At 46.5% G+C, this 121896-nt stretch overlaps 2 protein-coding genes and 1 pseudogene across 8 annotated transcripts; 1 reads left to right on the forward strand and 2 right to left on the reverse strand.

The window, feature by feature from the left end:
• Window positions 1-4886: 4886 nt before the first annotated feature.
• Window positions 4887-114876, reverse strand: ABHD11 (abhydrolase domain containing 11). Of its 7 annotated transcripts, none has more exons than XM_029613028.1 (7): window positions 96800-97000; window positions 93036-93153; window positions 19596-19731; window positions 16295-16468; window positions 8927-9097; window positions 8104-8285; window positions 4887-6314 (listed from the first exon to the last, which is right to left on the reverse strand). In XM_029613028.1, the coding sequence occupies exons 2-7, from the start codon at window positions 93083-93085 to the stop codon at window positions 6176-6178; spliced, it is 852 nt and encodes a 283-aa protein (XP_029468888.1). In that variant the 5' UTR covers window positions 93086-93153; window positions 96800-97000; the 3' UTR covers window positions 4887-6175. The 7 variants fall into 7 exon arrangements, with proteins under 7 accessions (XP_029468888.1, XP_029468889.1, XP_029468884.1 ...); XM_029613029.1 differs by having other exon boundaries at window positions 16295-16472; XM_029613024.1 differs by lacking the exons at window positions 93036-93153; window positions 96800-97000 and adding an exon at window positions 34671-34922.
• LOC115097315 lies at window positions 87328-88330 on the forward strand (annotated as a pseudogene).
• A 163-nt stretch (window positions 114877-115039) lies between the features above and the next one.
• On the reverse strand, window positions 115040-117929 carry LOC115097434 (claudin-3-like). The gene has a single exon (XM_029613240.1). It carries the CDS (start codon window positions 117791-117793, stop codon window positions 117149-117151), a length of 645 nt encoding a protein of 214 aa, XP_029469100.1. The 5' UTR covers window positions 117794-117929; the 3' UTR covers window positions 115040-117148.
• Between the last annotated feature and the right edge of the window lie 3967 nt (window positions 117930-121896).

Consider the following 121896-nt stretch of genomic DNA (forward strand, 5'->3'; position numbering starts at 1 on the left):
TCGGGAGGGGGGGGGGGATGAAAAGATAAGAAAACCCACGAAATTTCGTGTGGTTTAATCGGGGGTTTTTGGGGGGGGGGGGGGGGAGGAGAAAGGGCACATTAAAAAAAACCAAAACCCCAAACCTTCCCAACCCTTCAAATTTAATTAATTGCAAACCCCCCCCCCCCCCAAGACTTACCAAAAGTCCCTGGTGGTCCAGCGGGGTCCTGGGAGTGATCTCCCCCTCTCGGGCTGTCGGCTGCCACTAATCAAAATGGCACCGATGGCCCTTTGCCCTTACTATGTGACAGGGCTATTGGTGCCATTGGTCGGCCCCTGTCACATGGAGGGAGCAATGGATGGCCCGTGCCATTTTTTAAGATGGTGCCGGTTGTCCTTTGCTCCTACCATGTGACAGAGGATGGCCAATGGCACTGATAGCCTGTCACATGGTAAGGGCAAAGAGCCATCGGCGCCATTTTGATTACTGGCAGCCGACGGCCCAAGAGTGGGAGATTGCTCCCGGGACCACCGCTGGACCACCAGGGAATTTTGGCAAGTTGTTTTTTTTTTGGGGGGCGGGGGCGCAATTAATTACATTAAGTGTTGAGGTGGGTTTGGGTTTTTGTTTTTTTTTACAACCCCGTTCTAATTAAATTGGAAGGGTCGGGGCGGGTTTCAGATATCATTTCGGGGGCAGCTGAATTAAAATTGGCCCAAACCGCAGGAAAACAAAATTTCCCATGGCGGGCTGAATCACATTTCTATTATTTATGCTTTCAAAAAAATGTAGCAAATTTGTGAGGTAAGACGTCTTTTGGCTAAATCCATGTTGGCTTTCTCCCATTAAAGTATGCTTATCTATATGTTCAGCAATTTTGTTCTTTATGATAGTTTCTACCATTTTGCCTGACACAGACATCAGGCTCACTGGTCTGTAATTTTGTGGATCACCCCTTGATCCCTTTTTAAAAATTGGCATTACATCGGCAACCTTCCAGTCTTCAGGTACCAAAGATGTTATTGATAGTTTACAAATCTCCAATAGCAGGTCCACAATTTAATTTCTCAATTCTTTCAGCACTCTGGGATGTATACCATCTGGTTCAGGTGATTTGCTACTTTTTAGTTTGTCAATTTGCCCTAGTACATTTTCCAGGTTCACTGATATTTGTTTCATCAGTTCCTCTGAATCATCACCTTGAATATCATTTCTGGCACGGTTCTCTCTCTTACATCTTCCTCAGTGAATACTGAAGCAAAGAATTAATTTAGTCTCTGCTATGGCTTTGTCATCCCTAAGTGCTCTTTTAACCCCTTGATCATGTAATGGTCCAACTGACTCCCTTGCAGGCTTTTTACCTCAAATGTACCTGAAAACATTTTTATGAGTTTTGCTTCTTTGGCAAGCTTCTTTTCAAATTCTCTCTTTGCCTTCCTTATGAACGATTTGCCTCTGCTTTTATGCCTATGCTGTTTCCTGTTTTACTCATTCAGATCCATTTTCCATTTCTTGAAAGATGTTCTTTTAGATATTATAGCCTCCCATTTCACTTTTCAAGCATGCCAGTAGTCATTTAGCCTTCTTTCCACCTTTTCTACTGCTTGGAATACGTCTGTTCTGGGCTTCCAAGATGGTATTTTTAAACAACATCCTTGCCTGAGCTAAACTCATAACCTTTGCAGTTGCTCCTTTCAGTTTTTTTCCTAACCATTTTCCTCATTTTATCAGTCACCTTTTTGAAAGTTAAATGCTGTTGTAGTAGGTTTCTTTTTTTGTGCTCCCATTCACTTTCTCACTCATTTTATTTTACTCACCTTTCACATTCTCCCATCCCCTTCAGTTTGTCTTCCTCACCCCCAATTATTCCTCTTATTTTTCTTCCATTCTCTGATTTCCTTTCATTCCCAGTCATCCCTTTGCATACTTCCCCCTTTCCTCCACCTAATATATCCTCTCTGCCTCTCTATCATACATGTTCCCACATCATCCCTTATGGCTTCCCCCCCCCTCCCCCTTTTGTCTCTCAAACCCTTCCTCCTTTCAATCTCATAATCTAGCTTTCTCTCCCCCACTCCACTTCCATCACACCTCTGGCTCTGCTCACCCCATCACTCCCTTTTCCCTAAATCTCCCACTCTTTGGCTTTCTTCACTCCCCTCACCATCTATGGCTTTCTTTGACGCAGACTCTCCTCATCTGGCTCTCTCTTCCATCCACTCCCCAATGTATTGGGCCCCTGCATTCCCTCACACATATCCCCTCCTCCCACATGATTTTCATGCATCTTCATACCCTGGTTCTCTTTCATCAGACAGCCCAAGTTTGCATTGCTGATCTCAGGGCGATGGGGAAAGGATGGTGCACTTGCCTCTCCTTCTCATGCTCCCTCTCACCATTCAACCCACCCCTCACCGCCCCTAAGATTTATCCTCTCCCATGTCTCCCCTCCCACACCAGTCACCCTCTTTTCACCTCCTCCTGTTTCAGCATTGATTTGCTTTCCCTCTTCAGCAATTGCCTACAGCTCCCTGATGGTGCTGTCTAGGATGCTTCCTCCGCAGCATTGCCCACACTGAGTCTTGAGTCCTGGGATCGCATGCTGTATCTGTAGTTGGTCCAGCCTCTCCCTTCCTGTTGAAACCAGGAGACAGGGAGAGAGAGAATGAGATTAGAGCACAGGACACGGCAGAGCAGAAAACAAATTGCTCTGCTCCATTCTCCAGCCCGCACTGGATCCTGTTTCTTCTCACAGGATGCCCACACTGTCTGCTCAGTCTTACCCCTGGTATGGAGGGAAGGGGGTACGTTTGGAGCAGATACTGCAGAGAAGGAAACAAAACAATTGCTCTGCTCCCCTTTCCAGCCCCTGCAGTAATGGAAACAGAAGAGCTATTGGAGATTATGTATGTATGTATGTATGTATGTATGTATGTATGTATTTATTTATTTATGGTTCTTAAATTTTACAGCTCTCTAGGATCCATCGTAGATTACAGTTCACATACACAATAAAAATACAAAAGCAAATTAAAATAAGACCCTCACATGCTTATAAAATTAAACATAAATTAAAACAATTATGTACTTATAAACACGTTCAGGGCCCTGGCCAATAGATTCAGGGTACAAGCCCTGTGTGCCCATTGCCAGCAGCACCCCTGCTTCCTGGGAAGGGTAGTGTGTGTGTGTATAACCAAGACTCTCCAGGCCCCTGTGGTGGGGTCCCCAACTGTTGCCTGCTGGTGGATGTAGCCCTGACTCTCCACAATCAGAGAGCTTTGAAATCAACGATGACGATTAATCCTTAGGACATTCAGTCAGTAAGACATAAAGACACTCCCCCGGCCCTACACCAATGAGGCTGCTTTATTTTCAGTGCTTCCCAAAACAGAACAAATAGGAAACGGATCCTGGATCCTTATACCTCATAAAAGAAGAAAAGAGGAAACTCGGCCTATGCTGTAACAGGTCACCATTTTTTCAAGGAGAAAGTCAGAGTTGTTTTATTGGCCCCGGCGCTGCTCACACACCCAGGAGCAGTTGCCTTTATGCTGCAGGTCCTCAGCAACCCCCCAATAGGTCTGGTGTTCAAGGCAATCAAAACATGCAAATAAAACTGGTGTGGGAGAGAAACTTTATGAAAATCTACATCTCATGCATGTACATGGACGGGAGCTGGAGCTGTTTAGAGGCCATGCGGATGAGAGTGGACAGCGTTCTGCTAGAGATAGGGCTGGTCCCAACGCACAAGGGCATGAGGCGGCAGCAGCAGGAGCCAATTACAAAAAAAATTAATTTTGTAACGCTGTAAGCTCTTGTCCATTCATTTGGGAAGAGAGTCATTAAGGAATGATAGGACAGATACTGCATGGAGATTCATTAATGATTGGTAGTTTAGGGACTGCAGATCAGGACCAGAAGCAATGATTTCCTCGAAGATCAAAGGAAACACACAGGCCAATGTAATACCAGGCGCTCAGGCTAGCGCACAGACTAACCCGCGTGGTGGATGCATGTCCATAACCCCTTATACAATAAGGGGTAGATTTTCAAAAAACGTGAATAGGCGTACTTTTGCTGGCGCATCAGGCGCAAGCAAAAGTACGTGGGATTTTAGTAGATACGCGCGGAGCCGCGCGTATCCGCTAAAATCCTGGATCGGCGCGCGCAAGGCTATGAATTCTGTATAGCCGGCGCGCGCCAAGCCGCGCAGCCTACCCCCGTTCCCTCCGAGGCCGCTCCGAAATCGGAGCGGCCTCGGAGGGAACTTCCTTTTGCCCTCCCCTCACCTTCCCCTCCCTTCCCCTACCTAACCCACCCACCTGGCCCTGTCTAAGCCCCCCCCCTTACCTTTGTTGGGGGATTTACGCCTCCCAGAGGGAGGCGTAAATCCCCGCGCGCCAGCGGGCCGCTAGCGCGCCGGGACGCAACCTGGGGGCGGGTCCGGAGGGCGCGGCCACACCCCCGGGCCGCCCCAGGCCGTAACCACCCCCCCGGGCCTGCCCCCGAAACGCTCCCGGCACGCCCCCTAAATGCCGCGACGACCAGGCCCGCCCCCGACACGCCCCCCTCGGAGAACCCCGGGACTTACGCGAGTCCCGGGGTCTGCGGGCGCCGGTGAGCCTATGTAAAATAGGCTCACCGGCGCGCAGGGCCCTGCTCGCCTAAATCCGACCGGATTTGTGCGGATTTAGGCGAGCAGGGCTCTTAAAATCCGCCCCTAAGGGGATTAGCACATCCAAAACGCGTGACCAAACCCGGGTGTAGATAATAGCGCGTATCACATGTAAATGCTGTGTTGCTGAGGCTATTACCCCCTTATGTAAAAAATAAATATGCACCCACCACGCACATTTTAACTCTCAAAGGTTAACGCCAACCCTGGAGCTGGCATTAAGTCTTGAGGAGCCTCAAAAGTTTACAGAAAAGCATAAAATACTGCTTTTCTGTGGTTCTTCTGACTTAATACCATGGCGATATTAAGTCCGAGGAACCACCGAAAATAGCAACATGAAAAAAAACATCTTGGCCGCAGTCAGGTTATGAAAACGGAAACACAATTTACGAGCATCCATTTCCTAGCCCACGGCTGTGCACGTATTAGAAAAAAAATGGACCCTCGGACATTCCTAAAATTGAGCGTCTATTTTCCTAACCTGTGCACATCCACTGCTCCTGGGTGCCCGATGCCATGGATGCACTGCAGATACACAATGTTTTCCTAGTGCATCCTTTTTAGCACAGCGGCTCATTTGCTTATTGTCTTGAGCGCCCAGGAGAGGTGATTGTGCGCAAGTAAAAAAAAAACCAAACCAGTACATCCAGTTTGGATGTACATTTTTTAGCGCATCGATATTGCATCGGCCTGACAAATCCAGCTCTCAGAATTGGGTCCCCTGTGCCCTGAAACGTGGGGGTGATGCTATGCAGGTGGGGGCTCTATGATCTTTTCCTAGACACAAAAAGAAAGAAACTCTCGCGTCCATCTGCAGTTATGAAGGGAGGCTTCAGCCAGGCATGCAGTGTGGCAGTGACATGCTGAAGGGAAGCGCCATGCAGTGAAACAGCTGTGATGTTAAGCTTGTGTTTGATGGTCAAGGAGCAGTAGTACAATAAATAAAACGTTACCCAGAGGTTTAAGGTCCTCCTCCCCAAATATCAAACCAAACCAAACAACAGCTCGCCTGCTGGAGACCCCTCCTTTTCACTTTGAGGAAAAGCGAAAAGAACCCCCCTAGAAATATTTTTCAAAGTCAGCAAGTGTTTTAGCTTCCAGCAGCCTGTGCCAAACATTAATCCTGCCCTCTCTGGCATGGAACCTGGCCCCCCAGTGGCAACTCTGCCAACCTAGGAAAGACCAGAGGCCGTGAAAGCCCTCACCAGGCCCTCCCTCTGGAAAAGCGACTCGCTAGCACTAGAATGACACTTTAAGCCCCTAACATGTGGCAGACGTTCTTTGGTTGCAGAGCCTGGCCTGCAGGATACCGCTGAACTGTCAAGGAGCTGCTGGCAGGCCTGCAGCACGCGACCCTCCACGAGGAATGGCGGGGGGCGCTGGAGAGACCTGCCCGGGCAGTGGCTGCGCCTGCACAGTCCCGGCTCAGATCTCACTTTAAAAGCCCCAGCAGTTCCTGCCCCCCCATGCAGCCGGAGCACTTCATCCGTGGAAGAGTTCTGGATGCCCCGTGCCTATGACGTGAGCAGGAACTTGCAGATGGCATTGATGAACTCCTGTGGTTGGTCGGCATGGACCCAGTGCCCCGCGCCCAGTATGTACTGGATCTCTGATTCAGGGAACAGACGTTCAATTTCAGGGTAGTCCTCGGAGCTGCAAGAGGAAAAAAAACAGAGAGCGGGAACATAGATCAGATCCGTAATGGCACACAAAGAGGTGCCGACAGGTCAGTGCTGGAGGTTTCCAGTGACCACACTCAGGGCTCAGGTACTGGCACACAGTGAGCGGCGCTCATTGCTGGAAGGATCCAGTAAGATCTCACATATTTTTAAAATGGCATATTTAAGCTTCAAATGTTTGTAGGGCTTGGGATGGAAATTATATCTTAAAAAGATGATCATATGCTATATGTTCCAAAACAACAACATTTCAGGTCTTTGCAGTCCTCTTTTTTTTTTTTGCCTTCTTATTTATTTTTTTCATGTATAGTTTGCTTTTCAGGCACTTCGGAGTGGATTGCATTCAGGGACTGTGGGTGTTTGCCTGTCTCCAGTGGGCTTACAATCTAACGGGCCGATACAGTAAATCCCGCGGGAGAGCCGGCACTCAGAGGCGAGCACCTGCTCTCCCAACGCACGCCCAGGCCCCTCTTCTGGGCGCGCAATCAAGTATTTAAATGAGGGCCCGCGGTAAAAAGAGGCGCTAGGGACACTAGCGCGTCCCTAGCGCCTCCTTTTTGACAGAAGAAGCGGCTCTCAGCGGGTTTGACAGCCGACGCTCAATTTTACTGGCGTCCGTTCTCAAACCCGCTGACAGCCACAGGTTCGGAAAATGGACACCGGCAAAATTGAGCGTCTGGTTTTCAACCCACAGGTCAATTTTTAATTTTTTTTTTTTTAAGTTTTGGGGCCTCCGACTTTCTGCTTTTCGGCAGGCGTTAATTTCTGAAAGTGAAATGTGTGGCTTGGCTGCACATTTTGCTTTCTGTATGGCGCGGAAATAACTAATAGCTCCCGCAACATGCATTTGCATGTTGCGGGCGCTATTAGTTTCGGGGGGGTTGGCCGCGCGTTTGACGCGCTATTACCCCTTACTGAATAAGGGGTAAAAATAGCACGTCGAAAACGGGTGGCCAATCGCGGGCTAACAGTGCGCTCCTCTGGCCTGTATCGGCCTGTCTGTTTGTACCTGAGGCAATGGAAGGTGAAATGACTTGCCCAAGGTCGCAAGGCGCAGCAGTGGGGATTTGAACCCAGGTTTCCCTTGTTCATAGCCTGCTGCTTAGGCCACTGGGCTGCTCCTCCTCCTCCTTTAAAGGCTCTGCATCTTTCCATGACCCCTGAAAGGGCCTTTCTAGCTGCACTGCATGAGGATCTGGAATTTGCTGGCTCTGGAAGTCAGGGAGTGCTTAGACTATCTAACTTTTTGTAAACTTGTAAAAAGCTATCATTTTAGGGCAGTCTTTAATTCTCTGTGCTAATTAGTAAGCCAAGATGGTTTTAAGTTCAGTATGGTGAATGAATAACGTATTATGATTTTACGTCTGATAGTAATAGGTAGTTATTAAAGGCAGGGTTGGCTATGCCTTTCTTTAATTTTAGAAGTATTTGTTGAGATTTCTAGGTTTTTTTTTGTTTTCGTGTTTATATTCATTTTATTTACATTAATAGGGGGTTATTGTTTGTATTGTGAACTTGGCATCATGTGATCTTTTAAATTGTACCCACCAAGAGCGTTTTCTCAGGGTTCGGCAGATAACAAGTCTAAATAAATAACATTTCTTCTTTCTGAATATGGACATCTCCCATCACCTTCATACTTCCTTCCAGGCTGGAAAATGCAGCCCCTGCTCTCTGCCCTTCCCTCCTCCAAGGATTGAGAGGCCTCTTTCCAATTTGACCTTGAGGATTTCCTGACAGCTTCACCTTCCCCAAAGCCGTACCTGATGTAGGGAGAGTCTGCACCTCCCAAAAAGAGTGTGGGCCCCGGATAAGCTTGGTGGAACTCTGGAAAGCCCATGATGTCCGGCAGGTGATGAGATATGGCTTCCAGGTTCAGCCGCCAGCCATGGCCTCCGTTCTTTTGCACCAGGTTTGTGAGGAGGAACTGTCTCACTGCAGTTCCCTGAAGGAATGAAAAGACCCAGTCATACAGGAATTTGCACCCTACCCAACACACTGGGGCTTCTTGTCGGAGAAACAAGACCATCCCAGAATCAAAGCACTGACCCAACCTCCCCTCCCCTCCCCATCAGCTTCCTCCTCCTCCTCCTTTGGGATACCAGCGCCACTGGAGCCAGAACTGAACTCTGGTCCCATCAGCCTCCCATTACAAGCCTCCCATTACATCAGCCCCGGTCATTGTGGCAAAGGTCCTCAGCCAGTGGCTAAGCACCAGGGCTCCTTTCATATTACTGCAATCACGGACCCTAAATCCAGGCACTCGTCGTTGCCACTGCACAATGACCGAGACTCTTCCCCCTCCCCAGGGGCTGGGAACACTGCTGCCTATCCAGCAACCCCAGCCATCTCAGGGAGTGGAAAAGCTGAACTAAGAGTCGAACTTGGGTCCCTCTATAAGGCAGGGCACAACACCACCACCGAGTCACCGGGCCGGCCCAGTGCTTCCGGCCTAGAATGCTTTGCAAACCAGCTTTGCAGCTTTTACCACCTACTTACCACTGGCAGGAGCCCCTGTTTCTTGCAGATGCGCAGATAGGGTTCTGCAGGGCCCAAGGTGAGCAGAGACTGATCCATCAGACTGACCTGCACTATGGACTGCAGCTGCTCCTCTGCCAGTCTCCGAGCCGTCGACCTCGGGATCCCATCTTCCAGCTGAACATTCTGCATGGCTGAGATGTAGGCTGAAAAACTGGTGTGTGCAGTGGTTGGGACGGGACTAATATCTACACACACCAAGCGCTCTACCAGATCTGGCTGCACAGGAAAGCAGAAAAACAAAATCTAATTGGTACCGTCCAGACCTCTACCAGTACAGCCCCTTAGCCCTGTGTTCTGTCCACCAGCTGCATGCGTTCCCTTACTCTGGGCTCCATCTCCTTATGTGAGGTTTCCTCTAACAGCTGTGCAGATAATCTGTTCTTCAGTCCTGACATATAATTCATCCAGAAACTAGCAGACAAGTTAAAACGCCCCTCTTATCCAGCTAACTGAAATAATCTGAGAGCTGGAAGGCAGGGAGACATATTGCAGGATAAATGGAAACAAAAGCAACAGAAGCGGTTAAGTTACTTATTTCAGCAGTTCCCAAACTGCTGCAAATGGGCAAACCAACAGCTTTGTCTTTAAACCAGAGACAGGCAGGGGATTAGGCAACCATGCACCAGTCTAACTTCAAAACCTGGAAAACTACTGTAACCAATCAGCAAACAATTTGCAAACAACTACGATGTTTACAAAGTACAGAGGAAAAAACCACCATGGATGTGTGAAGAATAAATCTCCTTAGACCAATCTCTTTTTTTCCCCTATGATAGAATAAACAGAGGGAACACAGCAGATGTGAGTGATCTTGATTTCAAGTACAATTTTAGAATCCGTCTCATATACTTCTACACAAACTAGAGTATACTGCTGTTAGGCGGGTGCACAACTGGATGGAAAACCAAACTCAACTGCTTTATCACTAGTTCACTGGCGCTCAGGGGTGCAGTACCATTCAAAATTTAGGAAGGAAAAATATTGCGTGATGCTTAGAGAATGAAGTTGTGATTATTTTCAAGCATTAGAGGCCCAAAGGCCCATACTGGCAGCAGCATAAGAACATAAGTAGTTGCCATATTGGGTCAGACCGAGGGTCCATCAAGCCCAGTATCCTGATTCTGACAGTGGCCATTCCAGGATACAGGTACCTGGCAAGTACCCAAACACTAAGAAGATCCCATGCTACTGATGCCAGTAATAAGCAGTGGCTATTCCCTAAGTCATCTTGACTAATAACAGTTTATAGACTTCTCCTCCAGGAACTTGTCCAAACCTTTTAAAATCCAGATATGCTAACTGCCTTACCCAAATCCTCTGGTAATAAATTGAGAAATTTCTATTTACCTGATAATTTCCTTTTCTTTAGGGTAGATAGATTTAGGACCAGTGGGTTATGCACCTCTACCAGCAGATGAAGATGGAGCAAACTGACGCCACAGTACATATACCCCTGCAGTGACATCAGCCTGCCAGTATTCTCTTCAAAAGCAATCGTGGACAGACTAGCAAAAACTTGATTAATAACAGATAACCATATCTGTATTCAACCAACAGGAAACACTGAACTCCGGTAAATAATGTATGAACACTAATCTAGGGACTGGATGAAAATTTACCAGTAATCCCTGAAACACGTAGTCACACAGGAGGTCCACTGACCCAATCATTCAGCAGCCAAGAGCGGGAAGTTGAATCCATCTACTCTAAGGAAAGGAAATTATCAGGTAAGTAGTAATTTCTCATTTCCTAGCATGCAGATAGATGGATTCAGGACCAGTGGGATGTACCCAAGCTACTCCCAAATAGGGTGGTAGGCTGCCTGCGGCCCAGACAACACTGCACGAGCAAAGGTTGCATTGTCCCAGGCCTGCACATCCAGTTGATAATACCTGGAAAAGATGTGTAAAGAGGACTACGTCACAGCTCGGCAAATGTCAATGAAAGACAACAAGGCCTGCAGCTTGGAAATTTGACGCTGCATAACATATTGCCGTCACGTTTTTCAAGATCAGTAACACAAGGAAAAGCTAAGCAGTGGTCTGAAACGTATGGCCCACCAAGAAATCCAACACCAGATTAAGACCCCACAAAGGATCCAGTAACCACAAGAGAGGATGAAGATGTTTCACTCCCCCGCATGAAACAGGCCACATCAGGATGAGCCGATAAGGGTTCACCAGGCCTCTGAAACAGGCAAGAGCTACTACCTGTACCTTCAAGGAATTAAGGGCCAACTCTTTATTCAACATATCCTGCAAAAATTCCAAAATGAAAGGGAATCCTAACTGAACGAGGAAGCACTCCTCGATCATCACACCAAGCATCAAACACTCGCCAAACCCTCACATAGGCCAAGGAAGTGCAGAACTTTCGTGCTCATAACAAGGTGGCAATCACTGCAGTAGAACATCCATGCTTCAACAAGCAAGCCTCTCAAGGGCCATACCGTAAGACAAAACTGAGTCGGATCTTCGTGAAGGACAGGTCCCTGCTGGAACAGATTCCTGTGCACCAGAAGACGGAAGTCATAGAAACGATGGCAGAAAAGGACCAAATGGTCCATCCAGTCTGCCCAGTAAGCCTGTGCTGTGTAGGTAACCCCATGCTTATATGTTTGAATCCAGTTCCCCGTTAACCCCCCCCCCCACCCCATGCATATCAGTTTCCTACACTAGCCCTCATTGATTGCTGTTGAATCCAGTTCCCTGTTATGCCTTGTTGAAACAGAGCAATGTTTGAGCTGCATCACAGTAACAGTCTTGTTGTTTAAGGGTAGTAACTGCCGCATCAGCAAGTTACCCCCATACTTGTTTCCCCAGATCGTAAAAAAGTCAGGGCCCTCGGTTGCTGAACAAATCCAATTCCCCTTTTCCCCCTGCCATTGAAGCAGAGAGCAATGATGGAGTTGCATTAACAGTATCAAGGCTTATTGGTTAAGAGTAATAACCACTGCACCATCAAGTTACTGCATGCACTCTTTTCTTCATTTCCATCCTTTAGCCTTTAGGATTCCACAGTATTTATATCATATCCTTTTGAATTCCTTCACTGTTTTGGGTTTCACCACCTCCTCCAGAAGGGCATTCCAGGCGTCTACCACCCTCTCTGAAGAAATATTTTCTGACGTTGGTTCTGAGACATCCTCCTTGGAGTTTCATTTCATGGCCTCTAGTTCTACTGATTTCTTTCCAATAGAAAAGGTTTGACATTTGCACATCATTAAAACCTTTTAAGTATCTGAAGGTCTGTATCATATCACCCCTGTGCTGCCTGTCTTCCAGGGTATACATATTCATATCCATTAGTTGCTCCTCATAGGTTTCTGATTCTGAACCCATATCATTTTGGTAGCCCTTCTCTGGACCGCCTCCATCCTGTCTCTATCCCTTTTGAGATAAGGGCTCCAGAACTGAACATGGTACTCTAGTTGAGGGCTCACCAAGGACTTGTATAAGGGCATCACCACCTCCATTTTCTTACTGGTTATTCCTCTCTTTATGCAGCTCAGCATTCTTCTGCCTTTAGCTATTGCCTTGACACATTGCATCACCATTTTCAGATCGCCACAAACTATCACCCCAAGATCTCACTCTTGGTCCATGCCCATCAGCCTTTCCCCGCCCCTCACTCTCATACCGCTCTTTTGGATTACTGCATCCCAGAAGCATGAATCTGCACTTCTTGGCATTGAATCCCAGCTTCCAAATCTTCGACCACTATTCAAGCCTTTGTAAATCACTTTTCATTCTCTCTACTCCTTCCAGCATGTCCTCTCTGTTACAGATCTTGATATCATCTGCAAATAGATAAACTTTACCTTCTACCCCTTCCGCAATGTCGCTCACAAAGATATTGAACAGAACAGGTCCCAATATCGATCCCCGTGGCACTCCTCTTAACACATCTCTCTCTTCAGAACAGGTCTACCAGGAGTCTTTGAAGATCTGCATACCATGGTCTCCTGGACCAATCCGGTGCCACCAAGAGCACCATCCCCTGTGGCCTTCAACCTTCTGAACCATTCTGCCCAACATGGGCCACAGGGGAAAGGAATACAGCAGCTTGTCCTCCGGCCAGGCCTGCATGAGATCATTGATACCCATGGACTTCGGATCCTTCTTGCAACTGAAGAATCGAGGAACCTTCGCATTGCGAGAAGTCGCCAGCAGGTCTAGAAACAGAAGGCCCCAGCGATTCATATCAGCTGAATCGCCTCATCTGACAATATCCATTCTTTTGTGTCCAGACTCTCCCTGCTGAGAAAGTCTGCTTTTACATTGTCTTTTCCTGCAATATGTGAAGCTGAAATCTCGGAAAATGGATTTCCGCCCATTTCATAAGTTGGTCTATCTCCTGCGACACTTGCTGGCACTTGGTTCCTCTCTGCCAATTGATGTAAGCCACAATCATTACATTGTCCAACATTACTAGGACCACTCAACCCCGCAGCCTGTCACTGAACTGCAAGCATGCCAACCGGACCGTCCAGGCTTCCAGCCGATTGATGTTTCAGACAGACTCTTTGTATTCCAGTGCCCTTGCGCTGTTAATTCCTGACAGTGAGTTCTCCAAACCTGGAGGCTTGCATCTGTCATGAGGACCAACTAGTCTGGCGCTGTTAGGGAAATTTCCTCTCTCAGATGCTCCTCTTGCAACCACCACTAGAGGTGAGAACAGATTTCCATCGGCAGGTGGAGCTGAATCGAAGACCTCTGCGACTGCGAGTTCCAATGAGACAGCAGGGAGCACTGAAGAGGATGCATATGTGCCCTTGCCCACAGCATCACTTCCAGGGTTGCCGCCACACATGCTGTCGTGTGTACAGAGTACACCAAGGGAAGCACCAGTGACATCAACTTCTGAATTCAAACTTCTGGCAGAAAAACTCTGCCCTGCTTCATGTCGAAATGCACTCCCAGATATTCCAATGACTGAGATGCCTGAAGACTGTTCTTGGCTACGTTCACCACCCAACTGAACTCCTGCAACTGGGAGATCACCTTACGGGTCACCAGTCGGCTCTCTTCCAGAGACTTGTCCTGAATCAACCAGTCATCTAAATACGGGTGCACAAGAATCCCATCCTTTCAACTCTGCTGCCACCACCACCATAACCTTGGGAAAAGGTTTGGGTGCGGTGGCCAGACCAAAAGGCAGTGCCTGAAACTGATAATGGCACTCTTAACACCGCGAAATGTAGAAAACATTGTTGCACCAATTGGATGGGAATATGGAGGTACGCCTCGAACAGATCCAATGAGGTCAGAAATTCCCCCAACTGCATGGCCATTATAACTGAGCACAATGTTTCCATGCAAAAATGAATCACCTGTAAATGACGGTTGACCCCTTTGAGGTCCAGCATGGGACGAAAGGAGCTCGCTTTCTTGGACACAATGAAATAAATGGAATATCGACCCATATTTTCTTGAGTTGGGGTACTGGAATCATAGCATTCAGACTGAGTAGTCTTGACAGTGTACACTCCACCGCTTGCTTCTTTTGTGGAGAGTGGCAGGGAGACACCATGAACACGTCCCGAAGAACACTGTGAAACTCCAGCACATATTGTTCTCATATCACTTCCAGGACTCACTGATCCGATGTGATCTCAACCCACCTCTGATAAAAGAGAGAGAGAGGCACCCCTCATCTCCTTTTCCCAAGGGTGGGTCTGGAAAGCTTCATTGTGAGGCTCAGGAGGTTCACTACCCAAGTCCATGCCTTGCTTGGGCTGTCTGGGACGAAAGGATCGAGACCTACCAAAAGTCCGAATCCTTTGAAAGGTTGCCCCTCTATAGGGACAAAACTGCTTGGAACCCCTGAGATAACCCCTCAAACCAAAGGGGCGTGGCAACTGCTTCTTATCCTCCGGCAACTTATGTATCGGGAATTGCCCCACTTTCTGGCCAGCTTTTCTAACTTGCTCCCAAAAAAATGTGAGCCTTTAAGGGCAGTTTCGTAAGATTAACTTTCGATATCGCATCGGACAACCAATTTTTCTGCCGTAACTGATGTCTGGCCGTTATTACCGAAGCCACTCTTGTGGTCGTAGTGCGGACCAAATCACAGCCTGCATCTGCTAAAAAGGTGGCAAGCCACCAGGGAACCAAAGGAAGCGATCTGCAATGTCATTGCCACGGCTTCAAATGCTTACTTAAGGATAGTCTCAATCCTTCTATCATGAGCATCCTTCAAGGCCACTCCTCCTTCCACGGGGATAGTCATCAATTTAGAGACGGCACAGACAAGCACATCCACTTTTGGGAAACACAGATGTTCTCTCACTACTGGATTCAGGGGGTACAGGCCTTCTAAGATCTGACCCCCTTTGAAATTTGCCTCCAGGGCATTCCACTCAAGATCAATCAATTCTTGAATGGCCTCTATAACAGGGAACAAACAAGAGGCTTTACGCAAAGAAACCACAATAGCATTTTTCTTTGGCTCAGACATGGAATCTGCCCCAGGGACTCCCAGCATCTTTAGTGTCTGGGAAATCAGGGCTGGCAGTTCATCTCCATGAAAGAACCGCAACATAGTCCTCTACAGTTCCAGTCCCGGAGGAATTTTCCCATCCTCCAGAGAGTCAGGATCTGCCTCATCATCAGTGCCCTCCAGGTTCCTATTGGGAACACCTGCAGCTCGAGGTGTACTTCAGTGTTTAAATGTAATACCAGAAGAGGGAGAGGCCACCGCCTGAGAATCCGACCGGACAGGATTGGACGGGGCTGAGGACTGCGCCTGAAGAAAGGATTGCAATCCCTGGAAAAATTCTACCCAAGAAAAGGCAGAAGGATCCATGCCAAAGCAACAGAACTGATTAGAGGCCTAGATAATATGCCCTGTGTGGACAGGATGAAGAACCTGACTTTATTTAGCCTGGTAAGAAAAGAGTGAGGGCGTCTTGATAGACATCTTCAATTACGAAGAGAGGAGGAAGACCACCCAGAGTCTGGTTGGCCAGTGCAAGAGATGAGCTGCAACACTCCAAAAAGACATTGATTTGTTTCAGGGCTTGTGCCTCAGACCAGCAGCATCCTTCTACTGTAATCGTGTAAGGAGAGACAGGACATAAAATACACAATGCAAAAGAATTGTAACTGTAGTCCCTCCATACCCACTATTGCCCCCTCAGCTCATTGCTTTGGGAGTGAGAGTAAAATTCCATGGGTGCTATTTCCCTGCAAAAATATATTTGTGGGTGCTTCAGCCCTGGTGCGCCTATGAACCACTCCCAACCATAAACTCTCACCATGCTCTACAGGGAATACAGTCCTACCAGCAACATCTGAACAAACTTTCACCAGCTGCATTCACAGAACACAAGAGGCCTGCTAGTCACACCCACCAACTTCAGTCAATCATACACTACACTTTTGCCTTCTACCATGTCCTCCTCAGACCTACCTTCTGAAGTGCCAAAGTCATGGCAGTTTTGCCCCCCATACTGTGCCCAATCAAGATGCATGTGCTGAAGTGCAGTTGGTGCAGGAGCCTCTGGACGTCGGCACTCATTGCCTCATACGTCATGATGGGGCTGTGTGGACTGTTACCGTGATTGCGGGCATCCATGGTCAGCACCTAGCTGGGCAGGAGAAGAGAACACTCAGACGCTCGTGTATGCAGCCTCTCGGGGAGAGATGTCATCTCCCTTTAACCCCTCCCCCCCCCAACCCGCCCCGCAGAGCAGGGAAATCAGAGCTGAACATCCACAGGGTGATTGGAGAGCAGAGGCCCATCTGGTGCAACTTTCTTCTGACTGCATAACAGCACTTTGTAAGGGAAGACAGAAAAGCCCCTGTGCATCTGTTGCCAATTCTGCAGCACTGAAAACCATTTCTTGACTTCCAAATACGTTTATCAGCTTAAACCCCCGAATAAGCACATCCTCCTTGTCTAACCCTACTGATCCCTTTCACCTCCAAACATTGCTCCAGTTTTCTTTTCAAGTTCTATAATTCCACCAGAGTAAATGTATCTTTTCTTCTGAAGGTGGTAAAATCTACTTCCCACTGGTCTTAGGGTTCTACCTACGAAGTACACAAAATGGAAGATAATCTTCAGTACATAGACTTCCCCTTCAGAGAAGCTCCTGCAGGGTTCACTGATATGCAGTATTTGAAATGTAGCATTAATTCCCCAATTGTCTTTTTTATTTATTTATTTATTTATTTATTTTTTACAGATAAATAGCCCAGTCTGAGAATCTTCAGGCCTCATGTCCCCTTCATTAGTTTGCTGGCCACTTTTTCTAACATGAACGTTCTTTTAGAGGGTGAATGCCAACGACTGAACCTCGTCATCCAGTGCTGGGGCATATTTGGATGACGAGGTTCAGTCGTTGGCATTCACCCTCTAAAAGGCCATTCATGTTAGAAAAAGTGGCCAGCAAACTAATGAAGGGGACATGAGGCCTGAAGAGAGAAGGGACTAGCTGCTGTTGGTTTAAATATGGGAATTTAATATTCTCATCTACCCAAAGTGGTAGAGAACCAGAGAGGAAGACAACTGGGCAGACTGGATGGAGCAATAGATCTTTATTGTCTATGTTAAATTCTTTAATGTTGTAGTGAAAGAAAGCAGGTACCCCCATTGCTTTGCTTTCACAGCCTTGGTTTAATTCACACCAGCATGTGCCCCCTTTAGCTGCTGTTGCTGCTGGCTTGATTTAATTTCCAGCTTATTATCAAAGAATATATCTAGGACTTTTCCCTGGTTAGCATTAGCAAGGATAGTTCCTTTTGAAACTTAGCCCCGTGCTCCCTACATTTGCCCACACGATGTCTCATCTGCCACTATTTTGTCCACTTGCCGAGATTTCTATAAGCGACTGTTAAAATCTGAGTGCCGCAGTGCACATACAATGGGGCCGTCTCCAAACATGGCAACACTACTGCTTACAGCTTCCTGAAAGAGCTTGGTTTGCCACATGCTGATCCCTGCCCGGATCCCTATCACAGCCTCCATACACCACAGTTCCACTCTCCTATGTTTGCATCCACTTTTTAATATAGGATCTCCTGTGATCGAGTAGCATCCATTTATAAATCAGGAGGTCTATAGACAGACACAGTCTGGATAGCAAAGTTAGCCGGATAAACTTATCTAGCTAACTTTGGAGGTATTTTCAATAGTGCAAGCAAGCACACTATTGAATATAGCTGGCTAACTTTAGGGCAAGTCTTTGGCCTGACCAGACTTAACCGGCTAAGTTATTCAGCTAACAATTCCTCCCAGTACCACCCCCAGAATGCCCTTAATTTTGCCGGATAAGTGCCCAAATATTAAATTTAAACAGTTAACTTCTATGTACAATTCTGGAGACTGCACTTTCAAAAGGATATAAAGTCGGTCCAGAGAGTGGCTACTCAAAGGGTCAGTGGTGTTCATTCTAAAGGTTATGGGGATAGACTTAGAGATCTAAACATGCACACCCTACAGGAAAGGCGAGATAGGGGAGATATGATAGAGAAATCCAAATACTTCCAAAATTTCCATCACAGGAGGCTCTAGAACAAGGAGCCATGGGATGAGGGTAAAAGGGGGTGGACTCAGGAATAATCTAAGGAAATATTTCTTTATAAAGTGGATGCACAACACAGCCTCCTCCCTGTGGAGAAGGTGGAGACAAGAAGAGTATCTGAATTCAAGAAAGCCTGGGATAAACACAGAGGATCTCTGAGAGAGTGGCAGGGATTGTAAAGCGAATAGCTGATGCGGATAGGCAGACCAGATAGAAGTATTGTCCATTTCTGTTGTCACTTTTCTCTGTTTCCTCTGAGTTGGGATTACCTTGAAATTCATGAGGCTAAGGGGAGAAGGGCCGGATGCACGTTTTAATTTTTCTTTAATTTCTCTCCCCCTACACACACCTAGGTATGACACCAGCATTCTCCTCCCTATCCCCAAGCCTAACCCCAGCATTCTCCTTCACCTCCGTCCTGACCTCTCCCCTCTCCCGAGGTACGAGCACAGAGGGCTCATGGCAGACTCGGCTGGCCAGGACCTCAAATCTCTCTCAGCAGAGAACAACCTCTGCCCTGCTGCGCTAGCCACACACCCCCCTCCTCTCAAGCAGTATGCAGGAAACAAGAGGGGGGGGGGGAGTGAGGCAGACAGAGGAGACAAGAGCTGATCTGCTCCCTAATCCAGCCTCCCTGCCGCTCCCCTCCTGTGATGCAGGGAACAGAGTAGGGAGTGAGGTTGGAGAGGAGAGAGCAGAGCAAATAAAGGCTCTTCTGGGCCTTAATCCAGTCCCTCCCCTCTCCCAGAGAGCCTGCAGGGAATAGGAGGGGAGGAGAGGGGCCGGCGTCCAGAGATTTCCCAAGTGTCTTTGAAGACCGGGAGAGTTCACTGATTTACCAGAGTCTCTGGGTCAGGAACGGTCACAGATTCCAGCGGCACTGCAATAGTGTGGAAGCTGTGCTTCTGATCCCCCCTTCAGGAGCGGCACATGCATGTAAGAATATCAGACGCTCAGCTTCCACCTAGCAGTGTCATGTTAAAACATAAAAAGGACTGAATTCAATATAAAGGCTGCTTCCAAAATCGCAGCTTTCTATGGTAAGTGACAAGTGTTTCTTTCTCAGTAATATGCTTTAAAACCCCACCTCATGTCAATCACCAGCCCCTGCTTGTCCATCCTTCTCCGTGTCCCCTTCCAATCTTTTCATTGTCCTGTACTCACTCCATGCATCACGATTCCTACCTTCTTGCCTGTCTTCTGAACCAAGGCCTTGCCAACAGCCTGGAAGTTGGACTTGCTGCCAAAGAGCCCATGAAGGAAAACTAAGGGCGTGTCAGGCACCGTCCCATCAAACAGGTCGTACGACAAAATCACCGAACTAAAGAAAAAAAAACAAAAACACGGGAGAAAAATAATCACAGAAGAGACCAGGAAATGGGAGAATAAATGTCAAACCACTGAACAGGTTTTCAGGCCGATACAGTGCAGTGCGCTCCCCTTACCCCTTATTCAGTAAGGGGAGGAAAACGCGCGTCCAACCCGTGGCATCTAATAGGGCCCTCAACATGCAAATGCATGTTGAGGGCCCTATTAGGTATGCATGCGGGATACAGTAAGTAAAATGTGCAGCCAAGCCGCACATTTTACTCTAAGAAACTAGCGCCTACCCAAAGGTAGGCGCTAGTTTCTGCCGGCACCAGGAAAGTGCACAGAAAAGCAGTAAAAACTGCTTTTCTGTGCACCCTCCGACTTAATATCATAGCGATATTAAGTCGGAGGTCCCGAAGGGTAAAAAAAGTAAAAAAAAAAAAGAAGAAAAAATTTAAAATGGGCCGGCGACTGTCGGGCCAAAAACCGGACGCTCAATTTTGCCGACGTCTGGTTTCCGAGCCAATGGCTGTCAGCGGGCTCGAGAACAGACGCCGGCAAAATTGAGCGTCAGTTGTCAAACCCGCTGACAGCCGCCGCTCCTGTCCAAAAAGAGGCGCTAGGGGACGCGCTAGTGTCCCTAGCGCCTCTTTTTACCGCCGGGCCTAATTTAAATACATTTTTTTACTGTATCGCACACACAGGAGAGCGGGCACTCGCCCGCTCTCCTGCGTTTTTTACTGTATCGGCCCGTTTGAAGGGATGAGATAAAGTCTGTCTGCATATGACTAGATGGAGAAGCAGGGTGCCGGGAGTGTCTGAGAAGCCGGCAGCCTGGTGGGGCAGGCTGAGAGAAGGTGTGCGCGAATATGGAGAAAGAGAAAATGGATGATGGGTGAACTGAGGGGAGGTGCTGGGGAATGAGAGAAGATGTACAGGAACCCTCCCCTCTTCATCCCAAAGAATCAGCACACAGCCTTGGGGTTCAACTTGACTAAAAAATCTCACTAAGGAGTCCCATATCTATAAAGGTAATAAGAAGAGCTCCCTTCATGTATCTATGCCAGATCCGCTGATTACACAGAAAAACCCCCCAAAAAAACGTTGATATAAGTCTAACCATACAAAAAAATCAAGATGAGACAAAAAGCAGAACGGAGAAAGGAGCACACACGTTTTAACATCATTTAATACATTCTTTAAGAGACCCTCATAATCTAGAGCCTTGTGCATTCGCTCAACAGCTGTTCCAGATTACATTTCACATGGAACGCTTAGCTTAAGCTAAGCTCATGTTTCTCTAATCAGAGGTCTCCAATAACCCTTTAAAAAAATTTTTATATCAAAAAATGTGATTGCATTTCACACGGAACAATCTGGAACAGTCGTTGAGCACACACACAAGGCTCTAGATCAGTGATGGCGAACTCCAGTCCTCAAATGCCACAAACAGGCCAGGTTTTCAGGATATCTACAATGAATATGCATGAGATAGATCTGCATACAGTGGAGGCAGTGCATGCAAACCTATCTCATGCATATTCATTGTGGATATCCTGAATACTTGGCTTGATTGTGGCACTCGAGGACTGGAGTTCGCCATCACTGGTCTAAATTATGAGGGTCTTTTAAAGAATGTATTAAATGATGCTAAAGGCGTATGCTCTCTCTTAGATCTGCCACTTACGCAATTATCTTGATCAGCACAACCTATCCACCGTAATCCATGCATTAATCCCAAGTCAGATTCACTATTGTAACTCTGCTGAACAGCATTTCCCAGTACAGTATGAAACACCTCCAGCTCTTGCAAGATAATGTGGCATGAAGCTTGATAGGGGCTAAAGCAACACCATGTAATGCCCATCTTATATAAGCAACACCAGCTCCTGGAAACCAGTATTCAATTTTGAAATCCATTGCTTTGTCTTTAAATGTGTAAATAGCACTGACACACAGCACTATTCTCACAAACGTGCATTACAATATTTTAACAAATTGAGTACACAATGAATGTAATAATAATATAACACAGTAAATGTGATTTTTTTTTGACCTGTAAAAGTTCTTCTAGGTACACCTGGCCAGAACCTACATCACTAAACATTTGTACGAATTTTTATGATTTAATGTAACCGAAACTTAATGGCACCTGTTAGAATGTACTATAGTACGCTTACTCCAAACTTACTTATGTGCCTACATGTAAACCGTTGCGATGGTATATAACTTAGCGACGGTATAAAAGACTTTAAATAAATAAATAAATTGCAGGCCCTGGAGAACCCTCTCTTGCCCCCTACACCCAACCACCAGAGAACTCTGATCCTTCCAAAAGACTCTCTCCCCACCCCCACAACTTCCACAAAACCAGTGTGCACAAGACTTCGGGCTTTCAGCTGTTATGCACCCAAAATCTGGAACAAGGTGCTTCTTTCCCTTTGAATTGAACTGACCTCCCTCACTTTCCAGAAACAGGCAAAGGTAGGGCTGTTCAGACTGCTCACTGCGTCTCCACACTACCCCTGAACATCTGCTGTGCTGTCTCGACGAATGGTTTGTACCTGTTAAGACTGTCCTCGGATTGTAATTCGCTATGAGGCCGTTTTGGAAAAAAGCAGAATATCAAATGTTTGGAAGTGAATAAATACAAGTCTATGTGTATGTGGGGGGTTACAAAAACAAGTTATTTGGGGAGTTTGGATATGGGATCCTGGCTGTGGGAGATGGAGTGAGCGAATGGGAGGAAAAGATATGTGAAAGGTGAGAAGAGAAATGCTTGGTGGGATAAGATGGACAAACCAGACACGTGGAACAGGTAGAACAAGATTTAAATCTTGATTGGAAGTAGATGGTTACAGGGAAGCTTTGTTGGTGCTGCACAGAGTGCAGCATTCATAACTGAGCCCAGGGAGGCTGCTTAAAAACATTTTTGGGGGTTTTGTTTTTTTTAAGAACCACACTTTCTTCTCCTCAGGGACTCTGGTTGCGAGGGGGCACACTGTCAGCCACCACTACGAGTGGGTTATGTCCACTAAAACAGGATCTTTCTGAAGAGAGAAGTCAGAGGATGCCAGCAGCGCAGCTGGATTACATCTGTAAGTAAAGCACTGAACACAGGAAGTGTTGTGCAGTAACTGCTGTGGGCCAAGATGGTCGGAACTGAATTGTAGGAGAGCTGACACCTCCAAGAGGACTTTGGCTTGTGTCTTTTGCATGTTCGTACTGTTTAAAGAGCTGGTGCCAGATTATGAAAGAAAATGTAACTGCTGCTTTTCATTGCAAATTTGTTCAGAGCTTGGTTCTGTGAAAGTGAACACAAGCCAGAGGCAAAGGAGCAGCTTATCACAGAGGGAGAGGATCTGAGATGGCTGAGGAGAGCGGGTGCGATGAAGTGTAAAAGCACAGGGGCAGGATAAAAGATATCTGCGTGAAAGAGTCACTTATTCCCTTGCAATTTTGTCAAATCCATTTTGAGAATTAAGATCCAGATCCAGAAAAGCCACTCACCTAGTAATATCTGGGTAATGGGAGTTTTCCATCACTATCTGGAATCTCGATAACGTCACATCCCCAATTCTCTTACCATGTAAAAGTGGCACCACTGCATGCATCCTGGGCATATAGACTTACTGAGCACATATATTTGCTAAATGAACCATGTGCTATAACATGCTTGCACAGCACTCCTAATGCACAATTCACAGATATTTCACACACTCTAAGGAGGCACCGTCGGTGAATGACAAACCACTTGCTGGCTCCCTAATATGCAATCTGACTTACTCTCCCTCTTATGAAATCAGGGTCATTTTAAGAAGATGGTGTGCGTTATGCAGTCATACATTTTTGAGAATGAACTTAACTGTTCCTCAGCAGAGCTAGAACTCTCTGGGACTGTCTAGTTTCTTTACTGCTTACAGAGAAATGTCTCATGGTCAGTGGTGATTTTCTGCCAGGTCACTGATCTGGATCTTTTTTGAAACTTGCTTCTTTTTCCCCATTGTGAAAAAGTGGAAGGTGGAGGCTGCCACTGGACCCAGTCAAGTACCTTTTTTAGTTAGAAAATTTACTTTGCAGATGATGACTACGCTTGCTGTATTTTGATGTGTAAATTGTTAGGTTTTGTGGTCCTCGTGGCAAAGAAGCCCCAGTGTTTCACCAACTGCAGCAGTGCCCATTCGATCTCTGTAAGAATCATATGCTACAGGTAGGCAAGACCGAACAAGCATTCAAAATGTCCACGAAAAAAAAAAAGATCCTGAATGTGCCACCGATTCAGCATTTTTTGGCAGAATTTAAGCTTGTGCTTGAGTGTTAATAAAGATCCAGGAATGATTTTGTGATTCCCTACAGATCTTAACTCTAAGTAGGGCCGATCAGTTTTCATTTGAGAGCTCATCAACTACTTCACGTTTTGGAACATAATTCCCTTTTGGTAGTTTTAATGCATATTCAAGTGCAGGGACACCCTTGGCCCTACTCTGGAGTAATTTGCTATAGAGACCGTTCCAATATGGTGGGTGCAGTTTCGTGGTTTCGGCCAGTCTGAGGTAGTACAGAGACCCTAGAAGCAAACCTTCAGTCGTGAGTCGACAAGAACAAAGAGAAGGAGTCTTTAGCTTTCATGAGTGGAGATGTCTCCTACAGTAGGAAGCTGTGAACCCCTCCTGGAAGAGGAAGGTTCCTTTTCCCGTGGAGTAGGGGAAAAAGAGCGCAAAGAAGCAGTAAAATCTTTAATAAACTTGTAGAACCAGGAGTCCTGAGAAGTAAGTAAAGTGTGTTCTTTGAGGCTTAAAAGATAAGACCCGTGAGACAAGCTCAGTCATATAGCAGCAAATATTGTAAACAGTGGGATCAAAGTCTTCTGTTCTTCAGAGGCAATGGGAAAAAGAGGACAGGACATTTATTACAGGGATTAAGTGCGCTAGCGTTTGGATTATTGTCACCTACCTATTTTGTGAGTAACCTACACGCTATAAATTAATACTCTGTGAATGTGTCTGAAGTGAATCACTTTGCCAATGTAAGAGTGGTGAACTGTAAAGAGAGGTGTTCTTCCCTAAGTATTTTCTAGGATACTTTGCTTCAGCAGGGGACCATCACCCTAGAAGTGATGTCTGTTTATTCTCACTGATAACAAGTTGGCCTTGGAGGGATCTCTGGTCCCTTCCCACTCCTACTCCGGAAACCAGAACCCCCAACATAAACTTTTTGTTGTGTATGTTGACACCAATGAGTCTGGATTTACACATGTAACTATTTTTGCTTATTTTAGGATATGTAGCTTTACAGGTACAGCTTATGTTAAGGCAATTTTGTCTCTTTTTAAACACACTTGAAGAAAATAGGAAACAGGAAAAATCATAAGCATTATCAAGTTAAATGTAAAACATTGATAAGGCAGGCTAAGAGAGAATTTGAAATGAAGTTGGCCGTAGAGGCAAAAACTCATAATATAAACTTTTAAAAATATATCCAAAGCATGAAACTTGTGAGGAAGTCAGTTGGAACGTTAGATGACTGTGGGGTTAAAGGGGCTCTTAGGGAAGATAAGGCCATTGCAGAAAGATTAAATGAATTCTTTGCTTCTGTGTTTTCTAATGAGGATGTTGGAGAGATACCAGTTCTGGAGATGGTTTTCAAGGGTGATGAGTCAGGTGAACTGAACCAAATCATTGTGAACCTGGAAGATGTATTTTATTTATTTATTTATTTAAGGATTTTTTATATACCGGGGTCCGTAAGAAACATCACCTCGGTTTACATTCAAACATTAATTCAGCAAAGAGCTTTACAATATAACATAATAACTGTATGAATATAAGACTAATTATAACTTTGTAAAAAAAAAAAAAAAAAAAAATTAATGTAGTAGGCCAGATTGACAAACTAAAGAGTAGCAAATCATCTGGACCAGATGGTATGCATCCTAGGGTACTGAAGGAACTAAAAAATGAAATTTCAGATCTATTAGTTAAAATTTGTAACCTATCATTAAAATCATCTATTGTACATGAAGATTGGAAGGTGGCCATTGTAACCCCAATATTTAAAAAGGGCTCCAGGGGCGATCAGGGAAACTATGAACCAGGGAGCCTGATTTCAGTGCTGGGAAAAATGGTGGAAACTATTCTAAAGATCAAAATCGTAGAGCATATAGAAAGACATGGTTTAATGGAATAGGGTCAGCATGGATTTACCCAAACGGAAGTCTTGCCTCACAAATCTGCTTCACTTTTTTGAAGGAGTTAATAAACATGTAGATAAAGGTGAACCAGTAGATGTCATGTTTGGATTTTCAGAAGGCGTTTGACAAAGTTCCTCATGAGAGGCTTCTAAGAAAACTCAAAAGTCATAGGATAGGTGGCAATATCTTTTCGTGGATTACAAACTGGCTAAAAGACAGGAAACAGAGAGTAGGATTAAATGGACAATTTTCTCAGTGGAGGGGGGTGGGCAGTGGAATGCCTCAGGGATCTGTACTGGGACCCCTGCTTTTCAATATATATATATAATGATCTGGAAAAGAATACGATGAGTGAAGTAATCAAATTTGCAGATGATACAAAATTATTCAGAGTAGTTAAATCACAAGGCCATTGTGATAAATTGCAGGAGGACCTTGTGAGACTGGAAAATTGGGCATCCAAATGGCAGATGAAAAAAAATTTTTTTAATTCTTTATCATTTTCAATTTACAAACTGATGAAGATATTCACTTAACACAGTTAGATCTCATAGAAATCATTAGACCCTTACAATTGATCATGTTAATAAGAAATAAAACATTTAAATTTTTAATCAAATCTGTATTTCAAAAAAAGAAAAGAAAACTGGAGGGGAGGACAGAGAAAAAAAAGAGAGAGGAGAAAAACTTAAGACATTCACCTAGTTTAGGGTATTAACATAGTATTACACCGGTACTTATCTATAACATAAGACCTCTCCTTATTTAAGCTATTGGGGAGGAGGTGGTCGGTTTACGAGCTTCTATAAATTGACGTATTTGGTCAGGTTGAAAAAATATGAAGAAGGACTCATCACCCCCTTTTTTTCCCAAGCATTTCTACTGCTGAACTCAGATCCTACTAGTGCTATTCAACCCCAGCTCCCAGACAGGTTTTCAGGATATCCCTAATTAATATGCATGAGAATTGCATGCAGTGGAGGCAGGTGCATGCAAATAGGAAAACTGGTTCTTACCTGCTAATTTTTGTTCCTGGAATCACAGATCAGTCCAGCAAGTGGGTTTTGCATTCCTACCAGCAGATGGAGGCAGAGAACAAAAGCTTTGAGGCACTGCTGCATAACCAAGAGTGCCACCTGCAGTTCTTCAGTATTGACCTATACCCAACTCATCAAAGAGCCAAAAAACTGTCAAAGTTTTCCTCCTTCCAGGGTAACTGATAAACCCCAGGTTGGAGTCCCTACAACTGGAGCCCAAGCATCCAACAAGGAACTGAAAACCCTTCAAAACATTAGGGTCAACATATATACACATATCAACATCTGCAGAAAATATCCCCCAAAACATTCTTTTGGAAGTAAGGAGATGGGCCTCTGGACTGATCTGGAGTATTCCAGGAATGGCGCAAATGAAATCAAATGCCTCCAGGGACAACTTCCTTTCCCTGGAGTCCAACTGTTGCCTGCTGAGAAAATCTGCTTGTACATTGTCCATTCCAGTGACATGCAAAGCTGCTATTCCTTCCAGATACTGCTCCGCCTATACAAAGAGCTCCTAGGCTTCCAGTGCCACAGTGTGACTTTCCATCCTGCCCAATTGATATATGCCATCGTTGTCGCATTGTCCAAGAAAATTCTCACCATTCTTCCTCGAATCCATGGCATAAAAACACAAGGCCCTGCAAACCGCCCTCATTTCCAAACGATTGATAGACCAGGATGCCAACATTGGCGAGCAGAGAACTTGAACAACCTGCCCCTGACAGACCGCTCCCCAGTCCTTGAGGCTGACATCCTGGGTCACTAGTCTCCAGATCCATCAGCTCTTGATGCTGACATCCGTGGTCACTACCACCCAATCTGGAGTCTCCAGATCCCATGGACAAAAGAGCCCCCTAAAGGGAATGTATGTGCGCAAAGGCCCATGGCACCCAATCTAGTGTGGAAGCCATAGAACCAGAAGCTGCAAATAGTCCCAGACCTGGAGCACCACAATATGTGAGAAATGTGTCACCTGGGCCTGCAACTTCACCACTCATTCTGCGGTGAGAAACACCCTGCCAATCCAGGTATCGAACCACGCTCCCAGATACTGCAAAGACTAGACTGGCACTAAATGACTCTTGGCCAGGTTTATCACCCAGCCCAGAGATCGCAACAATTCCAAGACCCATCGAATTGACTGACAGCATTCCACCTCAGACTTTGACCTAAAGAGCCAGTTGTCCAGATAAGGGTGAAGTAAAACATCTGCCTATCTCAGAATTGCCATCACCATCACTAATCACTCTTGTAAGCATACAAGGCACTGTTGTCAGCCCAAACGAGAGAGCCTGAAACAGGAAATGCTGCCCTACCACCATGAAACGCAGAAATCTCCGGTGCTCCACTCATATGGGGATATGCAGATAGGCCTCCGTCAGATCCAGCGACGCCAGAACACTGTCCTCTGCGGACCGCTGCTATCACCTTCCGCAACTTCTCAGAACTTGCAGCGCCAAATTGACCTTTAGGAGAGCTAGAACAGGCTGAAAGAAACCTTCTTTCTTGGGAATTACAAAGTAAATTGACCACCTCCCCTGTTCCCACTCCCTTAGTGGCACTGGCACAATAGCATCTAGCTTTTGTAACTGTTGCAACGTCACCAGAACTGCTTCTCATGTGCTTCGGCATGCACAGAGGTAGACCATGAATGTCGTGTGGATTGGACGAGAAAATTCTAACACATAGCCATCTCTTATCCCCTCCAGGACCCACTGGTCTGATATGATCTCAGTCCACTCCTCTTAAAAACGGGTCAATCTGCCCCCTACTGTTTCCACAGACAAATGGACCAGCCTAGCATCATTGCAAAACTTTCCACCTCTGGTCCCCTGACTGTAAGCAACCTTGGGGGGGGGGGGGGTCCTACTGGAACCCCAAATAACCACTGCTTCCCCAAGCCTTATTTCCATCACAAAGCTGATAAACTCTTATTGGGACGAAACCTCCACAAATCCCAAAAACGGGAACGGAGGGAAAAAGGTTTCTTCCCTTTAGACTCCCCCCAAGTGCCTAAAATATTGCACAGCTGTGACTTAGACCATACATCGTGGACCAGTTACACAATCACTGCAGCCTTCGTGCTGGCACCACCGAAAACAGTGTTCCTGGCAGACATCCGAACCAAAGCATACAGAGCATCTGCCACATAGGTCACCCTGGCTTCCAAACATGCCGCCTGCTGGGCATTGCCTGTCAGGTGAGAGTTCTTCTCCTGTGCCTTTTTCACCCAATGAAAGCAGGCCTCCTGCTTCAAGCTACCGCCAACTGAAGCTCGAAGACTCGACACAGACACCTCATACAACTGGATCTGCAGTATGCTGTCCTACGCATCCAGTGTGGCCAACCCCGCCACAGGGATGGTTGTTTTCTTAGTCACCGTGGTGACCGCCATTGCCCTGCTGACCTTAGAACCAGCCTCTGGAGCATTTCACTCCTGGCTCGCCAGCTTCTTCACCTTTCACATTCAGGCAAACCTTTGGAGGAGCACGCAGCCCTTCCAGAACCAACGGACCACTCCAGGATCATCTCTTTCCACCACCAGAACCTCTCCAGGTCTGATAGGGGCTTATCTGGATCCGGAACCTCATCAACCAGGTGGTCCCCAGGATCCTCCCCAGGGCCATCACCAACACCCCTTGAAGATCCTCTGAAACTTCCGAATTAGAGATGGGTCTCTCATCTTCCAAAGAACGTCCAAAGCCTAAGCGATGGAGCAGCCCCCCCCCCACCCCGAATTTTGTGTGGGCTTTAAATTGTGCACTCTGAGAATGAGGCCTGTGCTGTTCGCATAGCCTTGCTGGGCTCAAACTACCTGTATATCTGTGAAAATTGATGAGCTTCCCCATTTGTCGTCGCCTGCTCAGTCCCGAGGGCTTCTTAGCAGTATGGGAACGAGGGATGAAGCGAGGATATGCAGCGCTTGATGGGGAGCACATGGCACTTTCTGCCTGAGGTCCAGGCCCTTAGGAGGTGCTGGGCAGTGTGCAAGGAACCAGGTCCTCCTTGCATGGCCTAGACAGCAGGTCTTCAGAATGCCTCCTCCAAATCACTGTATTGATCAGTGATCTCACCTGGCTCTTCCCCACTCTCCCATTCCTCAGGAGCTTCCTGTACCATTGGTGAAAGCGGGGGTGGGAAGCTAACTTCCCGACTCCATCTGTCTCCTACCATGAGGAACCAGAAAAAACAAAAAAAATCCATGTAGTGAGAAAAGGTGAATCAATTCTAACAAAAAAAGTAAAACTCACTACTTATTAACAAAAAATGTGATGTGATACACTACATATTGCTTCAATAAAAAAAATATTTAAATGAGGAAAGAGATGGTTTCATATATATAGTTGTTGTTAATGGTACCTGCCAGGTGAACAATAACAATATATATGAAACCATCTCTTTCCTCATTTAAATATCTTCTTTACTGAAGCAATATGTAGTGTATCATATCACAATTTTTGTTGATAAGTAGTGGGTCCTACCGTGAGGAGGCAAGATGGCCGCCACCTCCTTCTTGTCTCTGGCGTCCTCGTTGCCGGCACCCGAATAGTGGTTAATACGCTTGTCTGCTGTCCCCAGGGAGCTGTCTTCACCCCCCGGTGGCACAACTGGGAAACAATGCGCTTGCCTTCAGATGCGACAGCTTATCCCCACGGGGCGCAAGATTTGGCACGTTCCACGAATGGCGCCATGCTGCTCTCACATGCACACCATACTGTTAGTGCCCTGCCTCTCTAAGCCCGCCCTGACCCCAGGACGAACACAGTCTCCTGACGCATACTGCACCAAGCGCACAAAATGAAGTCGAGCCCTCCCGGACCCCGGAGGTGGAAAAGTTGCCTCCTGATGTGCATTGTAGTGCCTGCACCAAACCTCGCTGAACCCTCCCGGAGCTCCGGTGTGCAGCTACGGCCTCTCTCTTCACCCCCTGTTCCAGCAGAGCCAACACTTCACATGTGCTGGCAGTATCCCTGCACCTTTTTTTTTTTTTTTTACACCACAAAAAAGGGAAGGCAGTACACTTAGAACAAGACAGTAGTGGGAATACTTCCCTGAGTCTGCAGCCAGGAACAGGAACCTGTGAGGAGGATCCAGAGAAACTGAGGAAGCCAGGATCCCTGGCTTCAAGACCTTTGATGGCTTTGGGCCGAGACAGTCAGGAATTTCCAATCCCGTGCTCATCCGACCTAAGGGATGGTCCACAGAAGAACCTAGTACCTTAGGAAGCCAAATCTCCTATCTTCTTTCTTCCTTTTCCTATTTTTTTTAAACTCGACTGCAGGTTTTATACCTCTACCATCTGCTGGAGACAGAGAATTACTGAGGGCTGCAGGTGGCACTCTTGGTTATGTAGCAGTGCCTCAAAGCTTTTGTTCTTTGCCTCCAAACCCTCGTCTGGACTGATCTGGGTTATGAACAGGAACTCTCTCATGCATATTCATTAGGGATATCCTGAAAATCTGATCTGTTGGCAGTCCTCAAGGGCTGGGAGTGAATATCATTGGCCTAGAATATCACAACATAGAAGTGGGGAGAAGAAGCTGCTGCAGAGACTAAGGGCATGCTTTCTGTGTCCTCTTGTTGCTGGCTTGCAATCATTGCTACTGATCTGACTACCGGGGAGGTGGAGGAAGATCAGCCTTTCAAATGTAGCTTCTGCACAGTAGAATCCTAACATTCTAGACTCAGATGACCCTTTCTGTAAATCAGCACTTGAATACCAGGTTGCCATAAGCCCTTGCAAAACGATCCCCTTGTGTGTGGAGGCTCCTGCAAACTGAATCAAGAAACTCCTTTGAATGTGGGTTAGAGATCCCTGGAGGTTCAAGACCAGAGAGCAGCAGATTCAAGCTGCAGGAGGAACATCTGGCCAGGCTAGCAACTGTAATAGCTTAGAAGATTCCAGCAATCCAAACTCCTTGGTAAGGCTTGTTCATTGTCCCTAGGATATTAATGCAGTACATCCAACAGAACCTCCTCCTTTCAAGGGTTCTTTTTAGTGTCAGTTTGAAAAAAACTATAATAATCTTTATATTCTAGGGACTGAGAGGGATACACTAAATATCGGAGCAAACTCCATCAGCTAGACATTAAACTACTGCTGTTATTAGCCTTGCGATATTCCAGATTGAATTTTTATGTGACAGTATTTCACCTCAGAATATATGCTTATAAGGAATTGAGATTGCCGTCAATGCTTCGGGTTTCCTGTGACAGATTTTTCAAGATTCTGTGGCAAGATTTAGCAAATTCTGTGGTAATTTTGCATATAAAGATAGAAAAAAATCATATCCAGTTCATTTATTTCTTTATTAGAGGAAAAGGGATCTTAATGATTGGTGCTGGGAAGGAAGAAGGGGATGGGAAGAGAGGGGATCTCAGAGTAGGGGAATGAAGAAGGAATCTCAAGAAAGAGGGATAGAGAGCTAAGGAATAGAGGAGGATAGCAGCACAGGAGGAGGAGAGCAGAGGAGAAAAGGGAGATCCGAGATCAGGAGAGGAATGATCCATCCACACCACTCCCCTACCCTGATATCAATCTTCCCTCTCACTCACACTCCACATCATCTCGATATTCTCATTCAGTCTCTCCACACATCTCACTCACACCCCACAGCTACTCAATCTCCACTTCTTTCCCCCTCGATTTCGTCAGTCACATTTCATAACACCTCTGATCCCCTCACTCATGCCCTCCTCCCACACCCAGCCGCCTCATTCACCTCTCACTCACTCAAGGTCAGGGGATCTCAGAGGGATATGGAGAACATCTCAGGGAGAGGAACAGAAGAATAGATGGAGGAGATGAGGGTAGGAAAGTAAAGGAGGCTCACAAGGGGGAGGAGAAAGGGGGATCCTGGATCAGGAGAGGGAGGGAGAAGAGAGGGGGATTAATGGATCAGGAGAAGGAAGACAAATCCACTCTCACCTTTCCCCCAGAAGATCCCTTTTCTCATTTACCCTATGCCCCCTCACTCTCAAATCACACTTCTAATCCTCACACATTCCCCATGCCCTCTAGCCCCTCCCCTTAATCCATATATCCCACCACCATCCCCACTCACTCACTCTCCTGCACCCCACATTCCTCAACACACACACTCCCACTGTTCCCTCCTCCCCACAACCCCCCTTTTCATTCTCCATTGCCTCAGGTAGAACCTTAGGGCCTGATTTACTAAGGCTTTTCTGCCAATCTGTGTCTATCAGAAAAATGCTTAGTAAATGAGGCCCTAAGATTGTAAGCCCTCTAGGAACAGGGAAATATCTACCATACCTGAATGCAACTCACCTTGAGCTACTAATGAAGATGAACTAAATCTAAATATACTTCCATCCTCACCTCACTCCTCACCCACCTGCAGTGATCCCATCTTCCTTGATACAGAGTATAGCAGCAGGAATACAGCACCTTGTACTGTTTTCTTTTCCTGTGAAGCCGGGGGCCAGTGTCACGCTTTGAACTGGGGGAAAAAGGGCTGCTGTAGTGTGATGTGGAAATAAACTGTGATTGACATAAGTGTGTTAGGTAGGGAAAGGGGGTGGGTAGGAAAGCTACTCGTTGCAGTATTGTAGCCCCTGGGCTCCTATGGCAAATTTGCAAAGAATTCCACAGCAAGGGCTGGATTTTATGGTACTGTGGAATTCAAGGAGTAACTGTCTCAGAGCATCAATATCAGATGCCACTTACTGTGAAGCTTTCCTGTAGATTGGACTTGTAGTCTCTTTTGTAAATACAGATCTCTTTGGGAACCACAGATGATGTAGTAACCTAGACTTACTGTATAGTCATGTGCTCACAAGTACAAGGGGTTTCTAGCTATTTATCTATAATCAGCATCAGTCAGTGTTCCATCCGCAGATAGTGCTGGTCAATCTTAAAACAATAAACGTTTCACCATTGGGTCCACTATATCTGATGAAGCAAGGATTGCTTAAGAGCCCTCTAACGGACAGGAGAATCCAGACTATCCTGTTACACATTGTAGTTTAGTACAGCCTTTGCCAGGCGATGCCCTATATTATGCGATATAGGGCATCTCCTGCCCGCTCTAATATCATATCTCGGTTTCCTTTCCCCATCTGTTAGACATCAACTGGGAGGAGTGATCCTTACGGGCTATTCAGAAACTTTAAGCACATTTTGGGACCGACATTGCCTTTGGGCTTCGTACGATTTTTATAGCAGTAACAGCAGAATGCCCTTCAATTCACACGGACTGCCCATATATATGCATGCAGGCTCATGCACAAGGCTATTATATCATATAAGCAGCCGTTCCTGCAGCTTTGAGACTCCGGTACAACTCCCTGCCCCTGCCGACACAGCTTCTCTGCAGGGTCGACAAACCCAGGGAGGCCGCACATGGCCCCTCGCACGAACATCAGACTGTCACCGAAGAGAGTTCTGGGATCACCATTGGTCAAGTCCACTAAAAGAGCCGGAGGGGAGATACGAGGCATGCGTTTCCAAAACTGCAATGGTGGAAAACAGCTGCGAAAGATTAGAATACCCCAGGCATATTTAATGTAAGCATTGTTTTATTAGGGCTTCTCCCCACCAGACACCAGCACTAAACGTTCCTCTCGCTCGCTTTCTCTCTCCTTCACTTCCCCCCCCCCTCCTCCGCGAGCGGACGAAACCAACTGTTTCGAGAACGTCATGATCACGCGCCGCACTTACTGCGTCATACCAGCGGGCCCGGTACCCAGACTAACCTGTTCCCGCTGCACTTCCGCTTTGGGGGATTGGCGGGATGACTCGGGGAGTAACGTCGTAACCAGGCCCAGCCGCAGCTTCCGATCTTTCCCCAGAGCCTAACGAAAAATCGCTCCATCCCACAGCAACCAGCCCCTCAGATGCAGATTTACTGAACGCTCAGGCGCAGCGCACTCTCCACGTGATGAGGCGACATGGACTCACGTGACAGGGGTGGGCGGATATACTGCCCCGTGGGTTTCTATGGAGATGAGTAGCGCAGGGGATTGAAGTAGTTATGGAGAAGTCTAGAGGGGCTGTGTATCAATGAAAACTGTTATTAATGTGTTACATAGGCCCTTTTTTTTGGGGGGGGGGGAGAATATTGTACAATGAACGGTGTAGATATGAGACACAAAAAGGGCTAAATTAGTGCAAGTTTGAAACTTGTGAGCAAGAGCGCCAAAGGTACAGTTGGGGGTAAGACCTTGTAGCGTTAAAATCATAGAAACATAGAAATGACGGCAGAAAAGGATCAAGTGGTCCATCCAGTATATCCAGGAAGCTTATGGAAGCACCAGCCGTGCCATACAGGTCTCCCCAATAAAGGTATCATCAAGGGGTGGCATCTGCCTTGCAAGTTACCCTCCCCCCATACTTATTGTTGGTTTCTGTCTGAGTCAATTCCCCTTTATCTCTTGCCGTCGAAGCAGTGTTGGAATTACAACTCAAGTTTATTTTATTTATTTAAAAATGTATACCGCTTTTACAAAATAAAATTGATGAAAACGGTTCACATACATAATAGAAAAGTCAAAAACAAACAGAATATAGATTAAACAATAAAAACAGTAAATAAAAATAAGAGTCTGATAAAATATGATTAAAAATGAGTAATGAATAACATTAATATCCAGTTTCAGTAAACTAAAGGACACAAGACAAAAAATATTGTTGGGTAATAAAGCTGAGAAATGAGGGAGATGTTAATCGAGAGAAGGTTTATTGGTTAAGGATGGTAACAATTGCATCAGCAAGTTTCCCCCATGCTTATTTGTTTTCCCAGACTATAAAATTCATGTCTTTGTTGGTTGCTGTGTAAAATTAATTATCCTTTTCCCCCCAGCCATTAAAGCAGAGAGCAATAATGAGTTGTATCAACAGTATGAAGGCTTGATGTTTAAAGGTAGTAACTGTCAAATCAGCAAGTTACCCCCAAGCTCTCTTTTCCTCATGTCCATCCTTTAGGGATCCACAGGGTTTTTCCTATGCCCCTTTGAAATCTTTTACCGTTTTTGTCTTCACTTCCTCCTCCGGAAGGCGTTCCAGGCATCCACCACCCTCTCCATGAAGAAATATTTCCTGACATTGGTTCTGAGTCTTCCTCCCTGGAGTTTCATTTCATGACCCTTAGTTTTACTGATTTCTTTCCAATGGAGAAGGTTTGTTTAATATGTATCATTCCTGGACATACCCATATCAGTCCGGACCAGTGGGTTATGCACCAGCAGATGGAGGCAGAGAACAAAACTTCGAGGCACGGCTATATAACCCTAGTGCCGTCTGCAGTTCCTCAGTATTTCTCTGTCTCCAGCAGATGGTGGTCGTGCATCCTGCAGCTCTGGACTGAGTGTTAGGGCTCCCTGAGGTGTGAGGTTCCGATCGCGGGCCATCCCTTGGGTCGAGCAGGGAGAATGGGGGGGTTGGATACCCCCGGCTGTAGAGCCCTCGGATTCCAGGAAGTTGGTTCCCTCCACGCCCCAAAGTCCTCTTCCAGCGCCTCCTAAAGGAAAGTACCCCTGTGGGGATTTTTTTGGTTACAGACTAGCCATGGACGGGCCCTTACGGCTGGCGCATTTACCAGACCTGTTGTGTCAGTGTCCCATCTTCTCAGATCAGGAGGATCGCTTCTCTCTCACGGCCTGGCTTTTGAGAGGCAGCATCTGCAACTGAAGGGGTATTCAGAGCTGGTGATTACCACGCTGCTACAGGCCAGGCGCCCTTCCACTTCCATGACGTACGTGCAAGTGTGGACAGTGTTCGAGTCCTGGTGTGCGCAACAGGGAATCGGGCCGGGGTCGGCGCCCGTCCCTCATAGTCTGGCTTTTCTACAGTAGGGTCTGTCCAGGGCCTGGCATACAATTCCCTACGCGTTCAGGTTTATGCTCTGGGATGTTTTAGGGGACGAATAGACTGCAAATCCCTGGCCTGCCACCCCGATGTGGTTCGCTTCCTCATAGGGGTCAAGCATTTGAAGCCGCCTGTTAGGAAACTGCCCAGAATGGAACTTGAACCTCATTCTACGGGCTTGGTGTGTACCGCCCTTTGAGCCAGTGGCTCAGGCTTCTTTCAAGGACCTGAAGATGGTCTTCTTAGTGGCTATTTATTCAGCGAGGCACATTTCTGAATTGCAGGGATCCGTTTTTGCAGTTTTCAGCAGACAGAGTGTCCTTACGCATGGTGCCATCCTTTCTGACTAAGGTGGTGTCGGCATTTCTTGTTAATCAGTCGGTAGAGCTCCCTGGCTTCCCACACTGGTTCCGCGATTCGACAACAGATAGAGACCTGCGTTTGTTGGATGTGCGTCAGATTCTATTGCACTATTTGAAGATCAATCCCTTCCGGAAATCGGATCATTTATTTGTTCTGTTTGGTGGTCCTAGGCGAGGGAACAAGGCGTTCAAGGCCACTCTGTCTAGGTGGCTGAAGGAGACCATTGCTTCAGCACACATTTGCAACGGCCGCTCCGTCCCGGTCGGCTTGACAGCACATTTGACGTGGGCACAAGCGGCCTCCTGGGCGGAGTGCCAGCTGGTTTCGCCACAGGAGATATATAGAGCCACGGTTTGGCCCTCTCTGCATACCTTTTCCAAGCATTATCGCTTGGATGTTAAAGCGCCGGAGGACTCCAGTTTTGGGGAACAAGTACTTCGAGCGGGTCTTTTGGGTTCCCGCCCAGAGTAGTGTGGCTTTGGTACATTCTTCTGGTTTGGACTGACCTGGATATGTCCAGGAAAGGAATATTGGTTCTTACCTGCTAATTTTCGTTCCTGTAATACCACAGATCAGTCCAGAGGCCCGCCCAGACATGACTGCTGAAAGATTGTCTGACCCTTAGGTGAGCTACCTTGTTGAAGAATGCTGAAGGAAGTACTCTTTATTTTGATACTAATGGATACGGGGTAGGATTTCCAACCTTAGGGGACTCCAACCCTCCTGTTTTTTGATGTTCGCCTTGTTTGGGGTGAATAGTTGTTTAAAGTTAGTTTCAATGGTTTTTTTGCTTGGGGATCGACCAATACTGAGGAACTGCAGATGGCACTAGGGTTATATAGCCGTGCCTCGAAGTTTTGTTCTCTGCCTCTGCTGGTGGGAGTGCATAAAGGAATGGAACAGCTCCCCTATGAGGAAAGACTAAAGAGGTTAGGACTTTTCAGCTTGGAGAAGAGATGACTGAGGGGGGATATGATAGAGGTGTTTAAAATCATGAGAGGTCTTGAACGAGTAGATGTGACTCGGTTATTTACTCTTTTGGATAATAGAAAGACTAGGGGGCACTCCATGAAGTTAGCATGTGGCACATTTAAAACTAATCGGAGAAAGTTCTTTTTCACTCATTGCACAATTAAACTCTGGAATTTTTTGCCAGAGGATGTGGTTAGTGCAGTTAGTATAGCTGTGTTTAAAAAAGGATTGGATAAGTTCATGGAGGAGAAGTCCATTAACGGCTATTAATTGAGTTGATTTAGAAAATAGCCACTGCTATTACTAGCAACGGTAATATGGAATAGACTTAGTTTTTGGGTACTTGCCAGGTTCTTATGGCCTGGATTGGCCACTGTTGGAAACAGGATGCTGGGCTTGATGGACCCTTGGTCTGACCCAGTATGGCATGTTCTTATGTTCTTATAACCCACTGGTCTGGACTGATCTGTGGTATTTCAGGAACGAAAATTAGCAGGTAAGAACCAATGTTCTTTTAAAACCTTTCAGGTATCTGAAGGTCTGTATCATATCTCCCCTGCACCTCCTCTCCTTATTTATTTAAAAGTTTCTTATATACCGTTTATACATAATATGGTCTAAATGGTTTACAAACTAAAATCACATACACAATTTGAAGGTACAGATGTTAAAAATAAAACCAGTAATAAAATAAGCCAATCAAGTTAGAAAGGGTGTAGGTCAACAAAACAGTGCAAGTAAACACAACATAGAACGTGAGTATGAGGAATTGGTAGTCTTAATTAAAGGAGTATTGTTAATCTGTGGAAGTTAGATTGAAAGCAATACGGCAAAAGTATGTTTTTAATTTCCTTTGGGGTATAAATATTTAGGTCTTTCAACCTCTCCTCATAAGTCATTTAATGGAGGAAACCCCCCTACCACCACCACCATTTTTGTCACCCTTCACTGAACTGCCTCCATCCTGTCCCTGTCCCTTTTGAGATATGGTCTCCAGAACTGACAATAGTACTCCCAGGTGAGGCCTCACCAATGACCTGTACAAGAGGATTATTACCTCCTTTTTCTTACTAAATATTCCTCTCTCTATGCTGCCCAGCATTCTTCTGGCTTTAGCTATTGCCTTATCACATTGCTTTGCTGTCTTCAGATCGCTAGACACTTATCACCCCAAGGTCCCTCTCTTGCCATGCACAACAACCTTTCCCCACCCCCCACCCCTCTACCATCACATACATCTCTTTCGGATTACCACATCCCAGATGCATGACTCTGCACTTCTTGGCATTGAATCCTAGCTGCCTTATCTTCGACCACTGTTCAAGCTTCTTTAAATCACTTCTCACTCTCTCCGTTACTTCCTGTGTATCCACTCAGTTGCAGATCTTAGCATCATCTGCAAACAAACTTCACCTTCTATCCTTTCGCAATGTCGCTCACAAAGGTGTTGAACAGGACCAGTCTCAACACCGATCCTTGCGGCACTTCACGTAACACCATTCTGTCTTCAGAATAGGTACCATTTACCATCACCCGCTGTCTTCTATCTGTCAACTAGCTTGTAATCCACAACACTACCTTGGCGCTCACTCCACGCTGCTCATTTTTTTCACAAGCATCCTATGTGGGACCGTATCAAAAGCTTTGCTGAAATCCAAGTAGATCACATCAAGCGCTCTTGCTCGATCCATTTCTTTAGTCACCCAATCAAAAAGATCTATCAGATTTGTTAGACAGGACCTTCCCCTGGTGAAGCCATGCTGTCTGGGGTCCACAATCCTCCTGACTGTAGATAGGTCACTATCCTTTTTCCAGTAGATAAGCAGCTTGAATTAGCCATGCTGTCTGGGACATCCTCTGTGCCACTAGGTGGCGGAGCTCTCAAAGCTAAAACAGATCTTTGCCAGTGAGGTGCGCCCACTTGTATATTCCTGCGCTACCTCAGATCTCCTCAGTCTGTTTGTTTCCGTGCGACTAAGTCCACACAGAGCTCTCTCTCTCTCTCCTCACAACTTTCTCTAAAAAAATAATAATAATAAAATCATAATTAAGAAGAAATACACTAAGAAGAAATAAAGAACAGAGTTAACAACTCCATCGACGGGCCACCCCTGTCGGATTTCGACTTGACAAGGTGGCAAATGTGGTTGGCAAAAAGAAAAAAGGAGGGGGACAACAGACTATCGGTGTCCCCCGATTAGCCGCTTACCTACATTGCCCCTCACGGGCCCAGCGACGCTGATGACCCGCATCACGGGAATAAATTGCCCTACTTGGGGAAATCCTTCTATCTCCGGGGACCCCCATCGGGCCATATGAAGCCCCCTTTTTAGTACTGACCTCCTTGGTAGCCTCCCGGTTCAGCCCGGCCGGCACGGGGTTGAGTTCCCGCGGCAGCGAGGGACGAAGCAGGAAGTAATTTGCTGCATTGGAGAACCATCTGTATCAAGCACCTGCGACTTACCGATGAGGTGCATCAATGCTCCAACCACGCAGAGGACGCGTCTATGCACTGGCTGGCATGCTGAGCCATTGACACATATGCCGGCGCAATGATGCACGGCACGCCTGCTGGTGTATCGATGCACCAGGGTGTCCACTAGCGTGTCGATGCGCCCAAGCGTTCCGCGGGCACGTTAAAGCACCGATGCGTCCAGTGCACCAATGCATTCCCCAACATGTCCTCCAGCGCTTTGATGCTCCCGTTGTCGCGCCTATGCGTCCGCCGGTACAAGGACTTAAAACCTCTGATTTAAAAAAAAAATTGGATGTGATTTTATTTCCAACGCATTCGTCAACGGACCCAACCGCCGACACGTTCACCGGAACACAGAAACACCAATGCATCCACCAGTGCAGTGATGAGCCCACCAACGTACAAGAACACCAACCCGTCCGCCGGCGCACCTACACACCCATATGCTGGCCGAACCTCGACGCATAGGCCGATGCAGACACTCATGAACCGTCACACCTACCCATGATGTAGATGTGATACCAGTACAAACCAACAAGGCACCGAGAATATATAAATATATCCGAAGCAGAAAGCCTGTGAGGGAGTCAGTTGGACCGTTAGATGATCGAGGGGTTAAAGGGGCACTTAGAGAAGATAAGGCCATTGCGGAAAGATTAAATGATTCCTTTGCTTCGGTGTTTACTGAAGAGGATGTTGGGGAGGTACCCGTAATGGAGAAGGTTTTCATGGGTAATGATTCAGATGGACTGAATCAAATCACGGTGAACCTAGAAGATGTGGTAGGCCTGATTGACAAACTGAAGAGTAGTAAATCACCTGGACCGGATGGTATACACCCCAGAGTTCTGAAGGAACTAAAAAATGAAATTTCAGACCTATTAGTAAAAATTTGTAACCTATGATTAAAATCATCCATTGTACCTGAAGACTGGAGGATAGCAAATGTAACCCCAATATTTAAAAAGGGCTCCAGGGTTGATCCGGGAAACTACAGACCGGTTAGCCTGACTTCAGTGCCAGGAAAAATAGTGGAAAGTGTTCTAAACATCAAAATCACAGAACATATAGAAAGACATGGTTTAATGGAACAAAGTCAGCATGGCTTTACCCAGGGCAAGTCTTGCCTCACAAATCTGCTTCACTTTTTTGAAGGAGTTAATAAACACATGGATAAAGGTGAACCGGTAGATATAGTATACTTGGATTTTCAGAAGGCGTTTGACAAAGTTCCTCATGAGAGGCTTCTAGGAAAAGTAAAAAGTCATGGGATAGGTGGCGATGTCCTTTCGTGGATTGCAAACTGGCTAAAAGACAGGAAACAGAGAGTAGGATTAAATGGACAATTTTCTCAGTGGAAGAGAGTGGACAGTGGAGTGCCTCAGGGATCTGTATTGGGACCCTTACTTTTCAATATATTTATAAATGATCTGGAAAGAAATACAACGAGTGAGATAATCAAATTTGCAGATGACACAAAATTGTTCAGAATAGAAGCAGATTGTGAGAGTACCTTGCATTGTTTAGCACTATGAATGAGGTTGATAGCGTTAAACATTGTCCCCTGCCATCCGCCCTGGCATGAAACCTTCCTGGTCATCAAGAATCAGGATGGGGATGACCAGTGACAGACGTTTTGCCAGTGTTCTGGCCAATAACTTTAAATCTATGTTTATAAGAGATATCGGGCGATAGGAGCTACATATCATCCAGTCTTTCCCTGGCTTGGGGAGTATTGTTATGCTGGCTACATTAGAATTTGGTGTTATCTGCCCTTTTGTTCTGAGAAAATTAAATATCTCTGCTAGGGGGTTGACCAAATGTTCTTTGAACTTTTTATAAAAGAAAAGGGTGTAGCCATCTATACCTGGGACCTTTCCCAGTTTCAGCTCCATGATAGCCTCCAAAACTTCGGCAGTAGAGATAGGCTGCCCTAATTTCTCTCCTAAATCTGTATCTAGTCGGGGAAGCTGAACATCTGCTAAAAACTATCAGGCCGATACAGTACAGTGCGTTCCGGTGGAGCACACTGTTAACCCACATTTGGATGCGTGTTTTTGACGCGCTAGCTTTACCCCTTATTCAGTAAGGGGTAATAGCGCGTCGAAAACGCACGTCCAACCCCCCCGAACCTAATAGAGCCGGCAACATGCAAATGCATGTTGATGGCCCTATTAGGTATTCCCGCGCGATACAGTAAGTAAAATGTGCAGCCAAGCCGCACATTTTACTTTAAGAAATTAGCACCTACCCAAAGGTAGGTGTTAATTTCTGCCGGCGCCGGGGAAGTGCACAGAAAAGCAGTAAAAACTTAATTTCATGGCGATATTAAGTCGGAAGTCCCAAAAGTTAAAAAAAGTTAAAAATTAAAAAAAAAAATTTTTAAATCAGCCCGTGGCTCGCGGCTTGAAAACCGGGCGCTCAATTTTGCCAGCGTCCGGTTTCCGAGCCCGTGGCTGTCAGTGGGCTCGAGAACCGACGCCGGCAAAATTGAGCATCGGCTGTCAAACCCGCTGACAGCCGCCGCTCCTGTCCAAAAAGAGGCGCTAAGGACGCGCTAGTGTCCCTAGCGCCTCTTTTTACCGCGGGCCCTAATTTAAATATTTTGTTTTACTGTATCGCGCGCACAGGGCACTGGCGCGCGCCGGGAGAGTAGGCGCTCTCCCGCGAACTTTACTGTATCGGCCTGTATGTTATCTCAATCTCTGCCACAGTGGAGTCTTTTGCGTATAATTCAGCATAATAGTGATTGAACCTCTCCCTTATTCCCTCCCCGTCCGTAATCATTGATCTATTTCTATCTTTAATTTTAATTATCTGAGACATTCTTTTTTTTAGTGCTTGCACCAGTAGCTTGCCAGCCTTGTTTCCTTGTTCATATTGGGTTTGGCTCATAAGATCCATTTTAAACGCTATTTCTTCAACCTCTAATAGTTGTAACTTGTAGCAAATGTCTCTTAATTCCTGCCATAAACTGTGAGAATTATTTCTCTTATGGGCCGCTTCTACCTTCTGCAGCTGATCTTTCAATGATTGGCACTGCCGTTCTTTCTCCCGTTTCTTATATGAGGCTAAAGAGATTAAGCTCCCCCTCACTACTGATTTTAGGCAATCCCAAAGTACAACAGGGTTCGTTTCTGGAATCTTATTAAAGTGTAACTATTCTGAAATTGCTTTATTGATGTGAGGTACTGCATCACTATCCTTTAATAGGGAGTCGTTTAGTTTCCAGAACTTCCTTCCAGTATATTGGGAGTCACTTTTTAGTTCCCATCACACCGGGGCATGATCTGACCATGATATGTTACCTATTCCTGTACCCCTCGCATTTAGCATTAATGGCTTTTCTACTAAGAAGAGGTCAGTTCTGGTATATGTATCATGGGGTCTCGAGTAGAAAGAAAAATCTCTCCCTAGCGGGTGTCTATTTCTCCACACATCTATCAAGTTCCATTTGTGCATAAATCGGAGAAGGGCTTTCCTATCTGGTGTAGAATGATGCACCCTCTTTGGAGCAATCAACAGCAGGATTACAACCCAAATTAAAATCCCCTCCAATGGTTAACTTATCCAAAGTCTGAAATAGCTCTCTCTGAAAAGTGCTGGGACAATAAATATTAATCAAAATGTATAATTCCTTATTAAGTAATAAGTGCACTATTAAAAACCGCCCTTCCTCATCTCTCTGCACATAGTTCACCTGTGCCTGTAGGTATTTGGCAATGAGTATCCCCACCCCTGTTTATTTAAGAGTTGGCATGTTAGCTGCCAGGATTATTTGATTGAAATGTGGGGACATTAGCAAGCGCTCGAACCTTTTTCTCAGATGCGTTTCCTGAATAAATGCGACTGATGTCTTCAGAGATAGCAATTCCTTGAACATCATATGTCTTTTATATGGAGAATTCTAGTCATTAACATTTAAGGAAACAAACTTAATAGTTGCTATTTTTACTAATCATTTTAACTCTGAATGTACATAACCAGCATTTGTCTCATATAAGCCTTTACCCATCGAGAATTATATCTGAATTAAGAACATAAGAACATAAGAAATTGCCATGCTGGGTCAGACCAAGGGTCAATCAAGCCCAGCATCCTGTTTCCAACAGAGGCCAAACCAGGCCACAAGAACCTGGCAATTACCCAAACACCTAGAAGTTCCCATGCTACTGATGCAATTAATAGCAGTGACTATTCCCTAAGTAAACTTGATTAATAGCAGTTAATGGACTTCTCTTCCAAGAACTTATCCAAACCTTTTTTGAACCCAGCTACACTAACTGCACTAACCACATCCTCTGGCAACAAATTCCAGAGATTTATTGTGCGTTGAGTGAAAAATAATTTTCTCCGATTAGTCTTAAATGTGCTACTTGCTAACTTCATGGAATGCCCCCTAGTCCTTCTATTATTCGAAAGTGTAAATAACCGAGTCACATCTACTCGTTCAAGACCTCTCATGATCTTAAAGACCTCTATGATATCCCCCCTCAGCCGTCTCTTCTCCAAGCTGAACAGCCCTAACCTCTTCAGCCTTTCCTCATAGGGGAGCTGTTCCATCCCCTTTATCATTTTGGTTGCCCTTCTCTGTACCTTCTCCATTGCAACTATATCTTTTTTGAGATACGGCGACCAGAATTGTACACAGTATTCAAGGTGTGGTCTCACCATGGAGCGATATAGAGGCATTATGACATTTTCCGTTTTATTAACCATTCCCTTCCTAATAATTCCTAACATTTTATTTGCTTTTTGACTGCTGCAGCACACTGAGCTGACGATTTCAATGTATTATCTACTATGACGCCTAGATCTCTTTCTTGGGTGGTAGCTCCTAATATGGAACCTAACATCGTGTAACTACAGCTAGGGTTATTTTTCCCTATATGCAACACCTTGAACTTGTCCACATTAAATTTCATCTGCCATTTGGATGCCCAATCTTCCAGTCTTGCAAGGTCCTCCTGTAATGTATCACAGTCTGCTTGTGATTTAACTACTCTGAATAATTTTGTATCATCCGCAATTTGATAACGTCACTCATCGTATTCCTTTCCAGATCATTGATATATATATTGAAAAGCACCGGTCCAAGTACAGATCCCTGAGGCACTCCACTGTTTACCCTTTTCCACTGAGAAAATTGACCATTTAGTCCTACTCTCTGTTTCCTGTCTTTTAACCAGTTTGTAATCCACGAAAGGACATCGCCTCCTATCCCATGACTTTTTAGTTTTCGTAGAAGCCTCTCATGAGGGACTTTGTCAAACGCCTTCTGAAAATCCAAATACACTACATCTACCGGTTCACCTTTATCCACATGTTTATTAACCCCTTCAAAAAAATGAAGCAGGTTTGTTAGGCAAGACTTCCCTTGGGTAAATCCATGTTGACTGTGTCCCATTAAATCATGTCTTTCTATATGCTCTACAATTTTGATCTTGAGGATAGTTTCCACTATTTTTCCCGGCACTGAAGTTAGGCTCACTGGTCTATAGTTACCCGGATCACCCCTGGAGCCTTTTTTAAATATTGGGGTTACATTGGCCACCCTCCAGTCTTCAGGTACAATGGATGATTTTAATGATAGGTTACAAATTTTAACTAATAGGTCAGAAATTTCATTTTTGAGTTCCTTTAGTACCCTGGGATGCATACCATCCGGTCCAGGTGCCTTGCTACTCTTTAGTTTGTCAATCTGGCCTACTACATCTTCCCGGTTGACAGTGATTTCGTTCAGTTCGTCTGACTCATCACCCCTGAAAACCAACTCCGGAACTGGTATCTCCCCAACATCCTCACTAGTAAACACGGAAGCAAAGAATTCATTTAGTCTTTCTGCAATGGCCTTATCTTCCCTAAGAGCCCCTTTAACCCCTCGGTCATCTAATGGTCCAACCGACTCCCTCACAGGTTTCTTGCTTTGGATATATTTAAAAAAGTTTTTATTATGAGTTTTTGCCTCTATGGCCAACTTCATTTCAAATTCTCTCTTCGCTTGTTTTATCAATGTTTTACACTTAACTTGACAATGCTTATGTTTTATCCTATTTTCTTCAGATGGATCTTTCTTCCAATTTTTGAAGGATGATTTTTTGGCTAAAATAGCAGCTAAAATAGCAGCTAAAATAGAGCTGCAGATTTACTTATTGTCCCCCTACCAGTTATTAGTTTAAATTTGATCATGTTATGATCACTGTTGCCAAGTGGCCCCACCACCGTTACCTCTCTCACCAAATCCTGTGTTCCACTAAGAATTAAATCTAAAATAGCTCCCTCTCTTGTTGGTTCCTGAACCAATTGCTCCATGAAACAATCATTTATTACATCCAGGAACTTTATATCTCTAGCAAGTCCTGATGTTACATTTACCCAGTCAATATTGGGGTAATTGAAATCTACAAAGTCACTGGTGCAAGTGAAAGAATAAGGTTCCATTCAAAAGTATCAGAGTCTTTATTAAACCCAAAGTTTATAAATCTCTCATTTAATACGGCAACTCCATACAGGTAGCAGCAAGAAGAATTAAAGTCCCCCGACACGGTCCCGTGTTTCGCGGAGGCTGCATCGGGAGGGACCAACAAAACGTTTATTCACATCTGTAAATATAATATGCAGTAGTAAGGAACGGAACAAAACTGCCATAAGGTTTATATAAAAAGATGTACATACCTCTTGAAGTTTCACAGGAGCGCAATCGCCCTCAGTGTTTCAAACATTTAAAGGACTAAAAGGACTAAAAAGGACAAAAAGGACTAAAAACTTTTTCAAATTTCAGGATACAATATATCAGCAGGTCAAGGGGACCGCAATGGGGGCCACTATGGCCCCTAGTCTCGCGTGCCTATACATGGATGATTATGAAACATCGAACATCTATTCCTCTGAATGGTTTCAATTCATCCATGTATGGCTACGCTATATTGATGACATCTTTATTGTCTGGACAGGGACGGACATGCAATTCTTTATGTTCCTGGACTGGGTGAATATGATTAATCCCCACATCCAATTCAACCATTGTATTCATCCCACTTGTATATCTTTTTTAGATATCACTGTCAGGTGGGTGGTGGATCATTTTGAGACGTCACTCTTTCGCAAACATACCGACCGGAATACCCTGCTTTCTTATAACAGTTTCCACCCCAGGACACTTCGGGACAATATCCCTACGGGGCAATTTTTAAGACTCCAACGCCTGTGTTCAACTAGACAAGAATTTTTGTCTCAATCGCAGGGGATGATTAACCGGTTTGCTGAAAGGGGTTATCCTATGCGGGTTATCAAGAAAGCTTTTAAGCGAGCACTATATACACACAGGGAGTGGCTTTTCACACCGCCCACGCATTCGGATGATATCTCGCATAACTGTATTCTTCCATTCTCCACAGTGGGAAGGGCCATAGCTACTATGATCAAACGTCATTGGTCAGCCCTGTCTCTGAACACCTTAATGCATGGTCCCCCACGGTTCACTTTTAAACGAGCTACGAACCTAAGAGATCGACTGGTGCACACTGCCTCACCTGTGCAGTCGCCACCCCGGTTGGGTGGGCGCCACCAACCCTGTGGCCACTGCACGATGTGTAAGCATACATCACCAGCATCTACATTCATACACCCTCTGACTGGACGGGCTTTCAAACTTAACTCTCAATCCAATTGCTGTACAAAAGGGGTGATCTATGTCATTAGGTGCCCCTGTTCATTGCTATATGTGGGCAAGACCGCCCGGATGGTTAAAACACGTATCATAGAACACTGTTCTAATATAAGATCTTCTAGAGTTGATGAGCCTCTGGTGTCTCACTGGCTTGAGATGGCACATTCCATCGATGCCCTTTCCTTCACGGTATTGGAGGTGATCTCGCCCCCCTTGCGGGGAGGGGACTTTGCCGGCATACTGGGTCGGAAGGAGCAGCGATGGATATATACCCTTCACACAGTCGCCCCTTCTGGTCTAAATAAAGATATCGAATGGTATCAGTTTTATTAAATTTTGATCGGATGCCTGTCCTCCAGGTGTCATCTCACTAATCACAGCATCCCGCGAGAGTTACCTTTCGCGCCTTTTTATCCTTTAAATGTTTGAAACACTGAGAGCGATTGCGCTCCTGTGAAACTTCAAGAGGTATGTACATCTTTTTATATAAACCTTATGGCAGTTTTGTTCCGTTCCTTACTACTGCATATTATATTTACAGATGTGAATAAACGTTTTGTTGGTCCCTCCCGATGCAGCCTCCGCGAAACACGGGACCGTGTCGGGGGACTTTAATTCTTCTTGCTGCTACCTGTATGGAGTTGCCGTATTAAATGAGAGATTTATAAACTTTGGGTTTAATAAAGACTCTGATACTTTTGAATGGAACCTTATTCTTTCACTTGCACCAGTGACTTTGTGGACTTGTTTATGTGCAAGATTGCTTCTGTATATTTTTGGATTTTGCCGCACGACTGAAGCTTTAATGGCTGCCTCTGAGGATTATACTTTTAGTTATACCGAGGATGCTGTGAATGCGGTACTTACTGACACCTTGTTCTTCTCAGACGAGGGTTCAGACCCTGTGCCTCCTGTGTCATGGTCAGAACTTATTAACATTCAAAAACGCCTCACCCGGGCAGAGCTTCACTCTGCTACATTGATTGAATATTGCCGTGTCCGCCGAATCCCAAGAGGGCTCCGGATTCAGAAAGAACCGAGACTGCATGCGGACAACCCAGCTTTTGTCACCCGCTGGAATCAGATCCTTAACAAGTGTTCCTTGGATCTTATGGTTCTGATCATAGAAACCAATAGAGAAGTCCATACTCTCCTTCAAGACGAGGTTTCAGTAAATCTGGACTCCATTAAAAAATCCTGTTCGGTAGAACAGTTTGATTTACAACTGGGAGAGTTCCAGGAGAACCTACAGAAATTTCAATCCGACCTTAAAGCGGTTAAATACAGCAAATTTCAAAGGGACGCGGGTGATTACCAAACCGGATACGTATATAAATGGATGGCACAAAAGCCATCCAAAAAAGTTGCATTTGCCGACAGTTCTTCCTCGGGAGACTCCGCAGGGGAAGAATCTCGTGCTCCACGTACCCGGGGACAGAATCGTCGTGCCCGTGGGGCTATGGCTGGAGATACTGCACGGTCCGCACTGGCTCCTGCAATCACTCCTAGCAACTTGTTACCGCCGCAGCCGCCTTCTGCCTCCTCCAGATATTCCTCAATAGCTGCATCTTTTTTAGATTCGGGCCAGCCACAGCCCAAGCAAGATGCACGCCAACTTCGGCAACGAGCGGCCCCTTTGTCACAACACACTCAACAGCCACGATCATCCCGCCCTCCTCGGACTCAGGCGGATCTATGGCAATAGAGGAAGATACCGTATTCAATCTCTCTACACGTGAATTATCGTCTTGTGAGTTATCTGTGTTACACCGTGGACTTTCATTCGTACCTACCCAGAAGAATGATGTATTTGATATACTGGTGCATTTACACCGGTTCTTTCGGACACTAAAATTGAAACTATTTTTTGAAGACTCTCCTCCATCCTCTGATTTATCTGTGGTACAGGTGAAGTCTAGATGGACCCCTCCGGGGGTTGGAGATGTCTCTTTGGGAGCGTTTGAACGCTTAGTGTGTCAAGATGTAGCATTAATTTGTTCACAACGCCAGTACATCAGATACAATCTGACTAAGGATGAGACCGATGCCCTTAATGTCTTGGCTCGAGATCGCTCTATAGTTATTAAGCCAGTGGACAAAGGGGGAGGGACTGTGATATTGGATAGAGCTGACTATGAGGCAGAAGTTTTAAGACAACTTGAAGACACCTCATTCTATGTCCCCCTGCCATTGGACCCCACGGACATGTTGAGCCAGGAGATTAAACTCATTGTCCAGTCAGCATTAGAGGCTCATATAATCACGGGTAAAGAAGCGAAATTTTTGATTTCTACATATCCGGTGATGCCCTTATTTTATGTACTTCCAAAAATACACAAATCCCTAAAAAAAACCCCGGGACGACCGATCGTATCCGGCATCGGCTCTTTACTAGAGCCCCTATCCCAGTTTGTGGACGTATTTTTACGTCCACTGGTACCATCTATAAGGTCCTTTGTCAGGGACTCATCTCACTTCATGACAATATTATCTGGATTGCCGGCCCCACAGTCCACGATTTCTCTTATTACACTGGATGTGGTGTCCCTGTACTCAAATATCCCCCAGTACGATGCTCTTGTAGTCATTGAGAAATATTTGAATGCCCGCCCTCTTCCGCAGAGAGTCTCTACACCATTTTTAATCCAATTAGCCGAATTGGCTCTTACTAAAAACTTTTTCAAATTTCAGGATACAATATATCAGCAGGTCAAGGGGACCGCAATGGGGGCCACTATGGCCCCTAGTCTCGCGTGCCTATACATGGATGATTATGAAACATCGAACATCTATTCCTCTGAATGGTTTCAATTCATCCATGTATGGCTACGCTATATTGATGACATCTTTATTGTCTGGACAGGGACGGACATGCAATTCTTTATGTTCCTGGACTGGGTGAATATGATTAATCCCCACATCCAATTCAACCATTGTATTCATCCCACTTGTATATCTTTTTTAGATATCACTGTCAGGTGGGTGGTGGATCATTTTGAGACGTCACTCTTTCGCAAACATACCGACCGGAATACCCTGCTTTCTTATAACAGTTTCCACCCCAGGACACTTCGGGACAATATCCCTACGGGGCAATTTTTAAGACTCCGACGCCTGTGTTCAACTAGACAAGAATTTTTGTCTCAATCGCAGGGGATGATTAACCGGTTTGCTGAAAGGGGTTATCCTATGCGGGTTATCAAGAAAGCTTTTAAGCGAGCACTATATACACACGGAGTGGCTTTTCACACCGCCCACGCATTCGGATGATATCTCGCATAACTGTATTCTTCCATTCTCCACAGTGGGAAGGGCCATAGCTACTATGATCAAACGTCATTGGTCAGCCCTGTCTCTGAACACCTTAATGCATGGTCCCCCACGGTTCACTTTTAAACGAGCTACGAACCTAAGAGATCGACTGGTGCACACTGCCTCACCTGTGCAGTCGCCACCCCGGTTGGGTGGGCGCCACCAACCCTGTGGCCACTGCACGATGTGTAAGCATACATCACCAGCATCTACATTCATACACCCTCTGACTGGACGGGCTTTCAAACTTAACTCTCAATCCAATTGCTGTACAAAAGGGGTGATCTATGTCATTAGGTGCCCTGTTCATTGCTATATGTGGGCAAGACCGCCCGGATGGTTAAAAACACGTATCATAGAACACTGTTCTAATATAAGATCTTCTAGAGTTGATGAGCCTCTGGTGTCTCACTGGCTTGAGATGGCACATTCCATCGATGCCCTTTCCTTCACGGTATTGGAGGTGATCTCGCCCCCCTTGCGGGGAGGGGACTTTGCCGGCATACTGGGTCGGAAGGAGCAGCGATGGATATATACCCTTCACACAGTCGCCCCTTCTGGTCTAAATAAAGATATCGAATGGTATCAGTTTTATTAAATTTTGATCGGATGCCTGTCCTCCAGGTGTCATCTCACTAATCACAGCATCCCGCGAGAGTTACCTTTCGCGCCTTTTTGTCCTTTAAATGTTTGAAACACTGAGGGCGATTGCGCTCCTGTGAAACTTCAAGAGGTATGTACATCTTTTTATATAAACCTTATGGCAGTTTTGTTCCGTTCCTTACTACTGCATATTATATTTACAGATGTGAATAAACGTTTTGTTGGTCCCTCCCGATGCAGCCTCCGCGAAACACGGGACCGTGTCGGGGGACTTTAATTCTTCTTGCTGCTACCTGTATGGAGTTGCCGTATTAAATGAGAGATTTATAAACTTTGGGTTTAATAAAGACTCTGATACTTTTGAATGGAACCTTATTCTTTCACTTGCACCAGTGACTTTGTGGACTTGTTTATGTGCAAGATTGCTTCTGTATATTTCTGGTAATTGAAATCTCCCATTATTATTGCACTGCCAAATTGGTTTGCTTCCCTGATTTCTCTTAGCATTTCATCATCTGTCTGACCATTTTGTCCAGGTGGACGGTAGTATACTCCTATCACTATACTCTTACCCAACACACATGGGATTTCTACCCATATAGATTCTACTGAGCATTTAGTCTCTTGTATGATCTTTATCCTGTTGGACTCTATACCCTCCCGGACATAAAGTGCCACACCCCCGCCAAGTTGATCCTCCCTATCATTGCGATATAATTTGTACCCTGATATAGCACTGTCCCATTGGTTATCCTCCTTCCACCAAGTTTCTGTGATGCCAATTATGTCAATCTCATCATTTGCTGCTATACACTCTAACTCTCCCATCTTACTTCTTAGACTTCTGGCATTGGCATATAGACATTTCAAAGTGTGTTTTTTGTTTGTTTTAACAACCTGCTTTTCAGTTGTTTGGGATAATTCGGAAATCATTAGTTTTGGTGATTTTTTACATATAGGCATATGGACTATATTTGCTTTTAATGGAACCTCTCTGTTGGGATGCCCTAACTCTCCTGTTTCATTAGTATCCTTCAAGGATACATTTCTCCGAACCATGCATTGCTGAGTGACTGTCGGCTTTCCCCCTTGTTCTAGTTTAAAAGCTGCTCTATCTCCTTTTTGAAAGTTAGTGCCAGCAGCTTGGTTCCACTCTGGTTAAGGTGGAGCCCATCCTTTCGGAAAAGTCTCCCCTTTCCCCAAAAGTTTCCCCAGTTCCTTACAAAGCTGAATCCCTCTTCCCTACACCATCGTCTCATCCACGCATTGAAACTCTGGAGCTCTGCCTGCCTCTGGGGTCCTGCACGTGGAACAGGAAGCATTTCAGAGAATGCCACCCTGGAGGTTCTGGATTTTAGCTTCCTACCTAACTGCTTCCTACCTAACTGCCGTAACATTATTGAAAACCGCCATTTGTCCTCCCGATGCCATTGCCAGGATCCCATCCCATCCCTACCCTATCCCCCCTCGCTCACTAAACGCCACCGCTGTAGCAGTGCCCCCTACTGGGAGTAGTTCCCCTCCCCCGCTCCCCCCCCCCCCCCATTCCCTGCTGATACCTTTCAATCATACCTTTCAATCATAGATATTAATATAGTAACGGCATAATTCCCTAAAGATAAGCCTGACATAATGGAACTTTCTCAGTCATAAGAGAAGAGAGAATGAAGTCCATTCCTGGAGTCTGAATTTGAAACCTGACTGTAGAAGAGATTCCTTCAGTCTCTCCCTCCTGGGGAGTGCACTGGTCCGGTGAGTTCCATCGCAGGCATGAGCCATTCTTGCCAACTCGTTGCCACCTGGGTCTCTCCACCTCGATCTTTCTATGGGTATTGCTGGTCTGTGGTTGTGCCAAAAATCCCAGGGGCGATAATATTGGAGCTGCGTCGTCTGAAGAGATCTTTGATGTAATGCCATTTATGGTAAACAGCAGCCCACATGGGAAGGTCCATCGGTAGCGAATATTCTCTATTCAGAGGAAGGAGGTCACATTTTGCAATTCCTTTCGCTTCTTTAACATAGCAGCAGTAAGGTCAGTGTAAATAGATATATTGTGCCCTTCCCAGGAGATGTTTCTCATTTTTCTCGTTTGCTGGATTATCCTTTCCTTCGGGCGGAAGCAGTGGACGCATGCTATAATGTTCCTCGGTAGGTTTTGCCTCGGGACCCTCAGTTGAGCACAATGTCTTCATCTGAATGCTCAGTGGCATCATCGCTGGAGTTTAGTATTGCCCGGCAAATTTTTCTAACCACCAATCGGGTATCTTCGAAGGTCTCTGAATCCGGAACTCCTCTGATTCGAATGTTAGACCTTCTAGATCTGTTCTCGAGATCTTCTAATTTGTTGGCAAATTCCACATTTATTTTTATTTATTTATTTATTATTTATTTATTTGTTTTTATATATCGACATTAAACATGGGTATCACATCGGTTTACATGATAACGTTTGTGATAATGTGATGGCGGTCATATTATCTTTACATTGTAACGTTATAAATAACACAACTATGTATTGATTTAACAGTTGTAACATTATAAACATTGATTAACAAACGTTAATAAATTTCTTAACATTGTCTTTAACATAGCTGAATGTTAGTGTTGAATTATGTTGTTTGTTTGAGATGTTATGAGGTCTCTTGGTGGGTTGTGAGATCTCTTGGAGGGAGTAGGGATGGATCTAAGTAGTGTGGGTTAATTGTTGTTGGGATAGGCTTTTTGGAAGAGCCAATTTTTTAGGGCTGTCTTGAAGTTCTGTGGAGAGGGTTCAGTTCGGAGTTTTGTTGGTAGTTTGTTCCACAGAGCGGGGCCTGCTATTGAAATTGCGCGTTCTCTCGTTGAAGTGAGGTGTGCCTGTTTGATGGAAGGGGTTGAGAGTAGTCTAGTGCTTTTAGAACGTAGGTTTCTTTGAGAGGTGTATGGATGAAGGGTGTCCTTAAGCCAGTCAGTCTTTTCGTTGTAGATGGATTTGTGCATGAGGGTAAGGGTTTTATACTGGTTTCTGTGTATGATGGGGAGCCAATGGAGTTCTTTCAGTATGGGGGTTATGGGTGTGGAGCGCTTGCTGTTAGTGAGGGATCTGGCTGTCACATTTTGAAATAGCTGGAGTGGCTTGAGGGTGGAAGCTGGGACTCCTAGGAGGATGGAGTTACAATAGTCGAGTTTAGACAGGATGAGGGCCTGGAGTATTGACCGATAGTCTTGGGTGAGTAGTAGGGATTTGATTTTTTTGAGGACTTGTAGTTTGAAATAGCCCTCTTTTATTATTGTATTTATGAAGGTTTTTAGATTGAGCTTGGTGTCTAGTGTGATGCCTAGGTCTCTTACTGTTGTGACAATTTGGCTTTGGATTTGATTGGAGGAATGGTCTTGGATATTCCTTGTGAGGGGATGGTTGGAGATGTGTAGGATTTCAGTTTTTGTGTGGTTAAGGGTGAGTGATATTTGTGCTAGGAGTTTTTTTATTTGAGTCATGATGGAGTTCCATTGTAGGAGGGTGTCCTGGAGGTCTTCTTTCGTGGGGAGGAGGATCTGGACGGCTGAAGGGGGATATGATAGAGGTGTTTAAAATCATGAGAGGTCTAGAACGAGTAGATGTGAATCGGTTATTTACTCTTTCGGATAATAGAAAGACTAGGGGGCACTCCATGAAGTTAACGTGTAGCACATTTAAAACTAATCGGAGAAAGTTCCTTTTTACTCAACGCACAATTAAACTCTGGAATTTGTTGCCAGAGGATGTGGTTAGTGCAGTTAGTATAGCTGTGTTTAAAAAAAGGATTGGATAAGTTCTTGGAGGAGAAGTCCATTACCTGCTATTAATTGAGTTGACTTAGAAAATAGCCACTGCTATTACTAGCAGTGGTAACATGGAATAGACTTAGTTTATGGGTACTTGCCAGGTTCTTATGGCCTGGATTGGCCACTGTTGGAAACAGGATGCTGGGCTTGATGGACCTTGGTCTGACCCAGTATGGCATGTTCTTATATTCTTAAGAACTGTGCTAGTATGTCGCAGGTTATAGAGGTGTTCTCGTTGGAGGGTGGTGTTTGGATGGGTTGAGTTAGCTTGGTAACAAAGTTGAAGAGGACTCTTGGGTTGTATTGGTGATCGTGAATTTTCTTTGCGTAGTATTCTCGTTTGGAATGGTCTATGTTGGATTTATAGATGTGAAGAATTGTTCTGTATTTGTCCAGGTGGGTTGGGGTAGGATCTTTTCTCCATTTTTTTTCAGCTTGTTGGAGTGTTCGCTTGATGTTTTTCAGCTTGTGTTTGTACCATGGTACTTTGAGGGAGTTTCCAGTTTTAATTTCTTTGGTGATAATGGGACATTTTGATTTTGCGATTTCGGCATTGATGGTGAGCCATGAGTTGGTGGCTGTGTCTGCGATGTTGAGGTTTAGATCTTTTAGTGCTGATGGTAGGGCTTCTGTGATGTCTTGGCTAGGGCATGGTTTGGGGAATTTGATGTATTTTTTGTTGTAGCTGGTTTCTGTGTGGTTGATATTGAGTTGGAGCGTGATGTGGATCAGTTTGTGGTCAGACCATGGGATGTCGGTTGTGGTGAGGGGGTTATTGGTGCGTGATGTTTTGTTGTTGATAAACATGAGGTCAAGTGTGTGGCCGGATTTCTGCATTGGCGTGTTTACTATTTGCTTGAATCCGATTGCTGACATTGTTTCAAGCAAGAGTTTGCATGTGAGGGACTGTGGGGTGGAGTCAATGTGGAAGTTGAAGACTCCTAGTATGATTGCTGGTGTGTCCATGTTAATGTGTGATGGGATGATTTCAATGAGTGAGGATATATGGAGGTCCAGGCATTTGGGTGGGGCATATACCATCATGATTTGCAGGTTTTTTGTTTTGAAGAGGCCAATTTCCAAAGGTGGGGGGTGATTGATGAGGTGTTGAATGAATTTGAATTTCTTTGATGCTAGAAAGAGAAATAGTTGAGAGTTACTCAGTAGTGTAGATTGAACTATTACTTGATCTTTCTATACAGTTGACAGAAAAAAAATTAAAACAAGATTAAGACATGTCACATGCCAATGTATGTACTTGAAAGCAGGTGAATCTATATGGCAGAAAAAGGTTGGTGATCAAAGGCAATCTACTTTAGTAGCCATGTCCACATCTTGTTTTCCCGTGGCATTTTCAAACTCAGATGCAATTCCCAAAAAATCTTTGAGTTGAGACTTTATTTTTTACTTTCTTGCTCCTTTAGTATTTTTTTTTCTTGTAAATATTTGAGTGATGTGATGTAATAGCCTAGTGGTTAGAGCAGTGGGCTTTAAACCACAGAGACCAGGGTTCACATCCCACAGCTGCTGTTTATGCCCTTGGGCAAGTCTGTTTACTCTCCATTGCCTCAGGTACAAATTTAGATTGTGAGCTCACTGGGGACAGAGAAATAACTACAGCACCTGAATGTGATCTGCTTTGAAGTGCCAAAACGTGGAATATTAAAATCAAATAAATAATAGTTCCAGATTGAAAGACTTTTTGGGCAGCTTCTCATGGCAGTTTGTACTGTGCTTTACTTTGATGCAAACTTTCAAAACAACTGGCAACATCTGTACAACTTTCTTCATTTTGCTTTTCCTGTTCTTGTGCCTCAGCCATAATGTCACATTTGAGGCCAGTACTGATTCAACCCCAAGAAACAGGGTCTACCTTAGACAAAGTGAAACGAACCTTTTGCCTGGGTGCACTTTTCCACGTGACCTCCTAATCCCCACACATGCTTAGGAATTTAAACAGACTAACTTAGAACCAAGAAAATGAAGGCATCAAAAAGACTGCATTAATAAAAACGTGCTTTCCCAAATAGTTGGAATGAAATGTGATTGTTTTATGAAATGAATTGCATATTGAAATGTTGTCACTTTAAGTAAACTTTTTCAGTATTTTCAGGTAGCAGAATGGAGCAGTTCCAGAACCTGTGTTCCAAGCTCCGGAGTTCTGCTCCATTCTGATTCCAGCTCCACTTCAGCTCCGAAGCATAGCTAAAAAAAATAAAAGACCAGACCAGTTCCACTCTGCTGCTGGGCTTGGAGTTGGTTCAAGCTCTGTATCCGGAACCCTGGCCATTCCTAGTTAAGGTGCAAGCACTGGAGGTAATTTTCAAAATAATTTATTTGGGTCAAACTGGGCTTTATGCATGTGACGGTGCTTTTGAAAATTTCTACCATGCATGCTACTTTTACGCATGTGGCTCCTTGGAAAAATCACTCCACTGTGAGGAAATGCAGAGGAACTTTGTGTAGGGCCCCACTGGGATCCCTGCGAAAGTGCGGCCCTGTAAAAAGAAGGGAGGAGCATACTAACTATGCCACAGCACCCCAATGTGAAGCTGCTGTAATGGTCGTTCCCTGCATCTATATAAGAGAGAGTCTAAGGAAGAGGAGTGGATTTATTTTTCAGTTTTCTTTTCCTGGGGACTTTCAAGGCACAATTCAGTGGGTCATGGATTGATGGAGATTTAAGGGACTTTCTGATCTATTTTACCTTTTGAAGTTGGAGAACATTCTTTATTTTGGATCTTCAGTTGAAAGGCATGTTCTTTACCTTTCCTTTCACCTTTTTTTGTTTGTTTCCTATCTGATTCGCTCCTCTCAAGAGGGTCAGTGCCCACACAGCAAAAATCCTGGGAAAGGGGAGAATAGTCAGCATCCAATAGGATAGAGGAGAAGAAGAAGTACTGACAAGGTGTTTACATGCAGCCTAGGCCCACCCAGTATACACCAGTGTCAAGGAGGCACCTAATCTGCACAAAAGAGCCAGAGAAGTGGAAGTAAAGGAAATAATCCAACCAGAGCTTTAGCATTATTCAGGTTCTGTTTACAAAGAGCTCTAAATCTGAGGGAATGTCCAGAGTCCTGATAGTCCTGAAGTTCCAGTTGGAATAGCTGGTGGAGACCCTGCATTTCAGAAAGGAATAAGAGACTGCAGTAACAGAAAGAAAGGACCACACAGTTGCTGATTTGTTTATTTCTGGATTGTGAATTTACCAAAGGAAAAGTGTAATTTTGTGCAGCTATGGTTGCCCCATCTCCAAAAATATATAGAAGAATTAGAAGAGGTGCAGAGGAGGGCAACTAAAAAGAATGGGGCAGATTTTAAAAGGGTTACGCGCGCAATTTACGGGTATAATCCTTTTAATCCCGCTCTTGCGCGCACCGAGCCTATTTTGCATAGGCCCGGCAACGCGTGCAAGCCCCGGGATGCATGTATGTCCCGGGGCTTGAAAAAAGGGGTAGGAAGTGGGCGGGGCAAGGGCAGGTCCGAGGCCTCCGGCACAGCGGCTGTGCCAGGAGATTGCGCACCGGCACTTGGCCGGTGCGCGCAACCTACGCCTGCCCAGAGGCAGGCGTAAATTAAAAAAAAATAAAGGTAGGGGGGGATTTAGGTAGGGCTGGGGGCGGGTTAGATAGGGGAAGGGAGGGGAAGGTGGGGGGGGGTGGGAGGGAATGGGGAAAGCCATCAGGGCTCCCCTAGGGCACGGCGCTTGCAAGGTCCACAAGTGTACACCCCCTTGCTCGCGCCGACCCCGGATTTTATAACATGCGCATGGCTGCGCGCGCATGTTATAAAGTCAGGCGTAGATACGAAAATCTGGCCCAATGAGTGTTGTGGAACAAGTAAACTGGGAATGCTTATTTACCCTTTCAAACAGGACTAGGACTAGGGGACACTCCATGAAACTAACTGGTAGCAGACGTTAAACCAATATAAGAAAGTATTTTTTTAGTCAACAGACAATCAAGCTGTGGAATTTGTTTCTGGAGAACAGAAGCGTTGCTAGGTACTCGGGTCATTGACCCAGAGAGTTCAAGCCCCAAAAGGTCTTGCCCCAAGATTTTGATAATTAAATTCAGCAAACACGATCAAGCCTCCCTTAGAACAATCCTGTAAAACAGGAGACACTAGTGTTACTGAAATGATGCTGATTTCATCGAGACAATTTAAAAACCTGACGCCAACCATACTGGAAGAGAGAAAGCGACACGCTGTACTGGTTGAGGCTTACACAATCAGTAATGTACTGCCAGTTTCTTATCAAGGAGCTTTCACCAACCATATTCCACTTAGTGAGGCACTCCTTGTTTTCTTATATCAAAAACTAAATAAATTGTACATAGAACAAACAATTTACTGAAAATTACATTCCAATCATGGGATTCTTGGCAAACTCTGAAACCTTTTACTGGATCAACCTAAAAGTTATATAACATGGGCTTGAAAGGCTCATGTTGATCCATGAGCCTTTCAAGCCACAGAAGTTCGTTTTTTTAAATGTCGCATTAGAGATATTCACGTCTGAATACAGGACCTGGAAATAGTTACATTGATCCAATAAAAGCCATCACAACATGCAGACAATCTGCTTTACTCCAGAAGCCATACAGTTTCTAGATCACTTTTCTGTCTTTATCTGGGTGGGGTTTAATTTTGCATTGGTCTCAGTCTTTTTTCCTGGTTTTCTCTTGTCTGCATTCTAACTTTTTCCAGGTTCTCCTTTCCATTTTACCTTTATTTCTTTTTCCTGGCCTCGTCACTTCTTCCCCACCCTTGACAGCTATCTTTCCCTTTTATTTCTCTCTTCTCTGCCTCGAAATCTCTCCTTTACATCACCATTACTTCACTCTCTCTAGTCTATTCTCTCCTATCTGGATCTCATCTCTCCTCCCTCATTTTTCACTCTCCAGTTCTCCCTGTCCCAGCCCTTCATTTCCCCTAACTCATCCTCCATCTCCCGTCACCAGAATGCTTGCCTGATCAGTCTCCTATGGCTCCCTTCTCTCCCAACAGCCACTCTCTATCATCCTCACACTGATTTTTCTCTCCCCATTGTCAACCATTGCATTTCATTCACCTCCTCTCACATTCTCCCATCCCCTTCAGTTTGCCTCTCTCGCTCTCATACTCATCCCCATCACCTCTCTGTGACTCACACTACCGCCCAGTCATCCTTTCGCATACTCTCTCCTCCCTCCATCTCCTCTCTGGCTCTCTATCACACATGCTTCTCCATTACCCCTTTCTGACTCTCATACACCAACCCTCAAATTACCCCTCTCTCTCAAATCATTACACCTTTTAATCACTACCTTTCATTCTCTTAAACCCCCCCTCTGCCAAAAACCCCCCCTCACACCTCAGGTTGCCTCCCATCAGGTCTAGCTCTCTGTCACCATCCCCCACTTCACTTCTGGTTCTGTCATCTTCCCTCCTCCTTCACCACCTCTGGCCCTCTCTCACACATGCACCTTCCATCACTACCTCTGCCCTCTTCCCACCCAGCACTATCCCAAGTATTCATAAAAGGAGTTATTTTTTTAATAACACCTGCCTTGGAAAGTGTAAGAAGCAGAAGATCTCCACAGGCAGCTGAAGAGCCTTGAAAGACTTTACCTGCCTGCCCCACCTCTTCCCCCCATCATCAGGAAAAGAACACAGGAGCAGGATTCAGAATGTGGCCCAGAGCCCTGTTAGCTGGCAGGTCAGGGGTTACATAGCTTTTAGATGAAGCATTAAAACCTTGCTTTTAATCAGGTTTTTGAGATTATGGGGTTAATATTCAGCCATGGGCTGTCTGGGTAAGTTATTTGTAGAAAATGACCTAGATAACTTAAACTGGACATTCAGAGGCAAAGCCACACAGCTGAATATACTCTTATATCCAAGCTATCTGGATAAGTTTATCTGAATAACTTTAGGGTGGCATTTTGGCATGACTAAAGTCATCTGGGTAACTTATCTAGATACGCTGAATATCAGCGTTCTCATTCCCGCAATGCCTCTGATTTATCTGGGTAAGTTTATCCATGTAAACCCTGGGATAAATCGGTGGTAGTGAGGATTTCAGATCCCATGCTTTGGCTAAATCCTCTTGAGTTTTTATATAATTACTGTTGTTTGGCACCAAGTGCAGTCATATGACCCACTAGTATGACTGGTGAACTGCTATCTTTAAATAATACCCTGTTATACTGTAGGTAAGCAACTTTGCTTTCCACTGAGGGCACACAGAAGAGTTATATTAGAGTTATTCCACTAAGTTCACATTAAAGAGTTTACTTATTTCTCTTTGGGCCTCTGTTTGGGATGATAGAGAAACATGATTCTCCCCTTCCCAAATCACATGCTAGGATTGAGTTATAGAAGAGTTTTTCAGTCCCTCTCTATCACATTTGAATTGTTGCGCTGGAGATGGACCCTTGGCCTGGTGCAGGATTGGTACGGCCCTCTGAGGGATCCCAGAGGGCGCCTGCCAGCAGGAGGCGGAGCATACAAGGAGACAGAGACTAGCTGGAGCTTCACCAATAACGGCCCGGGGTCTCCGCGGGTTGAGCCCTTGGATGCCCGGGCTGCCTGGGTTTAGGTGGGCCTCTAGGGGTCTCCCAGAGAGGTAGTGGAGAGGTGTGCCCACCAAGAGTAGAGTTGCATGGTTGTCGAGGAACAGACGAGCTAGACCGGAATAGAGAGTACCGGAGACCACGGGTACGAGGCAGGAACTGAAGATCCTCCAGGCAAGGTAGGCAGCGCCTAGTGGTCTAGCTCGAGGAAGGCCACTGACAGCGTCGAGGCAGGTGGACCTGGCGGTCTCGGGAGGGGCAAAGAGAGTGTCCAAATGGAGCGCAAGGGTCAAAGCCAGGGTATCATCTGAGGGTGGTCAGCCAAAGCAAGGGTCAGTTCAAGTGTAGCCAGAGGCAAGCAGAGGTCAGTTCCGGGAATCAGTCCAAGCGTGGTCAGAGGCAAGCAGAGATCAGTTCCGGGTATCAGTCCAAGCGTGGTCAGAGGCAAGCAGAGATCAGTTCTGGGTATCAGTCCAAGCATGGTCAGAGGCAAACCGAGGTCAGTACCGGGTATCAGTCCGAGAAGGTACAACCTGGGTTGTGGAACGAAGGAACACAGGAAGGACCACGAGAACACAGGAACAACGCAGGAAGACTGGAACAGGCACGGAACACGGGAACACTGGAACAGGCACTGGAACACTGGAACAGGAACACAGGAACGAGGTCGCCAACTAGCTCACACAAGTATGACGACCCGTTTGCCAAGGCGAGGACTGGAGGGCTGAGCCCTGTCTTTTATGCAGGACTCAGGTGATGTCATCGCTGGGTGCCGCGGAGCGGTTTCCCGCCCTGGCGCCTTTAAAAGTCGGCCTTCTGCACGCACGCGCATAGGGGCGGGGCTGAGGAGGCCGAGGCTGCAGATCCCTGACGCGAACCACGCCGCAAGGCCTGTGAGGTGGAAGGACCTGGGAACGTAGGCGCTGGGCGTCTGGGGTGCAGGTGACTTGCTGCGGCAGCCGGAGATGAGGGACCGGGACCCCCGGAGGAAAGAGAGAGGTGAGCAGGCCCGGCAGTGGCCTTAGCGCGGCCAGGACGCGCAACATGAATGTTAATAGTTCTAGAAATATTATTCCCAAAGTCACTTTCCACGTGGTTACTATTATTATCATCATCATTACATTTATTTATTGCCTTACAAAATATCTCAAGGCAATTTACAATATATCAACTAAAATCATACAATTTAAAATAACAGAACCAAATGCAATATACAAAACATAATGCTCTGACTAAACTAATACTAAAATAGTCCACCATTACCTTTTCAAAACAGGCCCACACAGCCCATTATCAAAATCTTGGGCCTTTAAGGCTTTAAAAAAAAATAAAAAAAATAAAAAATGATCCTGAAGTTAGAAGGAAGGAGATTCCAACTCTTTGGGGCAAGGACTGAAAACATTTGAGAACAATATTTCTCCAGCCTAGCATCCTTAATTGTTGGAATCATCATTAACTCTTACTGTGATGAACACAGTGCATGGCTGGAACATATTTTTGGTTGTACAATAGCTTAAGAACCAACACTAATAATTTAAACTGAATACGATATTGAACTGGAAGCCAATGCAACTCCCAAAGTTTAGGAGAAACATGGCCACTCACTTTCAAGCCCCCAGTCAATCTTGCCACAGTATTCTGGATTAACTGGAGCCGAGTTAAGAGTTTTTGGGGAAGATGCAGAAAAATCATGTCACATTAATCAAGTTTTGAAATCACCATAGCCTGGATTATTGTTCTTAAATCATGTTGGCACAGGTAGCAACAAATCGGCTGAATAATCCTCAAATAAAAATAAGTAGTCTTACCTACAAAGGTAATACGATCAGGCAAAGACAACTCCGAATCAAGCCAGAACCCCAAATTACGAACTACCCTCATAGGTGGCAGCTAGTGAGAAAGGAAATAAATATTAATAACCAAACCCAGTTTGAGTTAGGTAACCCAAACCATAGGATCTCAGTTTTACAAGGGTTCAGCTTGAGTCTGTGTCCAAACAGCAGTTTCCAATTGCAGAAGTAAAGTTTTACTCTTCTGTACTTCCATCCTTCGCTGAGAATACCAACTGGACACCATGTGCAAAAAAGGTAATACTCAGTAGATAGCAATGATGATAATTTGCAGAAAGATGATAAACAGACGAAGTGAAAGTATTGAACCCTGGGGAACACCACGAGGGGAAATCCCGAGTTGAGGCAAAAACTCCCTAAATGAGACCATATGGGGCCTTCTCCATAAAAAAAGACAAACCATTGCAGAACCCGTCCTCCCAATCCAAGGGTCTCAACTGACTGAGAAGAAAATCATGATCAATCATATCAAATGTCAAATCTAAAAAAACAACTTGTGCCCCCTCCCCACGATCTACTTTCTTATGTAAGTTATCCAACACGGATGTTAATAAGGTCTCTGTACTATGACATTTCTGAGAACCAGACTGGAAATCATCCAGAAATTTTTGGGCCAATAAAAACTCATCCAGTTTGTTAAGAATCTAGGGATGTGAATCGTTTTTGAACGACTAAAATTATCGTCAGATAATTTTAAAATCGTCCAAAATCGTTTGAGTGCACAATACAATACAAATGCCCCCGATTTATCGTCAGGGGCATTTGTATTGTATCGTTAAATAGGGCGCGGGAAAACCGGCATACCAAAAAAACCCTAAAACCCACCCCGAACCTTTAAAACAAATCCCCCACCCTCCCGAACCCCCCCAAAAAGTTTTAAATTACCTGGGGTCCAGTGGGGGTCTCCCGGCGCGATCTCCCTCTCTCTCTGGCCACGGCTGCGTTGAGAAATGGCGCCGGTGGCCCTTTGCCCTTATCATGTGACAGGGCAAAGGTAGCGCTGGCGCCATTTTGGTTCCTGGCTCCCGACGTCACCCGTGCAGGAGATCGCCCCCGGACCCCCGCTGGACCCCCAGGGACTTTTGGCCAACTTGGGGGGGCCTCCTGACCCCCACAAGACTTGCCAAAAGTCCAGCGGGGGTCCGGGAGCGACCTCCTACACGCGGGCCGTATTGCCAATCTTCAAAATGGCGCCGGCACTACCTTTGCCCTCACTATGTATAGTGAGGGCAAAGGTATGAAGAGAGACACTCACCAAGTCACACACTGACACTTAACAAAGAGCTATTCTCCCACTCTGATATGCGTGCTAGTATAGCTCAGGAGATGGGGAGAAAAGGAATAAACAAAAGAGAAGGTAATGGAGTAAGGAAAAAGAAAGCCAACAGAATGGAAAGTCAAATATACAGGAGACAAAAAAAATGAACAGGAACTGCGAAAGAAAGAAGGAAAACGAGCCAGTGAAAACCATGGTGCCCTCTCTACATCGTGTTAATTAATTTTGAGGTTAAATGTTCACATTCTGGGCGCCAGACCAAGCAGGCTAGTGTCAAGCCAAGGCAGCATCATACCTATGATAAGGGAAAGATACAAAAGAATTAAAGTCTCTGGAACAAGAAATTCTTCTTCAAAGAGGCTGATAAGGTTGGCTTGACCAGACCGGTTTCCCCCTGAGCTCATGTTGTTCTTGGCTGTTTATCCTCTGTCTTTCAGGATGCTTAATAATCTCTTCATTAATAATTGCCTCCAGCAGCATTCCCAGGATATTTATGTATTTATTGTTATGGAGTCTCAGTTTAGTGGACCCTTGGGCCGACCTGGGGAGACTTGGAAAGGTATTCACTGTCTCTGGTACACCACAGGCCAGGAGGCAGATGTCAGGCAGGACATAGATGATGCTCTTCACCCTGGAAGCTGGTGCTCCCCTGGGAGGAGCCCGTAGGGGCCCAGCCGCTGGGACTTAGGCGAGTAGGAACTTGAGACTGAAGCGGGCAGGCTAGTGAGCTGGACTGGGAACTGGAACCAGACAAGGACAGCGGGCAAGGCTGTAGCAAGGCTCGGATACTGGAACCCGGCAGGAACTGAAGCAAGACTCGGGTACTGGAACCAGGCAGGAACTGCAGCAAGACTCGGGTACTGGAACCAGGCAGGAACTGTAGCAGCAGGCAGAGTCCAGACAAGTACTGTAGCAAGCGGACAGGATCCAGGCAAGTACTGTAGCAAGCGGACAGGATCCAGGCAGGTACTGTAGCAAGCAGGCAGGAACGGAGCGAGTTCCAAAGGCAACCCACTCCGGGGCATGGAGCAACTGGGAACCGGATGGTAACCCCGTTACAAGGCAAAGACTGAATGTCCGCGGCTGGCTTATCAAGGCCACGGTGTCTGATGTCAGGAATTGGGCGGAGTCACCAATGGCTGGAACGGGCCTAGAAAAGCGTCCAAGTGGCGCGCGTGCACGCCTAGGAACAGGGCGTCCATGGGAGGCTTCCCGGTGGTGTTGCCCCCACGGGGGCGCCGCCGAACAGTCCCCCAGGAGCGGGAACGGGTCCAGGAACATGGAGGTAAGGGTCTGGGCACAGCACTCGCAGCCAGAACCGTAACAGTACCACCCCTCTTACGCCCCCTCTTAGCAGGTCCAGACTTACTTGGGTGATCCAGATGAAATTGCCGTGATAAGTCCTTGTCGAGGATATTACGGGCAGGTTCCCACAAGTTATTCTCGGGTCCGCAACTCTCCCAGGCGAACAGGTATTCCCAGCGTCGTTGGTGGAGTCGGACATCCAGAATCTCACCTACTTGATACGTGGTATCGTCCGGTACTGAAGGATCCAATGATTCGGGAGCCCGAGGGTGATATCTGGACAGAACAAGAGGCTTCAACAATGACACGTGGAAAACGTTATGTATGTGCATGGAGGAGGGTAGTCGTAACCGGTAGGAGACTGCTCCCACTCGTTCGGCGACTCGGAATGGCCCACAGAATCTTGGGGCTAGTCCTTGAGACGGGATCCGTAGCTGTAGATTCTTAGTACTAAGCCAGACGCGGTCTCCAGGTGGGAAGATAGGCGCTGGCTGACGATGTCTATCTGCCCATTTCTTGGCCGACTGGGAGGCTTTATGTAACTTCCCCTGGATAGAAGTCCATAAAGACAGGAGTTGGCGGGCTGAAAGTTGCACTGCCGGGAGTGCACTGGGTTCAAGCGAAGGCAAGGGCGATCGAAGTTGCTTCCCTTGGGGGAACACCACTGTTGCCGCGAGGCTCACCTTCGTTGGGTCCAAGATATACTGGGGAATGTCTGGGGTCTCCTCGACCTTGGAGGAGCACGAGAGCGCGTCAGCTCGAATGTTCTTGGAACCGGGTCGGTAATGTAAAGTAAGGTTAAACCGATCAAAGAACAGTGACCACCGGGCTTGCCTTGGGTTCAGGCGCTGGGTCTGTTTAAAAAATGCTAAGTTCTTGTGGTCGGTGTAGATTATAACTGGGTGGTTGGCCCCCTCCAACCACTGTCTCCATTCCTCCAAAGCTAGTTTTACGGCTAGCAACTCTTTATCGCCAATACAGTAGTTGCTTTCTGCCTGCGAGAATTTCTTCGAGAAATATGAACATGGTAGCAGTTGTCCAGAATCAGAGTACTGGCTAAGTATAGCCCCTACGGCCACATTAGAAGCATCAACTTCCACCACAAAAGGCCGGCTAGGGTCAGGATGACGAAGGCAGGTGTCTAGCAGGAAGGCTTCTTTTAGATCCTTAAAGGCTCGGCAAGCAGAAACAAGCCAATCTACCGCATTGGCTCCCTTTCGGGTAAGGGCAGACAACGGAGCCACAACGCGGGAATAATTGGGAATAAAATGTCGGTAGAAATTGGAAAAGCCGAGGAAGCGTTGCAAAGCTTTAAGGCCCCTCGGCCGAGGCCAATTCTTGATTGCAGCCACTTTCTCAGGATCCATTTGGAAGCCAGCTGCAGAGACGATGTAGCCTAGGAACGGCAGGGACGTCTTCTCGAAACTGCACTTTTCCAGTTTCGTGTACAGACCATGCTCCCTAAGTATCTGGAGCACTTGACGGACATGCTGACGGTGTGTAGGCAGGTCCTGGGAGTAGATTAGAACATCGTCACGATAGACAATTACGCAGGTGTTCAGAAGGTCCCGTAACACCTCATTCATAAGGTGCTGGAACACCGCCAGGGCATTACATAGGCAAAAGGCATCACAAGATATTCTTAATGCCCGTCTCTGGTATTAAAAGCGTCTCGTCTCCGGGACGAATTCTGACTAAGTTGTAAGCACCTCGTAAATCCAACTTTGTGAAAATCTTCGCTCCCGGGAGCCTATTGAGGAGCTCCGGAATTAGCGGGAGTGGGTAACGGTCCCGCTTGGTAATGGAGTTAAGGCCTTGATAGTCTATACACGGTCTCAGCGAGCCGTCCTTCTTGCTGACAAAGAAGAAGCCTGCCCCTGCAGGCGACTTGGACGGGCGAATAAACCCCTTGGCCAGGTTCTCTGAAATGTACTCCAACATGGCCCGGGTTTCTGGCAGTGACGGGATATACCCTTCCTTGAGGGGGCATAGTTCCAGGTAGCAGGTCTATAGCGCAATCATACGGACGGTGCAGCGGAAGGATCTCCGCCTTGGACTTGGAAAAAACATCTGTGAAATCCTCATAAGGTGCCAGAGGACTGAGGGCGGAGTGCATCAACGGGAGTCCGGGAGCCTTCGGCACCTTCATACACTTGGCAAAACAGAAGGGGCTCCACTTAACAATTTGTAGAGCATCCCACTGAATCGTATGCGAGTGCTTCTGTAGCCACCGCAACCCTAGCACCACGGGGTGGACAGCCTTCTCCAACACTAAGAAGGCTATCTCCACCGAATGGATCGCTCCGCTGTGGACAGTAATGGGTGCCGTGGACATCACAATGGGTCCGGGAAGGAGTGTCCCTTGGATGGAGGTAATTCGCAACGGGGCCTTCCGTCTATGCATAGGAACTCGCAACTGGGAGATTAAGTCTTGCAGGATGAAATTACCTCCCGCTCCTGAATCCAGGAATGCGATCGTCTCGATAGATCCTCCAGGGTACTTCAGGGTAACAGGCACGGTATGTTGAGGAGCTGTCGCACAGCCTAGGAGGAGCTCCTCCCAACCTCCTAGGCTTTGGCGTTTTCCGCACACTTCTGGCAGCATGCCAAGAAATGGCCCTTCTGGCCACAATACAAGCACAATTTCAAAGAACGACGATGTTGTCTCTCTTCAACAGAGAGCGGGGCACGTCCTAGCTGCCTTGGTTCACAAGTGGGAACGTCTGGGCGAGAAGTCTTAGAAAAAGACGCAGGTCTCGCAAACACTGAAGTGGAACTGTGGCGGGAGGAGCGCTGCTCCTTAGCCCTCTGTTGTAGGCGGCGATCAATGCGGGCAGCCATCTCTATCAAGGCGTTGAGGTCCTCCGGCAGATCTCGGGCAGCAATTTCATCTTTAATACGTCCGGATAGGCTCTCCAGGAAGATGGCCTTAAGACTACCATCCTGCCAACCTACTTCTTGGGCTAAAGTCCGAAACTCCATAGCATAATCTGCCAAGGAGCGAGCCCCCTGACGGAGCTGTAGCAGTTCAGATGTAGCCGTAGCTACTCGGGCTGGCTCATCAAAAGCCTGTCTGAAGTTTGAGATGAACTGTTGTAAGTCCACTAGCGAGGAATCATTATGTTCCCAAAGTGGGGAGGCCCATATTAAGGCCTCCCATCAAGCAGGGAGAGGATATAGGCTGCTTTCACCACATCCGTGGGGAACTGCTGGGGCAGCAGGGAGAACCGTATGAAACATTGGTTCAGGAAGCTGCGGCAGGTCCTATTATCTCCAGCATAACGAGAGGGTGCCGGTAGATGAGTCACGGAAGAGCTTGTCCCTCGGGGGCCAGGTCAACAGCAGGCAGGGACTCCAGGCAAGCGGACAACCGTTCCACCGTAGCTGCCAGTGTATCGATGCAGCTCTGGTGCTGTAGCATCTGCTTGGTCATCCCAGGCAGGTCTGGAGAACCAGTCACATCCGCCGAGAACATGGCCTAGCATGGGCCGACCTGGGGAGACTTGGAAAGGTGGTCACCGTCTCTGGTACACCACAGGCCGGGAGGCAGATGTCAGGCAGGACGTAGATGATGCTCTTCACCCTGGAAGATGGTGCTCCCCCGGGAGGAGCCTGTAGGAGCCCAGCCGCTGGGACTTAGGCGAGTAGGAACTTGAGACTGAAGCGGGCAGGCTAGTGAGCTGGACTGGGAACTGGAACCAGACAAGGACAGCGGGCAAGGCTGTAGCAAGGCTCGGATACTGGAACCCGGCAGGAACTGAAGTAAGACTTGGGTACTGGAACCAGGCAGGAACTGTAGCAAGACTCAGGTACTGGAACCAGGCAGGAACTGCAGCAAGACTCGGATACTGGAACCAGGCAGGAACTGTAGCAGCAGGCTGAGTCCAGGCAAGTATTGTGCAAGCAGACAGGATCTAGGTAGGTACTGTAACAAGCAGGCAGAGTCCAGGCAAGTACTGTAGCAAGCGGACAGGATCCAGGCAGGTACTGTAGCAAGCAGGCAGGAATGGAGCGAGTTCCAAAGCCAACCCACTCCGGGGCACGGAGCAACTGGGAATCAGATGGTAACCCCGTTGCAAGGCAAAGACTGAATGTCCGCGGCCAGCTTATCAAGGCCGCGGCGTCTGACGACAGGAATTGGGCGGAGTCACCAATGGCGGGAACGGGCTAGAAAAGTGTCCAAGTGGCACGCGCGCACGCCTAGAAACAGGGCGTCCATGGGAGGCTTCCCGGCGGCGTTGCCCCCATGGAGGTGCCGCCGAACAGGCCACGGAACAGGCCCCCAGGATCGGGAACGGGTCCAGGAACATGGAGGTAAGGGTCTGGGCGCGGCACTCGTGGCCAGAACCGTAACATTTTTTTAAAACATTTATATTCCGCTATATGCGATCAAAATTGATCAACGCGGATTACAAAGCAACATTAAATGTCAAGACAAACAAAGCAATACTTACAATAAATGTAAATGATGACTGCCATAGAATAAAAATGAGCAAGCAGAAGAGAAATTCCTTCAACCGGCCCTACTTGTAAGAAATTCATTAAAGAGCGAGGTTTCCGATTGCTACCTGCTTCCTGTCTCAAACTTGAGGGTAATGCATGGCAAGTTTGTGGGCCCGTGTAAGAAAACTCAAGGGCTCCGAAAGGACTGCAAACAAAAATCTTTTTATAAGACGGACCTGTAATCTTCCATTCCTTAGCTACGCACAACCAAGAATCCAAAAAAAAAGATAACGATTTTAAATATTCAGGGCTTTAGCACGCAAAGCAATGGGGAGCCAGTGTGGTTCAGTCAGTCTTGGGAGTCGTATGGTCAAGTTCTCCGCAGACGGTGCTCAGTCGTGCTGTGAAATTCTGGAGTGCTTGCAGAACTTTTAACATTGGTTTTTTTTAAGCAGTCTATGATAAATGACATTACAGTAGTGAGGTTAAAACCAGGGCTTGGACAATAGATCTAAGATCTTCTAGTCTTCATATATGTCTAAGGTGCTTGAGCAGCCGAAGTTTTAAAAAAGCAGCTTTTACAACTGCCTTTAGCTGCGGTGTAAAAGAAAGGCTGATGTGCAGAAGCGATGTCATCGTACTGCTTCGTGGTTGCCCAGTTCTGTTGCTTTGATGTAGGCTTCACGTGAGGTGTATGGCTGTCCTCTGCCGCCCTGTCTACTCTGAGAGAGTCTTAGTGCATGCGCTATTTCAAGGATTTTGTTTCCCTTTTTTAAAATAATTTTTATTAGGTTTGTATGTATTGATTTTTCATGTATTTCTTACCTTATGATAGCACACATGACCCCCAAAAATCTCTTCCTGTCTATCATTTAAATATTAATTGTTATGAAAGGCTGGTATGTAATAACTTACCGAATATACAAATATCAGACAAGGCTAATTACTCCCCGGATGGGTCATCATGTCAAAATCAAAAATTGTGTAAGAACTTCCCTGTATATTTAAAAACACGTTAACATTTTTTTTACAGCACTATCATCTGTCCTTTGGTTTCAATATTGTAATCATCACTACAATACAGTCCATAATTCGTGCTTGTTTTTTAAAATAAAGTCTTCAATCACTTTGTACCTAAAAACATTTTACTATTGCAACATATCCCAACCCTCCCATGGCGGCACACCTAGCCAGTTGGCTTTTCAGGATATCCATAATGAATATGCATGGGATACATTTGCATACCCTGGGTCCCCAATGCATTGAAATCTCTCTCATGCATATTCATGATAGATATCCTGAAGATGTGCCTCCAGGAGAGGATTGGGAAATACTGTACTATTGCCCTTAACGGAGGTCTTGAAATCGAAAAAGCCATCACTCCTACTCTTGACACGGACCCTGCAGGATTGAATGAGGAACTGGAGTGGTGTACAATTATTTAGAGGCATGGTGAAAGTGGTCAGGTGACTCATCTACGTATCACTGTGGCATGTTTCCCTTTCAGAAAATGAAGCTGCGAAAAATCAGGATAGCGACTTGAGAACCATGGCGTGGTAACGTATGGCCTAGAATGCAGTAAAAAAATCAATCCCCTGATGCAGATGAAATCGAAACGCAGGTCCTTGTCAGGGTAGGCGTGATGGCTGTTTCAGTTTCATGACCTCAGTTAAGTACAACCATACAGTACAACAGTAAAATGTTTTTTATGTACAAAGTAACTGAAAACTTTATTTAAAAAAAAACCCCAAAACTATGAAATGTGAACTGTATTGGACTGATTATAATACTGAAACCAAAGGACAGAGAAAGTATTGCTGGTTTCACATTATGATGGCCCTTTAAAAAAAAAAGTACATTTTTTTTTTTTAAATATATAGGGAGGTTAAAAAGTTTCAGCTTAAATATATAGGGAGGTTATTACACATTTTTTAAATAACTTATTGAATAACATGTTTGATACTTTGCAACTCATTGTGTTTGATATCAAAGTTCCTGGTTTAACTTGCTTAACCAAATCAAATCCAAGTTTGGTTTAGGACTAGTAAACTAGTAAACACTTGGAGCTGTTGCATTCTCCGTTGTGTCAGAGTGCCCCTATTCCCCTCCTGTCCAACATGGCGCGGGTCACGTGTCTATGTATCTGACGATAAATGATAACAGGGACAGATGGACTAAGCTTTTTTTTTTTACCATAAACACGAAACAAGAAATCCCCTTTCGTGCACCTGTGCCAAAGTGGAATGACTGATAACAGGAAATAGGTGTATGTCAGCTGGGTGAAAGTGAGTCATCCACTTCTTTGCCACATTTTGTAGAACTTAGTTTCACATTCTGCAATCTGCTATATCTGTATTTCCATAGCTCATATCTTTTTTTGGTCTGTCGGTCTCCTACTACTTCCACCCCAACCCCGAGTTGCTGTCACTAATGACCAGGGGAATTCTGAGGCTGAGGTGCCCGTATAGATCCCACGTCCTCCTCCTGTGTAACCAAGCAGTTTCGGTAACAGACACGCAAATGCGGACTGCAAGGCCCATCTAATCTAACCAATTTTACTTCCTGATACAATGCCTGAGAAACTGGATTTCCGGAGTTCAGATTCTGGAAACTTTATTGGTATTACAATTTGTATGCCTGTTGCCCAAGAAATACCTAGAGAGGGGTACCATTGTGACATCTTGGGTAACTTTAGGCAGCAGCTATGCTGTATATATTACACCAATTTCAAAGTGAACGTATGCAAATACGGCAGAAACTGACCTGCACAAAGTTACACCAGCTCTTTGTACGCGCGCAAATCCCAACTCCTCCACCTCCCTCCGGAACGCCTCTATTTTTGTGTACGTAGACATGCACAAAATCCGGTTATGGGTAATACTTTTATGCATGCAAACCCTGGGCAACTTTAGCTCAAAAAGGAATCTGCCAACCTATATCCAAAACTCACCACTCACAATCATTGTTTCCCACTGAATCCTACAAAAAAATGTTTTGTTTTTTATTTGTTTATTAATAACCGCATAAACAAATAAAAAACAAAACAAATAAAAAACAAAAGAAAAATTTTTTTTGTAGGATTCAGTGGGAAACTATGATTGTGAGTGGTGAGTTTTGGAAATAAGTTGGCAGATTCCTTTTTGTGTATTATATTGTGTGTGGGATCAGTTTGGCTCTTTTTTGTGTTCAACTTTAGATCAAGTCATTTACATGCATAAAACCATGTTTTGTGCGTGGAAATGGTTTTGAATCTTCACTCCCAAAGGGGGCAGTGTTGAATAGCCCACCCAGCTGTGGGCACAGTGGATTCCCTTCGAAAATTGCCTACAAGGTACGCGTGTAGAAAGTGCCACATACGTTGGCACCTGCGGTTTGTGCGGGCAGAGAAACAGATAAAACAGCACAAGTACATTTGAAAATGCAAATATCGGTACAGTATTTACTCCCCCGACCCAGCTGAAAGTCTGCAGGTCGTGAAAGCCCGCAGGTGCTCTTAGACAGGGCAATGTAACTTGTTTCTCTCTCTCTCTTTATGACTTTATTGCATGATTCACAGCCTCAGTACTCTTCTGCTAGAGTGTTTTATATGGTGTATACAATGTCTTTTATGGGCATTGTTAAACCAGTTTCTTTATAAGGACCCTGCTGACCCAAACTCGTGCCTTAGAAAAATTCCCAGATTCCCATCAGAAAGTCAGCTCAGTGACAGTGCAATGCACTGTCACGAGGAGGACCCCTGCAGGACTATTGCAGAGTTAACACGGTGACCCAGGCGGTCAATGGGGAGAGATAGTTGCCCTTTCTAAGGCTGCCGCCAGCTGGGGGGAGGGTCCCCCTTTTAATGATACAGTTAGCCAGTCGGTCCCCCCCTCCACCCCCCCGGAGACAACGCAGTTACACTGGAGTCTAGACTGCTGCTGATGGCAGCGGCATTGCCCACGGACACCACCCAACCTGGCATTCTGGCATCTGCCCTTCTCACTCACACCTCTGACAACCCTGCGTCCGTGGCTCGATTCCCGGATGGGGCCTTCCGCACCTAGGTTGGGTGGATCTGAGACTGCTGTAGAGGCAGCCTACACACAGCCTCCAGAGGGTGAAGGCGGTCACGGTCATTGTAGAAGGTGATGCCCATTATACAAGGTTTGGCTCCTGGCCTTAGGGACCGTTGCTGCACTGACCGGACTAGGAATAGTGGGAAGAGCAGGGTCTGTTAAAATAGGGGGGGAAACTCCGCCGACAGTTGCAAACACAGGCTCATTGTGCCAGATCCCGGCCTTGCTTCTGGCTTGGCTGAAAGGGAAAGGAGGAACTGCCAGAACCTCCCACTCCTATACAAATCGTAGAAACGTATTCAATGACAGTTGTTAAAAATAATATTTTATATTAAAAAATGATGGCTCTAAGGCCCTGTATATTCAAGTAACACCAAATAACCTACCTCTCTATGGATGTCTAGGTCATCCCCTGCAAACCATTCTGAAATAATCTAAAGTGGGTGTGTTGGAGCAAACCCCACAGGTATCTTTTAACCTACAGGGTTTGTAGCAATATAATCAAAGCAAAGTACACAGGTAGTTTTGCTTTGTTTATTGCCCAAGCAAAAACTACACACAGAGGTTTGTGTGTGCTTTCTCTGCATTTCATTTTTTGGCACAGTGTGCACAGCTTTGAGTAATCATTGCCATGCCCTCTATTCTGTCTCCGCTAAGCATTTCCTATGCACAGCTTAAACCAGTGGTTCTTAACCCTTTTCCCATCAAGACACGCCTGACAGACCACGCTCACATGTGTGACACAATGCTCATTACAATTCACAGCGGAAATAAAAAAAATAAAGGCCCAGTATTATTTTAATTGTTACGAATGACACAAGGGAAAGATAAGTACCCTGTCTGAACAGAAATTGCATAAATAGTAAACCAGAACAGCACCAATTCCCAGCACTCAAAACAGTAACCACCTTACAAGGCAAAACTGAAAATATTACACCAGGCCTTAAAACTCCAATACTCCTCCTATTAGGAAAACGGAACAAGCCAGGCTTCTATAGAGCCAGGGGCGGTTTTATCATGAGGCAAGGCGAGGCAGCAGAATTTTGGAGCGACAAACAGTGCCTCTCCAAAACACCTGTACTGTAGCCGCCGCCTCACCCTGCCTCCAAAGTCAAACATTGAAATGGACAGGGATAAGCCAAACCCCTGCCTGATCCACTCAGTGGCAAACCCGTGGCAGCAGGAGATGACGTAAGGAGAAACGCAACTTGTCAACTTCTGCTGCCGCGAGACTGGCGACCCAAGAAAGGAGAAAGACGCGGTGGCTGAAAAAAGGTCTAGGCCCTATGGGCTTGTGTGGGTGACTACCTGTGTGTGTGTGTGTGTGTGTGTGTGTGCAGGTGGGTGACTGCTTATGTGTGTGTTGGAGGGGGATGAGAGCCTATGTGTAACTGCTTGGGTGTGGGTGGGTGAATGAATGGGTGCCTTCCTGGAGTCTATGTGAGAATGGATGCCTATCTGGGTGTGTGAGTGTGTATGTGAAAATGAATTGTTGCCTGTCTGGGGTCTGTATGTATGTGCGTGTCTGTGTGTGTGTGTGCGTGTCTATGTGTGAGAATGAATGTGTGCATGCCTGAAGGGTGGGGGGGAGGGAGCGGTGTGAGAATGAATGGGAGCTTGCCTGGGTGTGTGTGTGTGTATGTGAGGGAGCAGGCGAGAGTGAGAGCGTGTGTGTGTGTGTATGAGAGAATCCGGAAGAAGAGACCAGCTCTCCTGCCGCATTCCACCCGGGCCATCAGCATTTTAAGCTTGGGAGGAAAATAAGTTACTATTTTGCTGGGGCAAGAGGAGCAGTTGGGCCAGCGGGGGACCAGGAAGTGTGGCGACACACCTGCATGTGTTTAGCAACACACCGGTTGAGAACCGCTGGCTTAAACAGGTAGCTTAACTCCATTCTTATTGGAGGCAGAGGAGGCTGCTTCTTCAACTCCAAATTTTATTAACATGTAAAACAAGTATCAGAGTCTTACTGCGCATAAATTGATGATTACAGCAGCCAGCATTGTCTGGGCCACAGAAATAAAGGCAGGTAAAATTAAAATAATTATGTAGGACTAGCCGGGTTAGCTGCTGATTCACATAGGCCTGAGCAGTACTGACCATAGATGACAGAAAGCCACCAGGCAAGAAAAACTCCCAGGCATAAGAACATAAGAAATTGCCATGCTGGGTAAGACCAAGGGTCCATCAAGCCCAGCATCCTGTATCCAACAGAGGCCAAAACCAGGCCACAAGAACCTGGCAAGTACCCAAACACCAAGAAGATCCCATGCTACTGATGCAATTAATAGCAGTGGCTATTCCCTAAGTAAACTTGATTAATAGCAGTTAATGGACTTCTCCTCCAAGAACTTATCCAAACCTTTTTTGAACCCAGCTACACTAACTGCACTAACCACATCCTCTGGCAACAAATTCCAGAGCTTAATTGTGCCTTGAGTGAAAAAGAATTTTCCCCGATTAGTCTTAAATGTGCTACTTGCTAACTTCATGGAGTGCCCCCTAGTCCTTCTATTATTCGAAAGTGTAAATAACCGAGTCACATCTACTCATTCAAGACCGCTCATGATCTTAAAGACCTCTATCATATCCTCCCTCAGCCATCTCTTCTCCAAGCTGATCAGCCTTAACCTCTTCAGCCTTTCCTCATAGGGGAGCTGTTCCATCCCCTTTATCATTTTGGTTGCTCTTCTCTGTACCTTCTCCATCGCAACTATATCTTTTTTGAGATGCTGCGACCAGAATTGTACACAGTATTCCAGGTGCGGTCTCACCATGGAGCGATAGAGGCATTATGACATTTTCCATTTTATTAATCATTCCCTTCCTAATAATTCCTAACATTCTGTTTGCTTTTTTGACTGCTGCAGCACATTGAGCCGACAATTTCAAAGTATTATCCACTATGATGCCTAGATCTTTTTCCTGGGTGGGAGCTCCTAATATGGAACGTAACATTGTGTAACTACAGCAAGGGTTATTTTTCCCTATATGTATCGCCTTGCACTTGTCCACATTAAATTTCATCTGCCATTTGGATGCTCAATCTTCCAGTCTTGCAAGGTCCTCCTGTAATGTATCACAATCCGTTTGTGATTTAACTACTCTGAATAATTTTGTATTGTCTGCAAATTTGATAACCTCAGTTGTCGTATTCCTTTCCAGATCATTTATATATATATTGAAAAGCACCGGTCCAAGTACAGATCCCTGAGGCACTCCTCTGTTTACCCTTTTCCACTGAGAAAATTGTCCATTTAATCCTACTCTCTGGTTCCTGTCTTTTAACCAGTTTGTAATCCATGAAAGGACATCGCCTCCTATCCCATGACTTTTTACTTTTCTTAGAAGCCTCTCATGAGGGACTTTGTCAAACGCCTTCTGAAAATCCAAATACACTACATCTACCGGTTCACCTTTATCCACATGTTTATTAACCCCTTCAAAAAAATGTTAGGCAAGACTTCCCCTGCTTTCAGTCATAGTTAACTCTTTAGAGCCAGCTACACTGAATATAACAGAAACTGTGGATGTGCAGGCTGACCACCTATTGGCAATACAATAATAAACACAGAAACTATACAAAGTAAAGCATGCACACGGCATTAGTAACAGAAACAGAGAAGCTGCTCTAGAAGCAGGACATTGGGAAAACAATGAATAAAGAGGAAAGCACCTGTGGACACTCCATGACTGAAATCATAAGAATACTCTATTAGCTTTTCTCTAATTAAAAACATGTCAGCAAAAAAAGACCATAAGGCCCATCTAGTCTGCCCATCCATCCAATTAATTTAACATTATAATTCCTACCACTTCCATAGAGATCCCCTGTATTTATCCCTTGCTTTCCTGAAATCAGATACTAGTATTGTCTCCACCACTTCCACTGGGAGGCTGTTCCATGCATCCACCACCCTCTCTGTAAAGAAATATTTCCTAAGATTACTCCTGAATCTACCCCCTTTCACCCTCATCTTATGACCCCTCATTTTGGAGTCTCCTTTCCAGTGAAAAAGGCTCGCCTCCTGTGCATGGAAATCTTTGAGATATCTGAATGTCTGTATCATATCTTCCCTATCTCGCCTTTCCTCTAAGGCGTAGATCTTTAAGTCTATCCCCATAGGCTTTAGAGCAAAGACCACTGACCAGTTTAGTAGGCACCCTCTGGACCGACTCCATCCTGTTTATATCCTTTAGAAGGTGCGGTCTCCAGAACTGTACGCAGTATTTATTCCAAGTGAGGTCTCACCAGGAACCTACACAGGGGCAATATCACCTCCCTTTTTCTGCTGACCATTGCTCTCTTTATGTAGCTAAGCATGTTTCGGGCTTTTATTGTCACTTTATCCACCTGTTTGGCCACCTTAAGTTAATCAGGTACAATTACCCCCAGATCCCGCTCTTCCTTTGTGCTTAGAAGACTTTCACCCCCAAGACTGTACCTTTCCCTTGGATTTTTGCATCCTAAATGCTTCACTCTGCATTTTTTTAGCATTAAATCTTAGCTGCCAGACCTTAGACCAATCCTCGAGCTTCGCTAGATCCCTCCTCATGTTCTCTACTCCTTCCTGGCTGTCCATCTTGTTTCAGATCTTGGTATCGTCGGCAAAAAAGACAAACCTTTCCCGACAGCCCTTCCGTTATGCTGCTCACAAAAATGTTGAAAAGAACCAGTCCAAGGACCGATTCCTGAGGCACACAGCTAGTAACAACCCCCTCCCTCAGAGAAACCTCCATTTACTACTACTGCCCCCCACTCTAACCCAGTCACTCTAGGCACACAATTTAGTTATAAGTCTTCTGTGTGGAACTGAGTCAAAGACCTTTCTGATATCTACGTCTAGCGCTCTCCCTTGATCCAACTCTCTGGTCACCCAAAGAAATTGATTAGATTCGTCTGACGAGATTTACCTCTGGTAAAGCCATTGCTGCCTTGGATCTTGCAAACCATTGGATTCCAAAAATTGCACTATCCTCTGTTTTAGCAGTGATTTCATTAGTTTGCTTACTACAGAGGTCAGATTAACTGGCCTGTAGTTCCCAGCCTCCTTCTTACTTCCACTTTTATGAATAGGACTCACATCCATCCTTTTCCAGTCTTCTGGAACTACTTCAGACGCTAAAGAAGTATTGAAAAGGTCAGCTAAACATTGCAGTCAATGTAAGGAATTAAAAGTGCTCAAGCTTCTCCATGAGCCAAGAGAAGCACTGTTTCAGTGATGAGTCTAGCAACGTTCTTTACAATGCCTTATCTGACAGTCCATATTTCAACTTTATGCATCTTCCCATCTCCACTGGGCATCGTCTTGGTCTTGAACTTTCCAGGCGGTACCAGATTCACACCATTCTTTTGGGTAAAGATGGTAGCAGGAGTCAGGATGATTGGAGACTCCAGGTCTGTTGATACAGGATCCAAGGTTTTGGCATTGATGATGGCTGAGACTACAACCATCAGAGTGATCAGAATTAGCACTGTCCTTCTCGATATCCAATTGAAGTGCTGTGGTCCAAGTGGCTTTTTATTTGGAACCCTAGTAATCAGAACAGTCAACTGAGGATCAATTTCTGTATCCAGTTCAGGATTTACCAGTTCAAAGCACTGTTGAGTTTGGTGCTGCTCGCCGTAGCCCCAAAGAATGTCTGGCCCTGTCAACCGCATTAAGTGAGCTACAGAGATGGACCTCATAGTATGGTCGGCAGGGTTCAGTTTAGTGGGAATGTAGTGCTACAGTTCTGGTCGGGTTGATTTTCTGATGCGTTCAACCCTGTTACTCACATATACATAATATTCCCTGCTCTGACTGTATATGTAATCCAAAACCACTTTACATTTCCGGTTGTAAGTCTATTTCATTTAGCACCAGTTCAGCAACTTCCACTGCTAACACTGCCCCACATAATTCAAGTCTTGGGATGGTGTGGTTAGTCTGTGGAGCTAATTTTAGATTTATCAAGGAAAAATCCCACACAGGGTTTCCCTTTATTGTCTATTATGTTCACATAGGTCACTGAAGCTATGGCTTTCACCGAGGCATCTGAAAAGACAGATTTCTCTGTATAGTGCTGTGGTGAGAGAAATACAGGTGTACATACACGGAATCTGGAACTGATCAAGAGGTTGTAGGGAGATTCTCCATGCATCCCACTCCCCTTTCTTGCTTAGGAGCAGTGGAGTGTCCTATTCTTGTGTCTCTGCCGAAAGCTGTCTTAGCAAAGATTTCCTTTCTACAGTGACTGAGGCTATATATCAAAGTGGATCATATAGGCTGTTCCCCATCAACAGGATCATATGTCCGGTATATGTTTTTCCTAGATTGATACCTGAAAGGTGAATGTGTCTTTCTTGAGATCCCAGCTGAGATCAAGGTTGCGCTGAATTGGTAGTGTGTCAGCTCTTGGGTCCTTTAGATCCTTTGCATGGTCTTCCAAAGAGAACGTCTCCATTACCTTTGCACTATTGGAAGCTATTTTGTGCAGTTTCAGGTTAGCGATGGCTAACATCTGTTGTGTCCTTTTCAGCGGGTCAATGGTCTCTTTCTTTGTAGGCATAGTCTTGAGTCTATCATCCACATAAAAGTCCCTTTCCGCAAACTCTCTGCTGTCTGTACTATGCTCCATTTCTCCTTCTTGTGCTGTTCTTCGGAGTCCTTAGGTAGCCACAGCTGGTGAAAGACTGTTGCCAAAGACATGCGCTTTCATACAGTACTAAATTATGACACTGCTGATGTTTTTGTCATGGGACAATAGGAATCCTAAGTAAGTCCTATTATCTCCTCAGACCACAAAACAGTAGAACATTTGTTGGATGTTCGTTATAGCAACAAGCCATTTTCCAAAGTGAATTAAGACTCCTAAAATGCAGTTTGTTAAGTCTGGTCCAGTAAGAGGTACATCATTCAGAGAAGCTCCTTAAAATTGAGCACTTGAATAAAATACAATCCTGCTTTGTCCAGGTTTTGGAGGATGGTATACCCCAAAGTTCAGAAGACACCAGCATTCTTCCCCTTCTTTCCGTGGTGGGGCTGGCCCTTCATGATCATTGTTAAATATATATTTTCATGAAGGCCTCAAAATTATCCCTTATTTCTGGTTTAATCGCCAGAGTCTGACGCAAGGAAGCAAGCCTGGACAGGGCCTGCTCTCTGTTATTGGGTTAGCCAAGGCCTGGGCATACGGAATGGAAGTGGTGGCAGCAAGCTGGTTAACTCATCTTTGAAGAATTCCTTAATCATTACCTTCAGGAATTCTTTGTCTTCATGAACTGGTTGTTCTTTGTAGCCAGGCATTTCTTTAATGAAGAAATGATTAGGACATGCGGTCCGATTCAGTAAAGTCCGCGGGAGAGCGGACAAACGCCCGCTCTCCCAGCGCGCGCACAGGCCACTCACCTGTGCGCGTGATTCTGTATTTAAATTAGGTGGTGCGGTAGAAACTGGCAAAAGGAGGCGCTAGGGACACTAGCGCGTCCCTAGCGCCTCCTTTCGACCCGGAGCGGCGGCTGTCAGCGGGTTTGACAGTCGAAGCTCAATTTTGCCTGCGTCGGTTCTCGAGCCCACTGACAGCCACGGGCTTGGAAACAGGACGCCAGCAAAATTGAGCGTCCGGTTTTCGACCTGACAGCTGCCGGCCCATTTAAATTTTTTTTTCTTTTTTTTTTTTACTTTTTTTACCCTTCGCCATGATATTAAGTCGGAGGGTGCACAGAAAGCAGTTTTTACTGCTTTTCTGTGCATTTTCCCGGTGCCGGTAGGCGCTAATTTCTTAAAGTAAAATGTGCGGCTTGGCTGCACATTTTACTTTCTGTATCGCGCAGACATACCTAATAGGGCCGTCAACATGCATTTGCATGTTGAGGGCGCTATTAGGTGCCGCGGGTTGGACGCACGTTTTCCGCCCCTTACTGAATAAGGGGTAAGGGAAAACGTGTGTCTAAGGGCAGATTAACAGTGCGCTCCGTTGGAGCGCACTGTACTGTATCAGCCTGTCTGTTTGCAAAAGAATAAGAACATAAGAAATTGCCATGCTGGGACAGACCAAGGGTCCATCAAGCCCAGCATCCTGTTTCCAACAGAGGCCAAAAGCCAGGCCACAAGAACCTGGCAATTACCCAAACACTAAGAAGAATCCATGCTACTGATTCAATTAATAGCAGTGGCTAATCCCTAAGTATAATTGATTAATAGCCATTAATGGACTTCTCCTCCAAGAACTTATCCAAACCTTTTTTAAACCCAGCTACACTAACTGCACTAACTACCTTCTCTGGCAACCAATTCCAGAGCTTTATTGTGTGTTGAGTGAAAAATAATTTTCTCCGATTAGTCTTAAATGTGTTACTTGCTAACTTCATGGAATGCCCCCTAGTCCTTCTATTATTCGAAAGTGTAAATAACCGAGTCACATCTACTCGTTCAAGACCTCTCATGATCTTAAAGACCTCTATCATATCCCCCTTCAGCCGTCTCTTCTCCAAGCTGAACAGCCCTAACCTCTTCAGCCTTTCCTCATAGGGGAGCTGTTCCATCCCCTTTATCATTTTGGTTGCCCTTCTCTGTACCTTCTCCATCGCAACTATATCTTTTTTAAGATGCGGTGACCAGAATTGTACACAGTATTCAAGGTGCGGTCTCACCATGGAGCGATACAGAGGCATTATGACATTTTCCGTTCTATTAACCATTCCCTTCCTAATAATTCCTAACATTCTATTTGCTTTTTTGACTGCTGCAGCACACTGAGCCGACGATTTTAAAGTATTATCCACTATGATGCTTAGATCTTTTTCCTGGGTGGTAGCTCCTAATATGGAACCTAACATTGTGTAACTACAGCAAGGGTTATTTTTCCCTATGTGCAACACCTTGCACTTGTCCACATTAAATTTCATCTGCCATTTGGATGCCCAATCTTCCAGTCTTGCAAGGTCCTCCTGTAATGTATCACAGTCTGCCTGTGATTTAACTACTCTGAATAATTTTGTATCATCCGCAAATTTGATAACCTCACTAGTTGTATTCCTTTCCAGATCCTTTCCAGACGTGTAAATGATCCTTTCCAGATCATTTACACGTCCATTTTCTAGCCCCCTGGTATTGAAAGCATCAACACTGTTCAGCTTGTGAACTCTGTCAATGCAAATAACATCTATTATCAAACCAAGGTTCAGTCTTTGAGCACTGTTGCTTTGCTGATGAATTTAATTGAGTTTTGGCATATCCCTACCAATCAGAAGCGGAATCTTTTGCATTGTGATCTAAAGGTGGGATACAAATGGCTATAGCTTTCAGGTGGGGCTGATACCATGCGGCCTCTGATGTGGGAATTTCATTTCTGTTGTCTGGTATCTGATTGCATCCTATAAGAGTAAGGAGAGGAAACTCAATGCTGCCCATTTACAGCTTTTATCACGTAACTAGTCGCCCTCCTCTCAGTAGTCTCTGTTGTCGTTGCACATGTTCTCAGTGTTTAAGGAGCATTAGTTTCCTGTGTGTTAAACAAGTCAAAGAACTCTGATCTGGCCAGTGATCTAGTACTCTGATCAAATACCTACAATACCTGAACGTAATCTGTTTTGAGGCGCTGAAAAGCGGAATATAAAAATCAGAAAATGAAATTAAATAAAATGACATCCTTACTGATCTCTCAGGTTAACCATTAGGATGCACCTTAACAAGGCATATTTTCTGAGCAGGATCTGCCACTAGTCCTTCTCCACAAACTGTGGTGCATTTGGGAATAACTTCAGTCAATGCTGCCTGTTCTTCATTTCCCTCCCCACCATCCTTTGAGACAGGCGTAGAAGCTTTGGGGGAGCTGAGTTTTGCAGTATCTGGGTGCTGACAGTAAAATGCTTGTCTGTACACTTAGTGGCCACTTTGCAGTGTTTAGAGAGGTGATTTGTGGAAGAACAGCATCTGAAGCAGATTCCTAATTGCTTGAGCAAGTTTTTACATTCACCCAGCGGCTTTACTCTGAAGCCATGGCATTTCTCTAGCAAGTGAGTTTTTTTGTACAAAGGACTCTTGTCTTTCTGGATCTTCTGCCTTCCTGTCTGTGGCAGTAGGAAGGGTAGAAGGTATAGAGACCCGGGTGGAACTTCTGTTTTGTGCACAGCTCCAGGTTTTTTAATGTTTCTATACCTTTTAGTTAGCCGTTCTTCCCAGGGGTGGCTTGTGCTGGTCACATCTGACACATCAAGCAGAAAACTTGGATCATTTCTCATCATCACTAAGTCTTGAATGAGCCTGGAGAGAACTGTGAAAAGTAGAAAGGCAACATTGTTGTCCCTTTTTATATTTTGAACCTTGGGAAACCATTTTTCCTGCCGGCTGTATGGAAATGTCTTCACGATTGGCTTTACTGCATGAGCAATATTCAAATAGCTGAGTACTGGAAGATATGGGTCAGCTATAACTGCCTCGAGCTCCAGTAGCAGATCTTCAAGCTCCTCCAGCTTGTGATTTTCTTTGTTTGAGACTTTTGGAAAGTTCCCAGTCCCTCTTGAACAGAACACTCTCAATTGCTTCTGGGACACCATCGCATCCTTCGAGTATTTGTCGCATTACAGAGAGGCCCACTGAGGGATTTTGAATGTACGCTGACCTTAGTTTCTTTACATGTTCCCCAACCATTTAACCAGCAGGTTAAATCTCCTCGCTTGGGGTAATGTTCAGTTCTGGGTTGATGCCTTTGAATAGAGCTTTCCATGCTCTCGGCTGTCATCAGACTCGGTGAGCCCCATTGTCAAACTCAAGACGAATCATGTATTTAGCAAGATCTAACATGCCCATGGTTTCAGTCTGTGAGTGATGAAATACTTGTAGGATACTTTTGGAATTTATATATTTCTTTGTTCATCCCTTGGAATGTCAGTTTTGCATTCCAAGGTAGGGTGAGGTTGGTCAGGTGCACTCTGGCCATGTGGAGGGCATGTGTTAGGTATCCTTGGTGGAGGCAAGGCTGCAGCCATAACCTAACCACAATTTATGTGAAGTAGTTGTGTGAGCATGAGGTAGTGTGTACTTCAGTGCAGGCATACCTGGATCTGGAGCCAGTGGTAGTGCATCCATGGTCAGGAGTGCATTGAGCTGCCAGGAGTGACGTTTACTTCATGAGAAGACCATATTACCTCAACATCTGCCACTTCGTCGGCTTGGGAGAGTGAACTTGAATACCTGATAGAAGGCTTAATACATAGGCTGGGTCCTCTGAGGCAATTTTACTAATTTGGTTCTCCCTGCCATCTTGTCCTGCAGCCATTTCAAGGATCTCAGTCTAAGCCTTAGTTGTAGCTGCTTTCTTTTCTTGTAATACTACTAAGTTAGCTTCTAATTTAGCTTTCTTGTGTACAGCAGCAGTGGCATCAGTATTCTGCTCCTGCTTTTCTACTCTAGCTCTTTCTAGCTTTAAGACTGCCTCTTTCCTACTATAAAATGCTTGTATCTGTGCGGCTTTTGCTTCAGAGCACTCTCTGGTGGCAGTGATCAGCGGAACAGCGTGTTTTGGAGCCTGCGCTCCGCTTGTGGATTTGAAAATATGTCTCAAGCATGGCTGTGAAGAAAGGCCTGACTGTAGAGGCGTAGCCAAAGGAGTGAGTCTGCTTGCTGTGGGAGCACTGCAGTGCTGCTTCTATTCTACCCCCCCCCCCCCCCCGCAAAGTTTAATCTTTCATTTTATTATTCTGTCTCCCATATGCATTTCCTAGGTACAGCTGTAACTGTTAGCCTATCTCAGTCCTTACTTGCAGAGAGAGGAAGCTGCTTCTTCAACTCCAAACTTTATTAACAGGTAAAAGATTTAGCGGAGCACAGATTCGAACGGCTGTTGTTAGGGGCGGCAAGTGCTGCCAGGCCAGAAGTATGATGGAGAAGGAAGAGGTGGTGATTAGCAAGGAGGAGGCGGCTCAGTATGACTGGCAGATCTGGTTCTGGGGCCTGGAGGTGCAGAAACGGCTTTTTGCCTCACGAATTCTACTGGTTGGCATGAAAGGCCTGGGAACAGAGGTAGCTAAATACCTCATCTTAGCAGGAGTTAAAGGACTGACCATGCTGGATCATCAATGGGTTTCTCAGGAAGATACTAGAGCTCAGTTCCTGATCCCTGCAGTCTCTGTGAATCACAAGTGGGCTGAGGCTTCCCTGGCACGTGATCAGAACCTGAACCCTATGGTGGAGGTGAGAGTGGACACCCAGGACATCGTCGACAAGGATGTGTTTGACCTGCTGTTCCCGAGACATTTTGGTGAAGGTTGATCATATCTGTCACAAGCACGGCATCAAGTTCTTCGCGGGTGACGTGTTTGGCTACCACGGCTACACATTCGCCAACCTGGGAGGTCCCAAGTTTGTTGAGGAAAAGATGAAAGTTAGCGAAGTGAGTCAAGGACTAGAAGATGGACCAGAGGCCAAAAAAGCAAAACTTGATTCTTCTGAGACCACAATGGTGATAAGGAGGGTGATCTGTTCGCTGCGGGAGGCTCTGGAGCTGGACTGGAGCGGCGGACAGGCGAAGACGACCCTGAAGTGAACGCCAGCAGATTACTTCCTACTTCAAGTGCTACTGAAATTTTGGACAGATACGGGAAGAGAACCTTTGCCAAATGGCTTATGGCGAGGACAGCGAGCTGCTGCTGCAGATCAGAGATAAGGAGATGGAATTTCTGGGCGACAGCCCTGAACCTGCTCCCTAATGGCTTTGCCAGTTTCTGCTTTTCTGAAATGGCTCCAGTGTGTGCAGCCGTTGGGGGTGGGCTGGCACAGGAAATTGTGAAGGCCTTGTCACAGAGAGACCCTCCTCACAACAACTTCTTCTTCTTCAGCACTAAAAGAGAGTGGGGAGGTGGACTGCCTGGGCTCTAAGTGAGATGGAAACACTCCCAACCCTGGCCAGGAGCCTGACGCTGAGGGATAGGAAGAGCGATTTCAATGCACGAAGGAGTGGGCTCGACTGTGGCTGACATCTGGCTCGGAACTGCTGCTAGTGAAAATGTTTTTGCTTTCTTCCGCCACCCTCACTGTAGAAGAGCAAAGAAACAGAAAGCTAGGCACGTGTTCTGGTGATGGGGTAATGTAACCGTTTGGAACGGAGCCGATCTGAGCCGAGTCGGAACAGCTGCAGGCATTGCTCAGGAATCTCCTCTTTGAGCACGAGATCTTGGTTTATTCAGTATTAATAGATGGCCCGTTCCACAGTGGTGAGATCCCGCAGGCATTTTCTATCCGTAGAAGCCTGATGGATCTCCTGCCACCGATACGTGCTCAAAAGAAAAAAAAAAAGAAGGTAGTGGTAATGATCCTCTCTATGTCAAAAGGTTTTGTGACCTGAGGCTCATCCTGTCTTTCAGGCCAATACAGTAAAGTCGCGCAGAAAACGCGCGCCCAGCCACCTCTCCTGAGCGCGCCATGCGATATTTAAATGAGGGGTCGCGCTAGGGACACTTGCGTGCCTCTAGAACCTCCTTGGCAGCCCGGGAGAGGTGGCTGTCAGCGGGTTAGGAAAAACCGAGACTCAATTTTACGAGCATCCCTTTTCCTAACCTGTACACAGCCACACTTTTTTTTTTTTTTTTTTAAACTTTTGGCTCCTCCTACTTAATATCGCCACACTTTTTTGGGCAGCTCAGAAATTAACGCCTGCTCTGGACTGGCGTTAATTTCTGAGCATACAAATGTGCGGATCGGGCGCACATTTCTTTTTGTATTTGGAGCAAATAGCTAATAGCCTCATCAACAAGTATTTGCATGTGATGAGCGCTATTACTGGGCAGGGGGGGGGGGGGGGAATTGGACGCACGTTTTGGAGGCACTAAACCCCTTATGGTATAAGGGGTTGTGGACACGCGTGCAAAAACACGCATCCAACCGCTTGTTAAACAGCGCGCTCAGCTGAGCGCACTTTACTGTATCGTCCCGTTTGTCTTTTTGACTGGGAGCAGGCATCCTGCTGTTGGGATTGTCATTTAATTATCTGCAAGCAGGGCATTAGTTACTTGCAGAGAGAGGAAGTTGCTTCTTCAACTCCAAACTTAGGCCTGGATTTATCAAAATGCACCAAATATCGCATGCGATAGGAAAAGGGGTATATTTTATGGTAATAGCGCACTTTGCAATAAACTGCCTATCTTAATGCAAACTGCGATAACTTTTTTGCACTTTGTGATAAGTGCCAGAATTGTTTGGGGGGGGGGGGGAGGGGGGAGAGAGAGAGAGAGAGAACCTAGCCATAATGCCCTCATCCTAGGTAAGTATTTATATCTCTATGGGAGGCCACCTAGTCACTCCAGGTGAGGTTTAGGTATTAGTGTAGAGGCTAGGGGCCACTTTGACATTCAACGTGAGACGTATGAACAGAACGTGATCTCTTGTGAAGATTTGATGACCTTCGAAGTGAGGAAACTCACACAAAGATGAGATTTGGGCAAGGTTCTCTCAACCTAGCTTGATGGACTCTCTACCTGGGTAACATTAAGCTAGGTTGAGAGAACCTTGCCCAAATCTCATCTTTGTGTGAGTTTCCTCACTCCGAAGGTCATCAAATCTTCACAAGAGAGCACGTTCTGTTCATACGTCTCACGTTGAATGTCAAAGTGGCCCCTAACCCCCTACACTAATACCTAAACCTCACCTCGAGTTAGTAGGTGGGCCTCATTTAGCGGTATAAATACTTACCTAGGATGAGGGCATTATGGCTAGTCTCTCTCTCTCTCTCACATAAAGCCCTATCACATGGATTTACACAAATGAAAAAGGTGTAGTTAAAGCTGTGTGATGTGGCTTCACAAATCATGAAGTTGGCCCCAAACTCCTCCCCTTTTTCTAATTTCATTCACACTATGCTTTATGGCGTTTTCGCATGTGTTAAAAGGCGTTTTTTTGCATGTGAAAATGCCTTAATGCATGCGAAAACGCCATATAGCAGTTTGGTAAATGACCCCCTTAGTTTCTTAAATCAGCAGTTCTTTATGTTTTCCTTGAAATATGAGCCTGTCCCATAATTTCTCTTCTTTCCTCTGTTATTCTTAATTCTGATTCACCTTTCTTTTTGGTTGGAAATTAATATTTTTCAAAATTTTGTTTAAAAAGATATCAAGCTCCAATTAAATTTTTACAGTGAAAAACAAAAAGCGGAATTTTACTGTGCATAAACTGAAGACAAGAGCTGTAAGAAATAAGAGCAGGTACAATGAAAATAATTAGGGAGGGCTGGCTAGGTTAAGCTGCTGATTCGCATAGGCCTGGGCGTTCTGACCAGAAAGCCACGAGACAAGAAAAACTCCCAGGCACCCTTGCTTTCTCCGTCACAGTTAATCTCTTAGAGCTGGCTGTGCTGAATATGACAGAAGCTCTGCTGTGCAGGCTGACCACCTGTTGGCAATATAATAGTAAACGCAGAAACTATACAACGTAAAGCATGCACACAGCATTAGTAACAGAAACACACAAACTGCTGTGGAAGCAGGACACTGGGAAAGCAGGACAACAGTGGATAAACAGGAAAGCATCTGTGGAGACAGGGCCCCCTCTTCCCGCTCCCCAGAACCCCGTCTGCAGTCTGCAGGTGTGTGTTGTCGAACCAGATGTGCACTTTTATCCCTAGATAGGTTAGGAGATTTTTAAAGCCCCGATTTCCATGGGTAAAATGGGTTTATTACCCCCAGAATTGGCTTTGCATGTTGCCTCCCTAAGATTCATTACAATATTTATGACCCTCATCAGCTTTCAGAAATGTGGGGTTGCTTTCCACCACATCTGAAATGGGATGGATGAAGCACAATGAGCATACTCGTGCTGTGTGATCAGGTCAAACTAAGGAAAGAAACCTAAAATGCTTGCCCACTGTCATAATGTGCAGGAATTTCTACTTGAATTCCTTAGTTAGTGATGCTAGAAGCTGCCAAGATATGAGACTGTGCAGTTAGGCTTACCAATATGGCTGAAACAGCTTACGGCAATAAACCAAAGATGACATGGCCTAGCACTACTAGTGATACACCCGTTATGTGTTAGAAGCAGAGTTATCCCTATATAGTGATAGATAAAGTTGTTTACCAGCTAATGTGACCATTAGATCACGTGAGCAGAGCGTGATCTATGCATAGGTATTAGACACATGAATAGTGATATTAGAAAGTACAGGAGCTGACAGCTGATTTGTTAAAATGCTTTATATTACTTTCTATGGAAGGATGTGAAAAGTAATCATTAGTACACAAGACTATTGTAAGTGCATAGATAGAACAATTTCCTGCATTCTGCATTGTTTCTTGTTCTCTCAGAGATGCATGCAATCTGATAAGAATAAAAGGAATTAAAGCCTCTCCTGCCTCTGTTTGATTACTAAAGAATTATATTTACATTAGTTTTAGCAGTTATGCACAGAGCCAATGGTGAGGGACCTTTGGTGGTTTCCCCCAGACAGGGAAATTCAGCTCGCCGCGTTTTTGCCTCTACACTTCCTCTTTTAAATGTACTCAGTAGCACTTACCGGTATAAGGCTGAACTCCACAGGAAGCGATGAGAAACAGGAAAGTCTTTCATCCACGAAGCCCCCCCTCCCCCCCCCCCCCCCCCCCCCCCCCCCCCCCCCCCCCCCCCCCCCCCCCCCCCCGCCATCTCCCAGCCATAAGTTGAAGGGTGGCAGAAATCCAGGTAATGAAAGTAAAACGTCAGGGCCAACCCAATGGCTCAGCGGTAGTGCTGCCATGAGAAGGACCTAGGATCCATCCCCAAGCCAAGCCTCTGCTCTCCAGGCCAGTCATGTCGGGATGCTGCGGAGTCATCCCCTGGGAGGAGACAGCTCAAAGACATCACTCAACAAGAGCACCTCAGGGGGTCTATGGCCCCTGGCCAAGGGCTGTCACTCCAACGGCTTAGCTAAATAAGTGCAGAGGGACTATTAAAAAAAAAATTGGTACCCTAGCCCAACAGAAGGCAGTTTTCATAGAGTTGGAAACCCATAAGCAACAGGAGGAAACTGAAATGCCTAAAGAGAAATGTCTTGGCTCTTTGAAGGCTGTGCCTTATCAGCAGTATTGCTCATCAAGAAGGAACCATCCTTCACAGATACTTGCTGGATTTGTTTTATTACTCTGAAGTTTCATTTTATTTATTTATTTATATTCTTTTTTATACCGAAATATAGCAGAGTGCCTTCATTCCGGTTTACAGTGTAACAGTGAAACAAATTTATACAGAGAACAGTTATAACATATAGATTATAACATTATACAAGGAGAGAATATATATATTTATAACATCTCCACTCTCATTCTCCACTCTGCCCTATGCCAAAAGCTCAGAAATGCATTAGGAAGGGCACAAATTTCAAAAGTGATGCTTGCTGTCATCCTCATCGCCCAACACATTTTGTCCTTCTACAGTTCACAGCCTGAAACACGTAATAGTACAAAATACGTATCGCAAACTAGACAACCGAATCACATACACAAACAAACAAACAAAACCAAAACAAACCAACAACACTCCCTTTCGGACCCAAACCAGTTAGCTATGGATACCAAATCTATTCATACTGTTCCATGAGTTCTAGGCCTCAGTTGAAGTATTACCTCATCATCCAATCTCTCTGAGCTGCTGTGGAAGTACTCAACGTTTCCATCCCATATACTCCCTCCTACAAATCCTATGCCTCAGCATCCACAGATCCTTAATTTGTCCAGGGCACTCCTGTTAGGAAACATGCAATCGATTAAAAACAGTTTGTACACTTTGGCCAGATTCAGAGGCAGAAAGGCTCCAGCATGTCCTGAACAACTAAAATGGGAGTAAATGTATTTGGATCTGAGAACTCCCAAGAGATAACTCAAAGGCATGCATGTAAATGGGTGATTGAGTAATTGCAGACATGCCAAGTCTTACTCTTAAGGATGTTTCAAAACTGCTCACGTGTGCCCATATATGCATGTGTATGGGTGTGCACAAAGTTGCTACAGTATTTTATAACCATGCAAACAATATGCGCAGATTATAAAATACAAGTACATATGTGTGCAAACATGCTCACGGATGTAAAAATTGCAAGCCACAAAAGTTCAGACTTATCTGGATATGTCTGAAAAGCGCTACTTGTCTGTCTAGGTAGTGCTTTGTGGACTTATCAGACTATCTTACATAGCTGGATAAGTCTAAAAAAAGTGCTATGTAGCTGGCTAAATCATCAGGATAAGTAGCATTTTTAGACTTATCCAGCTATCTAACTTACTGAGTCATTCATTAAATTGCTTTAGGGCCTTATAGGGCAATAATAGGCTCTAACACGCGTTATATCGCACGTCCCCACCCAGATACCCCCTCCTATTACAATGACCTTCTTTGCATACATTTTGCATACTTGAATAATGCAAATGTATGCAAAGAAGGTCATTATTAGCAATTCTATGCAAATATTTTATAGCGGCTGACCAAGATGGTGGTTTAGCTACTATAAAAAAAAACAACACCTCCCTGACATGTGTTAGATGTGCGGCAGGAACCCCGGGACCTTAACACGGGACCTGAGGCTTCTGCCGCACATTTAACGTGGCAGGGAAACAAAAGAAAAAAAAAAAAACAAGGTCAAATGTGGAGGTTGAGTGGGGGTCATTGCTGTCCCCCATTTCAACCTGGGGCTGCCAATTGAGGTGGCCACAACGCCCCGAAAAGAAAAATTAATTTGAGGCAGCCCCCTCCCCCCAACCCCCGATAGCCATATACAAAGCCCACCTCCCCCTGACCTCCTGATTGACATATATAAAGCCCCTCTCTGCTGGCCCCCCCCCGATAGCCATAGGCCCCCCCCTCCTCCCCTTTCTGCCCAGCTCCCCTCCAGAGATTCTCTTATCTTATCCTCAATCCCACGGTGCAGTAGGGGGCATCCTCACACCCGTGCCGGTTGGTGCCATTTTCCAAAATGGCGCTGACCTCACCTTGCCCCAGCTATGTGACTAGGGTAAGATCTGGGGATCGACTCAGGCCAGGTCCCCGCTGCGGGATCAAGGATAAGGTAAGGGGGGGTCGCTGAAGGGGGGCCGGGGGAGGGTGCTGAAGATATCGGGGGTCAGAGGGGAGGGGAGCTTTGTATATATTAATCGGGGGAGGGGGCTTTTTATATGTCAATCGAGGGAGTCGGGGGGAAGGGGGCTGAGGCTATCCGAGGAGTCAGGAGGGCTTTGTATATAAGGCTATCAGCAATGATGCCCCCGCTCAACTTCCTCTTTTGGCTGCGTTTTTATTTTTGGCGGCCCGCAGCCCTTTAAGACGATGGCAGTCCCGTGAGGTTGGGGGCCACCATCGCGTTAAAGTGCCGCTCGCCATGGTCTTTTGGGTTGCGGTGTTTGGTGGCGACACAAAAGGATGCGCCATGGAGCCCCGATGTGTTTTCAGGGGAGGGGCCCCCCACTATCGCAGCGCCACTCCACCACAAGGGTGGGACCCCCTCCTGCGAGAACGCATCACGCTTTGATGAATCTAGGCCTGAGCTGGATATGTGGTGTTTTAAGACTTAGGCGGCTATCTCACATAGCTGGATACGGTCACAAGGTGCTACTTCCATGGACTATTTGCACTTTTCGGACTTATCCGGTGATGTACCACCTGTTGCTACTTAGCCAGATAAGCCAGAATTTAACCAAGTGTGTGCAAATGATATCCCCATGTAGTTTTACTTACATTTTAAAGGGGTACGCAAGTAGATTTTACACACATTGTTTAGATACATTTACCATCACCTCCACCCCCTCCCCCCCAAGTCGGGGGATTTTCCAACATGTGCACAGCAATAAACCAGTTTTACCACTTAGTCTACCAGTCCACCTAGCCCATCTGCAGCTTGTGAAGACCCTTTTGGCCAGTGGTTCCCAAACCTGTCCTGGGGACCCCACAGCCAGTCGGGTTTTCAGGATACCCACAATGAATATGCATGAGACACATTTGCATATACTGATTATCAGCACTGGGGGATGCATGAGCACCCACTGCACCCCTAGAACTGAAACCTATACTTAAAGCGACAAAGAAAGGGTCATTCCATAGCCCTGGCGCACTGCCCAATCAAGAAACACTTTACATTCGGACTCCTTTTGGCAAGCAACGAGAGCTGTGACGCATGCTTGCTGGCATCGTGCAGCATGAGTTGGAGCCATCAAGGACCATCCCCTGCTCTCAGCTATGCTTGGATTCTGGAGGGGGTTCCTGGCAGCTGTGCCTGGATTAAGCGCTGAGGTAGAGAACACACAGCCAGGTACGCAGCCCTGGAAGGAAGGTACGGCCGCTTCCTGCAAGTCAGCCTCGCTCCCTGCCCTGATGGGGATCCCCCGTGTCTTGCACATTCCGGAAGATCTGGGGGCACTGGGCAGAGACTGTGGCTACGGCACGGGGTGCCCGGGTCAGTGTCCCCCTTCCTGTCTGGGAGCTGAGGAGAGCGAAGGCTCCAAGCCCCTTCCCACACGGATGCCTCGGAGAGCGCCTGGCCTGGGCCGCTTTCTCATGTGAGCGCTGTGCCACAATTTGTACCTCCTAGGGACGTGCGCAGTCCCCTCAGTGAAGTCCCGCCCAATTCCCTGAGCGGGCAGGGTGTCATTTTGGGCTGTTGCAGAGGGAGCTGTTTTACCCTAAAGCCGGCACTGCTCCTAACATCCCCCTCCCCCGCCTCCCATTGCTTATTCTGGGGCCGACGCAATATCAAACGTGAAAAAACGTGCGTCCAAAGAGGGTGGGCGGTTTTTTCAATGCACGCACGTCCCCCTCCTCTCCTGGGCGCCTGATGCAATAGGCAAATGAGCTGCCACGCTAAAAAAAGGACGCGCTAGGGATAAATTGTGCGTGCCTAGCGCGTCCGTGGAACTGGGCGCCCAAGAGATGTGGCTGTGTGCGGGTTAGGAAAATGGACGCTCGTAAATTGAGCGTCTATTTCCTAACCTGACTGCCGTCAAGTTTTCTTTTTTTTTTCATGCTGCTTTCTGTGCTTCCTCCTGCTTACCGGTAGTATCGGGACGATACTAAGAAGGAGGAAGCACAGAAAAGCAGTAATTTCTGCTTTTTTTTTTTTTTTTTTTGAGCCTTTGACGTGCATCAAGACTTAACGCCAGCTCTGGGACTGGCGTTAATTCTTGAGTGTAAAAACGTATGCACCGGGCGCACGGTGATTTCTTTGCATTGGGGCAATAGCTGATAGGCTCCTCTACATGGCACTTACATGTGATGAGCGCTATTAGCTACGAGCGTGTTTGGATGCGCCAATCCCCTTTTTTTGCGTTGGGTGTTAGCCTAGCACGTCCAAAATGCGCGTCCAATCACGGGCTAAGCTGTGCGCTAGCCTGAGCGCTCTGATACTCACCCTTGGGAACAGCTGTGCAGTGGGGCTGGCAGTGCCCGTCAACCCATCCACATGAGGCGCACGGAAATTGCAAGGACACAAAGCCAAGTCAGAGGTGGGCAAGACGAGAGGATAATTTTCCCCCTTCTGGAGACTGCAAAGCCCTCTGGGGACAGGGCATGACCTGAAAGGCCTGCATGTAACTCGCCCTGAGCTATCAACGAAAAGACGGGAGCTAAAGCTAAATTCATAAATAAACAATACACAGGTGATCTCCGTCTGTGACCACAAGGATTTCAAGATGGAAAATAACTATTAAGTGCAAAGATCGGACTTGAGGGTGTGCATGGAATTTTGTGTTTTTTTTGATTGCACAATCTCGTGTAGCTTAGAAATTATGCAAGCTCTCCGGCAGGAACAAAAGGTGCTGGAGTTTTGGTGCAAAGGGGAATGGATGATGCTAAATGGAGGGAAGAGGGCACAGGCGCTGTATTAGGTTTGATTCTGGATTAGAGGAATTTTTTCTACAGAGGGACTGGGACTACATCGAGAAATGCGCATAGACTTCCTTCCTATACCTTTTAAGTTGTGTGTGTGTGTGTGTTTTTTTTTAGCTAGCATACAATTAACAATTGTACAATTAACATTAACAAATTATCATGAGGACTGCTCCTTGCCTCCCTCGCATACTCCATTGTATATTATAATCATTATTCCCCCTTCTTATTTCCTACTCCCAAGTTTACACATCCTTGTTATAATGTAACTTTATTCTCCTTCAAATTGTCTACTGTTTGTTGGTTATAGTTTCTACTTGTTCGATGTACACCGAGTTGATTTGATTTGTATCAAGAAATTCGGTATATAAAAGCCTTTAATAAATAAATAAATAAGATTGCAGTGCAGACTGCTTAAAGGTGGCCTTATCACAATGATTTATAAACACAGCATAACAGTTAGACACCCCCCCCCCCCCCAAGGGCAGAGTTGTGTGTCTGTCTCTGTGGGTTTGTTTCCGTGTGCACCTTAAGGTAATTTTGTGGCTCATTGCGTTTGCGCGTTTCTGTGTGCAGGCACGGCCCCTTATAGGGTTTGTGCGTGTCTCGTTTGAGTCCCAGAGTGTGCCTTATTTTACAGGAGGTGTCACAGAGCCTTTGGTTTTTTTTTTATACCACTTCCCTGGCAGAAGCTGCCCAAAGCAGCGTACAATAAGAAAATCTTGTCTCACGTTTGTGCATCTGTTTGGACTATATGCTGCTTTTTTTTTTTTTGATCTGCCAATTTCCTCTCACTCCTTCAGGTTTCCAGCTCAGTCGGAGCCAGGGCTGGACCTGGTGCCATGAGCCATCATGCACAACTACCCAGCGATAGTGTCCCTAATTTTCTATCCCTCCTCCCCCAATGCACCTTGTCTGGTCATTGCAGTGATGGCCTTGGCCTGTGAGCCATGCACCAGGGCTCCTTCCAGACCCCCTCACAGCCATGGGCCCTGAATCCGGCCACCAGGTGTCACTGTTGAGCAACAACCATAGACCAGAGGCTTTGTTAGATGCTTATATGGAGGCACAGGATTTTGATCATTAAATTCAACAATGATTAGCAATCCCATTTTCCTCTCTCTCCCCCAACGATCCTGTAAGAACAACAGGACACCAGTGTTACTGCGATACTGCTGGTCTTAGGGGGACAATTTAGAAAATCAGCTGCAGCCACACTGGAAGAGTCGGGAGGGGGGGGGGGGGGGGGGGTACGTCCTACTGGTTGATTGTTACACAGTCAGTGATGTGCTGCCAGCTTCTTATCAGCGCTGTTCCACTTGGTGAGGCACTCCTCACACAAATATTTAACCCTCCACCACTTCTCTCTGTATAACAAAAACTCAATTGCACATGGATTATATAATAATTTAATACTGAAATGCACACGCTAGCCGCCAAATTCTTGGCAGGTTCTGAAAAATGTTACTGGCTCAGCATGGGACTTATCTAAAAATACTGAACAGGAGCTTTGAGACCACAGAGGTCCCGTCTTCAGATGTCACATCAAAGATGTTTTTCACTAGGGATGTGCACCCCCAAAATGTTTGATTTGGTTTATGTTTTAATGTTGTTGTGTATTTTTTTGTTTGTTTTTACTTGGCTCGATCTATATTTTTCTTGGGTTCAGTCTGCCAAATCGAAAAAAAAAAACCCCTCCCCTCTCTTTCCCCGGGACCCTGTCTTTCCCCCTTCCTGCCCCATACCTTGACCCCCCTGACTTCTCCCCATCCTCGGCCCAGCATTTCCCTGACCCTCTCTTGCCCCCCCCCCCCCCATCCTCTGTTTGACATTCCCCTGGCCCTCACCTGCTCAGCATCGCTCAGACCACTTCCGCTCCTACTATCTGCCCAGCATTGCCCTGATTCCCCTCTCTTCTAAAATTCTGGCCAAAATCTACTGACCCCCTTGTCTCTCTTCCTTCCCTCCCCAGCAGTATTCACATCCCCCCCCCCTTCCTGGCTCCCAGCCATCAAAGAAGCGGGCAGCACTGCAACTCTGTCCTCCTTCAAGCCAGCAGATGTGATTAAAAATGGGAGGCAAGGCAGAAGAAGGAGGAAGTGGCAGCCAATGTTCCCTTTAACATTTTGTGGGCAGTGTGTGCAAAAAGGTTCTTGTGTGCAATGTAGTGGACAAATCTGTGCACTGTGTTCTCTGAAGCACCACTCTATTTTCCTTTTTTTTTGTGCATGCTGTGTTTTCCTGTATGCCCTTGTTTCAGGAAGCAATAACCATGGGAGCAGACTTCGATTTGGGAATAAAGCAACATGGGCAGTTGCCTCTGGTGCCAAATTTTCATAGGTGCCAGAGTGCCAAGGTTGCCATTCCGCCATCCCAGCGCTGACCCCACAGCAGCATGAACTCTGCCAAAATTCAGAGTGGGCCCTGTGAGCCCTATCGTGCTGAGAGATCCTGCGTGGACCCGCTCCCTCCTCCAGACAGGCTTCCAGCTACCATGAAAACCCAAGAGCAGGGTGAGGGGGGGGGGGGGGTCACCGCAAGGCCTGTCAAATCTCGTTGGGAGTTGTTGTTGTTGTTGTGAGGTTGGCGGTGCTGCAACTCTGAGGTGAGGGTGGAGACACCGGGAGAGGGAAATATCTGGCCAGGGTTGGGGGGGGGGGGGGGGCCTGAGCCTTTGGGAATCTCTGAGGGAAGCCTCCACTCTTTTCCCTATGGATGTCCCGATTTTAAATTCAGCTCTGAGTGGGAGGAAGCGGCAGCAGCTGCATCCATTATGGCATATGCCTCTGTGTGGCTGAATTAGCCGGCACAGACAACAACACCAGAGCCGCAGACCTCCAATAGGTCATTGGGCAGAAATGGTGCCGATTCCACCGTACAGATATGGGCCTGCGGACAGTTGCTTGAGGCATGGCTCATCTAGCCCATCCTGTTCCAAAGATATATCTGGTTCTCTTTTCACAAACACTTTCCATCACCACCACATCATCACCATCACATCCATCATCACATCCATCATCACCACATCTCCCCCGTCCTCAGAAACCTACATTGGTTACCAGTAAATTTCAGAATCCTGTACAAATCTATTACCCTAATACACAAAACCATCCATCAGCAACTCCAACTCGACCTGGATATCCCTTTCAAACTCCACTCCTCTAACAGACCAACGAGAGATATCCACAAAGGCACTCTGAAATTTCCCCCTACTAAAGCCACTCACCTCTCTACGACCAAAGACAGAGCTTTTTCAATTGCAGGCCCAGCTATCTGGAACAATATCCCAGCAAATCTCAGATTGGAACCCTGCCTCTTAACCTTCAGAAAAAGACTAAAGACGTGGCTCTTTCACCAAGCCTTCCCAGATCCACCGGATAATCACTAGTTTGAGCCTCACTTCTTACAAGGACTTTGACACACTTCCTCCTGAACAATGGACACTGGCATTTCCTGGTTAAAGCATATGCTCTAACCCGTTAAATTATTCGTATCATGTTATATTTATTCTACCTGCCTCTATCTTCCTTCCAGCTTGTCTTTAAGCCTCCAAGTTTTCCATACCTTGTTGATTGTAACTTTGACTTATTCCTTTTCCTTTGTTATCTATTATTTACCAGAATTGTTACCTCAGTTTTACCCTTTGTTAAAATGTAAACCGATCCGATATGGTTATCTACTATGAAGGTCGGTATAAAAAACTGCTAAATAAATAAATAAATAAAATCTTTTGGGCTCCCCATCACCATCTCTGTCTTTCACTCAGTCCTTCTCCCTCTGTCTCACACCCCCATTCCATATCCACTCGCATTCACCCCCTCCTGAGGTCTTGTGCCCTCATACCTTGGCTCTCTTTTCAACACAGACAGCCCAAGTTTGTATTGCTGATTTCAGGGAGGTGGGGAAGGAAACCACATAAGAATATAAGACTTGCCATACTGGGTCAGACCGATGCTCCATCGCGCCCAGTATCCTGTTTCCAAGAGTGGCCATTCTAGGTCACAAGTAGCTGGCAGGATCCGAAATGTTGCGATTGTGCTGCCGATGCCGCTTCAGGCCGGCCGCCGCACCCCGCGGCGGGAGAGCCACCATTGCCGCCATCTCCTTTGCGGCCTGTGCGCTGCCGACTCTGCTGAGCTGTCTCACTCCCGCATGGCCTGAAACGCTGCTGACATTTACCGTTGTGATGTGCTGCCGCCCTACAATTTACTCACAAATTAAAGGGACCAAGGCAGGAAAGGCCCCATGGCCCTTCCTGATGGCGTCCTTCCTGCAGTCCAGTAAAAAGGGCTCTTCAGCCAGTTCTTGGGGCCTTTGCAAAAGTCTGCTAACCCTTTCAAGGTCCTCCATTTTTCCTGTTTCATATTCCTGGTCTCCTGGATCCTGTGGTCTTTTCGTCTTGTTCCTGGTTCCAAGCCTTCGTCCTATCTGGAGTCTTCAGAGACTTCATTGCTAGTTCAAGCCTTCAGAAAATCCTTCCTAGTTCCTTAGTCTTGAGTGCCGAGTTCCTGAGTCCGAAGTCTGAGGTCCGAAGTCCGAATTCGTGAGTCTGAGACTAAATCCGAGTTTCTGAGTCCTGTCCCTGTTCTTCGGAGTTCTTGTTCCAGTTTCCGCCTTGTTCCAAGTCTTTGAGTCCAGTGCCTTCGCCGCTGTTGGCGTGGTCTGCAGCCAGCCCCGGGGTTGTGTAGGGGGTGCGCAGCGGCACCGGACTCTCTCAGAGCTTTCGTCATGTTTCCAAGTCCTAAGCCTCCATCTGTACTCATGCTTAAACCACTTCCAAGTGGCAGTCTGAAAGGGCTTTCGCAGTGGCCGGAGTTGCTGGATTTCAGTTCCTGGAGCATGTTGGACGTCCAAGTGTTCCTGTTCCAAGTCTTCGAGTGCTCCTGTTCCAAGCCGAGGCTGCTCTCCTGGTTCCTGTTCCAAGCTTTCGAGTGCTCCTGTTCCAAGCCAAGGCTGCTCTCCTGGTTCCTGTTTCAAGCCGAGGCTGCTCTCCTGGTTCCTGTTCCAAGTCTTCGAGTGCTCCTGTTCCAAGAAAAGGCTGCTCTCCTGGTTCCTGTTCCAAGCCGAGGCTGCTCTCCTGGTTCCTGTTCCAAGTCTTCGAGTGCTCCTGTTCCAAGCCAAGGCTGCTCTCCTGGTTCCTGTTCCAAGCCCAGGCTGCTCTCCTGGTTCCTGTTCCAAGCCCAGGCTGCTCTCCTGGTTCCTGTTCCAAGCCAAGGCTGCTCTCCTGGTTCCTGTTCCAAGCTTTCGAGTGCTCCTGTTCCAAGCCAAGGCTGCTCTCCTGGTTCCTTTTCCAAACCACGGCTGCTCTCCTGGTTCCTGTTCCAAGCCAAGAGTCTTCCTGTTTCCAAGTCAAGAGAGTTTCATGTTTCAGCCAGCCCATGCCCGGATGTGCTCACCTACCAGCGGCGTGGACCACGGGCAGCCCCGGGGGTTGTGTCGGTTGCGTCGCAGCACAGGGGCTCATGCTCTCCAGCGCCCATACCTCGTCTGCGCTCGCAACACCAAACAGTAGATAAATCCCATGCTGCTAACACCCAGGGATAAATAGTGGCTTTCCCTAGGTCTACCTGGTTAATAATGGTTTATGGACTTTTCTTCTAAGGACTTATCCAAACCTTTCTTAAGTTCTGCCTTTACAACATCCTCTAGCAATAAATGGCAGAGCTTAATTTGAATTGAGTGAAAAAAAATATTTTCTCAACTTTTTTAATGTATTGTGGAATTCTACGGGGTAAATTAGGGTCGGATACTTCTTCTCGGTTAATAGACACTTGGAATGGTGACCTTGGGGGTTTTTATTTTTGGACGCTCGAGCTTGGAAGCATATTTGGGGGGTGGCACATCGTAGTTCCATTTGCCAGAAATGTGTGCTGTTGATGGTCAGATTATTGCACAGGACGTACCGTATCCCCTGCCTTTTTTGCAGCCCTTTACCCTTAACTGAGCCCAGAGCGTTGGCGGGGCTGCGGGGGCATTGGATCCTTCTTCCATATGTGGGTGCAGTGCCCTGAAGTTTGGAAGTTTTGGGCTGGTGTCACTCAGGAGTTGGCTGATATTCTTAATATCCCAGGGACTATTACACCACTAACCAGACTATTGGGAAAATTGGCTGGCTCCGGTATTCTGGTAACTTTTAGAGGTTTAGTCTGTCAGTTATTGCTGGCTGCTTGCTTTACAATCACCACTTTTTGAAAACGGACTCCCTGCTTAAAACATTGGAGAAGCCCAAGTCCGTGAAGTGGCTAACAGAGAACGCCTGCAGGGCACACTTAGAAATGAACAATTTAAATATGATCATATTTGGAAAGCATATCATACTTATCAAGGCAGCGTGTCTAATGTGTAATTGTTCGTCGTGTATTTGGCCTCATTTTGCTCCAAGTGTGATTACAGTACCACTGTCTGCCTGAGTTGTTTTTATGCTATTAGATTGTGCCCTGTTTACAAAATTGTTTTTTGTTCATTGTATGCCTTGATAATGCATAAATAAAGTTAAAAAATATTTTCTACAATTTGTTTTAAATGTGCTGCTCACTAAATTCATGGAGGGTCTCCATGTCTTGTATTTTTTTGAATACAAGACATGGTTCGCATTTGCCCTTTCTACTCCACTTATTATTGTAAAGACCTCTATCATATCCACCCCCTCAGCCGTCTCTTCTCCAAGCTGAACAGCCCTAATCTCTTTAGCCTTTCCTCGTGAGGGAGCCTTTCCATCCAGGAGTGGCTCTATCATGAGGCTTCAAGCAGCAACATTTTGAGGTGGAAGTGCCCCCCCCCCCCCCAAAAAAAACAACCTTGCAGCAGTTGCCTCATTTCCCTGCCTGACAAGAGTCCCCTGACAGGAAGTGAGGCACCGGTGGGGTTCCCATCTCCCACCAGCAGAAAGAGTGCATTCTACCCCGGCTGGCCACTGGAGGGGAGGCCAGGCCCCACCAGCAAATGTAGAACCAGCTACAAGTGAAGGGCAGGGAGCAGATGTGAGGGAAAGGAAGGAAGACAAGGTTGAGTGAGACAGAAGGAGAAAGGATTGAATGAAAGAGGAGATTGAGAAGGGGAGTGAGAGGGGTGAGAGAATGGTTCAGAGGGGAGTGAAAAGAGGGCAGAAAGAATGGAATAGGAGAAGTAAATAAAGGAAGGTGTCAAAATGAGAGGGAAAGGTGAGGAGTGCAGTGAGAGGTAGGGAGTGAATGTGAGTGGAGAAGGCTGAGTGAGAAGTAAGGGAGAGAATATGAAGGGTGAGAAAAGGGAGAGGACATAAGGTAAATCCGTGCACCAGCGGGGTTCTCTTCCCGCGGCAGGACAGCCTAGAGTGGCAGTGGCCTAATTCGCCAGTAGGAGGAGGAAGAAAATGTTGGATGTGAGGGATGTTGAGAGTGTGAGTGGAAGGGGAAGAAAAAAAAGAGGTTGTGGGTGAATGAGGAAGGAAAAGGGAAGGGAAGGTGAAATCAGGTCTGGCACACCTGGGGGCCTCAGCAAAGGTGGAAGAGAGGGAGAGGCTCGGTGGGGCCAGCACAGCCAAAAAAAAAGAGAGAGTGAGGGCTAGCAACAAAGTCCGTGCAGCTGGCAGTGGAAGAAAGCAAGGCGGGAGAGAGATCCTAGAATGAGTGTGCATATGAGTGAGGCAGCATGAGAGTGTGAGTAGGAGGGAGAGGGAATGAGTGAGAGAGGGAGAGTGCACAAGAGTAGGAGACAGGAAGGAGGCGAATGAAAGACATATGTGTGAGTAGGAGAGAGAGTGAGGGCGCATGCGAGAGAGACAGTATGTATGTAAGAGTGACAGGGAAGGAGCATATGTGAGAGAGAATAGATTTGTGAGAGTGAGAGAGAGAGAACATGTCTGTGTTAGAGTATGTGTCTGTGAGAGAGAGAGAAGAAAGTTTGTTGGTCCCTCTCCCTCCCACAAGTCCACAACAATCTCAGGGTTCCCAGGTATGGAGAGTGTCTTTATCTTTATTAGTTTTAATTATTGGGTATTATTTGTTGTATCTGCTGTTTTTAAATATTTTATTGGTGTTTGGGAAATTTAAAAAAAAATAATTTATAATTGAATGTTCTATTTGTCACCTGTTTTAAAATATGTATTCTTTTTATTAGTATGAGTTTACTGTTGTGATTGTTTTATACGTATGTTTTGATTTTATTGTTTGATGTTTTATGAGGAATGGTAATGTTTCACCGTTTCCATTGTTGCACTACATACAGAGTTTGTCTTGTTGCAGTTTCCCGTTCAGTCTTTGTCTGCAGATTTCTATTTATGCTTCATGGTCTCTTTTCTATTCTGTAATTGATAAAGATCTGTCTGAGTTCTACATGTGTGACTGAGGTGAAGTATTCTGCTAGTGTGTAGTTTGTGTTACGTTTGGCAGCTCACGGGACTGCCTCACGAGCCACCGCACTCACCCTAGCTGCTGCTCGACACTGCCGGAGGCCTCCTATCATGGCAGGATGCCGCCATTGCTGCATGCCACTGACTAGCCATCCCAGCCAGGCTGCCGCCTCCCCTTAGGTGTGCACATAATATAGGCCTTGCAGCGGGAAACTCAGAGCGGCGTCTCCTGATGTCATCAGCCCTACTGTTTGTATTTTATTATTTTGTAATCTCGTTTAATTAGGCTATTTTAGTTCATATAGAATTTGAACTGGGCTTTCTATTCTGTCTTATGCTTATTTTGTTTTTAAGTTCTTTTATATCTTAAAAGATTTACTTACTGCTAGTTTTAATTTTAATTTTATATAGTTAAGTTTTATTTGTTGTATTTGGACTAGGATTAAGACCTGGCCCCATTATATTGTGAACCGACATGAAGTGATAAACAAATGTTCGGTATATAAAAATGTTAAATAAATAAATAAAATACTGGGCTATTTAAGCAAAGGCCCCACAGCATTGCCTTGCCTCAGCAACAGATCTCCTGCCTAGAGCAGAGCATATTGCTCCTGTGTTCCTGGTTCCTGGTTCCTCTGTTCCTGTCCTCCGGCCTTGCCCAGCCTGCCTCGTCCAGCCTTGCCTTGCCCAGCCTGTTTTATCCAGTGTCACTGGTGTGTCTTCGTCCATCCTTGGCCTGACTTTCTGATACTGATCCCTTGCTTTGGATCTGACGACGGCTGCCTGCCACCTGGACCTGATCTCGTGCTTTGGACCTGACCACGTTCGCCTGCCGCCTGGACCTGACCTCTTGCCTTGCACCTGACTACACGTGTCGCCTGCCACGACCCTTGGCCTGTCCCACTATCTCCAGCCTGCTTCCTGTCCTGGTGTGTCCTTGGACTCTTGCTCTCTATACTGCCCTTGGGGCCTACCTAAGTCCTGCTGGCTGCCAGAACCCAAGGGGTCAACCTATAGGACAGGCAGCTGGTATAGGCGAAGCTCCAGCCTGTCCCGCATCAGGGCGCGTTTGCCAGCTGTCGGCATAGGCCTCATAGGTTCACCTATGCCACATCACAGTCATCACAGCTTGTATTGTTTGTTTATTTATTGAGTTTTATATACCGTCATTCGGTAGAGCCATCATAACGGTTTACAAAAATATACATTTTTCTTAGCAGTTGTGTAACAGAAAAACAATGTGAACGTATTGGGCTCTATATGTTAGAATCTACTCCTCCAGAGGGGAGGAGTTAGCAATCTGTTATGCTCCGTGGGCGGAGTTAGCAATCTGTTAGGATCTGCTATGCTGATGAGAGTTAGCAGTCTGTTGTGCTCAGCCCCTGAAGTGGGAGGAGTGAGTACTCTGTAAATAGGTGAATCCTTGGGCTGATGACAGCACCCCCAGGAGGATATCCTTGGCAGATGACAGCACCCCCAGGAGGATATCCTGAGAGGGACCACTGGCTAGGCTTGAGTATGGAGACAGACACAAATAGTTCTTTTATTAGACAGGTTAGTAGAACCACCAGAGGTGGCAGTAGAGAGCTATGTCCGGCAGGGCTGAAGACCCTCAGATACTGGAACAGCGATCCCAGGGTGGCAGAGCTGTAGAGAGACTATAGAGAGTGAGCAGACAGGGTATGTTGTATACATAGTCAGTAGTAGATGACACACTCTCATAGATTCTTAAGAAGGCTCAGTAGCTGGAAAGAGTTAGGCCCTCGAGGAGCGAGTACCTGATTCCAGGGAAAGCTCTGAGAGAGTGATGGTAACTCACAATTGTCTGTATCTGCGATAGCTTCCAGGCAGTAGAGAATCTTCAATGTATTCAGGAACATGGGCCCTCGAGGAGCGAGTACCCCCGGTAAGTCCGAGGAGGCAGAGTAGCTTGGACGAATTCGTATCCTTGACCGAGTTCGAATCGTAGTCCTTGCTAACTCAAATTGTAAGCGTAAGTGAAGACCGTTTATGTTGGAAGCGGATGACGTCAATACAGGGGGATGCTCCTGAGGTACGCGCCCTTGCTGGTACATACTTCGGAGTGCACGCACGCCCTACTTCATCAGGAACATGGCGGATCTGCAGCGTCGAGCCGGTCCGGGGACGCCGGGGAGAAGTGGCATTGAGACGCTGCGGCAGCAAGCTGTCCATCAGGCCCGGAGGGAGTTGCCACAGAGGTAGAGAGGGTGGAGCGAGGGCGAAGAGCAGGCACGAACGCAACACTATAGCAGTTTGGCTTGTTCTCTTTTCCTAATAGCAAGTGTATTGGTATTTTAGGGCCTGGTATAATATTTTCAATGTTGCCTTTTTCAAAGGAAGGGTAGTCACTATTTGAAGACTGGCAATTAGTGCTGTTTTGGTATAGGAGGTTTACTATATTGCAATTGTAATTCAGTTTACTCGTGGCTTTCTGAGGGTCAAGCCCACACCCAATATGTGTTACAGTAGGCCTAATACCATATGGATTCCAAGTATCTTTTTTGAAGTGTTTTCTGGCTGATACCTCAGTAGTGCATGTTTATACCATATACATGGTTTTGTAAGTTATTTTTACTTCAGAAGTCTGTACTTTGATGTCCTTTTTCACAAAAGCTCTGTTATTAATACATAATTTTCAACTGCGCGTGGGAAAGGCTGGGGGAGGAGGGAACAAAGCTATAAGGGTCACCTGGGGTGCCACACACATACCTCCACCATTCACTCATCTCCCACTTCCCCAGGGCGCAAATGCTGGGGAAACATGGGGGACAGGTGGTAGGGTTCCTGGGAGTGTGGCTGCCGGGTTGCCAGATTCCTAGAATTGTTACCCCGGACACTATCTGCCACTCTTCTGGGAACCCTGATCCCACCTCTTCCCTAGCATTTCACATTAACAAAGGAGCCGGACTTCAAGGGGGTCTCCCCACCCCCTTTGCCTTCTTGCTGATTTGATCTGTGCCACGCCTTGAGGGCGCCGTCTCATCCCTCACCTGGGGCAGCAGATTGCCTTGAGCAGCTGCTGTTTCCACCCTCTTTTATCATTTTGGATGCCCTTCTCTGTACCTCTCCCAATTCAGCCCTCTCTTCCCCGACATTCACCCCCTTTTGTGCCAGCCCCCTTCTTTACTTTCCCAACATTTATACCCTCCTCTTGCACCATCTCATCAAATCACCCCCTCCCTCCTCGCCTTCCCCCAACATTCCCCCCCCCCTTTCACCCCACTACCATTCTTGCTACACCAGCATTCAGCCTCCCTGTCAGCATCTACCTCACCTTCCTGTCCTGGGCTTCAGGGCGCCTCCTCCCTCCTCCCCTCTGCCCTCACCCGAGTCTGCTCCCTCCAGCCACTACCCTCTCGCTGCCTGTTGAACCGAGGGGGGCTGGGAGCCGATGAAACTGCAGCGGATACAGAAGAATGGAACTAAATTGCTCTGTTGCCTTCTCCAGACCCCCCCCCCCCCCCCACTCCCCCACTCTCCTCTTCCCCCCGCAAGCTTTCCTGGAGGAGAGGGGCTGAAGCAGTAAACAGAAGGAGCTGTCTGAGATTCGGGGGGGGGGGGGGCGTAGGCCACGTGTGACCCTCGGCTAGTGACACCGCTGACCTGGGGACTAGGGAGCAGCGGTCAATCCTGCATCCCCAGCTGACCCCGGGCGCGGAAGGCCTTCACTTCCGCATGGCAGTGCACAAGGCCCCCTCCCCCCCGAGCCATGGGGTCCGGCCCTGCACCTGTTTCTGTGTCTGACCGTGGCTGCGGCGCAGCTGCTGCTCTGGGTGCCCGGCTTTAATGCCCCTGGCTGTGTATTGTGATAGCCATGGGTGTGCCAGTGCCAGTGCCGGCTGACTGGGCAGCTGCAGAGGGGATCGGTGGGGACGGGAGAGGCTGCGCACACATCCAGCCCTCCCAGAGACCTTTACTGCTGCAAGAAACAATGCAGGCCTCTCGAGACTAAATAACTATGGCAACCAAAGCCACCTGCTTCCTAGAAAGAGGCACCAAAACTCCCCCCCGTGTAACCAGAGAAAACGCAGGACGGCGAACCAGAAAGAAACCTGCGCTCTGATGCCCAGAGCACATTCACCAGGTACTCGGGCCCCGCGCCTCTCTGTGGCGGGGGTGAACGGCAAAGTTACAAGACGCACAACCGCAGCCTCTCTTTTTCATGTGACAGAATTTTGTGGCCAGGTTGCTTTGTTCCTGAGACACTGCCCCCTGCAGCCGGCACTTTAGATCCTTAAACTAACACTGGCCCTCCCCGACACCTCTCACGCCCTCCCTGCCTCTTCTCACACTCACCTCTCACTGCTCCTTCCTGACCCCTCACACACCCACCTCTCACCCTTCCTTTCTGACCCCTCACACACCCACCTCTCACTATTCCTTTCTGACCCCTCTCACACCCACCTCTCACTATTCCTTTCTGACCCCTCGCACACCCACCTCTCACCCTTCCTTTCTGACCCCTCACACACCCACCTCTCACTATTCCTTTCTGACCCCTCTCACACCCACCTCTCACCCTTCCTTTCTGACCCCTCGCACACCCACCTCTCACTATTCCTTTCTGACCCCTCTCACACCCACCTCTCACCCTTCCTTTCTGACCCCTCGCACACCCACCTCTCACCCTTCCTTTCTGACCCCTCGCACACCCACCTCTCACCCTTACTTTCTGACCCCTCGCACACCCACTTCTCACTGTCCCTCCCTACCTCCTATTAAACCCAACTCTCACTGCTTCTTCCTGCCTCCTATTAAACCCAATTTTCACCCTTCCTTTATGACCCCTCCCTCACCCACCTCTCACTGCTCCTTTCTGACCCCTCCCACACCCACCTCTTACTGTTCCTCCCTGCCTCCTATTAAACCCAACTGTCACTGCTCCTTCCTGATCCCTTCTCACCCACCTCTCACGGCTCCTTCCTGACTCTTCCCACATCCACCTCTCACTGCCTCTCCCTGCTTCCTATTACACCCACCTCTTACTGTCCCCTCACACTCACCTTGCACTGGCTCTCTATGTACAGATACACATAAGACTGTCCCTGCTCCCTTGAGCTTACAATTTAGTCAAGACAAACATGCATGACAAACAAGAGGTAACAAGTGTATTTATTATAGAGAAGTGGTGATTTAAAAACATCCTGCAAAGGCTGAGTTTTTAGATTGGACACTCTGTGACATCCTCAGTTCCTCTTTCCCATTCCTTCTACTTTTGATTTCTCTTTTTTACCCTGTTTCTCAGCCCCCCTCCCCCAGGCTCATCACTCTCTCTCTCCTCCTTTCTGTCTCCCTCCACCCCTTTGATTTCTCTATCCTTTGTTTCTCCCTTCCTCTGTTCTTCTCCTTCTCTCCCTCTTGTTTATCTCATTCTGCAGACAGCTGTTGGTTATTCTCTCATGGGGGAAATCTTGTAAAATGAGCCACATGCCTATCTCCTGCCCCAAGGAAACATAACAAACAAGCCTATGTGTTATGAGCCGGGGCTGCTTTATTACCAGCGCTAGCCTTTGGACTCTAAAGGACAACTGTTTAAACGGACAAGTATAAATAGCCTTTAATTGCCCTGAAGATTATCAGCTGCTTCCATACCTGAACAAAAAAAGGACCCCCCATGCCTTCAGGTGGGAAAGCGGTTCACCCATCTCCTGCTGGAGGCACTGCAGCCCAGCAGCACCTCAGGTCGTAACCCTTCACCTTCACCCTACGGGCCACGGAATCTTCCCCAGGGACAGGGGGCAGATCCGTCTGAGAAAGCAAAACCTTTTCCCAGGGCCTTAGCAAACAATGGCCGATAAGGCCCACAAGGTCCCTACAGTCTGTCCAGTCCTGATTTACAATATCGGTAAAACCTGGGACTGGTTAGGTTTTCTCTCACATTCAAGGATTCCCAGTGCCCCTCTCAGGTTTTCTTGAATTCTGCTTTCGCTTCCACCAGCCTTTCCGTGAAGAAATATTTTCAGCTGTTAGTCCCAACCGGAAACGTACTGGCGGGAGGAGGAAAATGTCGGAGGAGCTGGTGAGGGCCCACCTACAGGATATTACCATAGGGTTGGGAGAAGGGGTTAGACGGGCATTGGCTTGAGGAGGCGAGGAGAGATAAGAGAGAGTACAGCTGAAGAGAAGGGAAGAATGGGGGGAGGGGGGTACTTGGGAGGGGGAAGACAAAGAAGGAATTGTAGGGGTTGGGAAAAGGGAGATGGAGAAGGAGCTGGAGGCTGGGAAGGCAGAAAGTGAGGAATGGGTAGATGGAGGATGGGTAGAGAGGGACAGAAAAGATGGGGCAGGATAGAGAGACAGATGGACGGAGCTGGAAGGAGGGATGAGAGAGAAGGGGCTGAGGAGAAGGTGAGGGAGTGAAGGAGGCTGCAGAGTAGAAGGAGGAGCATGAGATAGCTAAGAAGGGAGTGAAAGATGGTGAGGGGGAGTTGATGGTTTAGGAGGTGTGAGAGAGGGAGAGCTTGTAGGAAGATGAGGTAGACATAGGGAAATTGGAAGACTGGGAAGGGTGATGGAGGTGAGGCAATGGGAGATGGAGGAATAAGACCAGAGAAGGGGGAGGGGGATATGCCACAGAGGCAATATAATAAAATTGTGGAGAGATGGAGATGAGAGAGAGGTGTAGAGATTATGATGGTGAGAAGAGACAGGAATTAGACGTTTGAGGGTGGGGGGTGGAAAGATGCCAGATGAGAAAGAAAATGAGGAAGAGGAATCAGAGAGGGTGAAATCGGAGAACGATGTAATGAGAAAAAGACAAAGGCAGAGATACATATTTTAAATGCAGATCTCTTTTTATGATTTTTTTAGTTTTAAATTCTTTTCAAAATTCTTTTAATTAAAACATTTTAGAACATGGAAATTGTTCTATATTTGATTGTCTGCAGGCTTTTAAGGGGATAGTTTCCAAAGAGCCCATGTAAGAAAGTCAATACAAAAGCACATTAAGTCCACTTTAAAAAGTATCCCACCAGATCTGCCCAATGCAAGTCGCATCTAAAACATCCCTGGAAATTTACATGCACACTTTTTTTTAATCCAAAAGAATGCGCCTAAAATCAAAATCCCTCCCCAGCCCTGCCCCCAGGATCGCCTACGCTCAGTCCAGGAAAACGTACGTGCATACCAGACAGGTGCGCCTAGGTTCACCTGCGTATCGGGCAGGCAGTATTGTAAAAGGCCCCCCTTCCGGTGCCTATGCGCCTCCCTGTTTTCTTGTTAGTGCTATCTCCTGCACTATTTGGCAATTTATTTTCTTAGTTGGGGGAAGGGTGCATGCTATAGCTTTTAATCCCCTTCCCTCCCTGACAAGTTTTCCAGAAGTCAACAGTCTCTAGATCTAGATCAGCCAGTCCGGTTTCCAGGAGGCCCGCAAAGAATATGCGTGAGACTCGGTATATGCACATTTATCTCATGCATATTCATTGTGCATCTCCGAAAACCCGACTAGCTGTGGGGTCCCCAGGACAGATTTGGGAGGCCCTGATCTAGAGCTTCCTTTGCACTATAAAACCCACAACATATTTTATTGTGCATCATTCATCTCTTTGAGGTATTTGAACGTCTCTATCACATCTCCCCATTGCTCCCCTCCACACATATTTAGGTCCTAGTAACATAGTAGACAAACTGAGCCATTCAGTCTGCCCAGTTATCCTTCTATGGATATATCCCAGCTGCCAGCCTTGAACCCTCAGAAGATAAGCTCGCCTTTCCCAGGAGAGTTTTTGTAGTCCTCCTTCATCGTATGCCACCATCGTGGGTGCTTTCAAGCTCCTTACCTCGACCCTGTGCCATTTTGGAAGCCCTTCAGTAGACCATCTCTGCTTTGTCTATATCATTTCAAAGGTAAGGCCTCCTGAATAGACATGTTTGTAATATTTACACCTTTGATTATTTTATTGGATATTTGTTGATCAGTTACAGACATTCTCTTGTTACATGTAATATTTACACCTTTTGATTATTTTATTGATTATTTGTTGATCAGTTATAGACGTTCTCTTGTTACATGTAATATTTACACCTTTGATTATTTTATTGGATATTTGTTGATCAGTTATAGACGTTCTCTTGTTACATGTAATATTTACACCTTTGATTATTGTTTAACTACCCATATGCTATAGATGTTCCTTGTATCTAACAAAAGGAAACTGTTGTCTTCCTGCACCTCTCAGTTCTCTGTAAACCGATGTGATACGTAAAATCGAACACCGGTATATAAAAAACAAACAAATAAACAATACTAGTGGTGAGGTCTGGCCAATCATCCGTATAGTGGCAGAATCACCTCCTTTTTTCCTACTGATTATGCCACTCCCTTTGCTTCTGGTCACTACCTTGTCCCACTTTGCTTGGCTACCATGAGATGATCAGATAAAGATTTCTCTTTCCTGTCTGGTACACATCAGTTTCTGCTTACCCTCATCGCAGACCACCTTTAGCATTAAATCTTAACAACTAAACTTGAAGACTCTGAGTTTGCTTAGGCAACTCCTCATTAAGGGTGTGCACAGACATTTTTTTTCTTTTGTTTCATTTCTTGCTTGTTTAGCTTCTTTTAGTTTGTTTAAAACTTAAAAAAACCCCAAAAAGTCAGCCCCTATTGGAGAAAACAAATCCTCTCCACCTCCCCAAACGCTCTTACCATAATATTCTTTTTCTCCGTGGAGCAGAAGCCATCCCTGGATCGCTCCTGCCTTGCCGGATGGAGTTTAGCAATGGCACTGACCCGGGTCTGGGGATCGCACCTGCCCTGGGAGGGATTTTCCTTAGCTGCACACCCCTGCTCTTCGTGTATTCTTCTCCATCTGGAGTGAATAGTCTGTTTCAGATTTTTGTGTTCACAGAAAGTCAAACTTGTCTTGCACAAGCCCGAAAAATGAAACAGAAGCGGCCCCCAAAATAGATGCCTGCTGTCTCCTTCTCTTCCCTTCAGGCTAGGTAAAAAAAAAACAACAAAACAACCTACCCCAGCGAGAGGAAAGAGATCCCCCCCTTGGATTAAGAGACCCTCACCCAGGGACAGGGACTAGATCCGATTGTACTGGGTTTTCCCTTTGGGCATCCATTCCCAGTATAGTCCAAGTCACAGTGGATGCTATAAAGTTTTATCAGCTGGAGCCCCTGATACACCGTTTGGTTTATTTCTCCTCGGATAATTGATCACAGCAAGTCCAGGCTTCAACCCTTACAGCAACTTGTTCACAACTCCCTTGGCCTCCTCTCGGCCCCGCCCCCGCAGTGCTATGCTCTCCTCCCCCTGCTGCGCTCACAGCTCCTTCCCCCCACACATCCCCCCGCCCAGCAATGCTCACAGCGCCGTTCAGTCATCATTAATAGTACTCCTAGTTCTCCAGACCAGATCTCTTGGGTCTCACGGGGAAATAATCCTCACGCCACCTCAACATGTTACCGAGAGTGTTGTTAGCTTTTATTGCAAAAAAAAAAAAAAGTAACTTAATACAAAATGCTATGCATGGACCATCTTTAACAGTAATCAGAATGCTATTTAGACATTTCTTTACAATCACATTAGTACGCAGGAGAAAAAAAACAAACAAACAAACAAATCGAGTCACTCTGTGACGGAGGTCGTGACAGTGACAGTCCCGAGATCCACCGGGCTCGGCAGGGGTGGCACTGGAAGTGACCCTGGGGTTGCACAATAATGGCATGGAGATGAAAAAAGAAGCTGTTCATTTAACATAAGCTGGTCTCTACTTACACCCGAATGCAAGAAGTGAGAGCCAGGCCCAATTAAATATTGACACATCTAAAGTCAAGAGCAAAGAAAACACTGAATCACCACCAGCCAACTTCCCTCTTCCTTCTGTTCTGCCCCTGTCCTGAAAGAGTTACCCACACCTTATCCCACCTGAGGAAATTCCCCATCCCTCCTCCCTCCTCAGCACGCTTAATCTACCTTGGAATGTAAGCACCTAGCCCTCCCCCCCCCCCCCCCACCTGCTGCAATTTTGGGGTCCATCCTGACATTTTTAAAGCAGGAGGAACTCTGGGCTTTCAGCTCCTGCTTCAGACGGGCCCTCTGACAACAGCTGCTTGGTTTTGATGGTTTAAAATTGCTGTATTTAGTTTACCCTCTGTCACTGTACCGGAGAAATGACATATAGCAAGCTCAGGATGTGTTTTGCCCAGTTGATGCCCTCAGGCTGTTGAACAGTCACTTGCCTGACTCCTTCAACTGTAGCGAAAATGCATCCCTGGCTTTGTATTTCATCTCCTGGGGGGTGGAGAGTGTGCAAGCCCCATAGTTACAACCGGTACGTCTGCAGCTGAGGTGAGCTGGGGAGGCAAAGCAGAAACAGGCAGCCGTCAGTCAGTCACCCCAGGGTCTCACCGGGGAAGGATGCCAGTCCCAGGGTGCCCCGAGGCAAGGGGGGTCAAAGTGGGAAGTCCCACCCAGCCCCCGAAACTGCTCATTAATCTTTGCATGCGCCTGAGATTACAAGGAAGCAAACAGCAAGAAATTCCCGAGAGGAACTGAAGCCCAGGAGAGTTAAAAAAAAAAAAAAAAAGGCTCTTAGTAGTACACAGGGGTGGGTGGCCAGAGATTCAGACAAAGAGAGCATGGCTGAGGAAGCCTTCCTGGACGCACATGCACTCCATGTGCCCGAGAGAGTCTCCCTTCCCCGCTCTTTACTGTCATGGATGACTGCCTCTCTTTCATCTATTCATGGGACACATGCTTTAGCTATAACGATTTTTTTTTTCTGCCTTCTTAAGTACTTTGCTCCAGCCTTTCTCACACGGTTAACACGTCAGCACTAACCCTATGTGGCCCGGATCCCTCCCCAGCCTCCCCTGAGGCACTAATCCTGCTGATACCTCACCCTCAAGCAGCCTTTTCCAGTTCTCAGCTGCACCAAACGCTCTTCTCCCCTCCCCCCACCCACCCCACAGACCTGTCGCTTTTCTGTGGACCAAGGCTCAGAACAGTGAAAACCCATCTACCCTCGATCATCCCTCTCCGTTTACTTTCCGTTCAGTAAAATTCTTTGCCCAAAGGCAGTCCTTCGTTCCATTCACCTCTCCTGTCCTGGAGCGCCAGCATGACCACCAGCAGATCGTGGGGGGTGGGGGTCATAGTCCAAAGCTGAATACTCCACAAAGATAAGAGTCAACTCTACTGCAAGTCGCCCCTGTTCGGTGTGGCTCCAGGAATTTTGCTCCCACATTCCAATAATCTCTAGTCTAAATTCAGTTTGTCCGATAGTTAGGTGTCCCCAGGCTGTGAAGGAGGTGCTGGCCCTGGCCCCCCAAAAAAAAAAAATGAAATCCACTGTGTGTATGTACATGCCTCCATCAGAGCCCAAGCAAGGAGGAAAGGGGAACGGGCACGGCATGGAGTAAAAAAGTCTTTGTATTGCCATGTGTGGGCTCAGTAACGCCTGCCCACGTCCACAGGAATCCTCACTGGTCTTGGAGTTTTCTCCCCCTACCACCTCCAAGTTCAGAAACGGTCTGACGGAGCTCCAGCGACGAAGCCAAGCCCGGGGCTCAGACGTAGTCCTTCCTGCCATAGTCTGGCACGGTGGACCTAGCGGCGGAGTACGCCATACGGGAGGCGGGGTACTTCTCTTGCCTGGGGGGGCAGGAGCAGCACAGCATGGCCCCCCCTATCACCTGCAGCGCCGCCGCCGCCCAGCCGATGTAGAGCGAGGCGCCCAGCTCTCGCTTCTGGGAATCGATGAGTATGGGGTTGTAGAAGTCACGGATGATGGTGTTGGCCGACCAGGAGACGGGGATCAGGCACATCAGCCCGGCCAGGATGAAGGTGATGCCCGAGACGATCATGATCTTGGCCTTGGCGGACTCGTCCCCCACGCAGTTGGTGCACTTGGCCCCCACGATGGATATGAGCAGGCCCAGGACGGCCACCACGATGGCGATGACGATGAGGGCGCGGGCGGCCTGCAGGTCCTGCGGCAGCGCCAGCATGGAGTCGTACACTTTGCACTGCATCTGGCCCGTGCTCTGCACCACGCAGTTCATCCACAGGCCCTCCCAGATGATCTGGGCCACCACGATGCTGGTGCCGATGAACGCCGTCACCCGCCACATGGGCAGCGCGCAGGTGATGATGGTGCACAGCCAGCCCAGGACAGACAGGGAGACCCCCACAATCTCCATTCCCATAGACATGGCTGCTGCTGCTGCTTCCAAGGGTGCGTCGCGAGCAAGGCTTTCCGGAGTGGAAGGAGTGGGGCAGGTACGTCCAGCCTGAGAGCTCTGAGCCGTTTCTAACGGATCAGCCAGGGCACCTGTGTTTCATAAAACACTGTGTGGAGATGGGGCTGGGTTTCAGTGATCTCACTGCACTCCTCACTCGAGAGGTGGAGCTCCAGCAGTGTAATTTTAAAGTGGCAGTCCACCTTCTCCCAGGTCCTCCTTTTTTTTTTTTTTTTCTTCCCTCTGATCTCTGAGCAGGAAAGGCAAAACGGCAGGCAGGAATATTTAAGCAAAATAAGGGCCCTATATCCCAGTGTGGTCTAGGAGCTGAGGGCTGCCCCTGTATCATTCTTGGTACTGAAGGCAGTGGAGTCTGGGCAACTAGGACTGTAACCGTGCCCCGAAATGTGGAATCCAACTGCTGTAATACAGATCCTAGCAGTATGGGAGCTGCCGGTACAATCTGTACTCCCAATTCACGATGGAAGCTGAGGGTGGGCTCTGTACCTCCCCCAGTTCATTGTGAAAAGTTGAGGACTCCACTGATGTCCCAACGCAACCTCCTATACCCCCACTGCAAGGTGGGAGCTAGGGATGCCCGTGCATTGTAAGCGCTGAGAAATACAGCCACACACCTGTTACCCCCCTGCCAAGGCAAACTGCGCAACCTGTGCTTTGCTGATATTTGGAAGATGTGCAGGAATGTAGGTGGAAGGTGAGAAGGCCTGCAGACGTGCAGGTGAAAAAGGACTGAATTTGAGGAGCACTGCAGAAATACAGGAGGAGGCTTAAGAAGATGCATCAAGTCCCTGGAGCACAGAAATTAACCCCAAATTGTAAGAGTTGCACAGATTGCCTTATCAGGGAAAATTATTGCGGCAGGCCTTGCGAAATGCCAGGGGGGGGGGGGTAGGCCGGAGAATGGAGAGCTAGAGATGGAAACCAATGTCCGGGAAGAGAACCAGGCACCAAGGTGAGAACATGGCAGGAGCAGGGGCAATGGGAAAGGACGCAGGAACGTTGCCAAGGCAGAGCTGTACTGAGCTTATCCCATGGCAAAGCTGGCGAGAAAAGCCATGTGGATTTGCATCGTAGCTTTATCTACAGGAATAATCCGAGCCCCATGGTTTCCTGCGGCAAATATTTTTCAGTTCTCTGGCACTCTTTCCTGACTTTGCATAAAATGTACCTTATTTAATATGCAAAACCATTTTATGTTTATAGAAGTGAAGTAGTTTTCCAGCCTTTCTAGGGTGTCTGGATATTTCGTTTTCTTTTATTTTGCTTTTCTTTCATTCTTTTCGCTGTTTCAGCTTTCACCTCTTTTTAGTTTTACCTTTTCGATGCTTGCTTTCTCCACGTTCTTCTGGCTTCCCTTCTCACACCTTCACCCGCTACAGCCTTCTCACACCTTCACCCCTCTCTTGCCTGCCTCCACCTCCACCCCTTTCCCCCTCTACTATTCTTTTCTCTCTTCTTCCCAGGCTCTCTTCCTCCCTCTCTATTCTGTCCGATCCCTCCTGCAGCTTATCATCCCTCTCACATATCCCTCCCTTCTCTGCTCTCTACCCCCGGACCTCTCTTCCCTTCTCCTTCTCCTTTCCCTATTCCATCCCCATCCTCTCTCCATCTCGTTCCTTCCCTCTCTCTCTCTGCTCTTCTTTCCTTCCCTCTCTCTCTGCTCTTCTTTCCTTCCCTCATCCTGTCTCTCCTTCCCACCCTCTCCCCCCTCTCCAGCCTGTCTCCGCTCCCCTTCCTTTTGCTCAGGAATGGAATTTAAAAACAAGAGGGAGTTTGCTACATTGATCTGTAGAAGAATTGTTTTTCCACATTGTTACTTAATATAAAATGCCAATAAAGGTATGTTTCAAAAAAAAAACAAAACAAAAAAAAAAACAAGAGGGAAACCAAAAAGTAGCCTGAGCTTGTTGCTTGCTCCTGGGGGAAAAAAAAGAAGATCCCCTGCAGGATTCCTGAAAGGCGTCCTGATTTATTTGCATAGAATATTTAGCTACCCCATAGCTATCTCTTTTCCAATGAAATAGCCCCCGATGGGGCAGCCCCTCAGTGCATGTAAATTCGTTTATCCCATTGCTAAATGCTAAGTGAATAATCCAGTAGTAGGGCTGGCTGTGGGGAGCGCCCAGCTCCTGTCATCCCAGCCTCTCTCAGCAGGAGGCGCTGCCAGGAAAAGAGGCAGGGAAGCTCCCAGCGCGCGCTCTCCCAGGCAGGAGGCGGCGCAGGCTCGCGGGCTGCTGGGGAGGGCGCGCGCAGCTTCCTCCCGCCAGCCTCTGCCAGCATGCGGCGTTAGTTACGGCGTTAGATGCCTTTCGTTTCATCTTCCGGTAGTAGTTTATGGAAGGCCTGGCGCAGCTAATCAGATCTCACATTCAACAAGCAGCAAGTAAACAGCTGGTGGCCCAAAAGGGAAGCCTATCAGAGCCCTGAGCTGATAAGATGGAGCAGGGACCGTTTGCAGGTCGCTGCCCTTTACCCAAGTGTGATAAGCTTGCCCGGAGCTCATTCACGGCTGATATCACAGCAGGCTCATTAGGATACTGCGTAACCGCGGCATTCAGAAAGAAAGCTGCTCTATTACCATCAGGACAAAACGCTGCTGATCCCAGCCTAGGCTGGCAAGGACCCAGGTGCCAAAATAAATAGCAACACACAAAGGGCCTGATGTAATAAGCCATGGATTAAAACTGTGGTTGAAAGTCAGCATTCAATTTCTTAACGCACGCACTACAAAAAAAAAAAAAAAATTATATCCTGATGCAGTAAGCTAATGATATGCTAATACCATCGGGAGTCAAAAAAGAAAAGCAGGCTAACCCAAAAGTACGCCAGAAGACATGCCTGGCACACATAAAATACGATTAAAATATGATTAATGCACATAAAATGTTTTCTGCACAGAAATCATATTTTCTGCAAATAGTGGCTTCTTTGAGTACAAGGCATTATTTATAGGTATAAAGCATGCTTTATGCATGATTTATGCGCACAAATTCTGAATATAGGGCCCCCGCACCACAGACTCCAGGTTCATCCCCATAAACTAACATGAACCCAAGTAACATTACTCCAGCTTTGACTAGGAGTTAAATTTGCAGCATTAAGAAAGCATGCGTTCAGCCCACACGCCTCCCTGCATCGGGCAATAGCAGCTTATTAGGTTGTGGCCAACGATTAGCTGGCACTCCGGGGAGAGCGAGAAGTGGGCACCCAGCATCAGGATTTAGATTCAGATTCAGGAAGCACTATCAGCATAACAAGTTGTACATACCTTGCCAAAGTAAAACATCAAGTGACTGAAAATTTCTTAAAAGCAAATCTAATATTAGTAATAGCAGTGTAATGAAATGACAACTTATGACTATATCTCACCAAAGACTGGGAATCATTGAGTGAATTTTCATAGCTGGGTGTCATTAAATCAGTGTCCCTATCCTCAGTCTGAGGTCTGGATAGGGCATTTATTATCTAAGGCACTCCATGCCCTTTCTGTGCTAATCTTGAATTGTGCTAGAGAACAAATATGTAGTTTTTTTTGTGCGTTATTTTAAGATGGAATGCATGTTTTTAAAATCTAGATTCTCCAGCATTTGAGCAGGGCCAGTGTTAGATATGATGGGGTGCAGAGCAGAAACTTGGGAGGGGGGGGGGGGGGTCCTGATCCTGGGTTCCCCTGGTTGTTGTGGTCATCATCCTCCCCCCTTCCTCCCTTCATGGCCACTTCCTGAGTCCTCATCATCCTACTCCTCTTTCCCCAATCCTTGGGCAATTCCTCCTCCCTCCACCATCCTCTCTCACTGCCACCATCTTCATCCTGCTTTCTCTCCTTCCTCCTCCTCTTCTTTTCCTCCCTCGCTCCTTCCTGGGCACTCCCCCCCCCACCCCACCCATCCCTTGCTATGGCCTTTCTCAGCATCTCTTCCAGGTTCCTCTTGCCCCATCTCCAGCTGTCTCCTCCCCTCATTTGACTGGTCCCAGGCCTGCCAGAGATCTTCAGATCTCAGCAGTAGGAGGGAATATCATGTTGGGCCTGTCAGAGGGCCATGCTCACGGGCGAC

Source organism: Rhinatrema bivittatum, chromosome 8 (assembly GCF_901001135.1).
Source record: "Rhinatrema bivittatum chromosome 8, aRhiBiv1.1, whole genome shotgun sequence".
NCBI lineage: Eukaryota > Metazoa > Chordata > Amphibia > Gymnophiona > Rhinatrematidae > Rhinatrema > Rhinatrema bivittatum.

Bases quoted from the DNA above. Each gene is read 5' to 3' on its own strand.
- ABHD11 (XM_029613023.1), bottom strand. From the start codon at position 64,418: ATGAGGGTAGTTCGTAATTTGGGGTTCTGGCTTGATTCGGAGTTGTCT. The intron at 57,113-64,345 runs GTAAGACTACTT...TTCTCTTTCTAG, and splicing joins TGATCGTATTACCTTTGTAG to CATCAAAGAAATTCAAATTC.
- LOC115097434 (XM_029613240.1), bottom strand. From the start codon at position 117,793: ATGTCTATGGGAATGGAGATTGTGGGGGTCTCCCTGTCTGTCCTGGGC.